The sequence below is a fragment of the Cervus canadensis genome, chromosome 26 (genome assembly GCF_019320065.1).
Source record: "Cervus canadensis isolate Bull #8, Minnesota chromosome 26, ASM1932006v1, whole genome shotgun sequence".
Classification (NCBI taxonomy): Eukaryota; Metazoa; Chordata; class Mammalia; order Artiodactyla; family Cervidae; genus Cervus; species Cervus canadensis.
Genome location: NC_057411.1, coordinates 20,459,459 through 20,591,030, shown reverse-complemented (window position 1 = coordinate 20,591,030; position 131,572 = coordinate 20,459,459). Strand labels below are relative to the sequence as shown.

The 131,572-nt window shown below is 37.8% G+C and overlaps 1 protein-coding gene and 1 pseudogene across 4 annotated transcripts; both read left to right on the top strand.

Annotated features, from left to right (window-relative positions):
* Positions 1-11,203: 11,203 nt before the first annotated feature.
* On the top strand, positions 11,204-81,084 carry CENPC (centromere protein C). 3 transcript variants are annotated; one of them, XM_043447958.1, is made up of 14 exons: positions 11,205-11,445; positions 16,626-16,672; positions 18,246-18,316; positions 19,174-19,268; positions 22,026-22,131; positions 29,401-29,683; positions 30,939-31,154; positions 35,227-35,834; positions 56,395-56,586; positions 60,157-60,421; positions 67,298-67,441; positions 68,581-68,663; positions 77,182-77,241; positions 80,938-81,084. In XM_043447958.1, exons 1-14 carry the CDS (start codon positions 11,428-11,430, stop codon positions 81,066-81,068), a joined length of 2,319 nt encoding a protein of 772 aa, XP_043303893.1. In that variant the 5' UTR covers positions 11,205-11,427; the 3' UTR covers positions 81,069-81,084. The 3 variants fall into 3 exon arrangements, 2 of the variants coding, with proteins under 2 accessions (XP_043303893.1, XP_043303891.1); XM_043447956.1 differs by having other exon boundaries at positions 11,206-11,445; positions 18,243-18,316; XR_006265657.1 differs by lacking the exon at positions 68,581-68,663 and having other exon boundaries at positions 11,204-11,445; positions 18,243-18,316; positions 80,938-81,012.
* A 1,335-nt stretch (positions 81,085-82,419) lies between these two features.
* LOC122428146 lies at positions 82,420-86,912 on the top strand (annotated as a pseudogene). Its single transcript, XR_006265658.1, has 2 exons — positions 82,420-83,311; positions 84,836-86,912. The product of XR_006265658.1 is annotated as a 60S ribosomal protein L10a-like (transcript).
* Positions 86,913-131,572: the final 44,660 nt, after the last annotated feature.

Below are 131,572 nucleotides of genomic sequence, written 5' to 3'. Positions count from 1 at the left end.
CTGAAAACTATTTTCATACATTGTATTAAGTATAATAAATAACTGAAATGATTTAAAGTATAGAAGAGGATTTTGTAAGTTATATGCAAATGTTCTGCTATTTTATATAAGAAACTTGAGCATTCAAGGATTTTGGTATCTGGAGGGGTTCTGGAGCTGATCACCTACTGATAGCAAGGGAGGACCGCATTTCAGAACTGAACTTTGTTTAAATTTTTAGAAAAATGGTGCTATTTATCCCATGCCCATTTTGAAGGCTTACTTAATGTAAACTGCAGTTATGGGAATGTGATATTTTTTACTTTTTTGTCAATCAATATTTTGAGTTGGTCGTTTACTGGTGGATATCTGGCAAAATATGTCTGGCAGAGAAAGCTGTAAATTTTCAAACTTATATTTTGTTCTTTTTTGCTTTCTAAGCAGAGGATCACTGATGCTATGATGCATAGATGGCGTATGGCTACCTAGTAAGATTTATAGAGCTACACTGAGGCCCAAATGCATTCAGTATTTGCTTGTGGAAAATGGCCCTTGAGAGACTGGATTTGGTACAGCACTGTGCAAAAAATGATGGGAGAGAAGAACACAGGAAGGAAATCTGGTTTGTTTTGCAAGGGTCTTGAGAGGTTCCACCATTTGCTATTTCACCCTTAAATATTACAGAGTTGCTTGAGGTCTAGGATGCAGCCCTGAGCATTCTTCCCTGTTAGACTAGCCTGTTCTCATCAGTCAAAGCAATACAGGAATCTCCAATCTGAGCCGCCTTTCCTAATGGAAAGACCATGTGGTTTTCCCCACCAGTATGGTTCTATTGGATCTTCAGCTATAGGTGTAAGGAATCAGATTGTCTACAAAATGAGGTGTGATGAAATAAAATTCCTGTTTTATAGCCAGACAAGAAAAATTTAAACATAAAAATTTTCTCTGCCCATTTGGGCCTCTTTCTTCTCTCCCATTCAGTGTGTTCAGTATTGTGTATCTGCATTAATCAGGCCTCCCCGGGAGATAACCTTCCTTCTCAATCTAGTAAGGAGGTGTGATGACCCACCACTTGCTTTGTACCAGCATGTGTAAACTGTCATTATGTTTTTGACCTAAAACTCTTTGTCTCAAAAACTTATATAATGGTGTTTTGATCTCTAAAAAGCAGAACAGTCCTTAGAACTTTCTGAAAGGTTGTTCCCGAGGTTATAATCCTCAGGTTGGCTTGAATAAAGTTTTACATTTCTTTCTTAGATGTAGTATTGATTAACTTTTTCATTCACATGCATGGCGTAGTTGGCAAGATACAAGTGAGAGGGTAACAGGCAGGAAGGCCAGGGGTCTCCAAACAGAGGAAATAGGCTGCCAGTGACAGACATTTTTCTCTCTTAAGTGGCAGGAGGAAACAAACTAGCAATAGTTTTTTCCTTCTCTATACAAATTTAAAAGAAGGTTTCTCTTAAAATACTGTGTTGCCATGACACCTGGTTTCACCTGAAGCTAACTATTCTCAAACCCTGAGTTAACCATTACATTTTTCTTATGGAAATTTGTCTTAAGCTATGTTAATGTGCCATGCATTTACCCCAGACTCTGTCCTCAAGTCGTTCTGCCTAATGGCTCAGAACCTACTTGACAAACCAGTATGTTATACTCAGATATTGTTCCACTAATCTATGTAAATGAAACTATTTGTACGGTAATCTGCCCTTCTACAAGATTCAAGTCAATTGTTTTATGGCCTGGGATGAATCATCTGGTGCCAAGATTATCCCAAAATGTATCTTATGGATGAGGGGCCTGGTGCCATTCTGAGTTTTAAGACATTCCTTTCTTTTCATTAACAGACTGCTAGTGACTATCTGACAGCCAGCTGAAGACTAGCAGGGGGGTACTCTTTCTGCTCCCTTCTGATGCCTATGTCAGAAGCTTTCTCTATCTCCTTTATACTTTAATAAAACTTTATTACACAAAAGCTCTGAGCGATCCAGCTCATGTCTGGCCCCGGATTGAATTCGTCTCCTCTGGAGGCCAAGAATCCTGGCATCTTATTGTTCAGCAACAACCTTTCACAAGCAATAACCCACCAGAAGATAGCTGGAATCTTCCCTGACTGGCTTCTTAGTACTCCTCAGAACAGTGAGTTCTCCTGTTATCTGGATCTCATTGCTTTTAAGTGATAAGCCTGAAAATTTTATTTGATCTGTATTTATTCAAGACTTGGAGTCTTAGGGGCACTAGTGCATTTCCTAGGTCAAGATCTAGGGGAATCTGGGCAGGAGGCCCAAGGAAATATGAGTGGTTGGATTTCCGTTAAATTTGACTCAAGTTTAAAAAAAAGTTGATATATAGTCTGAATAAAATTTTGCTAGTGAAATGAGAAACTGAATTACTCAGCTTCAAAGAACAAGGGACATTTGCTCCTTTGGGCCACAAAGTGTTCTCAGGTGACTGAGCACCTAGAGGAAATGTCCGAGGCTTAATTGTGACAGGAGTTCTATAGAGAAACTCATTGCAATTGCATAGAATTACAAGTAAGTTCTTCTCAGGTAGAGCAATACAGACTGATTATCAGTAAACTAAAGAGTGTTCAGATACATTATGAAAATGAAAACAGCTTGAAACTGAAACTGGGAGATGGAGATTCAGAGTTACTGCTTTGCCTTTATATTGAGACCTGTTTCTTGCTACCCCAAACTTTAAATGATAATATAAGTCCAGGTAAATTTTTTGAGACAAAGCCATAATTAATTTTTAGTTTCAGTATACTAAGGAAGTGATTTGAGTGGCAAAGGAAAACCTAATTTGACAAATGACCTAATCTATCTTCTTGGCAGCTGGTAGCTATAATACAGAGGGGAAGTGAAAGGAGGGATGACTCAACTGAGAAATGAAGAGTGTCAGGAGACAGGATGTTGGTAATCATCAGTGGTTGGAATAGAAGAAAAGTAGTCACTGGCCTTATGGCCAGAGAGTTTCATGGGAGAAAGACTATCTCTAGAAAAATGTAAAGATAAGAATATTTTTGAGAAATAATCATCTAGTTAATTATGTCTTTCTTAACTTAAAAAATAAACTAAAGAAAAACCAGTTCAACGGCTTCTGCCAACTTGCAAGTAAAATTGATCCTTAATATAACAATGCTCAAATTATATCCCCCTAAAACTGACCAAATGCAAAAATCCTGCTGAAATATTATTATCCAGTTGGACCTGTCCACGACTTTCAACATCATTATACCACTGCACCATTACAATAGAAATCCTCTTACAGATATTGCAAGTTTTAAGTGGTGAATAATAAATTTGTAGGTAAGAAAAAGTGTTGGGGCAGAGGGAGAGAAGCCAGTTTTGCTGCTAACCAGCTCCAGACCTCGGACAAACCAGTTCACTTCTCTGCGATAACAGCTTCCTCATTTCTTGCCTTAAGAGCTGCAACAGGCGGCTTTCTGCAAGCATGCCAAGTTGCTTCAGTTGTGTCCGACTCTGTGCGACCCCATAGACGGCAGCCCACCAGGCTCCCCTGTCCCTGGGATTCTCCAGGCAAAAACACTGGAGTGGGTTGCCATTTCCTTCTCCAAAGCAGGAAAGTGAAAAGTGAAAGTGAAGTCACTCAGTCGTGTCCGACTCTTAGCGACCCCATGGACTGCAGCCTACCAGGCTCCTCCGTCCATGGGATTTCCCAGGCAAGAGTACTGGTGTGGGTTGCCATTGTCTTCTCCAAGTCCCTGCTTTACCACTAGCGCCACCTGGGAAGCCCCGGCTTCTTTCTAGCAGCCTCCTATTTTCCACTCTTTGCCTCTCTGATCCATTTAAAATTCAGTATAAGCCAGTCATTTCCCTGCTTCAAACATTTTATGAATTCTCAGTCCTTCCAGATTCATTCTTTTATCTTTTTCATCGGCACTAAATATTAATTGAGCACAAACAAAATGCTCAAACATCACAAGGTCATCCCTAACCCTTTAAAATCAGCTCCTTAAAAATACTCTCTCTTCTAGTAACTTTGCTTACTCCCAGTTGTCTTAATACTCATGGTCTTTCCCAACTCCTCATACCCTTCCAATCACTGTACACTTTGCTTTGGTGCCCTTCTGCCCTCTTGTTAATACAACTCCCTGCTTGCCCTTGAAGAGCCAGATTGAGTATATCTTTGTTGTGAAGATTTTCTGAATCCTTCCCCATCCTCAAGAGGAACATTTGTCTCTCTCATCCTGCATTCCCACAGCATTTTATGAATTTTTTATTATAGTATTTGTTCCATTGTATTTTAGTTACTCACATAGCCTCTGCATCAACAGGAAACAGTTTTTCAAACACAGGGATTGTGTTGAAGACAAGGTCAATAAGAAGTATTATAGATTGTGGTAACCATTTATTAAATTTTCCAGCTGAGGAAAGCATTATGATTCTAATTCTTAGCCTCCACTGTGACAGGAATTTCTTTTTTTCTGATATGTGTGAACATTGGTTGATGCATGATTCTTTTGTTGCCATGTATAACAGTCATGAACTTCCCAGGTGGCAGAGTTGGTAAAGAATCCGCCTCCAATGCAGGAGATGCAAGAGACACAGGTTCAATCCCTGAGTTGGGAAGATCCCCTGGAGAAAGAAATGGCAACCCACTCTAGTATTCTTGCCTGGAAAATGCCATGGAGCCTGGCAGGCTACAGTCAATGGGGTCACAAAAGAGTTGAACACAACCGATCAACTGAGCACACGCACAAACATAACAATTATATTATTATCAAATTCTTAAAAATATTCAAAATCCAACTAGTATAATCATCATCAGCATCTTCATCACAGGAATTTGCTTTAGATCAGGATAGATGAAAAATATAACACCACAGCTTTGAGTGAAGTATATGGATTAACTCATATAAAGCCAATATCTTAATATCCTTTGTTATCTATAAGTCATCTATGTTATAATACAATTAAAGTGAATGAATGAATATTTTTACAATATTTAAGGGCCTCTAAAATACTTTATTATCTGATTTATTGAAATTGATTCAGTCGGTAAATCTGAATAGGAGTCTCCAATCCCTCTCTAGTACTTCCTAATTTCTGACCCTTGTTTTACTTAATGTTTACTGACAATTTATTGCCATTTGTGTCACTGTGTATTGCAGTAAATCTTGAAGATATGTGAACTGAATACATTTATGTTTCACGGCTTTAATTCTAACCAAAAACAGTTTTAATTTTAATGACTAGGTGAAAACTTTGTGCCATAGTGAGTCATTTTTATTCAGAAAATGTTTCTACTAGATCTTCTGTGACAGAAAGAAAAAAATGTAAGGAATCACTGTGACATTAGTAGCTCTGAGAGTGGTTTAATTCAATAAACTTGTTAACCATGGGTTGGTGCTTTACATCCATTCCAACCCCTGCTAGTATGGCATTCTTTACTGCAGAGGCTTAAAAGTTAAAAACTACATTTCCCAGTCTTCTTTGCAGCTAGAGAGGGCCTGCATTCAATATTGGCAAGGAGGAGGGGGGACAGAACTCATTCTTTCTCGGTCCTTTGGCTTTTCTGTAGGTGAGCATGGTGTATAGGCATCTGATTTTTCTGTGGCAAAGTTATCAGAAGTCTCAGTGTCTGATCACCAGTTTCATGAGTGTTGATAGTCAAGGTATGGAACACTGGTTTTCTGATAACGATCAGGGCAGGTACAGTGTGCTTCTGAAGCCAGAAGCAGTAAGGATGTTTCCTGCTCATGGAGACTTCTTGTTTCTGGTGGCTTCCTTGACATGGCAGTTTGGTGATTATGGTGACTTTCTCATTATGCAGTGTCAGTGTGGTTCTGGAGACTAAGCATTAACATCGACTTCCCAATTTTTCACTGCTTCATGCAACTGACTCTTCGTGATTCAGTTCTGTAGTGTATGTTTGGGAATCATTCCTAAAAGCCCAAAATACATTACTTTTCCATCCTTTCCAACCATACTGTAAGCTGACAAATGCCTAAATTAGCTAGAATGAATTTATGTAACTTATCCCAGATCAATAGTTTTCCAAGGTCTATAGCAATAAGGGAAAAGTTATCCTAACATTGGAGTTGCTCTATAATTTAGTTCTATTTTGCAAATATGAACAGTTTTTCAGTGTCTGACAAATTTTCTCTATATCAACAGCACATGGTTTCTGCCTCACGACTTTGCTTGTGGTTTATCTTTCTATTTATTTCAGCTTGTAAATCTCTTACTGTTAGGTATTGCCAGCAAGCTACAATTTTGCCATTTTGTTGTTTAAAATTTCTTTAGGCACTTGAGTTTACAAATATATCATATCCTATACATAGTTAAAATAATTTCTTATTTTTACTAACTATAGGTAAACTTACATAAGTCTTAGACAAAAGCGAAAGGCACAAAGAAAGACAATGAAAATTACATGTTATTCCATTATCTATACCATTAGCACTGTTTGGATGGGTATCATAACTTTTTGGGCACTTTTTCTCTATTTGTGTATATTTATATAGTCAGGTAAATTCTGTAATGCTATTTGATAAACTGCATTTTTCAAATAATGTATCTATTCAAAGTGAAAGTGAAAGTGAAAGTTGCTCAGTGGTGCCTACTCTTTGCTACCAGGTGGATTGTAACCCACCAGGCTCTTCTGTCCATGGAATTTTCCAGGCAAGAATCCTGGAGTGGGTTGCCATTTCCTTCTCCAGGAGATCTTCCCAACCCAGGGATCGAACCTTGGTCTCCTAGAGTTGCAGGCAGAGTCTTTACCTCTTGAGCCACCAGGGAAGCCCATGATCTATTCAAATAATGTATCTAGAGCACGTTTATGCCAACAGTGCTTAGTCGCTCAGTCGTGTGCCACTCTTCGTGACCCCATGGACTGTAGCCCAGCAGGCCTCTCTGTCCATGGGGATTCTCCAGGCAGGAATATTGAAGTGGGTTGCTATGCCCTCCTCCAGGGGATCTTCCCAACCCAGGGTTCGAAGCCAGGTCTCCAGAATTGCAAGCAGATTCTTTACTGTCTGAGCCATCAAGGAAGCCCAAGTATGAATGTACATTGTTTAAATTTTTGCCTAGTACCATCAAAGTAATTTGTCTTTGTAAGGTTAAAATTGTAATGCAGAACTGTATTAAATTTTTGAAAATCTATGCATGTTTTAAATTACAAAAACTCTGTTTTATGAGAAAAGAATTATATTGTCCAGAAGTAAACTAGAGGCAACAGAAATGGAGACTAGAGAATAAAGATTTGTTATGTTCTTGTTAAGAGAAGCAATGTATATATAACAAAGTATAATTGCAATTAAGAATCAAACAGTTGGTGCCAAAATAGCATAGGAAACTTAATGCTGGATCAGTTTATACAGCACTCTAAAATTACCAGCTCAATGCAGGACTTTAAGACATAGTGTATAACATTATTATTATTTATTTTTTTTTTTTTGGTGAACGTTGCTGCCATCTATCTGCACATTGCAAGCACACTTAATTCACTTTAATAACACTTTATTAACTGCCAAGTTAATAATCTTTGAATCTCAAAATAATTTTGTCAGAAAAACCTAAGTAAATATACTTAACAAACGGAGTGAGGACATTCTCTTACATTAACAATAGCATTATAATGTCTAAGAAAATTTACAATTCTTGGTCATACAATGGTCAATATTTTCCTTTTCCACTGTTGCTTAATGCTCTAATCAGCTTCTTTGATCTGAACCAGACTCTGATCAAAGCTCACACATTGCATTCGGTTTGTATGTCTCTCTCTCTCATGTTCTTAATTTTTCAAGTTAAGTTTATTGAGGTATTATTTAGTCGCTAAGTCATGTCCCACTCTTTTGCGACTGTAGCCTGCCAGGCTCCTCTGTCCATGAGATTTCCCAGGCAAGAATACTGGAGTGAGTTGCCATTTCCTTCTCCAGGGGAGATTGCAGGCAGATTCTTTACCACTGAGCGACCAGAGAAACCCCTACTGAGGTATAATTTACAACAAAGTTTGCCCTTTTAAAAATGAACACACTTTTAAGAGTTCTGAAAAATACATATAGTCATGTAACCACCACTATAATCAAGACATAAATTATTATTTCCACCACTGCAAAAATTTCCTTCCTGACTCTCTGTGGTCAGTGTCTTCTTCCCCCATGACATCATCCTCTGGTAATCACTGATCTCATTTCTGTTCACATAGTTTTATATAGTTATGCACATGGGTTCATGCCCAGCTCTGCTGTTTAATGGTAGTGTGATCTTCGGCAGTTACTTAAAGACTGTTCCATTTCTGTTGACTATAAAATGTCAATATTAGCTGTCTTTTCTCATAGGAATGTTCTAAGAATTAAATAAGTTATTGCATGGAGAACATTTAGGATAGAACTTTCCATACAGTATGAACTCAGTAAATACTTGTGTGTATTACTATTTCAAGTGTGAGACCAAATTATATAATATAGTCTGGTTGGCAAAACTTCTGCTAGACCAAGTCTAAAAAGCACCATAATAATACCAGTAACATCATTTATTGAATTCTTGCTATGTTTTAGGCATTTCAACTAGATCTCAAAACAAATTAATCCAGATTTCAACAACGTTAACATTATTCCTATTTTACAGACAGGAGAATTGAGAAACTTACAGTTTAACTTGTTCATTATGGCAGAATTAGTGAAGTAGAGTGAAACTCGGACTTGTCTGATTTTTCTTCTTTCCTACAAAAAAAAAAGTTTTCTGGTAACAACATTTGTTAAAACATTACATATTTTTAAAAAATTATTTGTTCAACTCTTGATTAATGAATTTATTCAATAAATAATATATTTTATTACATAGTTATTGACTATATTCCCTACACTATACATTTCGTATCCGTGACTCATTTATTTTGAAACTGGAAGTTTGTACCTCTTAATCTTCCTCACCTATTTCTTGCCTCCCCCATCCCCCCTATAACCACCTGTTTGTTCTCTGTATCTAAACTGTTTTGATCTTGTTAAGTTTGTTCTTTTGTTTCTTAGACTAAACATAAAAGTGAAATCATACAGTATTTGTCTTTCTCTTGTCAGACTTATTTCACATAGCATATTACCCTCTAGGTCCATCCATGTGGTCAGAAATGGAAAGATTTTATTCTTTTTTATGATCCAATAGTATTCTTAATTCCTTCATCGGTTGATGGACACTTAGGCAGTGTCCAATCTTGGCTGTTGTAAACAGTGCTGCTATGAATATAGGGGTGCATAAATATTTATGAGTTAGTGTTTTTTTGAATTTTGTTTTCCTTGGATTAAATACACAGCAATGGAATTGCTGAATCATATGATATTTCTATTTAAAATTTATCTCTGCATTGTTTTTCATAGTGGTTATACTTATCTACAGCGCCACCAACAGGGCACAAGTGTTTCCTTTTCTCCATATATTAGCCAACACATGTTATTTGTTGTCTTTTTGATAATAGCCATCTGACAGACATGTGAAGTGACTTTTCTTTATGGTTTGATTTGCACTTCTCTGATAATTAGAGATGTTGAGCAATTTTTTTCTATTCTTTTTCAAATTATTTTCCTATTTAACTTACTACAAAATATTGAGCAGCATCCCTGTGCTATACAGTAGGTCTTTATTGATTACCATTTGAAATATAGCAATGTGTACATGTCAATCCCCAAATCCCAATCTATCCCTCCCCCCTCCCCTCTTCCCTTCTGGTAACCATAAGTTAGTTTTCTAAGTGAGTCTGTTTCTGGTTTGTAAATAAGTTCATCTGTATCTTTTTCTTTTTTAGATTCTGTATATATGTGATATCATAAGATATTTGTCTTTCTCTGACTTAATTCATTTAGTATGATAATATCCAGGTCCATCCATGTTACTCCAAATGGCATTATTTCATCTTTTTAACGACTGAGTAATATTGCGTTATATATATGTACCACACCTTCTTTATCTATTCCTCTTTTGATGGACATTTAGGTTGCTTCCATGTCTTGGCTATTGTAAACAGAGCTGCAATAAACACTGGGGTGCACATATCCTTTTGAATTATGGCTTTCTCCACATATGTGCCCAAGAGAGTGATTGTTGGATCATATGGTAGCTCTATTTTTAGTTTTTTAAGGAATCGCCGTACTGTTCTCCATAGTGGCTGTACCAGTTTGCATTCTACCAACAATGTTGGAGGGGTCCCTTTTCATGTTGAGCATCTTTTAATGTATCTATTATACATCTGTATTACTTCTTTAGAAAATGCCTATTCAGTTCCTCTGCTCACTCTTAACTGGGTTCTTTAGCTTTTTGATGTTAAATTATATAAGTGCTTTGTATATTTTGGGTGTTTACTCCTTATTGTATGTACCACTTGCAAATACCTTCTCCCCTTTGATAGGTGGCCTTTTCATTTTTTTGATAATTTCCTCCACCATGCAAAATATTTTTAGCTTGATAAAGCCCCATTTATTCATTTTTGCTTTTGTTTCCCTTGCCTAAGGGAAGGTATTCCATTTTCTGATTTGAGTTCCGTGATACATTTTTTATTGAATCATAAAAAATGTCATAGAATCATAAAACGGTCAGGTCTAGTCAGTTTTCAGAGCATCTAAGTAAACTTTCCCATTATGTAAATAAGGAACCTGCCAAAATGGTGCCAGAGCTTGTCATACATGAGATAGCTAGTCCACTGAGCAGGTTTCAAGGCTTCTGATTTAGGATTCTTTTCAGGACATCATCACACTTAAGTGGTATGTACTTACATAGATCATTTTGTTGGCACTGCCTCACAGCAATAGTAATTCCCTCCCCCACCCCCCCCAGCCCCCCCCCCCCCTCACGTAATGGGCGGGGGGAGAAATACATCATCCATCACCATTATTAATATACTATTATTCCTTTCAGAGGTGATGCATAAGTGGGCTGGGTGTGGCTAATGAACCTGCACAGTAAAACATTACTCTTTAACTGTTTTCAGCAATTTTTTACCTTGTATCCTTCCAAACATTACTTTTTACTGTGTAATGTAACCATCAAGAAGTTTTACACCTCCTCCGAGTGGCAAAGAGGGAGAGTGAGCCAGAAAAGGACCAGGAAGCTGTGGGAGCGAGAGGTTAAGTCTTTGGGAGGAAGGGGTGGGGCTGCCGGGTGGGGCGGGCGGGGCTTCGAAAAGGCGGAGAGGCGAGTACAAGTGAGGGGCGGGCACACAACGGCTTTCTTCCGTCGGAGTCGGCAAGCCCATTTTGCGCATGTGCAGGCCGTTTTAAATTGCGTAGTGCGCGGCGCGCTGCTGGGCGCGCTGGCTAGCTTGGGGCTCCTCGGAGCCCGCCATCTCCCGCTGTCTCTCGCCTAAGGGCGCTGCTGGTTTCCTTCTGGCTGGTTTTGGGGTGACTGAATCCTCGCTGGGCTGCCCAGAGCTTTGACCCGTGTAGACTTACGGCCCCAAACCCCTTCCCGGTCGGAGCCAGGCCGGAACATGGCTGCATGGGGTCTGGTAAGTGCAGGCCTGGAACCGGGTGAGGCGGGGAGAGTGAGGCTTCGGGCTGGTGTCGTCGCTTCTGGAGGATTTCGATGGAAAGCTGCGCGAATTTCTTGAGTTGGGAAGTGAGCGGGTGCCACTATTCAGAGTTACTTTACTTGCAGTGTTCCCTCAGGTTTTTTGTAATCCAGTTGTGACGGGTAACTTTCTCTTCTGAGAATCTTGTGATTTCTACTTTTGAGCCTAACTTCAGTTCTAGGAATTCAGCAGGTCGCTCAGTGGTAAAGAATCTGCCTGCCAATGCAAGGAAATATGAAAGAGAGGGTTCGATCCTTGGGTGTGGGAGACTCCCGGGAGGAATAAATGGCAACACACTCCAGTGTTCTTGCCTGGAGAATCCCCTGGACAGAGGGGACTGGCGGACTACAGTCCATGAGGTCGCAAAGAATCAGACACCACTGATCGACTGAGCTTTCAGTTCGTAGTCCTCCCAATAATTTTCTGTCCTTGGTAGTGTTGGAAAGCCTTGGAAGTGACCCGTTTCTTTCAGAATTGCTGGTTTCTGACAGGTTTCTGAGAGGCAGCTACTGGTTAAAAGTGTAAGCGGTGAATGACTGAGGGGGCGGAAACTCATTTTTTATTGGACAGTTTCTGGACTCCTTGGTATTCACTTTTCTGTACTTTACGGTTTTGTTGTTTTAGCCGCTGAGTCTCGTATCCGACTATTGGCGACCGTATAGCCTGTTATGGTTATTATGTGTTATACAACCCTTAGCAGCCCCTATTCTAAACTCCTAGTTTCTACTCTATCTCCCCGTTTAAGATCTTCAGCATTGATGAACTCCCATTTATATTGTATATATATATATGTATATATATGCTTGTATGCATAAAGAAGTTTATTGTGGACAAAAATTGTTGCCCTCCACTTAAGTAAACAGAATGTAGCCCACCTTCAGGCCACCAGAAACTGCAGCTGCCACTAAGTGGCATATATAGAGAAGCACTAAAATCATTAGCTTGAGGTGTCTTTTTTTGTGATTAGTGGTAGTTTTGATACATGATTTTTCTTTTTTCCCCCAGCCCAAACTCATGTATATCCTAGGTCCTCCCTTACCTCTTTGGAGTAGTTCTCTTTGAGAGTCTGTCTCCTGAGCTATGGTCCTAAGTAAGGTCACCAAATAAAAATTATAAATTTTAAGTTGTGCATTTTTCCCAGCTGACAATTATATATAATGTAAATAATGCATGTGCTCGTCGTAAAAAGTACTCTCTATACCAACACTTTCATACTGTTGACTAAAGAAAAATAAGATGTTGTTGGGTCATTTGGTAAGAGTATGTTTACTTTTGTAAGAAACCACCAAAAAAGTGGCTGTACCGTTTTGCCTTCTAAAATGAGAGTTCCCATTTTTCCACAATTGGCATTGTCATTTTTCCAGATTTTGGACACACAGTCAGATATATAGTGCTATCTGGCTTTAGTTTGCATTTCCCATTGACATATGATGTAGAGCATCTTTTCACAAGCTTACTTGCCATCTATATATTTTCTTAGGTATCTGTTAAGGTCTTTGGACCATTTGTTTTTTAATTGAGATAAAAAATTCTTTCATTCATTTTTATTTGTTGGTGGTGCTGGGAGGCATGTGGGATCTTAGTTCCCTGACCAGGAATTGAACCCACACCTGCATTGGAAACTGGAGCCTTAACCACTGGACCTCCAGGGGAGTTCCCTCATTTTATTGCGTTTTAAGTGTTCTTTGTATATTTTGGATAGCAGCCCTTATCAGATGTGCCTTTTGCAAATATTTTCTCCTGGTCTGTGGCTTATCTTCTCATGCTTTCTTTTTTAAAAACCATGATCAGTGTTTTATTTATATTGATGTTGGCGTGTGTTTAAAATCTATGATCAATAATAATAATATCAATGATATTATTAATAAACAACTTCTTTTCTCACTGTGATCTCACCTGTTACAAATTTCTCCTAGTTTAAGGATGATGCCCTTCATTCAGAACATGGAAAGCTTAGACTGCTTGAAGCTTGTCTTAGTTCTCACATTGACTGCTTTTCCTGCTGCGCGCTTTTCTTGTCAGTCTTCTGTAAGCATTGCCCTTGTGTCTCTTTTCAAAGTTCTCTTTTCTCTCTTTGTAGTAGTCCTCCCCATTGACTGCACTTGGCTTCTCAGATTAAGGAGGAGAGAGATAGACAATACTGAAACTGGAAGAGCAGCTGCTGGTTCAGTTTGCTGGGTCTTACTCTTTTGAATGCAGTTCACTTTTATTTTCCAACAAAAAGTCTCGTGTTTATTACTGAGCCAAAGCAATAGTGCAGAAATGCTGACACAAAGACAAAAATCATTTTCCCGGTAAAACACATCCAGCTATTCATATAGTAGTGACTTTTCAGAGTGCTGTGGTAAGATGCAGGTGCCCTTGGCACAGTATGGATATGTGTGCCGCCTCATGTGCAGGACTCCATATAGACCCTGTTTGGTTCTTCTCCAGTGTCGTCTTTTGTGTTTGTACCTGATTTTATTACCAGCTTTTATTCAAATCCACTGGGGAATGGGACGATTATACTTTTGTTTCTTGTCCAAGAATCACTTGATCATGATAGTTTGTTGAGAAGATTTGGCTGGGAGTAAATTCCCACAGTTCACTTCACCTCCACCCCTTAGCTGTGGCATGTGGGATCTTAGTTCCCTGAGAAAGGATCGAATCCACTACCTGACCTCTGCATTGGAAGCCCAGAGTCATAACCACTGGACTACTGGGGAAGTCCCCCCAAAGTTAGAATTGTTTTGACCCTTTTAGTTCTAATATCTGACTTTGCATCATAACTCATTTAAAAGACAAAGGGAGAAAGGAGTTGAGAGATTATCCTCAGTCATTCTTGTACTTTAGTGATTTCAGACTGGGTGGAATTTTGCCCTGCACGAGGTGTTTGTGTTGCCTGGGAAAATTTCTGGTTGTTTTGAAAAGGCGTGGATGAGGAGGGGGTATAAGGGCATCTAGTGGGTGGAGGCCAGGAATGCAGCAAGTATCCTACCAGTGCACGGGACAGGACCTCACAAGTCATTCAGCCCAAAATGTCATCAGTGCTAGGTTTGAGAAACTCAGCTGTGAGGTGTATTATTTTCTTTGAGAAACATAATCTCACAGTGAATGAAAGAATCTGAAATTGAATGAAGATGAGTTGAAATTGAAAGTTTTTGAGTGTTTGAAAATTAATAATTTTTGTATTCTGACTTTTAATGTAAAATTAAAAGACCTTGTCTGTCTTGTTCACCACTCATTTTATACTGCACCAAAATAGCATTTGGCCCTCTAGTAGGTGCTTGATTCATATTTGCTGAAGGAATGAATTGTCTTAGCCTTAAATTTTTTCTATTTAAAAGAGGAACCGAGTACTTTACAGGTGTAAATGTTCAGAAACATTTGGTGTGAAAATATGACTTTTTCATTTTATTGTGTTAAATTAGAAGAATGACCTTAAATTAGACCTTGGAAGGGGGTTAACTAACATTAATTATCAAGGATTTGCTTAAGTGTTTCAGAGTGTTGAGTGCTGATGAGAGACCTAAGTGCTTGCATTAATTTTCTATCTTGTGATAAAATGCAGACTCGTTAGATGTCTTTGTTCCTTAGTTTGCTATCTGTAAAATAGATTTAATCTTTTGCTCCTTAGGTACCTCCTGAAATTAACAGGCTATGTGAAACACTAATTTTCTTGAAAGAAAAACACTTTCATCTCATAAATTTTAGTCTTATTTATTTGGCATGTCAAAAAGATAACAAAATATGTTTTTGTGGTATACAACGCTGTCAAAGCTCTGGGAAGAATATAAGCTAGCTTAAGACAAAGTCTCTGCTCTCGGGTTTCTTAAACTCTTAAAGAGATGTCTTCATCTTTCTGAATAATTCAATTCAAAAGTGAAGCAAGGTAGCAGTCCCTGTGAGTGGAAACTACAGTGGCCTAGAGTTGTGTGTAAGAGCGTTAGGAGAGTCAGAATGTCAGAGCATGAGTGGGGTAAAGAGAGTGTTCACATGAAGTGGGATTATTTATATCCCATTGGGCCAAGGAAGAGTACAGCTTACTAAGCATTTTATATTGATAATAATTTATTTATTTTTTAAAAGCATACGGTTTATCCTATTACTACCCAATTTTCAACTTGAAAAGTTAACTTTATAGATTTTATACTTAAAAGATAGGACCCAGATTATCACAAATATGTTTTCCACTTCCACTTTCAACATGTCCATGTGTTTTATTTTTTTCCTGTCATTTCCATTGATAGGGGCTTCTTCTTTGTTGCTAAGTCATTTCAGTCATGTCTGACCCTTTGTGATATTATGGACTGTATCCCGCCAGGCTTCGCTGTCCCTGAAATTTTCCAGGCAAGAATATTGGAGTGGGTTGCCATGCCCTTCTCCAGGGGATCTTCCCGACCCTGGGATTGAACCTGCGTCTCTTACGTCTCCTGTATTGGCAGGCAGGTTCTTTATCACTAGCGCCATGTAATAAATCACTCTTCTTTTTTGGGGTTACCTAATTTCTCATTTGGAGACATTCTAGCACTTTTTAATCCTCAGTTTTTCTGATATTTCACTCTTAGTTTCCTAGGTATGACTGTTCTTGCATTTTCATTATGTTGGTCATTCACTCCTCATCCAGGACAATATCCTCTGAGCTTTCTTTAGGCTGCTTCTCCTTTTATTCTGTCTCATCAATTATCATGTTTCATTTGTTTCCATCTTTCAGAAATTTGTTATATGTGTCTGTCCGCAGATGGTCCTCTGTTCCATTCTCTTTTTCATTGTCATTTTATGCCCATCTATTCTTTACTATTATTTAGAGGGATTGACCTACAGGGAAAGAAGATAAATAGATACTGTTGAGGGACTAACTTGAGTTACTGGAAGCCCAGATAGTATGATATTGATGATGGAAGAGGTGTAGGGGGAGATGGAGGAGTAGGAAGAGGAAGAAGACGATGAAAAAAATCCAGGGTAAGGAAATAATATAAAAAAGGTTTGGAAACAATGAATGTGAGCCAAGTTGTTTTTCACTTGATCCAGAAGAATTCCTCTTTATAGTATTATAGTAGGCAATCAGCAAATACTTGCTGAATGAATAAATGAAGAACTTAACTTTTCACCAAACTGATGATTTACTTGTCTTTCAGGATCATCTCAAAAATGACTACAGAAGAAGATTTTGCCGACCTTCCAGGTAATCTGTATACTTAAGCTTTTAAGATAATTTTTATTTAATGTTTATTTAATTAATATAATATTTATTTAGAAAGTGGAATTTTTAAATGCAGAAAGGAGAAACTATTACCTCTGACTAAAATAATGATTTATATGCTCATTGGTTAAGTATAGTCATCTTAATTATTTTGTATTAATAGAGAAATATTAGTGCAAACAGTGCATTGGCTAAATAGTAGTCATAAAAGAAATTCGCCTGATGAGTGATGGATCAGGAAGAGGCAGTTTCAGTTCTGACTAAATGATAGCTATGGATAAAGCACTCTACACTTTGAATGGTAGTAACAGAAAGATGCAGTTTATTCTGTGGGGCTAAGAAAAAGAAAAGGTGGGTGTGACCCTAAAGGGCAATAGAAGGATCTTTGTGGTGATGGAACTGTTCAGCACCTTGACTATTGTGGTCATAAGTGAATCTTCAAATATGATAAAGTGTATAGAACTAAATACATACACAAACATAAACATGCAAATGAGTACATGTAGAACTGGAAAAATCTGAATAAAATTGGTGATTTTGTCAATATCCATATCGTGGTTTTGATAATATATTGTATTATTTTGTGAAATGTTACCATTGAAGAAAACTGGATAAAGTGAACAAGGGATCTCTTTTATGTTATTTTTACAATTGCATTTGAATCTAAAATTATAATTTTTAATTAAATTGTATTGATTCATTAGTTCCTTAAGATTAAGGGTTCAGTTCAGTTCAGGTCATTCACTCAGTCGTGTCCGACTCTTTGCAACCCCATGAACTGCAGCACACCAGACCTCCCTGTCCCATCATCAACTCCCGGAGTTCACCCAAACCCATGTCCATCGAGTTGATGATGCCATCCAACCATCTCATCCTCTGTTGTCCCCTTCTCCTCCTGCCCTCAATCTTTCCTAGCATCAGGGTCTTTTTCAATGAGTCAGCTCTTTGTATCAGGTGGCCAAAAAATTGAAGTTTCAGCTTCAACATCAGTCCTTCCAATGAACACCCAGGACTGATCTCCTTTAGGATGGACTGGTTGGATCTTCTTGCAGTCCAAGGGACTCTCAAGAGTCTTCTCCAACACCACAGTTCAAAAGCATCAATTCTTCGGTGCTCAGCTTTCTTTATAGATTAAGGGTATTGAATCAAAAGTGCATTTGAAATCTAGGGAAGACTGTGTTACTTGGAGCTGTTAGGACTTGTGACTATAGAGTCTTTATTAAAGAAGCATTTCAGGAATGATTGAATTTGTTCAGAAAACTTTTATGTTCTTAGGTATAGCAGTAGTCTAAAACAGCTTTAGACATGGCTATTCAATCAGGGAATATAATTGTTAATGTAGACAATAACATACTGCATCATATACTTTTTGGGAGCTCTTGTTCTCTCAAATACTTGTTTTATCCTCAGATTTTAATGGTGATATTTTTCTTACTAAGTAAAAATTAGCATTTTGTAATAAGGAGATACAGAATTTTCAAGATAGATATTAATAATTAGCAAATATCTTTTAGAAATGATACACTAACATTTTCCCTTCTTTGTTTCTTAGTAGGGCACCTGACATTAATACGGAACAAGGCAAGAATATACTGGAAGTCTTACTAGACTGTTTTGAAGAAAAAAGTAAGGTTTCACTTTGAAGATTGGGATGGCTGAAATATAAAAATGTCCATTGACATCAAATTTAGCAAATATGTTCCAGCATTTCAGTATATATTTTCCCAGGAGTTTTAAGTACATGTGCAGTCCTTCATGTACCTTCTGGTATACTGAAGATGTGTGTTAGTTGCTCAGTCATATCCAACTGTTTGCGACCCCATGGACTATAGCCCACAAGGCTTCTCCATCCATGGGGTTTTCCCAGCAGGAATACTGGCGTGGGTTGCCATTTCCTTCTCCATACTGAAGATAATACTGGCAAAAACGAGAATAATTTGTTATTCCCTTTAGTTCACACTAGATTCCTATAGTCTGGAATTCTGTAAATAATTATCATACACTAGAGGAAGTATCTTAATAATGGAACTAAATGTGCAGAATTCTTAAGATCTCTGAAGAGCTTGAAATAACATTTGATGATTTGTACCCCTTCCTAAAGAAAAGATATATTATGGCAAGTTTTCTTTTAGAAAACTTTTCTAAGTGCTGATCAGTATCAGAAGGAATTGGAATAAAAGCCAACAAAAACAAACAAACAACACCAAAAAAAGCCAACCAAAGAAAAGCACACCCAGTGGAAAAGTATCTCTTCTTTTTAAGTTCTGAAAGATGAGTTGGCACGTACTTCTTGGGGAATCTTGTCTGTCTTTTTTTCAGTTCCTGATGCCTTCTAGGTACATTTGAATATTGAATTGTGTCTGTACTTCAGTTAAACTAATTGTGCTTAAAAGAATCAAAAGAATTCTTGATGTATCATGTAGGGCTTCTTTTAATTGTAACCAAAAATTTTTATACGTTTAAATTTTTTTTTTACTTTTTAGGTGTTGCCAATGATTTTAGCAAAAATGCCACAAAATCAGTGCCTTATTCAACACCTAAAACAAAAGATATTTGTATTCAGTCATCAAGCAAAGAGGTAAGTCAAAAAGGGGAGCTTAATGAGTAAAGCTCAATACACAAAATTAGATACATTTTAGTTGTTTGTAAGTCTTATTCTTTAAAAGCAATCCTATATTTCCATTGAGTTTACATGAAATTTAGAGATAGTTTATGAAAATTTTGGTCCTACATTTCCTGTGGTTGAAATTGGAGGTCTGGGAATTAGAATAATCAAATTATAATACAATTATTTTTCACTCTTACTGAAGGCAGTTTATTGCTAAACAGGGAAATCAGTCTTTTATTGATTATATATCTTAAGAGGATACGTTAACTTAACTCTACAAAATAGCCACCTTTGAAATAGAGATTTTGAAGCTAATGATTAAGGACAGATTATTCAAAAGCACAGTAGTAATTGAAGAGAAAAATTGTATATAGACATACATCGTATATTGTGCTTTGCCTGTCACCCTTCACAGATAGTGCACTTTTTACAAATTGAAGGTTTGTGGCAACCCTCTGTCAAGCCAGTCTTTCAGCGCTGTTTTTTCTGACAGCGTTTGTTTGCTTCATGTTTCCATTGTCATGTTTTGGTAATTCTCACTATATATGAAACATTTTTATTATTATTATATTTGTCATGATCTGAGATCAGAGATGTTTGAAGTTACTATTGCAAAAAAATTATGACTTCTAGAAGGCTTAGACAGTGGTTAACATTTTTTAGCAATAAGTGTTTTTTAGTTAAGATATGTACATTTTTTTAGACATAATGCTATTGCACACTTACTGTGCTATGGTTTAGTGGAAACAGTTTTTGTATACACTGGGAAATCAAAAAATTCATGTGCCTTGCTTTATTGTAGTACTTACTTTATTGGAGTGGTCTGAAACTGAACTTGTAGTATCTGAGAGGAATACCTGTAATGCTAGAAATAACATTGACTAGAAACTTGTATAAACAAATAATTAACCACATATAGCCTTTTGGTTCCAAGGAATGAAGACATCCATTGTTGTCATCATTGAGAGACTTTTTTTAATGTGATAAATGATATTAATTTTTGAAAGTTAAATCAGCTAAGTTTCCTGGGATAATCTTGGCTTGGTCATGAAGTATTAACCAGTTCTGATTTGGTTTGCTAATATTTTAAGATGATTGCATCTATGTTCATGAACAATATTTTCTTTTCTCAAAATGTTCTTGTGGGGCTTTGATACCAAGGGTGGAGGTTCTACTTTCAGGTAGGATGTAACAGATTGCAGTAGGTCAGTGCTTCTGCTGCAACAGCTAGTTTAACAAAAGAATAACATGCAAAAAACCTCATGTTTTTTAGAGACATGAGAGTTGTGGAAGCAACAAGTACTAGATGAACTAAAAAAGAGAGTGAAATCCTTAGAATAGGAGTTGATGATTGTTAGTCATTTTCTTCCCTGAGAGTATTGCTGATTTTGGGCAAAAGCTGAAGATTTTAGATTGGCCCAAACAGTGAGTTCACTGAGGGAAAGCGGAGCTTTTGACACTTGTGCAGGGATGGCATGACATGTTGGAATCCTGGAGGTTCCCCAAATGGATAACTTTGTTGTTGTTTAATCACTACGTCATGTCTGACACTTTGTGACCCCATGGACTGTAGCCCACCAGGCTCCTTTGTCCATGGGGTTCTCCTGGCAAGAACACTGGGGTGGGTTGCCATTTCCTTCTGCAGGGGATCTTTCCGGACCAAGGATCAAACCTGCATCTCCTGCATTGGCAGGTGGGTTCTTTACCACTGCACCACGTGAGAAGCCCTAGTTTGGAGAGAGAATTTTAATTTAACATTATCCATTGTGTGTGGTAGTTGCTCATTTGGGTCCTACTCTTTGCGACTCCATGGACTATATCCCACCAGACTCCTGTGTCCATGGAATTCTCTGTCCATGGGTAATATTTGCCTTGGTATATTTTAAGAGGTAAAAATGCTTAAGGGTAGCACATATGTTGTCTTGGTGGGACAAGGTCAGGAGTGGGTAGCCATTCCCTTCTTTAGGGGATCTTCCTGACTCAGGGATCGAACTCGGGTCTCCTGCATTGCTGGCAGATTCTTTACCATCTGAGTCACATGCTTAAACTAGAACCTTTGTCAAATGTTCCAGTGATCGTTATTGGTCTCCTCACTTTTAAGAATGTAAAACGAAAATGGTAATTGGAAATTCTGCATACTTAAAGAGTTGTACATTGTTAGATTTTGCTGTAGTGTGATCTGTATGGGCCACGTCATTGTGAAAAGCTTCTTGTTAATATCTGCAGGCTTTCTTCTCTGACTTGGTAAGTTTTTCTGACAAAGAAATCTCTCCTGCTTGGGTGTCTGATTTTAACAGTGAGTGTTCTTAGCCTAGTGGGGGCAAGGAGGAAGCTGCATTTTGAATACTTCTACTTAATGTCTCTATTTTCAGTGTGTTACTTTTACCTTTGGTTTTGTCACATGTCTCTGATCTCAGTCTTCTGCACCTTGCTTTTTTGTTTGTTTAACATAATCATTCATGTTGGCTTACTTTATTCATTTCTCTTGTATTTGTGATGTTAAATGCCTATATGGCAATTTATTTATCTAATCTTCTTTAGGTTTTTAAAAGCTATTCAATGTTTCTATGATAGGTTATATGAATTTGGTTTCTACAGAGTTATTTAAGTATACAACTTTACCAGCTCATTTCATGTTTAAAAAATTTTTTTTTCAGTTTAAAAACAAATATGTTTAATCAAAACTGGTAATTAAATAGAGTAGATCTAATGCTGTATCTCTTTTAGACTCAGAGCCAGAAATCACATCCAAAGTCAGGTCCAGTTTCTTCAAGGAAGAAAGAAGCCCATGTGCAGTTAACTGTAGAACCAAATGAAGCTGTCAGCAAATCAGGTTGGTAGCATCCCCATGGGTAATGTCTGCCTCGGTATATTTTAAAAGGTAAAAATGCTTAAGGTAGCACAATGTTGTCTTGGTGGGACAAGGTCAGGGTCAGCCTAGACAGAATTATGAAATAGATGAAGTTGTTTTTGAGTCTCTCTCAAGTCCATTGGGGGGGGGTGTGTGTGTGTGTGTGTGTGTGTGTGTGTGTGTGTGTGTGTGTGTGTGTGTGTGTTTTAACATGAATAAGTTTTAAAAATTTTTATTGAAATACAGTTGATTTACAATGTTGTGTTCAATTTCTGCTGTACATATATATGTACAAATATCCTTTTTAATATTCTTTTCCATTATGGTTTATCACAGGATAGAGACGATAGTTCCTTGTGCTCTACAGTAAGACCCTGTTATTTATCCACCCTGTATACAATAGTTTGCATCTGTTAATCCCAAGCTCCCTATCCTTCCCTTCCCAACCTCCTTCCCCCTTGGCAACTGCAAGTCTGTTTTCTATGAGTCTGTTTCTGTTTCATAGATATATTCATTTATGTCACATTTTTAAATTCCATGTATAAGTGATATCACACAGTATTTGTCTTTCTCTTTCTTACTTACTTCGCTAAGATGGACCTTAACCTCTAGGTCCGTCCATTTACGGCAAACAGAATTATTTTGTTCTTTTTAATGGCTGAGTGATAGTCCAGTGCACACGCACACATGTGCGTGCGTGTGTGTTACCCGCATGTACATACCACCTCGTCTTTATGCATTCATCTGTCGATGGGTATTTAAGTTGTTTCCATGTCTTGGCTGTTGCAAATAGTGCCACTATGAACATAGGGGCCCATGTATTGTTTTGAATTATTGTTTTGTCTGGGTATATGCTCAGGAGTGGGATTGCTGGATCATGTGTCACTTCTGTTTTTAATTTTTTGAGGAAGCTGTACTGTGTTCCATAGTGGCTCTACCAGTTTACATTCCCACCAACAGTGTAAGAGGGTTCCCTTTTCTCCACACCCCCTCCAGCATTGATTATTTGTAGACTTTTTAGTCATGGTCATTCTGACTGTTGTGAGTTGGTAGGTACATTGTTGCTTTGATTTGCAGAACAATGGTTTTATCTGATTATTTTCTGTTTCTTTGTTTTAGTTGTAGGAACACTGCTTACTAGGAATGTGGCAAGAGACATTAAGTAAGAATTATTATAGGGACCACAGCTTTAAGAGTTTTCAAATAGATTTCTCTTTGCCCTTTCCTGTCCTTTTTTTCTTCTTCTTTTCTTTTAATGTTTATTATCTACACAGTTTCCGTGGGTCTGGAATTCAGAAGCAGCTTAGTTAGATGGTACTCACTTGAGGTTGCAGTCATCTGAAGACTTGACTGGAGCTAAGGATTTATTTCCGAGATGACTCACTCATGTGGGGCTGGTTGCTGGCAGGAAGCCTTACTTTCTTTTCTCCCATGTGGGCCTCTCCACGGACTTATTGAGCATTTTTTTGACTGAGGGATAATTTATATAGTATTAGTTTCAGGAATACACCATAATGATTTGCTGTTTGACTATATGTGGTCAGTATTTTTCTCTTTTCTCCTTGTGTTCCATTTCTTTTAGTCAGTTATATGTGGTGCTGCTTTTTAAAGTTTTATTTATATTTTTCAAATCAGAAAAGTTCTTCATTTGAGGTAAGAGTCAAAGATTTAAAACAAGAAACTACTAATCCTTATTTCCCTCATCCTGCTGAGGTAACCTTGAATCCTTTCATATCTTCATTGGTGCTCCTTAATGAATATGTATTCATTTATATATGTATTTATTATATAATATATTTATTATATATATGTATTTATTATATTTATGTATGTATATAAATGTGTGTGTTTATGTGTGCATGTGTATGCACACTTGTGAAAGAGACTTTCACAATTTACTTTTTACCAGTAATGTAAGAATATACCTTTCACCTGATACACTTTTATTCTACTTTTTTGCCAGTTTGATCAGTATTAAGTAATCTGTTACTTTAGTGTATTTCTGTGATTACCACTGAGTTTGAACACCTTTTTATAAGTTTACTGGCTATTTGAATTTCTTTTTATCTTAGTTGTTTGTCCATATGCTTTGCCCATTTGTTTCTTCTAGTTTATGAGAGATCTTTAATTGAATATATGTAATTAAATGTCTGTAATATGTGTGACAGGTATTTTTCCAAATGATCCCTTGACTAGTACAGATTTTGGTTATAGTATCTTATAGGTAACATTTTTTATTTGACTTGTCAAATGTCGGATTTTTTTTTTTTTTTTCCTGTTTCTTATTTTGGTTAAAGGATTTGTTTTATCCTGAAAGTATATGTAATACTTAGATTTTCATTTTAGCATCTTTCTTCTTAATTAAAGTTTTTAATCCATCTGGAATGTGTTTTGGTATATAATGTGACATAATGTTATAATTTTATTAATTACTTTCTTCATGATGGTCATTTGTGCTAGGTGCGTTCATTAGTTACTTGATCCGTTCTCATCTCAATGGGCTACTTTTATCATATATCATTCAATAAGCTTTAAAAAAAGTAATTCATTTTTGGTTATGCTGGGTCTTCGTTCTTGGGTGCATGCTTTCTTTAGTTGCAGTGAGTGAGGGCTACTCTGCATCGTGGTGTGCAGACTGCTCCTTGCAGTGTCCTCTCTGGTGCAGCGCACGGCACACGGGCTCTAGGGCTCCTGGGCTTCAGTACTTGCAGTGCCCACGCTCAGTAATTGTGCACAGGCTTAATTGCTCCATGGCATGTGGTTGTGTCCCCTGCATTGGCAGATGGCTTCTTATCCACTGTACCACCACGGAGGTCCCTCAATGTACTTTTGAATTTTGGTCCATTTGTTTCTTCTTAATGTCAACACAATACTGTTTTACTAATAGTATTTTTATAGCAATATGGTGATATAAAGGTGTTTATAGTCACTGTTCTGCCACTCTTAGAAGTTTTTACTTTCTATGAATTTTATTTATTGTTTCCAGTAAAATTTTGTTATGATTTTCACTAAAGTTGTATTGATTTGTATAGGAATTTTGTGAAAATTCTTATTTTTGTATCATTTAGCTTTTCTACATACAAATATATATCTTATACATTTATGTCCTTCAAGCTAGTATCACTGATGAACATAGATACAAGAATCCTCAACAAAATTCTAGCAAACAGAATTCAACAACACATTAAAAAGCTGATATACAATGATCAAGTTGGGTTTATTCCAGGGATGCAAGGATTCTTCATTATATGAAATCAATCAATGTCATACACCATATTAACAAGTTGAAGATAAAAATGATATGATCCTCTCAATAGATGCAGAAAAGCCTACGACAGAATTCATCACCCATTTATGATTAAAACTCTTCAAAAAATGGGCATAGAAGGAACCTACCTCAACATAGTAAAGGCCATATATGATAAGCCCACAGCAAACATTCTCAATGGTGAAAAACTGAAAGCATTTCTTCTATGATCAGGAACAAGACAAGGGTGTCCACTCTCACCACTGTTTTTCAACATAGTTTTGGAAGTCATAGCTATGGCAATCAGAGAAGAAAAGGAAAAGGAGTCCATTTTGGAAAAGAAGAAGTAAAGCTCCTACTGTTTGTGGATGACATGAATCTATACACAGAAAACCCTAAAGATAGTCAGAAAATTACTAGAGCTAATCAGTGAACTCAGCAAAATTGTGGGATACAAAATAAATACACAGAAATCACTTGCATTCCTATATACTAATGATGAAAAATCTGAGAAATTAAGGAATAAATCCCATTCACCATTGCAACAAAAATAATAAAATATCTAGGAATAAACCTACCTAAGGAAGCAAAAGAGCTGTATACAGAAAATTTTAAGACACTGATGAAGAAATCAGATGACATAAACAGAGAGATACTCCATGTTCCTGGGTAAGAAGAATCAATATTGTGAAAATGACTGTACTCCCAAATGCAATCTACAGATTCAATGTGATACCTATCAAATTACCAATGGCATTTTTCACAGAACTAAAACAAAAAATTTCACAATTCATATGGAAACAGAAAAGACCCTGAATAGCCAAAGCAGTCCTGAGAAAGAAGAATGGAGCTGGAGGAGGCAAGCTTCCCGACTTCAGATTATACTACAAAGCTACAGTCATCAAGACAGTGTGGTGCTGGCACAAAATCAGAAATATAGACCAATGGAACAAGATAGAAAGCCCAGAAATAAACCCACGAACCTATGGGTACCATCTTTTTGACAAAGAAGGCAAGAATATACAATGGGGCAAAGATAACCTCCTCAGTAAGTGGTCCTGGGAGAACTGGACAGCACGTGTAAAAGAGTGAAGTTAGAGCACTTCTCGCACCGTGTGGGCTTCCCTGGTGGCTCAGCTGGTAAAGAGTCCACCTGCAGTGCAGGAGACCTGTGTTTGATCCCTGGGTTGGGAAGATCTCCTGGAGAAGGGAAAGGCTTCCCACTACAGTATTCTGGCCTGGAGAATTCCATGGACTGTATTATAGCCCATGGAGTTGCAAAAGAGTCGGACGTACCTGATGCCATACACAAAGATAAACTCAAAATGGATTAAGGACCTAAATATAAGAGAGGAAACTATAAAACTTAGAGGAAAACATAGGCAGAACACTCGATGATGTAAAGCAGGATCCTCTATGATCCACTTCCTAGAGTAAAGGAAATAAAAACAAAAACAAGTGGGACCTAATTAAAAGCTTTGCACAGCAAAGGAAACTATAAACAAAGTGAAAAGACGACCCTCAGAATGGGAGAAAATAATAACAAATGAAACAACTGACAAAGAATTAATTTCCAAAATGTACAAGTAGCTCATATAAGTCAATACCAGAAAAACAAACAATCCAATCAAAAAGTGGGAAAAAGACCTAAACAGATATTTCTCCAAAAAGACCTGCAGATGGCTAATAAACACATGAAAAGATGCTTAACATCACTCATTATGAGAGATTATTACTATTATAGCAAATCAAAGCTATAATGAGATAACATCTCCCACTGGTTAAGTACATTCTTAGATTTATTTATTTATTTAAATTTATACATTCTTAGATTTTGAAGTCCAAAGTGTCTTCTCTTTAAATACATACATACATACATACATATTAATATTCTCTCTATATAGACATGTATATTGTATATCTATCTATATCTGTTCAGTATGTACATATGTATGTATATGTACAAAAGTGTGCTCATCTAGCTGCCCTAGTTTATTCTACTCTACCTAAAGATTGAATCTCATTATTTCTCTAGGATTACCTATTACTTATTTTAGCTATATATGTTGTTGTTTAGTCACCAAGTAGTGTCTGACTCTTGCAACTCCATTCGCCAGACTGTTCTATCCATGGGGTTTCCTAGGCAAGAATACTGGAGTGGGCTGCCATTTCCTTCTCCAGGGCATCTTCCTGACCCAGGGGTCAAACCCAGGTCTCTTGCTGGGCAGGCAAATTCATTACCACCGAGTCACCTGGGAAGCCCTTAACTATGTATCAGTTCAGTTCAGTCGCTCAGTCATGTCCAACTCTTTGCAACCCCATGAATCACAGCATGCCAGACCTCCCTGTCCATCACGAACTCCTGGAGTTTACTCAAACTCATGTCCATTGAGTCGGTGATGCCATCCAGCCATCTCATCCTCTGTCATCCCCTTCTCCTCCTGCCCCTAATCCCTCCCAGCATCAGGGTCTTCTCCAGTGAGTCAACTCTTCGCATGAGGTGGCCAAAGTATTGGAGTTTCAGCCTTAGCATCAGTCCTTCCAAAGAACACCCAGGACTGATCTCCTTTAGGTTGGACTGGTTGGATCTCTTTTCAGTCCAAGGGACTCTCAAGAGTCTTCTCCAACACCACAGTTCAAAAGCATCAATTCTTCGGCGCTCAGCTGTCTTTATAGTCCAACTCTCACATCCATACATGACCACTGGAAAAATCATAGCCTTGACTAGACGACCTTTGTTGGCAAAGTAATGTCTCTGCTTTTTAATATGTATGTTGGCAAAGTAATGTCTGTGCTTTTTAATATGCTATCTAGGTTGGCCATAACTTTCCTTCCAAGGAGTAAGCGTCTTTTAATTTCATGGCTGCAGTCACCATCTGCAGTGATTTTGGAGCCCCCCAAAATAAAAGTCTGACACTGTTTCCACTGTTTTCCCATCTATTTGCCATGAAGTGATGGGACCAGGTGCCATGATCTTAGTTTTCTGAATGTTGGGCTTTAAGCCAACTTTTTCACTCTCCTCTTTCACTTTCAAGAGGCTCTTTAGTTCCTCTTCCCTTTCTGCCATAAGGGTGGTGTCATCCTCATATCTGAGGTTATTGATATTTCTCCCAGCAACCTTGATTCCAGTTTGTGCTTCTTCCAGCCCAGCGTTTCTCATGTATAGATTTATTCAAATCTTTAAAACATTTTTTATTTTGTTGTGGTCAAAATATTTTAAGTGAGATCTTTCTCAGCAGATTTTTAAGTGTATAGTAGAGTATTGTTACCTATAGACACAAAGTTGTACTGCTGCTGCTGCTGCTAAGTCGCTTCAGTCATGTCCAACTCTGTGCGAACCCATAGATGGCAGCCCACCAGGCTCCCCCGTCCCTGGGATTCTCTAGGCAAGAACACTGGAGTGGGTTGCCATTTCCCTCTCCAATGCAGGAAAGTGAAAAGTGAAAGTGAAGTCTCTCAGTCACGTCCGACTTGTAGTGACCCCATGTACTGCAGCCCACCAGTCTCCTCTGTCCATGGAATTTTCCAGGCAAGAGTACTGGAGTGGGTTGCGATTTTCTTCTCTGCAATGTTGTACACTAGACTTCTAATTTATTTATCTTGTACAATTGAAACTTTGCATCTGTTAATCAACAACTCTGAATTTCTCCGTCCTCCCAGTCCCTGGCATCCACTTTTCTAATATCTTCTTCTATGAGTTTGACTATATTCAAATCTTGAATAAATTTTATGTATTAATAAAACTGTGAATTTTCTGTTTGAAGCTTTTACTCATTTCAGAACTGTGGCACATAGACCAAATACATCTTTCAGTTTATTAATTTCATAAATTAGAATTTTTAAAGTACTTGTATATTTTATTCCTAGATCTTTGATTATAAACTTGAAGATTTGTGAGTCTTCTGAAAACTTTCTAATTGTTGCTGAACTTTGGAAAGCACATTTTTTTTTGTTCTAATATTATTTAAAGAGTTTCTAATATCTTCATATAATTTTTTTTCTAGTTCAGGACCATGAGGTTCATCAGAAAATTTTGGCAACTGATGTTCGTTCTAAAAATGCATCTGACTTGAGAAAGATGTCAAGTAAAAAACTAAAAGATAATCACAGTAAAGCTGATGAGGAGTGTTACTTATCTATTGGCTCACCTTTTGACCTGGATATAAAAGCATCTTCATTGCAAAAGGGTAGTCCATCTGTTGCCCAAAAGAGAGAGACCTACACTTCCGAAAATTCAGTAAATATGCTATCTTCAAGTACAGAGATTTCTCATAAAACCAGAAAAAGGTGAAGTTTTATTTATTTATGAAATATTAATCTTTCTGTAACAACTTCATTTTTTATTTTAAAAAATGGGTAATTTGGTCTCATGTATTTTATAGTAAGTAGTGAATATTTATATGTTATGAGAAAAGTAGACATACATTGGGTATATATTCAATTTATATTTACTATGGCAGGCCCTAAAGTGTACTTCTGAAAAGTTTAGTGGTAAACTTTTCTATGGTCTAGGGAAAAGCATATTTTTTTTCTTTTTTCTTTAAGATCTAAAAAAATATTGAAGACATATAGAAGATAATACAGTAGGCACTCATATATTTGACATATGTGAATATTTTGTTATATTCAGATACTTTTTAAAAACATATTTGAGTGTCATGTAGTTGAATTAAAATGTATTAATTACTGCTGTATAGCAAATTGACTCAGTTATGCATATATATATGTATATATATACACACACAATCTTTTTCATATTCTTTTTCATTATGGTTTATCACAGGATATTTTTTTTTCTCATAATACATTTTCTCTAGCTTCCTAAGAAAAATAATTTGTATTTTCCATATGTTATTTTTAATTACCAGGGTAGGTATGTATCAGGTCACTTTGAGGGGTAGCAAAGAATAAGTATTGTTGAAGATAATTGTGATGAACCCACATCCATTTCCTGGGGCTTTCTTTCCCTTTGGCCTTTAAGAAGCAAAATTGATTGTTCAAGGTCCTTTGCTATTGGAAAACCTCTGCCATAAGTATAATATCTGTATAGGGTCTTTTCCTCTTTGATTCTTGGAGCTGAGGAGTTAAGTACACTCTAAGATTTTGCAGTCCAAAGTGTGTTCTGCAGCTCAGGATCGAGAGAATGATATTATCTGAAAGCGTGTTAGAAATACATAATCTCAAACTCTATGCTAGACCTATTGAATCAAAATCTACATTTTAATAAGATTCTTCAGAGGATTCAGATTCATATGAAATGTTTGAGAACTAGTATTTTAAGCTACAATTTGACTTGTTATATGATTTAACCATCCTTTTTCTCTTATTTTTTTTCTATCAGCAAATACAAAATTTAATTTTTCTGAACAGTTTGTCTTGTGTAATTTGTGTGAGAGAAACACATCAGCATTTATAAAGTTTAAATAAAGGCCCATCGGAAAATTTTGTAAGTGGTTGTATTATCACTGTAGGGAAGTTCAAGAAAACTTATAACTCAGCAAATGGTGGAAACATTCAGCTTGTCGTCCTTCTAACCTTTTAGGTTAAACTTTGAAGATAAAGATGTTTTGAAGAAAGTAGAAGTAATGAATCAAGTATCAGAAATAGAGGATAAAGTATCAGAAGGACCACAAGAAAGGAGACAGTCAGAAACATCTCAAAAAAGAATACAAGATTCAGAATATGAAAATCAACCGCAAGCTAGGAAGAGTTTTTCAACGTTGTTTTTAGAAACTGTAAAAAGAAAAAGTGAGTCCAGGTAAGTTATTAAGAAATGGTCCAGATTTTTCTTTCACATTCTTTGAATAGTACCTAAGGATTCTTAATGACATTTAACTAGAAGTTAATCTTAATTGACATAATTTTTAATTGAAATTATGTTTAACCCATAAGGAGAGTGAATTTCTTACCAGTAAACTAACCCCAAAGCCATCATTTAATGGATTCTAAATTAAATGTGAAAGAAAATAAGTTTCTTCAGCTTTTATTACTTCTGTTCATCAACACTTTCTAGTATATATGATATCAAAAAATAAAGGCAGTATTTAGAAGTAAAATTGTCAAGGTGCCTATGTGTCATTGTTAAGTGTTTTAAATATTTTTTTCTATTTCTTTTGATTGTGTTAGTAAAATGGTAGTCCTAAAATTTTAATCTGTTCTTGCCTACTTAAAAGCCTTCAGTAGTTCCACGGTGTCCATATAGTGATTTTTAACTGGCTGCACGTAGAGTTAACTGGAATTAACAGCAGCTAGGGTTGAGAACCACTGGTTTACAGAATAAGTTTCAGAGTTGTCAACTGGTATTTGGGGCTTCCCTGGTGGCTCAGACAGTAAAGAATTTGCTTGCAATTCAGGAACTCTGGTTCAATCTCTGAATCTGGAAGATCCCCTGGAGAAGGGAATGGCAGCCCACTCCAGTAATGTTCCCTGGAGAATTCCATGGACAGAAGCGCCTGGCGGGCTACGGTCCATGGGGTCGCAGGGAGTCGATGACTGAGTGACTATCACTTGCACTTTCACTTTATAGCTGGTATTTAAGGCCTTCACTCTCACTCGTGAACTGTTTCTGTCATATGTATTTGCAGTTGTCCTGGCTTTGGCACACCCTTTCCCGTTGTCATATGCCAATTTATATTTTCTTCTGAAAGTTTCACTCCAGTGTTTTTTAAAATAATTTCTTACCTTGTATTATGGTTTAACTATTTTATGTATGTCTGTCTTAGTAGACTATGACATAAACCCATCTTTCTGGGAGTGTAGTTTCTTTTGTATTTTCTATGAGATCTGTCAGAGTCTGCAAATCTATTAGGAAGGTTTTATAAAAACATTTAATGAATGAAATTCCTCTTTGGTTCAGTCTCTGTTCCATAGTTGACTCCTCCCTTCCTCCACCTCCATAGTCTTGCTCCTTCTCTCCCATCTCTCCTTCTCTTTCTGTTTGTGTGTGTGTGTGTGTGTATGTGTGTGTGTGTGTACACATAGGTACATATGGCATTTTTACCCCTGTATGCATGTTGTCTCTGCTGCTGCTGCTGCTGCTAAGTCGCTTCGGTCGTGTCTGACTCTCTGCGACCCCATAGACGGCAGTCCACCAGGCTCCCCTGTCCCTCGGATTCTCCGGGCAAGAACACTGGAGTGGGTTGCCGTTTCTTTCTCCAATGCAGGAAAGTGAAAAGTGAAAGTGAAGTCACTTAGTCGTGTCTGACTCTTCGCGACCCCATGTTCTACAGCCCACCAGGCTCCTCCTCCGTCTATGGGATTTTCTAGGCAAGAGTACTGGTATCTGATACAAATATGTTACATTTGTGGACTAATTATATGTGTGTCCAAAAGAGTAATTATTTTTTAATGTGTCAGCTTTTTTTGATAAACTAGTGAGTATAGTTTGTTTAATTACTATAACCAGATATAACTGTTCATTATTCCTCATGTTTGCTTCCTTCTTTGTTTTGCTTATGCTTTTCCTTCTGATTCTTTCTTGGCATGTCCTCACGGCCAAATCATATCTGTTCTTCAAGATCCAACTCAAGTGGCATTTTTCCACTGAGCCAGAAGTCATCTTTCTGTATTCTGAATTTTAATATTTAATTAAAATTGTATTTTTAATTTGGGCTGCTAAATAGACCAGCATAGTCTGGATGGCTTATAAGCAACAGAAATTTATTTCACAATGCTAGAGGCTGAGAAGTCCAAGATCAAGCCAAGGCTCAAGTAGATTCAGTGTCTGGTGAGACCTGCTTCCTGGTTCATGATGGCTATCTTATTGCTGTAACCTCAAAGGGTAAAAGGTAGTGAGGGAGTTTTCTGGGGTTTCTCTTATAAAGATGCTAATTCCATTCATGAGCCATTGCACCCTAATTACCTAATCACTACTTAAAGACCCCACCCTAAAATACCATCATATTGGGGATTATGTTTTAATTTATTAATTTCAGAGGGATATAAACATTTGATCTGTAGTAAGTGTCAAGGTTGTTTCCAAAGGATATCTTTGGTTTGAATAACCTTAAAGTCATGAAAGTCTCTTGAAATAGAATAAAGGAGGGATATAGAAAGTTCTTATTGGCTGGTTTGGGAAAACTTTTATTTTTAAATACATAGCATTATTTTTTGTTTTTCTGGCTGCCTGGTATGTGGGATCCTAGTTCCCTGTCCAGGGATTGAACCCATGTCCCCTGCAGTGGGAGTGCAGAGTTCTAATCACTGGACCTCCAGGAAGTCCCTAGGATTACTTCTTTAATGTGTGGAATTAATAGATATTGCAGGTATATTTGTTGTTCTTTAGTCCCTAAGTTGTGTCCAACTCTTTCGCAACCCCAAAGACTATATATAGCCCACCAGACTCCTTTGTCCACATAATTTCTCTGGCAGGAATGCTGGAGTGGATTGCCATTTCCTTCTCCAGGGGATCATACCCTCCTGCATTGGCAGGCTGAGTCTACCACTGAACCACCTGGGAAGCCCTACAGATAATACACAATAAAGCAAGTTAAACATATTTCTATCAGATTGGCTAATAGTGCTGAAAAATAAGATTTCTGTTTAAATGTGATCTTCTATTTATATATTATATAGTCTTCTATTTATACTTTTTTTATTAGATTTTCTAGATTTTTCTAAAACTATAAACTGTATAAACTATAGTTTATAAACTATATAAACTTGTAAGACTCTGCCTATTAAGATATATTTCTTAGCATATATATGTATATGTTTTTTATATTGGAAGATTTATGAGGTGTTTGAGATTAGAGAAGTATAGAAGGCATTTTCATCTCATAATCTTTTTTTTTCATAATCTTTTTATGAAGGGAAAAAATATAGACATGATAATCCAATTTTTCCATCGTAGCTTTTCTTCTACTGTGTAAAAAATAGTTAAGCATCCTTGCTGCTAAGTCACGTTAGTCATGTCCAACTCTGTGTGACCCCATAGATGGCAGCCCACCAGGCTCCCGTCCCTGGGATTCTCCAGGCAAGAATACTGGAGTGGGCTGCCATTTCCTTCTTCAGTGCATGAAAGTGAAAAGTGAAAGTGAAGTCGCTCAGTCATGTCCGACTCTTCGAGACCCCATGGACTGTAGCCTACCAGGCTCCTCTGTCCATGGGATTTTCCAGGCAAGAGTGCTGGAGTGGGGTGCCATTGCCTTCTCCGTAAGCATCCTTACTCAAGTGAAAAAGGCAGAAAAAGGAGTACATGCACTGCCTTCGGAATTTGAATGTTTGCCCTATTTATTTTTGCATGTTTCACTTTAGGATATGGTTTGTTCACGGCTGTTGTCATAAAGAGGAAGGAAATGCAAAATTATTCTATCAGATTAAACACATACAAAAATGTGAATTTTCAAACTTGGAATGAATTTTTTTATATAATATAAATTATAATTTAGTCTGTAATTTAGTAGTGTTTTCTTAAATTGTTAAACTGAAAGGTGTCTCAAAAATAATCTTGTTTTGTATGTTAAGAAATTCATGCCCATGAGACATCTATAAAAACAAAATTTAACATTATAATAATGGCATGCATTTTTATACTGTGAGTGAGTATATCTGAGCAGTATTATACATCTCTGGGTTTCATCTGTTTAATATTTCTAATGAATGGGTAACCTGAAATTAGTTGAGGAAGTCTGTATAGATGCTTCCAGCTTTAAATTTTTGTGATCCCATCTATGTTATAAATGAGTATGCTCAGATATTATAGAAATGTAAAAGGAGGCAAAGATTTTAAAGTGTAAGAAAAAATTGAAGAGACATGTCAACTGCTCTTTAAAGCAAAGATATAAACTTTACTTTTTTGAGCTATTATTTATTGTAACATTCTGTTTTAGTTCTGTTGTTAGGCATGTAGCAACTGTTCCACCTCATTTATCTCCTGCAAATAATTTGAAGTTACTGGAAGATGAGTTTATAATTGATGAATCAGATAAAAGTTTTGTCAGTCAACCTTGGATTACTATACCAAGAAAGACTGGGCCTCAGAAGCAGCACACAGCATCCCCTGCTGAGAGCACTGTCCTTCAGAAGAAGAAGTCAAGAGGAAAACAGGACAATGTATCATCTATGGCTTTGACAAGTAACAAGCATCCTGGCAAAGCTCACCCAGTAGAGAAATCTCAACCCTCTGAACAAAACATACTGGGTGGGAGTTGTGCTTTGACAGATGAAGTAGAAAATAATTGTAAATCTACAAAATATGAAATATATTCTGAGAATGCAGAAAAAGCATCTGGAGCCAAAAGGACTATAAAACCAAAACAGAGAACAAAATCTAAGGCCAATGTACCCGAAGAAGTTGTTGATGTGAGGCAATCGAAAGATAAAAATATAAGTATATCACATACTGTCCAAGACAAGTTACAAAGAAATTCAGACAAAAATATGGAAGAGGGTGAAGAGATAAGCGTTAGCATTTCCAAAAATCAGTTGCTCTCTGTGGGTAAGTGTTTATATTAAATGTAACTATGAATATTAATCTAACACTTTGCTTTTTATAATATTCCTATTTAGCGTTGGGAAGTAGGCATTTAATCTGTACAAAGCCTTGAAAGCCTGCAAGCTCTTTGCTAGAGTCTGTTTATTTTACATTGTACTTCAGGTCCAGGTCTCTTGATTTTGGGATAGCTTCTAAGATTACAGCGTATGGAAAGGGAGAAGTAAAAGGCAAATGCTTAGTAAACCAGGTAGTTACCAGAACACAAGTATGACAGCATCATATATTCTTGAGGCTTATTAAAATATAAATTTGGATAAGAAATCAGCTAGTTGGTCTAGTTCTTGCAGATAAAAATTAATACTCCTCTGTTCAATTATTTATTCATTTATCTAAAAATTATTGAATGTCAGACTGTATTAGGCTCTGAATTTACAAAGATTGCTAATAAATAATTTTCATCATTAAAAAAGATCCATCTGTTAATGTCTGTAGACCAACAGATAAATATACATACATCCACAGGATGATATTGGAAGCACAGAGAATAATCAACTAACTAATAACTCAAAAAACTGTCTATTTTGGGACAGTATATCATTTATTTTTCAAACTGGGACACATGAAAATGGGAGAGGATGTCATGACTGTGAGCATAAACTCCGATTGCCCAGGGAAACCTGAAATACAACCGCTCTCTTACACCATCTCTCTGCATGGTGATTGAGGTTTATAATGGTGACAGTATCATGAAGAAAAGATCAACTTGTGCTTTTGTATCACTTTTTAAAATTGAAGTATAGTTGACTTAAAATGTTGTGTTAGTTTTAGGTGTATGGCAAACTGAATCAGTTACACACACACACACACATTTTTCTTCAAGTTCTTTTCTCTTACAGGTTATTACAAAATACTCAATATAGTTCCCTGTGCAGTATAGAAGGTCTTTTTGATTGTCTGTTTCATTTATAGTAGTGTGTATATGTTAATCCCAAACTCCTAATTTACCTCCATCCCCTATTTGTATCTTTTTTATTTTTTCTGTAGGTTCCACAATAAGGGATATCATATGATATTTGTTTTTCTCTGTCTGGCTTATATCACTAAGTATGCTAATCTATAAATCCATCCATGTTGCTGCAAATGGCATAATTTCATTCTTTTTTATGGCTGAGTAATATTCCATTGTGAGTATGTGTGTTTGTGTGTGTATGTATGTAATTACCACACCTTCTTTATCCATTCATCTGTGGATGGACATTTAGTTTACTTTCACGTCTTGGCTATAGTTAGTAGTGCTGCAGTGAACGTTGAGTTGCATGTATCTTTTTGAATTACGGTTTTCTCCAGATCCATGCCTAGGAGTGGGTTTGCAGATCATATGGTAATGCTATTGTTAGTTTCTTTTTTTTTTTTTAATTTTTTAATTGAAGGAAAGTTACTTGACAGAATTTTGTGCTTTTTTGTCATACGTCAGCAAGAACCAGCCATAGGTACACCCATGTCCCCTCCCTGCCGAACCGCCCTCCTGTCTCCCTGCACATCCCGCCTTTCACATCCCAGCTCGTCACAGAGCCCCTGTTTGGGTTCCCTGAGCCATACAGCAGATTCCCACTAGCTGTCTATTTTACAGATGATATTTTGAATTTCCATGTTACTCTCCATACATCTCCCCTTCTCCCTCCTCCCGTCCCCCCATGTCCATAGGTCTGTTCTCTGTGTCTGTTTCTCCATTGCTGCCCTGAAAATAAATTCATCAGTGCCATCTTTTTAGATTTCAAATATGTGTGTCAGTATACAATATGTATATTTCTCTTTCTGATTTAACTGCACTCTGTATAATAGGCTCTAGGTTCATCTACCTCATTAGAACTGACTCAGATGTGTTCCTTTTTATGGCTGAGTGGTATTCCATTGTATATGTACCGCAACTTTTATCCATTCATCTGTCAATGGACATCTAGGTTGCTTCCATGTTCTAGCTACTGTAAATAGTGCTGCAGTGAACATTGGGTTACATGTGTCTTTTTCAGTTTTGGTTTCCCCAGGTTGGATGCCTAGGAGTGGGATTGCTGGGTCATGTGGTAGTTTTATTCCTAGCTTTTTAAGGAATCTTCATACCGTATTCCATAGTGGCTGTATCAGTTTACATTCCCACCAGCAATGCAAGAGTGTTCCCTTTTCTCCACAGTCTATCCAGCATTTATTATTTGTAGACTTTTTGATGATGGCCATTCTGACTGGTCTGAGGTGGTATCTCGTAGTTTTGATTTGCATGTCTCTAATAATGAGTGATGTTGAGCATCTTTTCATGTGCTTGTTAGCCATCTGTATGTTGTCTTTGGAGAAATGTCTCTTTAACTCCCTTTTGCACTTTTTGATTGGGTTGTTTGTTTTTCTGGTATTGAATTGTATGAGCTGCTTGTATAATTTGGAAATTAATTCTTTGTGAGTTTTTCCCTTTGCTATTATTTTCTCTCATTCTGAGGGTTGTCTTTTCACCTTGCTTATAGTTTCCTTTGCTCTGCAAAAGCTTTCAAGTTTAATTAGGTCCTACTTGTTATTTTTGTTTTAATTTCCATTACTCTAGGAGGTGGGGCTTCCCCTGTGGCTGGTAAAGAGTCCACTTGCAATGTGGGAGACCTGGGTTTGATCCCTGGGTTGGGAAGCTCCCCTGGAGAAGGGAAAGCTACCCACTCCAGTGTTCTGGCCTGGAGAATTCCATGGACTGGATAGGCCACGGGGTCGCAGAGTGGGGCACACTGAGCCACCTGCACTGCGCTGCACTGGGCGGTGGGTCACAGAAGACCTTGCTTTGATTTTGATAGGTAAATCGAGTGTTTTACCTATGTTTTCCTCTAAGAGTTTTACAGTTTCTGGTCTTACATTTAGGTCTTTAAGCCATTTTGAGTTTATCTTTGTGTGTGGCATCAAGTAGTTTTCTACTTTTTCATTCATTTGCACATAGCTGTCCAGTTTTCCTCGCACCACTTGTTCGAGAAGCTCTCTTTGCCCCGTAGTACACTCTTGTCTCCTTTGTCAGAAAGAAGGTACCCATGGCTGTGCGGGTTGGTCTCTGGTCTCTCTGTCTTTCTCCGTTGGTCTGTATTTCTGTTTCTGTGCCTGTACCCCACTGTCTTGGTGACTGTCGCTTTGTCATATAATCTGAAGGCAGGAAGCTTGCTTCCTCCAGCTCCGTTCTTCTTTCTCAAGCCTGCTTTGGCTATTCAGGGTCTTTTGTGTTTCCATGTGAATTGTGAAATTTTTTGTTCTAGTTCTGTGAAAAATGCCATTGGTAATTTGACGGGGGTCGCGTTGCATCTGTAGATTTCATTTAGTAGTATAGTCATTTTCACAATATTGATTCTTCCTACGCAGGAGCATGGAATATCTCTTCATCTGTTACTATGTCTTTGATTTCTTCATCAGTGTCACAATTTTCTGCATACAGGTATTGTCTCCTTACATAGGTTTATTCCTAAATATTTTATTCTTTTTGTTGTAATGGTAAAAGGGATTGATTCCTTAATTTCTCTTTCTGATTTTTCATTGTTAGTGTATAGGAATGGAAGTAATTTCTGTGTTTTGACCTTGTATCCCATGACTTTGCTGAATTCACTGATTAGCTCTAGCAATTTTCTGATTTTAAGCAGTTTCTTTTGGGTTTTCTATGTATAGTATCATGTCATCTCTAAACAGTGAGAGTTTTACTTCTTTTCCAGTCTGTACTCCTTTTATTTCTTTTTCTTCTCTGATTGCCATAGCTATGACTTAGAAAATGATGTTGAATAATAGTGGTGGGAGTGGACCCCCTTGTTTTGTTCCTGATCTTAGAGGGAATGCTTTTACTTTTTCACCATTGAGAATAATGTTTGCTATGGGCTTTTCTTATATGGCCTTTTTGTTTAGGTAGGGTCCTTCTATGCCCATTTTTTGAAGCGTTTTTATCATAAATGGATGCTGAATTTTGTTGAAGCCTTTTTCTGCATCTATTGAGATGATCATATGGTTTTTATCTTTCAGTTTGTTAATATGGTGTATCATGATTGATTTGTATATACTGGAGAATCCTTGCATCCCTGGAATAAACCCAACTTGATCATAGTATATGAGCTTTTTAATGTGTTGTTGAATTCTGTTTGCTTGAATTTTGTTGAGGATTTTTGCATCTATGTTCATCAGTGATATTGGCCTGTAATTTTCTTTTTTCATGTTGTCTTTGCCTGGTTTTGTTATCAGGGTGATTGTGATCTTGTTGAATGAATTTGGAAATGTTCCTTCCTCTGCAATTTTTTTTTTAAGAGTTTCAGAAAAATAAGCATTAACTCTTCTCTAAATGTTTGATAGAATTCCCCTGTGAAGCCATCTGGTTTTTGGGAGATTTTTGATCACTGTTTCAATTTCAATGTTTGTAACTGTGTTGTTTATAATTTCTGTTTATTCCTGGTTCAGTCCTGGGAGATTGACCTTCCCTGATTGACAGATTTCCAGAGAATCTGTCCACTTCCTCTAGGTTGTCCATTTTATTAGCATATAGTTACTCATAATATTCTCTTATGATTCTTTGTGTTTCTGTGTTATCTGTTGTAACCACTCCTTTTTCATTTCTAATTTTGTTGATTTGATTTTTTTCCCTTTTTGGCTTGATGAGTTTAGCTAGTGGTTTGTCAGTTTTGTTTATCTTCTCAAAGAACCAGCTCTTAGTTTTATTGATCTTTGCTGTTGTTTCCTTTATTTCTTTTTCATTTATTTCTGCTCAGATTTTTACGATCCCTTTCCTTCTGTTGACTTTGGTTGTTTTTTGTTTTTCTCTTTCCAGCTGCTTTAGAAGTAGAGTTAGGTTGTCTATTCAGTGCTTTTGTTGTTTCTTGAGGTGTGATTGTATCGCTATAAACTTCCCTCTTAGAACTGCTTTTGCTGAATCCCATAGGTTTTGGGTTGTCATGTTTTCATTGTCATTTGTTTCTAGTAATCTTTTGATTCCCTTTCTTATTTTCAGTTACCTCATTATTTATTAATGTCTTATTTAATCTCCATGAGTTTGTGTTTTTTGCAGTTTTTTTCCTGTAGTTGATATCTAGTCTGATACCTTTGTGGTCAGAGAAGATACTTGATAGAATTTCAGTTTTCTTAAATTTACTGAGGCTTGATTTGTGACCCAATATGTGATCTGTCCTGGAGAATGTTCCATGTGCACTTGAAAAGTGTATTCTTCTGCATTTGGATGGAAAGTCCTGAAGATATCAATGAGGTCCATTTGGTCTAATGTTTCATGTAAGGTTTGTTTTTCTTTCTTGATTCTCTGTTTTGATGATCTGTCTGTTGGTGTAAGTGGGTTTTTTAAGTCGCCTACTATCGTGTTACTGTCGATTTCCCCTCTTATGCCTGTTAGTATTTGCCTTATGTATTGAGGTGCTCCTATGTTGGGTGCATAAATGTTTACAATTGTTATATCTTCTTAGATTAATCACTTGATCATTATGTAGTGTCCTTCTTTGTCTGTGGTAATATTCTTTAGTTTAAAGTCTTATTTTGTCTGAAATAAGGATTGCCACTCTGGCTTTCTTTTGGTTTCCATTCTCACAGAATATATTTCTCCACCCTTTTACTTTCAGTCTGTTTGTTTCTCTAGGTCTGAAACGGTCTCCTGTAGGCAGCATATATATATGGATCTTTTTTTTAATGTCCATTCAGTCAGTCTGTATCTTTTGGGTGGTACATTTAATCCATTTACATTTAAGGTAATTAGTGATACATGTGTTCCTATTGGCATTTTCTTGATTGTTTTGGGTTTGTTTTGTAGACCTTTCCATTCTCTTGTGTTTACTGACTATGCAAGTCCCTTTAGTATTTGTTGCAAGGCTGGTTTGATGATGCTGAATTCTCTTAACTTCTGCTTGTCTGTGAAGCTTTTGATTTCTCTATCAATTTTGAATGAGATCTTTGTGGGTTATAGTAATCTTGGTTGTAGATTTTTCTCTTTTAGTACTTTAAATATATACTACCATTATGTTCTGGCCTGTAGAGTTTCTGTTGAAAGATCCGCTGTTAAGTGTATGAGTTTTCGGTTGTATGTTACTTGTTACTTTTCCCTTGCTGCTTTTAATATTCTTTCTTTGTACTTAATTTCAGCTTGATTAACATATGTCTTGTTGTGTTTCTCCTGTAAGGGACTCTCTGCACTTCTTGGACTGATTGACTACTTCCTTTCCCATGTTGGGAAAGTTTTCAGCTCTCAATTCAGTCACTCAGTTGTGTCTGACTCTTTTCGACCTGGGGCTGCAGCATGCCAGGCCTCCCTGTCCATCACCAACTCCTGGAGCCTGCTCAAACTCATGTCCATCGAGTCGGTGATGCCATCCAACCATTTCATCCTCTGTTGTCCCCTTCTCCTCCTGCCTTCAAACTTTCCTGGCATCAGGATCTTTTCCAGTGAGTCAGTTCTTCACATCAGGTGGCAAAAGTAATGGAGCTTCAACATCAGTCCTTCCAATGAACCCCAGGACTGATTTCCTTTAGGATGGATTGGTTGGATCTCCTTGCAGTCCAAGGGACTCTCAAGAGTCTTCTCCAACACCACAGTTCAAAAGCATCAGTTCTTTGGGCTCAGCTTTCTTTATGTTATCACATCCATACATGACTACTGGAAAAACCATAGCTTTGACTAGACGGACCTTTGTCAGCAAAGTAATGTCTCTGCTTTTTAATATGCTGTCTAGGTTGGTCATAGCTTTTCTTCCAAGGAGCAAGTGTCTTTTAATTTCATGGATGCAGTCACCACCTACAGAGATTTTGTAGCCCAAGAAAAGAAAGTCTGTCACTGTTTCCATTGTTTTCCCATCTATTTGCCATGAAGTGATGAGACTGTGAAGTGATGGGACCAGATGCCATGATCTTCATTTTTTTGAATGTTGAGTTTTAAGTCAGCTTTTTCACTCTGTTCTTCCACTTTCATCAAGAGGCTCCTAAGTTCCTCTTTGCTTTCTGTTTAAATAAGCTAAGCAGGGTGACAGTATACAGCTTTGACATACTCCTTTCCTAATTTGGAACCAGTCCATTGGTCCATCTCCGATTTTACTTCTTAACTGCATACTATACTGTTATGCAGTTATACTACTACTTATATAACTTTAGTATAACTTAAGTTATACTACTTAACTGTTACTTAACCTGCATACTATAATTTCTTCAAAAATTTTCTCGGTGCTTTCTTTTTTTCCTTCTTCTTCTGTGACCCCTATAACTCAAAGATTGGTACGTTTAATATTGTCCTGAAGGTCTGATGATATCCTCAGTTCTTTTCATGCCTTTCCCTTTATCCTGCACTTCAGCAGTTATTTGCACCATTCTATCCTCCAGCTCACTTATCTGTCCCTCTGCCTCAGTTATTCTGTTGTTGGTTCCTTCTAGAGGAAGGTATTTTTAATTTCAGTAATTTTGTTATTCATCTGTTTGCTTATTCTTTATTTCTTCTATGTCCTGGATGACTGTATTAACTGTGTTAAATGTTTCTTGTATTTTCTCCATTCTGTTTTCAAGTCTTCAGAGCATCTTTGCTATCATTATTTTGAATTCTGTTTCAAGGAGACTGTTATTTCTTCTTTATTTGGTGTTGTGCGTTTTGACCTTGCTCTTTCATTTGTGCTGTATTCTCTGTATTTTTGTCAATTTTTTTTTTTCTGACTTGCTTCATTGAGGTCTCCTCTTCCCAGGCTTTAGGGTTGTATTACTTCTTGCTTTTGGTTTTTGCCCTTGGAGGGAAATGTTGGTTGGGGTTTTGTGTTGATTTCTTGTTAGGGGTGACCTGTGCCTGTGTTCTGGTTGGAGATCAAGCGAATCAAGCAGGTAATTACAGAGATAATGGGACATATACACATACTTCCACACATACAGTTATAACCAAAGTGTTCTAAAGAAAAGAGTACAGGAGATTGACTTGGTGAACAAGGAGAGTCAATAGTGATAACCAATTAAAAGCAGAGCTAGGTCATGCTCAATCTGGAAAACTGCATAGCAGAGGGCCAACTGGGGAATATAACAGAGAGCTCAGCAATTTAACCTACTTGGTGAAAAAAGAAAGAGTGAAGGAATACAGGGAGAAGGAAAAAAGATAAAAAAAGAGGAGAAGGGAGGCAAAAGAGAAAAGGAGGGGGTGGAAAGAAGTTTAAAAAAAGAGCAACAGAAAAAATAGAAAAGCAAAGATGAATAGACATGTGGAGAAGATTTATATGTATATTCAGAAATAGATATAGCCGGTAAAGAACTATAGGAAAAGCAGTTGAGTATATAAAAAACAAAATGAAAAACTCATTAAAAAAGAGGGTGAAAAAGAGAGGAAAAAAAAATCTTAAAATGATTTTTTTTTAACAAGAAAAGTAAAGAGGAAAGCTCCATAGTACCACAGAAGGCGAATGTGAAGGTGGAAATATGTAGGGGGAATAAACTGTGAATTATAAGAGAAAAAAAGGTTCTCAAGGTTGTAGTTCTCTTTGGTTGTGGCGTCTACCCCTGTGGATGGGATTGGGTTAGTGTCCTGTGACGTTTTCGTGGTTGGGGGAGCTTGTGCCTGTGTTCTGGTTGCTGGAGCTGGATCTCGTCTCTCAAGGGCAGTGCAGTGTAGATTAGTAGGTTTGGAGAGTGTGGCTTCAGTATGCCTTTGGGCAGTCTTTCTGGCTTTGGCAGTGTTGTGTGTGTGTTAGTTGCTCAGTCATGCCTGACTCTTTGTGACTCTGTGGACTGCAGCCCATCAGGCTCCTCTGTTTATGGGATTTTCCAGGCAAGAATACTGGAGTGGGTTGCCATTTCCTTCTCCAGGAGAGTTCCCTGACCCAGGGATAGAACCCAGGTCTCCTGCACTGCAGGCAGATTCTTTACTGACTGAGCTATGAGGGAAGTGTTTGACGTGTCTGTTTCTGCAGCCACTTAAAGTGGCTCTCTCAGGATATCTTCACTGCCACCAGCCCCCTGCTTATTTCTGGGATCATTCCCCGTCCTGCCCTGCACTACTGGCCAAAGCTTGCAAGGTAGGGGCTTATGTGGATCTTTTCTTGTGCCCTCTGTGTCACAGAGACTTGTGTGGGCTTCCCTCAGCCCTCTGAGCTCAACCTCTGTGTCACGGGTCTTGTGTGCACTTGTCTCGGTTCCCAAGGCCTTTGCTCTGTGTTGCAGGGCTTGTGTGCACCTGTTTTGGCTCCCCTGGCTTGCCGTTTGCTTCACGGGACTTGTGTGCCCTTATCTTGGCTCCCTGGTCCGCCCTCTGCATTGAGGGGTTTGGGTGCACTTCTCTCTGCTTCCGGGGCCCTCCGTGCTGCATTGCAGGGCTCGTGTGGACTTGTTCTGGCTCCCCCTGCCCGCTCTCTGCATTGCAGGGTTTGGGTGCACTTGTTTCGGCTCACCGCCTGCCCTCTTTGTAGCAGGGCTTATCCTATTATTAGTTTTTTAAGGAACTACCATATTATACTCCATAGTGGGTGCACCAGTTTACATTCCCAGCAACAGTGTAGAAGGGTTCTTTTTCCTCTACTTCCTCTCCATCATTCATTATTTGTAGACCTTTGATGATGGCCCTTCTGACCGGTATGAGGTGATCCTTCCTTGTAGTTTTGATTTGAATTTCTCAAATTATTAGCAGTATTGAACATCTTTTCATGTGCTTATTGGCCATCTGTGTATCTTCTTGGAGAAATGTCTATTTAGATCTTATGCTCATTTTTCATTTGGGTGTTTTTGTTTTTTTCTTATATTGAGCTGTATGAGCTATTTGTGTATTTTGGAAATGAATCTCTTATTTATTGGTGACTTCATTTGCAGGTATTTTCTTCCCTTCTGTGAGTTCTTTTCATTTTGTATATGTCTTCCCTTTTACTGTGCAAAATCATTTAAGTTTAACTAGGTCACGTTTGTTTATTTTGTTTTTATTTTCATTACCCTAGGAGGTGAATCGAAAAAGATACTTGTAATTTTTGTGAAAGAGTGTCCTGCCTGTATTTTCCTCTAGCAGTTTTATAGTATCTGGTCTTACATTTAGATCTGTAATCTGTTTTAAGTTTATTTTTGTGTGTAGTGTTAGAGAATGTTCTAATTTCATTCTTTTACATGTGGCTGTCCAGTTTTCCCAGCACCAGTTATTCAAGAGAGTGTCTTTTTTTTGTTTTTACTGTATATTCTTGTCTCCTTTGTCATACATTAATTCACCGTAGGTGCATGGGTTTATTTCTAGACTTTCTATCCTGATCCTTTGATCTGTATGCCTGTTTTTGTTTCAATACCGTACTGTTTTGATTGCTGTAGCTTTGTAGTATAGTCTGAAGTCGGGGCAACTGATTCCTCCAGCTCTGTTTTTCTTTTTCAGGATTGTTTTGCCAATTCACAGTCTTCTGTGTTTCCATGCAAATTTAAAGTGTTTTTGTTCTAGTTCTGCAAAAAATGCCATTGGTGATTTAATAGGGATTGTATTGCATCTGCAGATTGCTTGGGTAGGATAGTCATTGTGAGAAATCTGATTTTTCCATTTCAAGAGCATGATATATCTTTCCATCTGTTTGTGTCATCTTTGATTTCTTTCGTTAGCATCTTATAGTTTTGGAGTACAGGTCTTCTGCCTCCTTAAGTGGTTTAAGTATTTTACATTTGATGCAGTGGTGAATGGGATTGTCCTTAATTTCTCTTTCTAATCTTTTGTTGTTAGTGTATAGAAATGCAACAGATTTGTATGTTAATTTTGTATCCTGCAAATTTTGTTTTTCACTGAAGACTTCTCATAATTTTCTAGTAGCATCTTTAGGATTTTCTATCTGTATTTGGTTGGTGCAAACATAATTGCAGTTTTGAACTGTGAATTTTAAATCATTACAACAAGGCTCAAACACATCTTTATTAATCAAAATAGGGATCATTACAGTCAATACTTTTTTGCCAGTGAGTAATAAGTTTTATTCCTGTAGCTAAAAAATCCATGCTTTGGCAAGAGGCTTTGTTGCCTGGATGAATATAGGATGTGTTTCAGGCCTAACATTTGGTTGGAAGAGCTTGATTTTCATTGAGCATTTCTTTGGTGATTTTTCCAGTTATCCCTGATAATTCTATGTATCGTTGTTTTTGGAGGGGGGGGTGGGGGGAAATGAGATGTGTCCAGTTTTTAAACTAAACCTAACATTTACTTTTGGGGACTTGCCTGCATCTCTGGGATTTGAATGAGGGTTGTGTCCTGTTTTACTCTGTTTTAAGTTTGCATTTAACATGTTTCTCTTCTCTGCTCCCCTTGCCCACTGGGGACTCCTGTTTGGCTCCTTAAAATTTGCTGCTTAGAGAAAGTTCAGCGGTAGTTGATCATGCTGCAAGTTCTTTCTGGACCTTTGCAAAGGGAATGATCAGTGAGGGCCACCGCTCTCTTGGGATCTGTAAGACTGGGTGTTTTGGTACCTGCTGTCCGTAGCCCTCCACTTTTATCAGAATACTTTACCAGTGCGCTAATCTCTTTGGAGATAAGGATGTTAGCATGTTACCAAATGTTAATTTTATTTTGCAGAAAATATAGTACCATGTCTGAGTTAATTATTAATATTTAAAACATTTTATTCGTTAACTCCCTCATTTACTTTGCTCACAGCTGACTCAGTTCCTTTAATTGGCAGAATTCTACAAATTTGTGTCACCCACTGCTGAGATTGTTTAGCCCCTGATGTATTTGTATAGATTTGTTTCTGGTGGTAGCTTGTCCTGAAATGTGTGTAGCAAGCAGGTATTTTAGGATAAAACTGTTGTGTAGTGCATGCTGTATGTGGAATTCAGAGGAAAACTCAGATTCAGTGAATAACAATGCCAAAAAATGCAAGTAACTAGCCATTGTTCAAATAACAGTGGTGCTATTTCTCTTTCGTGGCCTTTTAGACTTTCATTGTCCTAAAATTCCATTTTATTGGGAACCCATTCTCCACCTGGTCTTTCTTGACAGGGAGTTTTTCTACTTTAAACAGTTTCTAAATAAAATTCTGTATTTCAAGAAAGAAAAAAAAAAGTCACTGCTTCAGGATTTGATAAACTCTTGAAAAGCATTTTCTGCCTCTTGCTGGTTGTGGAAGGTTTTTCCCTGGAAAAAGTTGTTGAGATGCTTGAAGAAGTGATAGTTGGTTGGCAAGAGGTCAGCTGAATATGGCAGATGAGGCAAAACTTTGTAGCCTAATTCATTCAACTTTTGAATTGTTAGTTGTGTAATGTGAGGTCAGGCACTGTTGTAGAGAAGCACTGGACCCTTCCTGTTGACTAATGCTAGCAGCAGGCATTGCAGTTTTCTGTATATCTCATCGATTTGTTGAGTATACTTCTCAGATATATCGATTTTGTCAGGCTTCAGAAAGCTGTAGTGGATCAGACAGGCAGCAGACTACCAAACATGGACCATGATCTTTTTTTTGGTACACGTTTCACTTTGGGAAGTGCTTTGGAGCTTCTTGGTCCAGTCACTGAGCTGTTTGTTGCCGGTTGTTGTAGAAAATCTACTTTTCGTCACATGTCACAATCTGATTGAGAAGGTTCATTATTGTGTAGAATAAGAGAAGATAATGCTTTAAAGCATGATTTTTTTTTTCTTTTCAGTCAGCTTGGGAGGCACCCATTTATTGACCTTTTGCACCTTTTCAATTTGCTTCAAATGTCAAGTGATCGTAGAGGGGTCAACGTTGAGTTCTTTGGCAACTTCTCGTGTAGTTGTATGAGAATCAGCTTCGATGATTGGTCATTGTCAACTTCTGACGTCTGGCCACTGTGTTCCTCATCTTCAAGACTCTCATCTCCTTTGCCAAATTTCTTGAGCCACCATCTCACTGTATGTTCATTAGCAGTTCCTGGGCCAAATATGTTGTGGATGTTGCAAGTAGTCTCTGCTGCTTTGCAACCCATTTGGAACTTGAATAAGAAAATTGCTTGAATTTGCTTTTTGTCTAACATCATTTCCATAGTCTATTTATATAATATAATCAGCAACTAATAAAAAAAAAAAAAAAAAAGCATAGAAGTGTGCATTAAAATGATATATAACATAAATATGTTTAAGACTATATTCTAATATCAAATAGCAAATTTCAACAATGCAAAAACCGCAGTTACTTTTGCACCAACCTAATAGTATCTTGTCATCTGCAGACAGTGACAGTTTTATTTCTTCCTTTCCAATTTGGACTTCTTTTGTTTCTTTTCCTTCCCTGATTGCTGTGGCTAAGACTTCCAAAGCTGTGTTGAACAAAAGTGGTGAGAGTTGGTCTTAGAGGAAATGTTTTCAGCTTTTCACCATTCCTGGTCTTAGAGAATGTTTTCAGCTTTTCACCGTTGAGTATGATGTTACCTGTGGCTTTGTCATATATGTCATATATGGCCTTTATTATGCTGAGGTATGTTCCCTTTGTGCCCACTTCTTTGAAGAATTTTGATTGTAAATGGATGAAGTGTATCACTTTTTCTGTACTAGAGAGAAAATATATTACAGAAAGAACTTTCTCCAGAATAGTTAATGGACTAGAAAACACTTACCAGATTTATTTGCACTTTGTATGTATGAAATACAGCTTAATCCTTGACAGTCCTATCCAATAAGAGATAACACTCAAAAGAAGTTAAATATTAGTCTTAAGATCTATTTCAACCTAGAGCCCATATTTTTTGTTACATCAAAAAGTTTTGAAAAGGTAAAAATTTTTAATGCTTAAGTGGAATTGTTTTTGTGCCTGGATTTTCTAACTCTGTTGTTAATATAGAGGAAAGAGAGAGTATATTAAAAGCTCAATATTTGTCCTAATCTTTTTTTTTTTTTAATCCTCTGTAATATAGTTATCACTGGTGGCTCAGTGGTAAAGACTCGGCCTGGCAGTGCAGGAGACAAGGGTTCCATCCCTGGGCCAGGAAGATCCCCTGGAGGAGGGCATGACAAACCACTCCAGTATTCTTACCTGGGAAATCCCATGGACAGAGAAGCCTGGCGGGCTACAGTCCATGGGGTTGCAAAGAGTTGGACACGACTAAGCTCATGCATACACTCAGTTATTTTAGCTTTCTTTTTGTATTGTCTATAACATAGACTTTATATCACCTGAAATAATAGTTGTCAGACTTCAGTTTTGCCTATGTATGCCTTTGCATATTTGACAAGTGCTGCTTACAATAGAAGGAAAAATGACCTATTTAATGGATCTCTTATAAGTGTTAGACATGTACCATATTCTTTTTATTTGAATAATTCTTTATTTTTTTGTTTCCTTCAGTTTCTAATCAGCATTTGGTCATTTTAAGAAAACACTGTATGGAGAATTTGACTAAAGTGAAGGTGATAGTTAACATTATAAGAAAGCATATTTCTTAAAACTAGTAGAATATAAATTCACAAAATTTGAAAGGTGTGTATTTATAATTTCTTAGTAAAAAACATTGCATCAAGAAAGTGTACTTGGACGATACTCTCCTAAATTATAAATGTTAAACCTGTATTGAGTACCTGCTATATTTTGTACACTGGTTTTAGTGTATATAAAACTTGTATTTATCTAGATTGGTTAACTAATATAACATTCTGCCTTAATTTTCTTTTGCTCTCAGAACAACTTACTACATACTTAGTGGTTTAAAACAACAAACATTATCTTCCCATTCTGTGAGTCAGGAGTCTGAAATGGATTTTACTGGGTCAAAATCCAGGTGTTTACAAGGTTTTTGTTCCTTTTTGGTTGTTCTAGAAGAAGATCTGTTGCCTTGCTTTTTCTACCTTCCTGAAATCGCCTGTATTCCTTAAATTATGGCTGTCCTCTTACAGTCTCAAAACCAGCAATGCCAGCCTTCTCATTGTAATTGGATTCAGCCAGTTATCCTGGGATAATCCAGGGTAATCTCCTTATTTTAGGGTTTATTGCCTTAATCATGTCTCTAAACTTTCTTGCCATGTAATGTAACATTTTCACAGATTTTGTGATTAGGGCAGGTGAATTAGGAAGTCATTATTCTACCAACCATATCATTTTCAAAGACTAAAAATATGGAGATAATTCTAATTCTGAAAATAATTTTCCATTGATTCACAAGGCACTTGACATAATTGTAATGCCTAAACTGATGACTTGGATTGAGCAAATTAACTTTTCTACTTTTGTTGTCCCATAGGCTTCTCAGACTCAACATATTGGAAACTAAATTCCTCCCAACTTCTTCCTCTGCTAGTTTTCAGTATCTTCATAAGCAGAGATATAATAAGAAAGAAATCTGATTCATCTTTAACTACAGTTTTCTTTACCTGGCAAACTGTATAAAGTCAATAAGTCTTTTGACTTCTTCCTTAGTAGCTTTCAAATCTATTATTTCCCTCCATTGCTACAGCTACCCCCTTTGGCCAAGTTACATTAACCTCTTTCTTAGATTATTTTAGCATTCTATGTACGTACCCTTGCTTTTCTTTCCTCTCCAGATTTATCTCCTGGACTGGTTTATAATGAATTTTTTCCAGTTCCATGAACAGACCACTTTCTCAGCTGTGGGTCTTTTTGTATGCTCTTCCTTTTACTTAGAAAATAAAATTTAAAAAGAAAAGAAAAGAAAATATACTCTGGGTTCCCTACCAAGCTGTGTAATAAGTTTAAATATTACTTTCCTTGAGTATTATCACTTACCCTGTATGTTCCTACATCTGCTCCAAAGCACTCTTCATTTTCAAACATAATAAGAAAATACTGAATTTGTCTTGTACTATAGAGTCTGGACTGAAAGCTCCAGGAGAATAGGAACTATATCTTTCCTGTTCCTAAAACCACTTTGCTGTAGCATTTCTGTGGCTCACTGGAATATATTATCAGCAGTGACAGAAATATCGCTCTATTTTGGATGAATACTCTTGCTATGTTTATCTGAACATGCCCCATCTTCAGAATCCTGTTCCTGTACATGTAAATATGCAAAATTTTCTACAGTAGTCACTTTTTTTCTCTAGCTATTGCCCTGCTTATGACTTGTGTCCCGACAGTTCTAAGTTACCTCTTTTCATATTACCAGATGTTTCATATATCAGCTTAATGTTCTGTATACATTCCTTTTTATGTCATTCACTCTCTAATCTTTCTTGATCTGGAGCTGAATTCCAAAATGGTGTTCTTAATTGGTTTCTTTTTTACTTTGTATGATTTTTTTTTTTATATCATGTCTGAATAAATCTTTGATGGTAGCATTTTCCTCTTCATATTCTTTTGCTTTAAATCATTGTTCACATTGGTGTTTTTTCTTTTTTTGAATCAATTCAATGAATATGGACAATAATCTATGTCATCATGAGCACCTCTCATTTATTGAAGCAGTTCCTGAGGATATTTTTGAGAAGCATAAGGGAAAAACAAGAAGGAAAGACATAAATAAAAGGAGTTAGAGAAGAGAGATGTGGATGGAAATCTTGAGGGCTGGAAAATGATGCTCATCAGTGAAAATTCTTGCTGTTGTGCAAATAATTTTTCAAATAGTGACAACTATGTTGAAAGTTCTCATTCTTGCTTTGGTGTTTTGTTAATTGACCCTTTATTATTTTCTATATCTACTCCCTAAAATATGTTATTTATTTACAGGTTTTTACTTTGTGGTAGCTTGTAGTGTTTCCTATTCTTGTCATCTTGAAAGTATTGGTTGATACTCTTACTAAGCACAATATTGGTACAGTAGATTCTTTCTAATTTTTTTTAATAAAAATTTTTGTGCCTGATCCAGTATAATTATGGAACAGTGTAAATACAGAAGTGGCAAGGACCAAACATAAGGAGAAGAGATTAAGAAGAGGTGGCAAGAATACACAGAAGAACTATACAAAAAAGGTCTTAATGACCTGGAAAACCATGATGGTGCAGTCACTCACCCAGAGCCAGACATCTTGGTGTGTGGAGTCAAGTGAAGTCAAGTGGGCCTTAAGAAGCATTTATTATGAACAAAGCTAGTGGAGGTATTGGAATTCCAGCTGAGCTATTTTAGTTGCTAAAAGATGATGATAAAGTGTTGCACTCAGTATGCCATCAAATTTGGAAAATCAGCAATGGCCACAGGACTGGAAGAGATCAGATTTCATTCCAATCTCAAAGAAAGGCAATGCCAAAGAATATTCAAACTGCCATAGAATTGTGCTCATTTCACATGCTAGCAAGGTAATGCTCAAAATCCTTCAAGCTAGGCTTCAACAGTATGTGAACTGAGACCTTCCTGTTGTACAAGCTGGATTTAGTAAAGGCAGAAGAACCAGAGATAAGTTGCCAACATCCAGGTCCATATAATGAAAGCTATAGTTTTTCCAGTAGTCATGTATGGGCGTGAGAGATGAACAATAAAAAAGGCTGAGCACTGAAGAATTGATGCCTTTGAACTGTGGTGCTGGAGAAGACTCTTGAGAGTCTCGTGGACTGCCAGGAGATCAAATGAGTCAGTCCTAAAGGCAATAACCCTGAATATTCATTGGAAGGACTGATGTGGAAGCTGATGCTCCAGTACTTTGGCCCCCTATGAGAAGAGTCAACTCACTGAAAAAGACTGATGCTGTGAAAGACCCTGACACTGGCAAAGATTGAGGGCAGGAGGAGAGGTGGGTGGCAGAGGATGAGATAGTTGAATGGCATCACTGACTCAATGGACGTGAGTTTGAGCAAATTCCAGGAGATTACAAAGGACAGGGAAGCCTGGCGTGCTGCAGCCCGTGAGGTCCCAAAGAGGTGGGCATGACTTAGCAACTGAACAACAATGGTATAATTAAGGCAAACAGTCTTCTTTTACTCCTTTATAAGCGTGGATCAGTTCTCTTTATCAGTATCAATCAGTTCTCTTCATTCCGAATTTAAAGTATTGCCAAAACCTATAACTTTCTGAAAATAGAATCACAGAGTGATGTTGCTATAAGGTTTCATGACAGAATTTCACTCATTTTATCCTCTATCCCTCTACTTCCTAATAAAGCATCTAGAATAGAGTTTTTCATATTTGCATGTGCATTTGAATTCACTGAGGGTCTTGTTAAAATATTGATTAATAAATGATTTAGTGGGTCTGGGGTGGGACTCAAGATTCTGTTGTTCTAAACAGTCTATCCCAGGTGATGCTAGTGTAGTTGATGTGAGCCACATTTTAAGTATCAAAATTTAGGTAGTATCTAAAATTGCTCATGCTTGGTAGCAGTTTTATCAGTATCATTGCCTAGTGAAATATAGGCTTTCACCTGAACTTGTTATTTTGGTGTCTGTTTGAGAGCTTGTATACCAAACAGTGTTATATGCTGTAGGTAATAAAGATGACTTAAAGTGCTGGTAGGAAGGCTTGTACCCCACTCAGTTCTTTGGCCTTGCATCGTGTGGAGGCTGCTACTGGCGGGCTCAGCCAGGTCCTGGGGTGTCTGGGGGTGGTGCCTGCGGTCTGGGAGCTAGTGTTGGCCTGCTGGTGGGCAGGGCTGTGGTCTGGAGTTGATGTTGCCTGCTTGTGGGCAGGACCTGTTCCTTAACACCGGTGGCTGTGAGGTCCAGAGTGTTTTGGAGCTGGTGTAAATTCACCAGCAGAATGGTGGGCAGAGCTGGATCCTGGGATTTCTGGCTACAAGGCCCTGGGATTCCTGGAGCTGGTGTCAGACTGATAGTGGGTAGGACTGATCCTGATGGTTGGCCGTGGGGTTCCAGGGGTCCAGAGGCTAGTCCTGGCCCATTGATAAGTAGGGCTGGGTCCCAACTAGGTTGGCTTCTTGGCCTGGGTTGTCCCAGGACTGATGCTGACCTCCTGTGGGTGGAGGGGGTTCTGGCATTAGTAAGCTAGATGCTGCTGTTTTAGTAATAGTCGCTGTGTCGTATCTGACTATTTTGTGAGCCTGTGGACTACAGCCCTGCAGGCTCCTCTGCCCATGGGATTTCCCAGGCAAGAATACTGGAGTTGCCAATACTGGTTGCCATTTCCTTCTCCAGGGGATCTGTCTGTCCCAGGGATCGAACCCACGTCTCCTGCATTGGCAAGCGGTTTCTTTACCACTGACCACTGGGAAGCTCTAGTAATCTAGATAGAAGATTCCAAAATTGTGGTTGCCGACAGCAGTGTCCTTGTGGTAGAACAATGACTGCAACCAGCATCTGGGTCCCCAGTGAGCTCCACTTACTACATGCCTCTCTGGGAGGCTCTCCGAGATCAGCAAGTGGTTTTGACCCAGGCTCCTTCCAAACTGCTACTTCTGCCTTGGGCCTTGGAGTGTTTGAGATTTTGCCATTTTAATTACAATGCCTTTTCCTATTAAGAGTGGCATCTGTATTTACTATAGCCCTCAGATTCTCCTGAAAGTAAGCCTCACTAGCCTTCAAAGTCAAACTTTAGGGGGCTTTTCTTCCTGGTGCAGGAATCCTACGCAGGGGAGCCCAGCGTGGGTCTCACACCATGTGGCTTCCTGAGGAGAGCCATGCAGTCGTAATTATTCTTCTGTGTAGGTTTCCCACCGTGGGTCTTGGTTGTCTCTTGTCTCTTCCTTTCCTGCCTGTCTTGTGGCTCTTCATGTCTTTAGTTGTAGAAGGTCTTTTCTGCTAGCCTTCAAATTGTTCTCATCAATATTTGCTCTGTAAATAGTAGTTGTAGTTTTAGTATGCCTGTGGGAGGAGGTTAGCTCAGGATATTCCTATTCTGCCATCTGGCCACTTCCCCTGATCTTATATACTTTTATGCAGTTTATTTACTATATGAGTTTCCTATTTGATAATGATTTTAATTTCTTTGGATCTCATAGAAATATTTGTGTCAGAAACTTAAAAATGCAGGTTTCTTGATTGACTTGGTGGTCAAGAAAATTTTTCATTATATAACATCTAATGTTTTAATTCTCTTTCTGAAAAAAGAATTTTCCATTGTTAAACTCATGTTGGTGGTTGTACACGTTTTGTTATAGATGCAATATTTGTATTCAAATAGCCTGTATTTCTGATTTCCCCTTCTTCCTGGTTGTCAGTCTCAAGAACAAAACTACAATTCATCTGTCCCTTTTGTTAGATCTTTTCTTCTCTACCTGCTTTTGTAGTAAAATGAAACTGCTATTGACACCTTTAACTTTTTGTTACTTTCCATATTCATTCTTGTTTTAAATTCTTTTTCCTCTTTAAATTCTATTCAAAGAAACATTCTTTTTTCCTTCAGGTAGAAAATATATCTTTATTGAAAACTTCCTTTAAGTATTCTCTTCCATAAATTAGATTGACTAAAGTCATGAATTATTTTAAAACAGAAAAGCAGTGGTTAACCTTTTCTTACATGGGACTTTCTTAAGTAGTGGAAGGAGTCATATATTTCATTTTTCCTTTACATACTATACTTTTCTTTTTGACTCAGGAGTATATGTTGCTTATCAAGCAATGTGCAAAGTTTGCATTTAGCTGAGAGGAAGTTGTAGATTTTGAGAATGTGTGACTTTAAAAAAATAGAAGAAAAAAGAAGTCCATAGGATAAATTTAAGAAGTTTCTATAATTGAGAGGTATTTTTTGTTTGTTTGTTTGTTTGGCTGTGGTTTTCTGAATATTCTTTGGTTCAGTAGATTTTTATTTTTATTCTTTATTTTAGGAACCAAGAAAGGTAACACCAATATTCCTCACAAAAAGAATCAGAAGAAAGATAAGGAATGCAAAAAGAAGCATTTTTCAAGTGGATCCAAGAAGAACAAAATTGAACCTGAAGAATTAACTTCAACTGTCACAAGAAGTCGAAGAATTTCTAGACGCCCATCTAATTGGTGGGTGGTAAAATCAGAGCAGAGTAAGTATTTTTATTTAAATCATATTCATTCTATCAGAGGCTCTGTGTTTGATTTACATTCCTGTTCGCTTGAGAAAAATCTCATGAGGAAAAAATTAAATTGGATCATCAATAGAAATATTAAATCAATTGATTATAGATATTCATGAAGCTTTATCATATACAGTATTCTAGGTATAGGGACACAGCTGTGGAAAAATAAAACCAAAAATGAAACATTGCTGCTGTTATATGACTTATATTCTACAGAAGGAAGACCAGCAGTATAGATACATGGATGAGGTGAGGAACTATTTTAAATACTGCTCATGGCATGAATTAGATGAGAGCTAAGAATTGACAGTGTGATTTTGGGGGTTGTTATCACCTTGATAAAATTGATTTTTGTAGAATGATGAGACCAAATGTCTCTGTTTGAGGTGGATTCAAGGGAGTTTGGAAGTGAGACCAAAGAGACAGTAAAATAAAGGGGTATGGCAGATGGGTCAAGAGATGGTCTCTCTCTCTTTTTTAATATGCAAGATATTATATCAGCTCATCTGCTTTTTAAAACGACTGTGTGAAAAGGTACAGGATCACAGCCCTTGTGTAGGCAAGGAATGGGTGTGGGCTACCCCAGAATAAAAGGGTTAGCTCTAGATTGAAGCAAAGACATTATCATGTGAAAAGGTAAAGGCAGAATATGTGGCAACACTTAGAAGTAGGTTGGTGGGGTTGATGGTGGGAGGATAAATGTTGAAGGTAAACTTTGAGTAGATTACTTTGTTTAGTTTCTTACTCTTTAAAATGTGACTACCATTACTTCTAACCTCATTAAATTATAAGTATTAAATGGCATATATTTAGTATTAAAATGTTAAATACTACTGTTACTACTTTGGAGAACTTATCTTTTTGCCCCACGTTGCTGGAAACTGTACTATGGTAAATGAACGTGTAATTATATGGACTAATAAAAATCTTACAAATGCTTGAGCTCCATAATTTACCAAAAAAGACTTGAAACATGTATTAGTCCTGAGACATGTTGGGATCAAGTAGGTAGTCACAAAAGTGGAGGAATGCTTACAGATCACCTGGTCCAAAGTCCTTCATCTGATGGAAGAACAAACTAAGTCTGAAGCATAGAAAAGCAGCATAAGTTCCCCTTAAGGTCAGAGACCTTTGTGCTAGAATTTGAAACAACAGAACCCATATTTCTTTACTCTTGATCTGCCTGTAGTGTTCGTAAGAAATATTTATTGTGTGCCCATGGTGAGGCAGGAATGGTGTTAGGCTGGGCCAGGACTCAGTGAGGCAAATGAGCAACCTAGAATGGGAAATTTAAGAAGACACTTGCCCTTAGGGCTGTGTGACTGACTTGGAGTAAAGTGAAGTGAAAGTCGCTCAATTGTGTCGGACTCTTTGCGACCCCATGGACTATACAGTCCATGAAATTCTCCAGGCCAGAATACAGGAGTGGGTAGCCTTTCCCTTCTCCAGGGGATCTTCCCAACCCAGGGAATGAACCCAGGTATCCCACGTTGCAGGCAGATTCTTTACCAACTGAGCTATCAGGGAAGCCCAACTTGGAGTAAACACCTTCTTAAATTTTATACCCTAGTTAGAATTTTTATTTTTTTCTTTATGAGAACTTTTAAGATGTACTCTCTGATAATTATTTTGCAGTATATACTATATAAGATTATTGTGTTTTGCACCTTAAACCTGCATAGTCAGTTATGATATATGTCAGTTATATATTGATATATAACTGATATCTGTCAGTTGTATATCAATTAAACTGGGAAAAATTATTTACCACCCTAGGCTATTCTTGCTTTACCACAGTCCTGCCCCTGCTGTTAGACATTAGGAATATAAAGTTAGGTCTTGGTCTAAATGATTGTCAGTCTGCTGGAAGAGAGTGGTAAGTAAACAATGAGCTGTATGTTGTTGTTCAGTCACTCATTCGTGTCTGACTCTTTGTGACCCCGTGGACTGCAGCATATCAGGCTTCCCTGTCCTTCCCTGTCTCCCAGAGTTTGCTCAAACTTGTCTCTGTTGAGTTGATGATGCCATCCAACCATTTCATACTCTGCCTCCTTCTCCTCCTGCCCTCTTTCGCAGCAATGGGGTCTTTTCCAATGAGTTGGCTCTTCGCATGTATCAAGATGTATGATAAACATTATCAAAGGACTGAGAAGAGCTGCTTAATTTAGCCTTGGGCTTCCTGAAGATGGGATGATTAGGAGCAAGCTCAGGGATTGGCTGTGGGGAGGAAAGAGGACGGAATGCTTGAAGCAGAAGTATCGTGTCGAGATTTGGTGCTGAGAGTTCAACCTTTTAAAATTGTTTTGTCAAAATTATCTGGGGGAGTTGTTAAAACACAAATTACAGTATCTTACTCTAAAAATTTTGATTTAGTAGGTCTGACCTAAGGCCTGAGAATTTGCATTTCAAACAGATTCCCAGGTAATGCTGATTTTTTGGTCTAGGGACTACTGTTTAAGATCAGTGCTTTGGAAAAAGACAAATAGTTCAGTACTGCTGCCTTTTTTTGATTTGTCTATTTGGAGAAGAGTGTTGAGTTATGCTTAATGAAAAAGCACTTAGATGTAGTAATAAATTAGACTTAAACATATTTGAACTTAATCCTTAAGCTATGGGTAATCACTAAAAAATTTTAACCAGATTGTAGTGATTCATTTTGTGTTTTCTAAGGATGATTCTTAAAATGGTGTAAAGGATGGATCGAAGAATGCAAGGGTAGAGAAAGGATATCAGTTTAGAGGCTGTTTTAATGATCCAGATAAGAAATGATAAAGGTGCCTGCTAATGACAGGTAGCAGAGCTTAAAAGAAGAGGATTTGAGAAGCATTACAAGAAAGTAGAGTGACAGGATTTAGGATTCCTTGTGGTTGGGGGCAGGAGTCTCAGATGACTCATATATATGAGATAGTGACACTTTTCATTAAGATAGGAAATAAAAAACTAGAGTGGCAGATTTGGGGGAGAGTGGTAGGTCAATGTTATAGATATCAGCATGTAGATAATTATATCAGAATATAGATAGTAATTAAAGTTATGTATAGATAGATCCTTCAAAGAAAGTACACAGAGACTGAGAAGATGAAACTGGGACCTTGGGGATATACCAGGATGTTAAGAAGAATAGTGGGCAGAGCCAGAGAGGATGGTTTTGAAAACTTGTGATCAATTTAAAAGATTTTGTCCATGTATCTGTAAATTGCAAGCAGATCAAGCCAGTCAATTCTAAAGGAAATCAACCACGAATACTCATTGATGCTAAAGTTGAAGTTCTAGTACTTTGGCCACCTGATGAGCCAACTCATTGGAAAAGACCCTGACCTTGGGAAAGAGTCAGACACGACTTAGTGACTAACAACAACAACAATCTGTAAAGTGAAGAGCTGAATAGTTTATGAATTTAACTTGAAAACAGATGTAGATTACTATGAAATTGGGGTGCATGCATATGTTTACATGAAAAATATAAATATTATTGATATTTTAGTGAGCCAGATAATCAAACGTATACTCACTTTATGTTATCATTTAATCCTGTAGGTCCTTTTTCTAGCAATTCTTCAGTAAGAAATGAACTGTCAGTGTATTATAACAGTAGACAAAAACCACCTGCTGAAAAAACAAACCAATCATCTAAGAATATTGGAAAAAAAGCTGTTCCATTTAAAAAGCAGAAGAGAGCTAATGAAGGCAGCTCAGGAGCACAGAAGGTTTTACGTGCTAAAGATTCTGGTGGTTCCCAGAATGAGTCATTGGGAAGCAATGAAGCAGACCTGGCTAAGAAGAAAAATCCTAATCCTTCTGGGTAATGTCTCTTTTTTTGGTTTGTTTTTTTGGGTAATGTCTCTTATATGTACAAGTAATTATTTTTGTTTGACACTTAATAAATGTCTCTGTTATTTAATCATTTATAGAAAGCAATATTAGCATAAAGGAGTCTACAGTCTGACAGACCTGGTAGTAAATCCATGGTGTGCCATTAGCTGGGTGGACCCCCAGGCTAAATAGTACTCTAAATTTGTTTACTCTTATTAAAATGGGGAATAATATATAGCACATAAGGTATGGTGATAAATTTAATAAGGTAGGTGTTATTGTCACCCAACAATCCCTTTTTTAAAATTGTGATAAAAAATAACAAAATTTATCATCTTAATTAAATTTTTAAAAACATTTATTTATTTGGCTGCATTGTGTCTTAGCTGTGGCACAGGAGATGTTTTGTCACGTCTCCTTTGCGTCAAAGTTGTGATGCACAGACTTTCTAGGTGTGGTGCGTGGGCTCAGAGCTATGGTGCTTGTGCTTAGTTACTCTGCAAGATGTGGGATATTAGTGCTGCAACCAGGGATTGAACCCACATCCCCTGCAGTGCAAGTTGGATTCTTAACTGCTGGACCACCAGGGAAGTCCCCATCTTGTTTTTCAGTGTATCGTTTGAGTTGCTTTCTTTTTTATTTTGTTTAATTAATTAATTAATTCTTGGCTGTGGTGGGTCTTTAGTTCTGTGTGTGGGCTTTTTCTAGTTGCGGCAAGCAGGGACAACTACTCTCCAGTTGCCGTGCACAGATGTCTCATTGTGGTGGCTTCTCTTGTTGCAGAGCACCTCGTCCAGGGTGAGCAGGCTTCAGCAGTTGTGGCTCTTGGGTTCTGCAACGCAGGCTCAGTAGTTCTGCTGCACGGTCTTAGTTGTCCTGCATCATGTGGAGTTTTCTCAAATCAGGGATTGAACCTGTCCCCTGCTTTGGCAGACTGATTCTTAATCACTGGACCACTAGGGAAGTCCAAGTTGCTTTTTTTGAAGTGAGATTAATATAATTTTAGTAATTGGAAATGCATTAATTCTTTTCCTATAAGATGATAATAGTTAACATATTTTAGTGCTTATTGTTATCAAGTGTTCACTAGATGCTTTCAATGAATTCTCATCAGTCCTGACAACCTAGTAAATACTGCTCTTAGGCATTTTTGCTTTTTGATATAGCATTTGCTTATTCATTCATTCAAAAAATACTTAATGCATATTATGTATGAGAAATTGCAGGTGCTGGGGATGTAGTGAATACATGATAGAATACTCTAAAATACATTACTGTATGGTGTTATGGTGCATACTGTCTATAAGTAGTTCACTGAGTTGTACGTCTGCCCCCAATGATTTGCAGTGCTCCCTCTGTCTTATGTCAGACTTCCATATTTGTAGTAGCTTATTCTTTATATCAGGGCTTCCCTGGTGGCTCAGAGGTTAAAGCGTCTGCCTGCAATGCAGGAGACCTGGGTTCGATCCCTGGGTCGGGAAGATCCCCTGGAGAAGGAAATGGCAACCCACTCCAGTATTCTTGCCTGGAGAATCCCATGGATGGAGGAGCCTGGTGGGCTACATTAGTCCATGGGGTCGCAAAGAGTTGGACATGACTGACCGACTTCACTTTCACTTTCTTTTCTATTCTTTATATTATTTGGTTTTTGTTAAGAATCTTGAGAAGTTGAGAGGATAGGTATTAGCTCTTTTTACATGTAAGGAAGGCACACTTAAGATAAATAAATGTATCTAGGTCTTTTATTAGCCCAGTTGTTTTTACTTGAATGTGTTAATAATAATAAAGTTTTAATAATAATAAATCACTGTTTTATTAAACAAAGCAGATAAGCCTTAGCTATGGGTTGAGAGAAATAATGAGGTATAAAAATAAAGTTTTTATGTTGAGTTTCTGAATTTGATCTAGTATCCCTATCTTACACATAACAGGACTATTTAGAAACATCCAGAGTTGATAGTTATTACAGTATCTGCTTAGGAAACCTGTTGGGTATCTGGATTCATAGAAAGGAAGATCTTTGAGACATTTGTATAGTCTACTTACTACGTGTAGATGACCAAACACGTAATTGTCTTGATATTTTACATGTCATAAAGTGGGATATCCTGTGGACAGAGGAGCCTGGTGGGCTACAATGCCTGGGGTCACAAAAGAGTCAGACATGACTTAGCAACTAAACAACAATAAGCATATGTCTCAGCAATTTCACTTGTACACAGATGTTTTTATCAGCATTATTCATAATAGTCAAAAGGTAGTTTCCCAGATGTTCAGCAGTGGATGAATGGATAATCAAAATATAACAGAATGTGCTTCAAAGAACACCATCAAGAAAGCAAGAATACTGGAGTGAGTTGTCATTTACTTCTCCAGGGGATCTTCCCAACCCAGGGATTGAACTCACGTCTTCTGCCTTGCAGGCATATTCTTTACTACTGAGCCACTAGAGAAGCCTGAGTCACATGATGACTTTACATTAATCCTTTGAGGAACTGCAGGATCATTTTCCAAAGCATCTGCACTATTTTATGTTCCTATCAGCAGTTGACTTCAGTGACTCCACATCCTTGTCAACATTTGTTGGCTTTTTGATTCTAGCCATCCTAATTGGTATGAAGTTGTATCTCATTGTGATTTTTATTTTCATTCTGTGAAGACTAAGATCCTTTGCAGATTTTTAATTGGATTGTCTTTTTTTTAAATTGAATTGTCTTGAGAGGTCTTTATTCCAGATATAAGTCTCTTTTCAAATAAGTGATATTTGATAATCTCTCATTCTTTGGGTTGTCTCATTTTCTTGATGGTGTTCTTTGAAGGATGAAAGTTGTTTTCTTCTTTTTAATTTTTATTTTTTAATTTATGGAAGTATGCTAGCACATTTACAGAAAACTTAGAAAGTATAGAACAAGGTTACATGTAGTTCCACTATATATTACAATTTTTTTAAGTAGATAAATTAAGATTTTTAGTTGGCATTTCAATAAAAACTCAAAAATTAATAGAATGAGTATACAGAGAAGTAGAAGGATATAGTAGACCTGAAAACCACTGTGAACCAATTCAACATAATTAAGATTTATACAATTTTGACACAACAGCAGGATACAAATTCTATTCAAGTTCCTATAGGCTGTAAACTAGGAGACACAGGAACATATCCAGGAATGTAAAACAAAGTGCAAAAATTTCATGATCTAAAGTTATTGAAATCTTACAGTCTGTTCTTTTATTCCTGTGGAATTATGTTAGAAATCAATATCAAAAGATACTTGATAATAACCCACATATCTTCAAGTATGATGTCACAAGTACAGTGTAACATTTACCAAGAGAGATCTTCAACTTAGCCCTTGAAAGCCTCAATAAAGTTAGACTGAAAAAACACAGAGGGTGATTGCAGAGGAGAAAGCATTTGAATGGGAAATTAGTATAAAAATGAGAAATTAATGTTAAGGATACTTTAAACTTCCCTTCCCTTGTGGGTTTCCCTTGTGGCTCAGCTGGTAAAGAATCCGCCTGGAGTGCAGGAGACCTGGGTTTGATCCTTGGGTTGAGAAGATCCCCTGGAGAAGGGAAAGGCTACCTACTCCAGTATTCTGGCTTGGAAAATTCCATGGACTGCATAGTCCATGGGATCGCAAAGAGTCGGACACAGCTGAGCGACTTTCATTCATTCATACTTTAGACAGAATCGCGTGTATTTGGAAATTAAATGGCCACTTTTAAATGATGAGTGTATCTAAAAGGCCATAACAAGGAAAGCTAGGAAATATTTGTAATAGAATAAAAATGAAAAGAGATTTTAACAGAATTTGTTGCATACAGCTGAAGCTACTCAGTGCAGTTAAATACAGTGTGTAGCCTTGAATAACATATGAAAACAAACAATGGGCAGTGGCATAAAATTTTGTGAATTTGAACAAAATCTGTACTTTTAAGATAATAAATTTTCTAGACTTGTAGCAGTAATACTAGATGTCAAAATACATGGAACTATATCAAAGTTTTGAGTGAATATAAATTAGAAATCTAGCATTCTATTCATACAAAGTCAAACAAGTGGAATCAAAATATCATAAATTTTTTTGGTTTGGCAAAAATTCATAAATTTTCTAAAATATATATATTATACATACTACACACACACACACACACACACACACAAGCTTTCCTACTACCAGAAGCACAAAAGTTTTTAATTTTGATAAAGTCCCATTTATCTATTTTGTCTGGTTGCTTTTGTTCCTGTTGGTATTTTGGTGTCATATCTACAAATTCTTTGTCCAATTCAAGTTCATGAAGATTTACCCCTATGTTTTTTTCTAAGAGTTTTGTAGTTTTAGCTCTTAAATTTAATTCTCTGATCTAGTTTGAGTTTTGTATATGCTGTAAAGAGTCCAGCCCTGTTCTTCTGCATGAGACTATTCAGTTGTCCCATAACTGTTTGTTGAAAAGAACTTTCCCCCCATTGAATAGTCTTAGAACCCTTTTTGTAGATCAACTGACCATAGATGTATGGGCTTATTTCTGAATTTTCAATTTTATTCTTTTGTCTATGTATCAGTTGTTCTAGAACCACACTGTCTTGATAACCATTGGTTAGAGGTAAGTTTTGAAATCGGGAAGTGTGAGTTTTCTTTTTTTAGTAATATTTTGGCTATTCTGAGTCTTGCATTTCCATATAAGTCTTAGAATCAGCATGTCAATTTCTGCAAAGATGTCAGAATTCTGATATGGATTGCTTTGAATCTGTTGGTTTAAGGATTATTGCTCTCTTAATAGTGTCTATTGATTCATGAACAGGTTTGTTTTTCCTGTTAGCTAGATCTTTTTTAATTTCTCTCAACAGTGTTTTTGTAATACAAGTTTTATATTTTCTGTTGTTAATTTCATTCCTAAGTATCCCTTTTGATGCTGTTGTGAATGGAATTGCTCTTTGAATATTACTTTTGTGTTGATCAGTGCAAATGTATAGAAATACAATTGATATTTTTATGTTGATCTTTATCCTGCAATCTTGTTGAACTCATGTATTAGTTCTGATAGCTTTTAAAAATAGATTTTGTAGGACTTTCTAAGTAAAAGATCATGAATGTCATTTGTGAACAGTGATAGTTTTACTTTTGTTTTCCAATCCGGATGCTTTCTCTTGCATTATAGCTCTGGCTAAAGTCTTTAATACTGGGCTCAGTTAGAGTGGCATGGTAGACTTCTTTGTCTTGTTCTTAATCTTAGCAGGAATGCATCCAGTCTTTCACTATTCAATATGTTATTAGCTGTGGGGTTTTTGTAAATGTCCTTTTATCAGATTGAGGAAGTTCCTTTTTATTCCTAGTTTGTTGAGTGTTTTTTATAGTGAAAAAATGTGTTTTGTCAAATGCTTTTTTTTGGGCATCTGTATACTGAGGTGGCCATGTGATACTTTTTTTTTTATTATTGATAAAACGTACTACATTAATTGGTTTTTGGCTTAAACCAAACATGTATCTCTGGTTTAAATCCTATTTGATCATGATACATAATTCTGTTTTTATGTTGCTGGTATTTTGTTGAGGGGTTTTGTTTTCTTTTGGTCTGTAGTTTTCTTGTGATGTCTTTGTGCAGTTTTGGTATCTGAATAACACTGACTTCATAAACTGAGTTGGGAAGTGCTTTTCTATTTTTTGGAAGAGTTTGTGAAGAAGTCCTGTTAAGTCTTTGAATGGTGGTAGAATTCAGTGGTGAAATCATCTGGGCAATTTTCTTTCTACTGATTTATTCTCTAATTAAGTCTTTTGAAATTGATTATTTTTTTCTTGAATCAGTGTTGGCAATTTTTGTGTTTCTAGGAATTTGTCCATTCCACTCTGGTTATCTAATTTGTTGGTATACAGTTGTTTATAGTATTCTCTAACAATCCTTTTGTTTTGTTTTGACTGATGATAGGACCTAGAGGGAGACTAGAAACTCCAGAAATAAATTATCAAAGAATACTTAGAAGTTTGCATGCTCTTTAGTTATGTTGCAGTTTTATCCCCACAAATGATAAGAATAAGCTGGTAGACTGAGTCAAGAAACAAAACATGGGATTTGTAAGGGAGATGTGAGAGAAGAGAATTATACCATCTTGGAATAATGTATCTTGTTTGCATATATTTGCAGTAAGCTTAACTAGTTGGCAGCTACCAAAGAGGTGAGCCTGTGTTCCTCTGAACAGTACTGTTTGTCAGGAGGCTGGGTAGAGATATCAAAGAAAACAAATTTCAGTTCTTTAAGGATTTTCAACAAAAACTGTGATAGGTTAACTCCCTGATGGCTCAGTTGGTAAAGAATTCACCTGCAGTGCAGGAGACCCCAGTTCCATTCCTGGCTTGGGAAGATCCTCTGGAGAAGGGATAGGCTGCCCACTTCAGTATTCTTGGGCTTCCCTTGTGGCTCAACTGGTGAAGAATCCGCCTGCAGTGCGGGAGACCAGGTTTTGACCCCTGGGTTGGGAGGATTCCCTGGAGAAGGAAAAGGCTTCCCACTCCAGTATTCTGGCCTGGAGAATTCCATGGACTTGGGTTTGCAAAGAGTTGGACACCCCTGAGCAACTTTCACTTTCCTACATCATAAGCTGCCTGTAGGTAATTACTCCCAGTTAGTCACTTCTATTTTAGTTAGGTCAGTTCTCTATCATTTCTTTTATCAGAATTTTTTAAATTAAAACTTTCAGTAGATTCTAAAATCAGATTTCCTTCCTGGACTAGTTGTTAAGTTTTAGGACCTGAACAAGATTATCTGATATTTGTCAGTATTGTATTGTCTACCCACCTGTGTTATGTTTCTGGAAGAACTAATTTTTGAAGAAATGTGAACAATTACAGACTTTTCATTTTCATAGAGATACAGGAAACTCAGAGAACCAAGATAGTATGGCTGCACAAAATGTTCATCGAAAGTCTCAAATGAGTGGATATACATGCACGACACCAACAAAGTCTAACTTGGATTCTGGAGAGCCTGAGACTTCAGTTTTGGAAGGAAGGTATGCATGTGTCCTAAGGATAATAGGATTTACTCACTGTATTTGTTACCCACTGACTGTAACAAATTACTCCCAAAGGTTCATTTTAATTTTGTTAGTGCCTGGCAAACATTGTTTCATAGTTTCTGTGGTAGAAATCTGAGAGTGACTTAGCGGGCTAGTTCTGGCTCAGGGATTCTTATGAGGTATAGCAATCAAGATATCTGTCTAGTTGGCGGTCCTGGTTAGAGCATAGAGGATGCACTTATCAAGCGGCTTGCTCACAGGTTATTAGCTGGAGGCCAGAGTTTCTTTGTCATGTGGCTGTCTCCACTGGGGTATTCAGTAAGGCAGCTGGCTTCCCACAAAGCAGATGATCCGAGTCAAAGTGTGACTCTGACAGAGGTCATAGTCTTTTAATGACCTAGTCTTTGAAGTCTTGGATTTTATTCTGTTTAGAAACAAGTCACTCAGTCTATATCATACTCAGAAGGGAGTTAGAATTGGGCTGTACCTTTTGAAAGAAGCGTTATCTAAGAATTTGTGGGTGTATGTTTAAAGAGAGCATACTCAGCAAGTAAACCAAATTACCCTACTCTCATAATATCTGAAGTCATAAACCCTTTTTCAAAATGAAGGAATGGTAAATTATAGCAGATTTTCAGACTTTAAAGGGATAACTAAGATTTCTTTACTGTTTGAGGGCCCTTGACTACTAGGCCTGTCCTGGGCTCAGGATGGACGAGGATCTAGGACTGGGATAAACCAAGTCATCTCTGAACAATTTTAAATTACTTGTTTTTGCTGGTAGTTTTTTAAAAAATTAAGATAAGCTGATTTATTTCTACTGACCTGATTTTTATCAGAGTGTGTTATTGAGTTAACTTAAATGTGTAACTCTGACTCATGAGTTAGTTTAAAGGTTGTAAAATTCAGTGGTATTGTGTTTAAATCAAATGTGTTTAAATCAAAAATTAAATTGTAAATTTTTAGACTTTCTTTTTATGAATCAAGTATGAATTAATGTCCTATAACATAATTACTGGTTTTATAAGAAAAAAATCTTTGGCAGTTTTAGGAGAAAAATGACCGTAAAGATAGATATGTTAAATAGATATATTACAAAAGCACAAATTTTGTGGTTTCCTTTTTTTCTTAAGTGGACCTTTTCGGCTCAAGAATTATTTAACGTCTGGAAAGAATAATTCAGATGTGGATGATAATGTAGTTCAGGAAAATTTGAGTAAGTTATGATTTATTTTCTACTGTCTTGATTTTTATAGCATTATGGAAATTGGAGTAAGGTATGCTTTTTTAATATCTTTTGTTTTATTTATTTATTTGGCTGAACCGGGTCTTAGTTGCAGCATGTGAACACTTAGTTGCAGCGTGTGGGATCTAGTTCCCTGACCAGGGATTGAAGCTGGGCCCCTTGCATTTTAAGCCGGACTCTTAGCCACCAACCACCAGGGAAGTCCCTGTGCTATGTTTCATTTAAATTATCACCATTGACATTTTTATGGCATAAATGTATTGAGTGCCTACCCTTAAGAGCCTTATTTTATGGTTAGAGATTTGTAAGACCTTACAACTGGGTGCGAGAGGGAGGAAGGGAAAGATAAAGAGAAGGAGTAAGATGAGTGACAGTCCTTTCTTTGAAGTAGGACATAATAATATAATTGGCATTTAAGGTGCCTACTCCAGTATTTTAAAATGTCAGGCTGATAAGAGTATAAATGAAGCAAGATTCGCCATGTATTGATGATTACTGAAGCTAAATGTTGAAGTTTTAAAAATGCCTCTTTATAGAGAGTTGTATAATTTTTATGCCCCTAAGGAATGTGCTTGACATATGATCTTTTATACATTTTTTTCTTTCCTAATTCACTAATTCTTTTTCCTTTTGAATAGTTTTTTCTCCCTCTGTTTAGATTTACTTTTATTATTTTTCTCTACTAAGTGGAATGCTTTTTATATTTATTTTTCTACTTTTTATTTGGTAAAGAGTTTGAATTTTCTGGAGTATAGTTTTAGTTAAATTTTTTTTTTTTAAATAGAGTGTTTTTACTATTGTATATTCTAAATTTCAGTGGTGATTTTTCTTTGACCCAAATGTTTTTTAAAAGAGTACATTAATCAAGATCATGGTCTCCATAGTCAGGAACCTGGAAGTGAGTCTAGCTTTACCACTTAGCTATGTTATCTTGAGTAAGGTTTTTAATTGTTCTTAGCTTCAGCTTCCTTATTTATAAAATGGTGGTATCAATTCTCATCATATGAATTGATACAAAGATGAATATACATTCTTTGCTTAGTTTCTTTTTTTAATATATTATTTTATTTGGCTTTGTCGAGTCTTAGTTGCGGCGTGTGGGATCTTCATTGAGTCATTGGCGATCTTTTGTTGTGGCACATGATCTCTAGTTGTGGCCCACGGGCTCAATAGTTGGGGTGTGCAGGCTTGTTGCTTCACAGTATGTGGGATCTTAGATCTCTGACCAGTGCTTGAACCTGCATCCCCTGCCTAGGAATGCAGATTCTGAACCACTGGGTCACCAGGGAAGTCCTCTGCTTAGTTTTAATACTGGTATATGTTAAATATGCAGTGTTCACTATTATCCTGAGAAGTTGTACTTTGTTTTTTTGTTTATAGTTTCTAGTTTTGATTCATTGTTCTAGATAACTTTGGCATGTATTATTAATTCTTTGAATATACTTAGAACACATAACTTCATGGAAGAATTTCATAATTCTTCTGTGGATGCTTAAAAAAGATAATACTACTTTTTGTGTACATGCATGTGTGCTAAGTCTTTTCAGTTGTGTCTCTTTGTGACTCTTTGGACTGTAGCCCACTAGGCTTCTCTGTCTGTGGATTCTCCAGGCAAGAATACTGGAGTGGGTTGCCATGCCCTCTCCCAGGGTATCTTCCCAACCCAGGGATTGAACCCTCATCTGTTAGGTCTCCTGAATTGGCAGGAAGGTTCTTTACCACTAGCGCCACCTGGGAAGACCCTTTTTGTGTACAGATATGGATTAAAATATGTATATACACTCATTATTAATGCAAGTGAATATATATTTTAGTATACTTTGAATATTAAATATTTGAAATTCTTATATATTTATGGAATATTATGGAATACTTTACATTCTTCTATAGGGATAAAATAGCCAAATTTGTGGTTCGTTGGGATATTGAGAGTAAGAAAATAAAGTACAGATTTTTGGGGTAGAAAATAGGAGTTAGATTTTTAGGTAGATGGGCAGAAAAAGTCTTACTGAAGAAGTGATAATTTGAGCAGAGATATGAGAGAGGTGAGAAATCAAATTATGAAGCTTGGGAATACCAGACCACCTGACCTGCCTCTTGAGAAACCTGTATGCAGGTCAGGAAGCAATAATTAGAACTGGACATGGAACAACAGACCGGTTCCAAATAGGAAAAGGAGTACGTCAAGGCTGTATGTTGTCACCCTGCTTATTTAACTTACATGCAGAGTACATCATGAGAAACGCTGGGCTGGAAGAAGCACAAGCAGGAATCAAGATTGCCGGGAGAAGCATCAATAACCTCACATAAGCAGATGACACCACCCTTATGGCAGAAAGTGAAGAGGAACTAAAAAGCCTCTTGATGAAAGTGGAAGAGGAGAGTGAAAAAGTTAGCTTAAAGCTCAACATTCAGAAAACTAAAATCATGGCATCTGGTCCCATCACTTCATGGCAAATAGATGGGGAGACAGTGGAAACAGTGTCAGACTTTATTTTTTTCAGCTCCTAAATCACTGCAGATGGTGATTGCAGCCATGAAATTAAAAGACGCTTACTTCTTGGATGGAAAGTTATGACCAACCTAGATAGCATATTAAAAAGTGGAGACATTACTTTGCCAACAAAGGTCCATCTGGTTAAGGTTATGGTTTTTCCAATGGTCATGTATGGATGTGAGAGTTGGACTGTGAGGGAAGCCGAGTGCCGAAAAATTGATGCTTTTGAACTATGGTGTTGGAGAAGACTCTTAAGAGTCCCTTGGACTGCAAGGAGATCGAACCAGTCCATCCTAAAGGAGATCAGTCCTGGGTGTTCATTGGAAGGACTGATGCTGAAGCTGAAACTCCAATACTTTGGCCACCTGATGAGAAGAGTTGACTCATTGGAAAAGACCCTGATGCTGGGAGGGATTGGGGGCAGGAGGAGAAGGGGATGACAGGATGAGATGGCTGGCATCACCGACTCAATGGGCATGAGTTTGAGTAAACTCTGGGAGTTGGTGATGGACAGGGAGGCCTGGCATGCTGCGATTCATGGGGTCGCAGAGTCGGACACGACTGAGCGACTGAACTGAACTGAATGGGGAAATAGTGCTCCATGCAGATAGAAGATGAGGGCAAAGGTTTTGATGTGGTGAAGACTCAGTTCTGATTGAAAAACACCAAGGAGGCTGGGAAGGAGGGGGAGGTGGAAGAGAACGAAAGGAGAGAGTAGTAGGAGATGATGTCACAGAGGGAACAAGAATGAAAGATCTTCTACAATGTTAAAGACTACTTATAAGGTTTTGGGCTTTACGACGCGGTATGGGAAGCCATTGGAGGATTTTGAGCAGAGGAGAGACATGACTAACCTATAAACAATCATTGTGGCTGCTGTAGACTACATGAGTTGGACTAATAGGTGGACTAATGAGTTCAAGGAGTCAGGTGTAAAGTTGAAAGCAGGAAGACCAGTTCGTGAGACTTGTAATTCCTGAGTGAGGTGGTAACTTGGACTAGGGTGGTAGCAGTGAAAGGTGGAGAGAGCAGAATTAGGATTTTAGGTTGTTTTGGTGGTAGAGTCAACGTGATTTCCTGATGGATGGGACGTAGGGGGTAAAAGAAAGTGAGGTGTCGAGGACAAAAATTTAAAATTTTTGGGCCTGGACCCCTGAAAAAATGACATCATTTCTCGATTTGGAGACCACTAGAGAAGGGGCAGATTAGGGCGGAAAACAACAGGATCTTAAATATGGACATTCTATGTTTTATATTATTCTAATTCTTTGTATCCTTACCATTTGTGAGGTCTACTAAGGACTGCCAGAGTTAAAATCGTTCCTTTGCAATGGTCTGTCTGTCTCTGGTATTTCCTGCAGTCATTGCTATGTACATTCAGTGCTATTACTGAGTATATAAATTTGCATATGGAATGTACTTGTTTTGCTCAAATTTGCCTTCTTGATCATGTTTTTTACTTTGTAGTCTTTTTGTTTTTTGTTTAATATTAACATTGTGATTCCCTACTTTCTTTTGGTTTGTTGTTTCTTATATTTTCATTCTTCCTTTTACTTAACTTTTTTTCTGTTAGTATTTTTTTCCTCTAATAAATGTTTAATAGATATGCTTTGTTACTTTGTAAAGTTGGTAGACAGTCTCACATATGCTAGCAAGCAAGCACTCAGAAATTTTCTTTTTTTAATACAATCAACAACTAGTCAAATAGTGAAAGTCTTGAGTCAATCTTTTTTCCTTTAAGCTATTTGGCTATTGCTCTTTTTCCCTCATGATAACTAATTCTTATGAGTAGATACTTTAAACCAGCCTTCTTTTTTCCTTTGTAGATAACCTGTTTCTTTCATTTTCATGCTTATTAGACTTTGTCAGTCTTTGAAATTTTGGAATTGTCTCTCTCTTTTTTTTCTTTTTCTCTTATACTTTTTTGGGAAATAATTTCAGATCTACTCAAATACCATATCCTCTTCATCCAGATTCCACAGTTGTCAACATTTTATAATATTTGTTTCATCTTCCTCTCTGTCACCTCTACATAAATGTTTATATATGTCTATTAGTCTTTTTCTGGACTGTTTGGGAGCAAGTCACATACATATTTTTATGTATGAGTGTGCAGACATGATACAAGACAAGAACATAATCACTCTTCAGTGATCCAAGTCAGGAAGTCACCGTTAATATGACACTAGTCTTCCTTCATTGAGTCCATGTAGATTTCATCAGGAGTTCAATCAGTATTCCTTTTTCTCTCTGGTTAAGGATCCATTCTAGGATCATGGGTTGTTTAGATTTCATGTCCCTTTGGTTTCCTTAAGGGATAGTTCTTTAGGCTTCTTCTTTCCTGACCTTGACGCTTTTTACAGAGTACAGGCTTTTCATTCTTTAGCATGACCTTCAACCTGAGTCTCTCTAATACTCCTTCATGATCAGATGTGAGCCATGCATATTTGACAGAAATGCTACAGAAATGATGCTTTTGTGCATCATGTTAGGAGGTATATAGTGATGACCCCAGAGAAGGCAATGGCAACCCACTGGAGTACTCTTGCTTGGAAAATCCCATGGATGGAGGAGCCTGGTGGGCTGCAGTCCATGGCGTCACGAAGAGTCGGACATGACTGAGCAACTTCACTTTCACTTTTCAGTTTCATGCATTGGAGAAGGAAATGGCAGCCCACTCCAGTGTTCTTGCCTGGAGAATCCCAGGGACGGGCGAGCCTGGTAGGCTGTCGTCTATGGGGTCGCACAGAGTCGGACACGACTGAAGTGTCTTAGCAGCAGCAGCAGTGCTGACCCATCTTCTACTGATGATTTTAATCTTCATCACCTGTTTAAGATACTGTCTTCCAGGTTTCTCCACTCAGATAAGGTTTTTCTCTTTGGTAATTTGTAAGTATTTTGTGGAATGATATTGTGACACTACTTTAATAACTTGTCCTTTTCAAATTTCTACACCAGTATTCATATCTTTTGAAAATCTCACCTGAATTCACTAATGATGGTACCAAATTACTATTTTATATTTTCCTAATTCTTTCTCTGTTATTTAGTTTGCATGTTAAACATTTATTTATTCATTATTCATTTATTTATATTATTACAGACTATTGCTAGGTTCCTATTTTATTCAGTGGGTTGTAATCTTTATCATTTGTTCTGGTACTCAAATTGTGCCAGATTTGGCTAGGAGGAAGCATCCTTTCAGCTGGTCCTTGTGATCTTTTGTCATGGTTTTATCTTTTTTTTTTAATGCTTTTGTTTTTTAGCATAAGATGTTCCAGACTGTTTTCCCTGTCTCTACTCTGGAATCAGTTATTTTGCCAAAGGAACCTGGTAGAGGGATGACATTTAGAAACTTAGATTTGGGTACTAGGTGTGCTCATTGTTCCTGGGATATTACTGCTTCTAGGCTCTCAGTGGACTGAGACAGGCAATAGATACACACACGCATCTGTGTACACTGTACATACATAGCATCTATATCTATTTCTGTGTTTATTCAGGCAGTCCTGGCTCTACTGCTCTTTGTTTCATTGTGCTTCACAGGTTTGCGTTGTTTACAAGCTGAGGTTTTATAGCAGCTCCATATCACACAAGCCTATTGGCACCGTTTTTCCAGTGGCGTTTGCTCACTTAGTGTCTGTGTAATGTTTTGATAATTCATGTGATATTTCATTATTCCTGTGGTGATCCATGATCAGTGGTCTTTGTTACTGTTGTAAAAAGTTCTGACCTACAGAGGACTCAGGATGATGGTTAGCATTTTTTAGCAATAAGGTATTTAAAATGCGTTGTTTTTTTTTTAGACATAACACTTTTACAGACTTAACAGACTACATTATAGTGTAAACATAATGTATTGGGAAACAAATATAGTGTATTGGGAAACAAATATTGGGGGAAAAATAGTGTAAACATAATGTATTGGGAAACAGAAAATTCATGTGACTTGCTTTATTGCCAAGTTTGTTTTATTGCAGTGGCTCAGTGGTAAAGAACTGCATGCCAATGTAGAAGATGCGAGAGATGAGGGTCCAATCCCTTTGTCGGAAAGATCCCCTGGAGAAGGAAATGGCAACCCACTCCAGTACTCTTGCCTGGAGAATCCCATGGACAGAGGAGCCTGATGGGCTACAGTCCCTGGGGTCACACAGAGTCGGACAGGACTGAGTGACTAAGCCTGTGCGCACTGGAAGCACACTCTCAGTATCTCTGAGGTGTGTCTGTATCACACGCATGCTCATCAGTACCTCCAACTCCAGTCCAACACGCTTGACTTTTCCTTTTCCGTTTTAATAAACCCTTTCTCAAAGATACCGAGAAGCCTGACTCCCATTATCTTCAGTATATTTTGCTCATTTGCTTTGCTCCTTTTTTGGCCCCAATAGCTGCCTCTAAGGCAAACTGCTTTAGGAAATTACCGAGAATTACTGGCTCTCTACTTGTTCTAATGGGAATTACATGGGAGACTGGATTTTTCTTTTTTCTTTTTGATAATAGCTTTATTAAGATAGGGCTTCCCTTGTGGCTTTATTAAGATAAGGCTCCCTTATTAAAAGATATACTTCACATACCATACAGTTAATCCATTTACAGTGTATATAATTCAGTCATTTATAACTCACCACAGTAGATTTGGACTCCCCCGATGGCTCAGTGGTAAAGAATCTGCCTGTGGATGTAGGAGATGCAGGAAATTCGAGTTCGATCTCTGGGTCACGAATTTCCCCTAGAGAAGGAAATGGAAACCCATTCCAGTATTCTTGCCTGGGAAATCCCATGGACAGAGGATCCTGATGGGCTAAAGTCCATAGGGTTGTAAAAGGTGGTCATGACTGAGCACACATGCAAAAAAAAAAAAAAAGGCAAAAAAACAGTAAATATTAGAACATTTTCATGATCCCCAAAAAGAAGCCTTCTATTCTTTACCTGGGAATAAAGTGAAAGCTTAGACCTGCTTTTCAGGAAATGTATGCTATATAAAAATTGTATTAAAAATCTCAGGTTGTATGTTCAGTGTTATAGTTTCAGATTGCTGCATAACTTACTATACAAATTTTAGTGCCTTAGTTTAACGATTTATCTCTCGTAGTTCTGTGGGGTGACTTAGGTGGGCCATTCTCATTTTGGCTCTTTCATGCATTTATAGTTAGATGCAAGCCACTGGGGCTGGAGTCATTTGAAAAGATCAACTGGGCTGGAAGTCCACAGTGGCTTATTTACTTATATATTTGATATTCAGCTGGGATGGCTGAAATAACTGAGGGTTGGCCAAGCATCTCTTTTCCTCCGCATGGCCTTTCCACATGGTTGTTTTGGGTTTCCTCACAGCACGGCAGTCTTGGGATAGTCAGTCTTCATAATGGTGACTGTCTTTTTCCACACTGAAGTTCTAAGCGATCCAGGTGGAACCTGAATGTCTCCTGAGGAATTAGCCTTCAAAGCCCCGGAATGTCACTTCTGCTGCATTCATTAGTCAACCAACTCACTGAGGCCAGTGGAGTTTCAAGAAGAAGTTAAACTTTGCCTGTTGATAAAGGAAAAGAATTAATGACTGCTATGTTTAGATGCTGTTTGCCACACTAATTGTCACCCTGCCAACTAAATTCAGTACACTTGCACTGTTTTAGAACTTTAAGAATCGTAGGTTGCATTATTAAGTCAGCATTTGTTCGTAATCACACCCGGCATTTTTATGCATCCAGTGGCTTATTTCACTTGAAGTCCACAAGCAATTTAAAACCTGTTGTTTTTGTTACTTGTAACCATTATCCTCTTAAGATATATTCATTGTAACAAAACCTGTAGACATGTTATACTGGTTTCATTAGCCTTTTATCCTCAGCAGTGGAAAGCAAAGGGAGTAGTAAAATGTATTGTTGGGTTGAATTTTTTTTTTTTAATATTTATTCTGAAGTTGACCTAGTATCTACTTGAACTCAACATGAAATTAGGAGCCATTGCTCATGATATTTCTTTTGCAATTTACAGATGATTCAAGAGGAGAAATATCTAATTCAACACCAGAGAGCAAAATGCATCACAAATTAGGTAAGATTATTTTTCCCTTAATATTTTCATATTATTATAAAATCTCTGTTTCTAAATATAATTTAATTTTTTCTCAAGTGAGGGAAATATTATTTGGATTGTCAGGTAATGTAAAACTTCATATTTTGTTTCATTAATTTCATGGTAAATCATCACATGCCACAGAGTTTCTTTATTGTCCATTTATAAATCTTGTAATCCTCTCACACTTTGCTCAGTAGTAAGGAGCTGATCTTACCTAATGTAAGAAGCTAGGGTAGAGAATTCTATAAAATGTAACTTCTGGGTAGTGGCATCCATGACAACTTCTCTGGTTTTTTTCCAGTTCACACCTAAACAGAACAGTAACTAGGATAAGTAAGCCAGGAGCTAAGGAACCCATGGAGAGGCCCACTTGGGGATTAAGATTCATGCAGCCTCTCATGTTTGGAGGACTGGAGTGGCTTTTTATTTTTCTCCCTATACTTAAGGCTTCTGCATTTATACTTGACGAGACCTATAGGGATGAAGCTCTCTCTAAGTGCTTCCACCAGAACCTCACATCTTGTCAGTTAGTATTTTGTGGGTCCATGTGAAGAGATACTGCTGTACTTCTCAGTGTTTAATGCTTAGCTTTCTAGGTGGTGCAGTGGTGAAAAATCCACCTGCCAATGCAGATGACGCAAAAGATGCAGCTTCTATCTCCCGGTTGGGAAGATCTCCCGGAGTAGAAAATGTCAACTCACTCCAGTATTCTTGCCTGGAAAATGTCATGGACAGAGGAGCCTGGTGGGCTGCAGTCCATGAGGTCACAAAGAGTCAGACACAACTAAGTGCATGTGTGTGCACACACACACACACTTGCTTGACTTGGAGTGGAATATGCTGTGAGTCAGAGTAGGCAAAGAGAAATAAAAATGTCTCTGAGAGGGTCTGCAGCAACACAAGAGAGAAAAATCAACAGTAGACAAAGTCTAGTGAGCCAGAACATTTGTAGATAAATAAGTTTTAACAATGAAGGAAATATGAGTATTTTCAGAAATTTAGTTATATCACAGAAGGCTTTCTGGTTGCTAAAGCATAATTTTTCAGTTTAAATAATCAGTACATGAACTGATAAATAAAGATGAATACTATTGAGTGCTAAATTAGTAGCTGGTGTTGACATGGAAGAAATTTATCAGAACAGAAATACAAAAAAGATTGAAACCATGAGGAAAATATAGGCAATGGAAATAACATGGAGACAACATATAAAAAAAATGCAAATAATAGAATTTTCAGAAAAACTTTCCTGGAATAAAGATAGACTTGATCTGCAATTTGAGAGAGTTTATCAGCTGCCAGTAAAAATTAATGAAGAATATACACCTCTAGACAGAATTGAATAAAATTCTTAAATTTCAAGGATAGAGGAAAGCTTCCAGACAGCAGTTATGTATAAAAGAGGAGAAAAAAAAAAAAGACTAGCATTATTCATCTTTGTAACTCTGGAAAAATAAAATAGCCTACTTTCAGAAATGTATTACAATCCATGTTATAACTAGCCAAGATATCTTTCCTTCTGATAACTGAATTTATTTTGCAAGATTATCATCCTCCATGGAAAATAGCCATGTAAGGTTATTTAACCAAGTAGCATATAAATCAGGACTGGGTTCAAAGAGAGGGGAGAGTTAGGAATGATTCTCAATATATGGTTAAATTTAAATAATGTATACTTATTTTCTGTTGCCATGTACCAAATTACTACAGATTACAACATGTTATCCTGTGGTTTCCATGGGACAGGAGCTCAGGTACATGTTAGCTGGGTTCTCTGTTAAAGGGTTTCACAGGCTGCAGTCAAAAGTGTCAGCCTGGACCATGGTCTTATCTGAGCTTAAGATCTCTTTCTAGCTCATGTGGTTGTTAGGAGAATTCGGGTCCTTGGAATTGTAGGACTGAGATACCTGTTTTCTTGGTGTCTGTGAGCCATGGGCCTCTTAATTTCTAGAGGTCACCTGCAGTTCCTTGCCACATGACCCTTTTCAATAGGCTCTTTTCTCAGTGTGGCAGCTTGCTTCTTCAAAGTGAGCAAGGAAGAATTTTTCTCTGCTTCTGCTAGATAGTGTCTTATGTGTAGAATCATGATATAGTCACAGGAGTGACTTCCCTTTCCTTTTGCCATATTCAGTTGAGTATATCATAAGTTCCACATGTATCCTAGGGAAGGGGTATCTCATTGCTCACACCTGAGGGTGTGTCTACTACTTAATGCTAATATGATTGAGGATTTATAAGTACTAAGTAAGAATTTTTGCAATGATAGTTTGAAATCTGCAGTATCTTAACAAAACTTGGTGTAATGGGGAGGAGAGTAGGAGTGGCAGAGGGATGATAAAAGTAGTCTAAAAGTTTTGTTTTACTAAGTGAGAGAAGAAAGAAGATGATATCTTGGTAAGGAATATAGTTTTCAATATAATCATAGAGAAATGAGTATGATTTGAATGGCAGGAATAGGAAGGTAAATTAGACTGAAAAAGTACAGTAAAACTTTGAAATGACCAAGGTTTGGAGTATGGGGAAAGAAATGATACTCTGACCAAACCAATGAAAAGGAGGGGGAAAAAAGAATCATTGATGTAAAATAACAAGTAAATATAAAGTAAAATGGAAGGAATAAAAAGAACCATATTTGTTATACTAAATAAGCATGAATGGATTGAATTCCTCTAGTAAGATAGAGACTAACAGATTTGGTTAAGCAATACAAACTGACCTATATGTTTATACGAAACACTTAAAACAGGTTTTAAAATAAAAGATTATCAAAGAATTAAGTAGAGTAATATAAATAGAAAGAAAGTAGTGATGCATTTTTAATATTAGGTGAAGTGAAATTTAAAGTTAAAAATGTGAACGGAATAAAGGACTTGTAATAATAAATAAGCAATTTATTGAAGAAGATAGAAAAATCCTAAACTACTATGTACCAAACAACCTAGCAACTAAAATGTATAAAGGAAAAAAAAAACCTGAGGAAAAGCAAGGAGATTTTAAGCAATACAGTTAGAGATTTTGATAAACCACTTTCAGAATTGGAGAAATCCAGCAAACCAGAAATAAGAAAGAACATAGAAAGTTGATTATATAGCCAGCAAACTTAGCATGTAGAACTTTGCATTGGTAAGATAAAATGAGTAGATACATGTGTATACACACAAATACATGCGTCTATGACTACCCTGAGTAACACATTTCCTATTGGGAACATTTAGATGGTTTTCAATTTGACTTCTGTTTTCGGTTCCTTTCTGTTTCGGTTCCATAGTATACACAGTACTACTATGAATGTTTTTATACCTAGATCTTTGCCCATTCTTATAAATATTTTGCAAATTCATTTCCTAAAAATGAAATTGCCATCTCAGAGTATTACAATTATAGATATTGTCGGATTGTCTTCAGTTTATATTTCTTAACAGGAATATATGAGAATTTCAGTGTACCTTTAACATCTTTAACCATGAATGTTACCAAATTTTTACATCTTTCCAATCTAGTAGTTTATTTTTTCATTGGCATTTCTTTACTAGCCCAAATATATCTTAAAATTTGTATCTCTAGTGTTTTGTCTAGAAGCATTCCTATTCTAGAAAGTAATATCAGTCTTTTCACTGTGGAGTTTCATCCAGCTTAACATATGTGTATATTTTTGTCTGATGTCTTTTACAGTATTGCCCTCCAATACACCAAATGTTCGCAGAACTATGAGAACACGATCAAAACCTTTGGAATACTGGCGAGGGGAACGAATAAATTATCAGGGAAGGCCATCAGGTAAAATCTGTATTTTGGTGTCTTAAAATAAAAAATAATAATGATAATTACTCTAATTTATTTAGATATGTGTTGTGCCAGAAAAGTGAAAGTCACTCAGTTGTGTCTGATTCTTTGCGACCCCATGGACTGTAGCCCACCAGGGGATCTTCTTGACCTGAGGATCGAACCCAGGTCTCCCACAGTACAGGCAGAACCACCAGGGAAGCCAAGTACTGTATAACACTACAAGTATAACATTACCTTATTTAATCATCATCCTCCAACAGTGTGACAAGAATAGATTCAAGTCCAGGTTTCTCTGATTACTCTAGAGATGCTGATTTTTTTTTTTCTCTTTGCTAGCAATTTGAAGTGATTGTGTAGTTTTATAGAGTGTTCCCAGGTGGCTTTCCTAGTGTCTCAGATGGTGAAGAATTTGCCTGCTATGCAGGAGACCCAGGTTCGATCTCTGGGTTGGGAAGATCCCCTGGAGAAGGAAATGGCAACCTGGAGAATTCAGTCAACAGAAGAGCCTGTTGGGCTACAGTCTGTGGGGTCGCAAAGAGTTGGACATGACTGTGTGACTAACACTTAACCCAGGTGGCCCAGTGGTAAAGAATCTGCCCGCCAAAGCAGGAAACCCAGGAGATGCAGTAGGTTTGATCTCTGATTCAAGAAGATCTCTTGGAGGAGGAAATGGCAACCTACTCCAGTATTCTTGCCTGGAAAGTTCCATGGACAGAGGAGCGTAGCGAGCCACAGTCCATGGGGTAGCAAAGAGTCAGATACGACTGAGCATGGAGCACGTTATTTTTATACAATTCAATAATATACAATTCAATATTTCTAATCGCATAAAATGGAACATTAGATCAGAACATGAGAAAATTTTAACTGGAAAAGATTAAATATTCCCCATTATTATTCTCATTCCATTTTCTTATCATATTTCGCTACAAAAATTATAGAGGGTGGGAAAGAAAATAGTGTTATATTAAAGTTACTTCCTTTTTTTTAATTGATATTTCTGAGTCAAAGGACTAAACTGACGTGGATTACTATAAATAGTTCATTGCTAATCTTTGTGTCTTTCATTTTTTATACCTCCACTGATGACTATTTATTTCAAGCAATAGAGATCATTCAGTTATGTTTCATCAGTATGTCTAGATTTAGGATAGTGGTGATGGTTTAGTTGCTCAGTTGTGTCTGACTCTTGTGACCCCATGGACTGTAGCCTGCTAGGATCCTCTCAGGCAAGATTACTGGAGTGGGTTGCTGTTTCCTTCTCCAGGGGATCTTCTGACCCAGGGATTGAACCCGGGTCTCTGGCATTGCAGGTGGATTTTTTACTGACTGAGCCACCAGATTTAGGATAGTAGACTGAAGTGAAATTGGCTAAAATTTGCCCTGCTTGACTATGGAAGCCTGTACAATTGAGCACTACATTTATCCTCTTTTACTTTCTTAATGTTGATGCTTTAAGTGTACTTAAAAAAATTTTTTTATTGATCTTTTAGATTCATCAGTCAGATTAAGTTACATATACCAAAGCATGTAACCTTTATAGAGGTATACGTAAAACCTAGCTACTCTTCTTAAGTCATGTTCTTTACAATGGTTCTGAATTTAAAAAAACAGTAGATAATAACAAAAGAAATTTCTTGTATTAGTTTTCTGTATTACTGCTTTACTTAATTACTACACAATTTAAACAGCATTCATGTATTATCTCATAGTTGTATAAGTTAGAAATTGGGTGGGCTTGACTGAGTTCTCTGCTTAGAGTATCACTAGGCTAGAATCAAGATGTCCAGAGATCTATAGTCCTCTCTGAATGTTCTTAGAATGAACCTGCTTTCAAATTCATTCAGTTTGTTGGCAGAATTCAGTTACTTGTCATTGTAAGACTGAGGTTCCTGGCCAAGGTGTCTAGAAATAGCTTACACTCCTTGGTTCATGACTGTCTTATCTTCAGCACCAGCCACAGTGAAAGTACTTTTCATGCTTCAGATTTCTCTAACTTCTCTGCTTCATCTTCCCTCTGCTTCCAGTAGGAAAATTACTCACTTTCACGTAAAGTTTGTGTGACTAGATTGGACCATTATTCTGCCTTCAATGTTTACTTTAAGTTTCTTTGGAGTGTAGTTGTTGTATTACAATTTGAAATTGAGATTTTAATTTTTAATTTTCCAGGTTTTTTATGTTAATCTTGGTCACCTTTTATGTACCTTACATGAAACACCTTATATAATAACAACTGGGGATTCATTCTATGTTCCTTCAGGTAAGAGTAATTAAAAACTTTTTCTTTCACATAGTTAAGTACTTGTATAGTTGCTCATGAACACCATGAAAATGGAAACCACAATGGTCAAAGTGAAGCATGATGCAACCCATGTCAAACGTTTTGGTGCATATTTTAATTTTTTTGTTTAGATAAATGTTGGTATATAAGTATTTTGATACATGAAAATTGGATAAGAGTTGCTAATTGCTGAATATAAAAATACTTAGTTAGGAGATATGTTGTCTCCAGTGTAGAAGGAAAATTATTTCCCCTATGCAAGGGCATTATGTAATCAAACAATTTTTAGTTGGTTATTTTAAACATATAGAATAGTGTCCTTCATCAGCTGTTGAAGAGCAAAAGTCTTTGAAGTAGGAATTTTAATTTGTTCATTCATTCATTTAACAAATGTGATTAAGAGTCTACTAAACATTGCTTTGAAAGCGGGATACATAAATGAACAAACAGGCAAAAAATCCCTGCCCTTGTGGAGCTTACATTCTAATGAAAAAACAAAGCTATAATAATAGCTAAGTTTATGTAGTCCTTTATATGTGCCAACACTGTTGTGAACAGTTTAAACTCATTAACTAAGTTAATCCTAATATGTATGAATTTCCAATAAGAAGTCTAAGAAAAGTCACAGTATTGTACTCAGCACTATAAATTTGCCTTATGAGCAGCTGTCCATGTGTATTTTGCATTTGCTGTTATTTATTATCTAATTTATTTGAGTTACATTTGCTGCCTTTTAACTTTGAAATTTTATTTTACTTTTATACTCTACTTATCTTTTATAAGTATCTTTTATACTTATCTATATATTGTCTATGTCTTGTTTAGAGGAATCCATAGTGGTTCCAAAGACCTAATAATTGTGTTCAGTAAGTTAGACAAAGACAGGTACTGTTTGTTTTCATTTATATGTGGAATCTAAAAAGTAAATGAATATAACAAAGCAAGAACAAGAGTCATAGAGAACAAACTAGTGGTTACCAGCAGAGAGGGATAAAGGGAAGGGACAAGATAGAGGAAGAGGAATGAGGTAGACACTGCTAGGAAAATAAAAAGGTACAAGGCTGTGTAGAAAATATTTTATAATTTCAAATAGAGTATAGTCTACAAAAATAATTGAATCACTGTTGTATGCTTGAAACTAAGATAACATTGGAAATCACCTAAATCACCTATACTTCAGTTAAAAACAACAACCCCAAAACATGATTGGGCTCAGAGAGAGATTTTTTTTTTCCTACTTACACCTTTGTCTAATTTGTTTTTGCATTCATTATTAGAATGATGTGAAGTTTGTTTGTGTTTTTTCAAGCTTTATCTAGATCATAGGTGGTGGTTAACTGTTAGATTTTTCAGTTTGTAGAATTAGATAAGAGTTATTTGAAGTTAGATGAGTTAATTTTTTTGACACTATATATTGTAACTGATATAGTGATGACTAAATATTTAATCAAAAGGAAATGATTCCTATGGAAGTAATTTTTAATTTTCTTATTTTATTTCTAGGTAATTATTACAACATCAAAAATCTCCTGAATGAGGAAAGTGTTCTTCTTTTTACTCAGATAAAAAGTTGAAAGATGAAGCAAAGTTTAAGTACATGTGTATATATATAAACATACATACATACATATAAAACACATTGTACAGTTGAGATGGGTATATTTGTAATTGTTAAGTTTTAAAATTTCTGTGTTGTATATTTGTTTCAGTAAACATCAAACTTTTGTATGTATCTTCTAATTTTTACAGATATACACATCACCTGTAGTGTTGCCCATATTCATAGTTTTTAATAACATGAATACCAAAATCACTGCTCTCGAGGATATACAGACAAACCTTGGAAATGTCATGGGTTTGATTCCAGACCACCACAATAAAGCAGATATTGTAATAAAGTGAGTCATGAATTTTCTCATTTCCCAGTGTATATAATAGTTATGTTTACATTATGCTATCATCTGTTAGGTGTGCGATAGTTTTATGTCTAAAAATTAATGCATATACCTTAAGGAAGCTAACCATTATTGATTCCTTCAATGAGTCGTCGTCATTTTTCTGGTGGTGGGTCTTGGCTTGGTGTTGATGGCTGCTGACTGATCAAGGTATTGGTTGCTGAAGTTTGGAGTGGCTGTGGCAATTTTTAAAAATAAGACAGCAACTTTTTTCTAGTTATTGTGGCACGAGGCACCATGAGCAGTGAAGTCTCCTGTGACACTCTGTATGGAGACAGTGCAGGAAGTCCTGCATGGAAATCAACACAAGTATCAAAATGTTCTGGAAATGGTGGATCTTCAGATCAGCCTGAAGAACTGTGACTGCAGAAGGACAAACACTTCTCAGCACCGTCAGGCTTACATTCATTCCCCTTACCAAGTTCTCTGTATATGTTCTGGGAGACAGCAGCACTGTGATGAGTCTAAGACTGTGGATAAATCTCCCACATGAACATCAAGGCACTGAAGAAAATAAGAATAGAAAATGGGTCAAGAAGCCATCCAACAAGTATGACTTTTTGACTCCAGAATCTCTGTTTAAGCAGGTCCCACAAATCCTGGGCCCATACCTGAATAAATATTGGCAAATTCCCTTCCTTGTTGACCCAGAATGAGAACATGATGGCCAAAGTTGATGAAGTAAAGTCCATGATCAAGTTTCAGATGAAGGAGATGCTGTGTCTATTAGTGGCTGTTGGCCATGTGAAGATGATGGATGATGAGCTTGTGTACAGCATCCACTTAGCTGTTAACTTTCTGGTGTCATTGCACAAGAAAAGCTAACAGAATGTCCAGTCTTTGTACATTAAGAGCACCATAGGCAAGCCCCAGCGTCTGTATTAAGGCACAGCTTAACTGCCTTAAGCCAGTTAATGATATTGCCCCATTTAAAAAAAAAAAAAAAAAAGACCACACTGATCAATTGCTGCATCTATTGACTTCCTTTCACAAATGATTTCTCTGTAACATGCCAGTGTTTTTTGATAGTTTTCCATATAGAAGAACTTCTTACAAAATTGTAGTCAGTCCTCTCAGATCTTGCTGCTGCTTTATCAATGATAAAATTTGAAATTCTTTGTTGTCATTTTAAACAGTCCTGTCATTTTGACAGTCTTTCTGACATTTTCACCTGGAATAAATTCCATGTCAAGAAACAACCTTCTGTTCTCATCCTTAAGCAATCTTGATCTTAGGATATCTTAGGACATTGTAGCAATTATCACATTGCTTCAGACTCCACTTTTGATTCTAGTTCTCTTGCTGTTTGCACCACATCTTCAGTTCCTTCCTCCACTAAAATCTTGAACCATTCAGTCATCCATGAGGGTTGTGATCAAATTCTTCCAGACTTCTGTGTTCTTGTTGATATTTTGACCTCTTACGATGAATCACGAATGTTCTTAATGGCATCCTTTCCAGAAGGTTTTCAAATTGTTTTGTTCAGATCCATTGGAGAATTCATTATGGCAGCTATTGTTCAGTAGCTAAGTTGTGTCTGATTCTTTGTGACCACATGGACTGCAGCCCACCAGGCTTCCCTGTCCTTTGTTTTCTCTTGGAATTTGCTCAAACTCATGTCCTTTGAGTCAGTGATGCCATCCAATCATCTCATCTTCTGCTGCCTCCTCCTCCTCCTGCCCTCAATCTTGGCCAACATCAGGGTCTTTTCCGGTGAGTCGGCTCCTTGCATCAGGTGGCCAAAAGTATTGGAGCTTCAGCATCAGTCCTTCCAATGAATATTCATGGTTGATCTCCTTTAGGAGCGACTGGTTTGATTTCCTTGCTGTCCAAGGGACTCTCAAGAGTCTTCTCCAGCACCACAATTTGAAAGCGTCAGTTTTTCAGCACTTTTTCAGTCTGCTTTATGGTCCAGCTCTCACATCCATCCATGACTACTGGAAAACCCATAGCTTTGACTAGATGGACCTTTGTTGGCAAAGTGATGTCTCTGCTTTTTAATACACTGTTTAGCATCTTGATACACAGTGTTCAGTTCAGTCGCTGAGTCGTGCCTGACTCTTTGGGACCCCATCAACTGCAGCACGCCAGGCTTCCCTGTCCATCACCAACTCCTGGAATTTACCCAAACTCTTGTCCATTGAGTCGGTGATGCCATCTAACCATCTCATCCTCTGTCGTCCCCTTCTACTCCTGCCTTCAACCTTTCCCAACATCAGGGTGTTTTCAAATGAGTCAGCTCTTTGCATCAGGTGGCCAAAGTATTGGAGTTTCAGCTTCAACATCAGTCCTTCCAATGAACCCCAGGGCTGGTCTCCTTTAGGATGGACTGGTTGGATTTCCTTGCAGTCCAGGGGACTCTCAGGAGTCTTCTCCAACACCACAGTTCAAAAGCATCAATTCTTCAGTGCTCAGCTTTCTTCACAGTCCAACTCTCACATCCATACAAGACTACTGGAAAACCATAGCCTTGACTAGACAGACCTTTGTTGACAAAGTAATGTCTCTGCTTTTAATATACTGTCTAGGTTGGTCATAACTTTCCTTCCAAGGAGTAGGTATCTTTTAATTTTGTGGCTGCAATCACCATCTGCAGTGATTTTGGAGCCCCCCAAAATAAAGTTAGCCACTGTTTCCACTGTTTCCCCATCTATTTGCCACGAAGTGATGGGACCAGATGCCATGATCTTAGTTTTCTGAATGTTGAGCTTTAAGCCAACTTTTTCACTCTCCTCTTTTCACTTTCATCAAGAGGCTCTTTAGTTTTTCTTCAGTTTCTGCCATAAAGGTGGTGTCATCTGCCTATCTGAGGTTATTGATATTTCTCCTGGCAATCTTGATTCCAGCTTATGCTTCATCCAGCCCAGCATTTCTCATGATGTACTCTGCATATAAGTTAAATAAGCAGGGTGACAATATACAGCGTTGACGTACTCCTTTCCCAATTTGGAACTAGTCTGTTGTTCCATGTCCAGTTCTAACTTTGCTTCCTGACCTGCATACTGATTTCTCAAGAGGCAGGTCAGGTGGTCTGGTATTCCCATCTCTTGAAGAATTTTCCACAGTTTATTGTGATCCACACAGTCAAAGGCTTTGGCATAGTCAATAAAGCAGAAATAGATGTTTTTCTGAAACTTGCTTTTTCTATGATCTAGCGGATGTTGGCAATTTGATCTCTGGTCCCTCTGCCTTTTCTAAAACCGGCTTGAACATCTGGAAGTTCGTGGTTCACATATTGCTGAAGCATGGCTTGGAGAATTTTGAGCATTACTTTGATACATGGTGTAGAGTTGCTATAATAAATTAACTAAAATGCCCAGTTTTCAACCACAAATGGAAAGAAATAGTGTGAAACGTACTAAGAGGAAAAGGCAGCAATTAATGGAAACTGAGTCTGTATGGGCCTAGATGATAGATTAGCAAAGACTTCAATAAAGAATTAATAGATAAGCTCAAAAAAACATATAATTTTAAAGTGAGTCAACAAAAAAATATATAAATAACATAATCCATAGAGAAATATAGACTAAAAAATAATCAGACTTACAGAGTTAAAAAGCATGGCTAAATTAAAAATAAAAATTATGGGCTCAACAGCAAATAGCAGAGATATTTTGAGATAGCAGAGATCATTTATATGAAGGTATATTAATAGTTCTCGGGGCTGGTGCACTGGGAAGACCCAGAGGGATGGGATGGGGAGGAAGGTGGGAGGGGGGATCGGGATGCGGAACACATGTAAATCCATGGCTGATTCATGTCAATGTATGGCAAAATCCACTACAGTATTGTAATTAGCCTCCAACTAATAAAAATGAAAAAAAAAGGTGAAATCTAAAAAAAAAAAGTATACAACGAATTTAACCAGATTGAAGAAATGAACAGAACCCCGAAAGCCCATGATACAAGCATTCCAACAAGTGTAATGGGAGTTGGGGAAAGAGAGGAAAGGGGACAAAATTTTTTTATATGTATTTTTTTCATTTATTTTTATTAGTTGGAGGCTAATTACTTTACAGTATTGTAGTGGTTTTTGTCATGCTGGATGCATGAGACAAGTGCTCGGGCCTGGTGCACTGGGAAAATTTTTATATTTTAATTTCACGTCTTCTGTCAGTGATTTTTGGAGCCCAGGAATATAAAATCTGTCACCGTTTACACTTCTGTTTGTCATGAAATGATAGGACTGGATGCCATGATCTTAGTTTTTTGAATTTTGAATTTCAAGTGAGTTTTTTCACTCCTCTTTCACCCTCATCAAGAGGCTCTTTAGTTCATCTTCATTTTCTGTCATTAGACTGGTATCATCTGCATGTCTGAGGTTGTTGGTGTTTCTCCTGGCAACCTTGGTTCCAGATTGTGATTCATCCACACCTTCATTTTGCATGATATACTCTGCATAGAAGTTAAGTAAGCAGGGTAACAATATACCTGGTGCTTCACTCAATGTGTCAGTAAATTTGGAAAACTCAGTGGCCACAGGACTGGAAAAGGTCAGTTTTCATTCAAGTCCCAAAGAAGGGCAATGCCAAAGAATGTTCAAACTAATGTATAATTGCTTTCATTTCACTTGCTCACAACCAGTCAAAAATGGAATAAAGCATTGCACTTGTCATATTTTTCTTAGCTGTGGAAGTTTAAACATGAATGAAAGTTAAAGCCCATCTGGCTGTTACCAAAGTTCAACTTACACTTTGTCTAAATTCACTGAGAACACTTTCTCCCCTGAATTCCAAAACCATCAATTCTTTGGTGCTCAGTCTTCTTTATGGTCCTACTCTCACTTCTATACATGGCTGCTGGAAAAATCATTGCTTTGACTTCATCAGAAAAGTGATGTCTCTGCTTTTTAATATGCTGTGTACATTGGTCATAGCTTTCCTTCCAAGAAGCAAGAGTCTTAATTTCATGGCTCCTCTCATTGTTAGCAGTGATTTTGTAGCCCAGGAAAATAAAATCTGTCACTGCTTCCACTTTTTACCCTTTTGTTTGTCGTGAAGTGATGAGACTGGATGCCATAATCTTAGTTTTTTGAATGTTGTGTTTCAAACCAACTTTTTAACTCTCCTCTTTCACCCTCGAGATCAAGAGCATCTTTAGTTCATCTTCATTTCCTGCCATTAGAGTGGTATCATCTGCATACCTGAATTTGTTCATGTTTCGCCTGGCAGTCTTGATTCTAGCTTGTGATTCATCTATCCTTTCATTTTTCATGATGTACGTGGCATAAAAGTTAAATAAGCAGGGTGGCAATCTACAGCCTTGTTGTACTCTTTTTCCCAATTTTGAACCACTGAATTGTTCTATGTCCAGTTCTAATTGTTGCTTCTTGACCCACATACAGGTTTCTCAGGAAACAGTTAAGGTGGTGTGATATTCCCATCTCTTCAAGAATTTTCCGTAGATTGTTGTAATCCACCTAGTCAAAGACTTCTGCATAGTCAGTGAAGCAGAAGTACCTTTTTCTGTAACTCCTTTGCTTTCTCCATGATCTCATAAATGTTGGCAATTTGAACTCTGATTTCTCTGCCTCTTTGAAACCCAGCTTGTACATCTGGAATTTCTTGGTTCGCATACTGCTGAAGCCTAACTTGAAGGATATTGAGCATAACCTTGATAGCGTGTAAAATAAGTGCATTGTACAGTACTTTGAACATTCTTTTGTCATTGCCCTTCTTTGGGATTGGAATACAAACTGACATTTTCCAGTCCTGTGGCCACTGCTGAGTTTTCCAAATTTGCTGGCATATTGAGCGCAACACTCTATCAGTATCATCTTTCAGGATTTGAAATACCTCAACCGGAATTCCATCACCTCCACTCGCTTTATTTGTAGTAACGCTTCCTAAGGCCCACTTGACTTCAGATTCCAGAATGTCAGACTCTAGGTGAGTGATCACACCATCATGGTTATCCCGGTCATTAACACCTTGTATAGTTCTGTGTATTCTTGCCACCGCTTCATGGTTTCTTCTGCTTTTAGTAGGTCCTTACTGTTTCTGTCCTGTATCTTGCCCATCCAAACCAAAATGTTCCCTTGATATCTCCAGTTTTCTTGAAGTTATCTCTAGTCTTTCCCATTCTATTGTTTTCTTCTGTTTCTTTGCATTGTTCATCTCAAAAGGCCTTCTTATCTCTCCTTGCTATTCTCTGGAACTCTGCATTCAGTTGGTTATATCTTTCCCTTTCTCTCTTGCCTTTTGCTTCTCTTCTTCCCTCAGCTATTTGTAAAGCCTCCTCAGACAACCACTTTGCCTTCTTAGCATTTCTATTTCTTTGGGATGGTTTAAGTCACTGCCTCTTCTGCAATGTTACAAACATTTGTCCATAGTTCTTCAGATGCTCCCTCTACCAGACCTAATCCGTTAATTCTGTTAATACTTGTCACCTCCACTTTATAGTTATCAGGGATTCGATTTAGGTCATACCTGAATGGTCTTGAGCAAGCTCTGGGAGTTGGTGATGGACAGGGAGGCCTGGCATGCTGCAGTCCATGGGGTCACAAAGAGTTGGGCATGAATGAGCGACTGAACTGAACTGAATGGCCTATTGGTTTTCTCTACTTTTTTCAATTTAAGCCTGAATTTTGCAATAAGGAGCTGATGATCTGAGCCACAGTTAGCTCCAGGCCTTGTTTTTGCTGACTGTATAGAACTCCATCTTTGCCAAGCACCTAATCATTCTGACTTAGGTATTCATCATCTAGTAATGTCCATGTGTAGAGCTGTCTCTTGGGTTGTTGGAAAGGGAGGTTTGCTATGACCAGCGTGTTCTCTTGACAAAACTCTGTTAGCCTTTGCCCTGCTTCATTTTTCACTCCAAGGCCAAACTTGCTTATTTTTCCAGGTGTCTCTTGATTTCCTACTTTTGTTTTGCATTCCAGTCTCCTATGATGAAAAGAACTTCTTTTTTTAGTGTTAATTCTAGAAGGTGTTATAGGTCTTTACAGAACTGGTAATAACTTCAGCTACTTGGCATCAGTGGTTGAGGCATAGACTTGAATTACTGTCCTGTTGAATGGTTCGCCTCGTAAACAAACAGAACATTTTGTCATTTTTGAGGTTGCACCCGAGTACTGCATTTTGGACTCTTGTTGACTAGGAACGCTATTCCATTTCTTCTAAGGGATTCTTGGCCACAGTAGTAGATAGAATGGTCATCTGAATTAAATTCACTCATTCCTATCCATTTTAGTTCACTGATTCCAAAGACGTTGATGTTCACTCTTACCATTTCCTGCTTGAACACATTCAGTTTACCTTGATCATTCACCTAATATTCCAGATTCTTATGTGATATTGTTCTTTACAGCATCAGACTTTACTTTCACCACCAGACCCTTCCACATCTGAGCGTCATTTTCGCTTTGGCCTAGCCATTTCATTTTTTTCTGGAGCTATTAGTGATTGCCCTCCATTCTTCCCTAGTAGCATATTGGACACCTTCCAACTGGGTGCCTTATCTTCCGGCATCATATCTTTTTTGCCTTTTCACACTGTCCATGGGGTTCTTGAGGCAAGAATACTGGAGTGGTTTGCCATTTTCTTTTCCAGTGGACCACGTTTTGTCAGAACTCTTTCTTCATTATGACCTGTCCATCTTGGGTAACCCTCTAAAGAATGGCACATAGCTTCATTGAGTTATGCAAGCACCTTTGCCAGGCCAAGGTTGTGATCCATGAAGGAGCAGTCAACTATAATATAATGCTTATGTATCATTATTTTGCCTTTAGTCTAATAGACTCCACTCATTTCCAGAGTTACTTGGGTCAGCACCCATATCTCTCTCACCAGTGAAGTTGTTTGATGCATTTCTAATACAGTTAGATTGTTTTGTCACATCTGCATTCTATCTGGAGATATTCTGACCTAAATAATTCTTTAAAAATTTCCATATGTTTTATTTAACTGTTTGTACTGTAAATTCCTTTGGGTTTTGATAAATGCATAGTGTCATGTATCCACCACTTACAGAATCATGCAGAATAGCTTCTCTGACTTAAAAATTCCCTGTGTTTTGCCTCTTTAACCACCTTCTCCTTTGCCTGAACCCTAGCAAAAAGTGATCTTCTTATAGTCTTTAGTTCTGCATTTTTCAGAATGTCATGCACTTCAAATCATATAGTATATAACCTTTTTATAATGGGTCATTTCACTTAGCAATAGGCATTTGAGATTCTTACATGCCTTTTGGGGGCTTGATAGATAATTTTTTTTTTTTTTTAACTTGTAAACAGAATTCCATTGTATGGATCCATCAGTGTTTGTTTATCCATTCACCTACTAAAGGACATTTGGTTGCTGCCAGTTTTGGGCAGTTATGAATAAAGCTACTATAAACATTTGAGAGTAGATTTTGTGTGAACATAAGTTTTCAGCTCAGTTGGTCAACTACCTAGAAATGTGATGCATGGGTTGTACGGGATGATTATGCTCAATTTGTAAAACTGCCAAATGTTGTTTTATAAAACCTTGCCTTAGGATACTTTGTAACTCTGAAAACAGCTTGTCCTTGTTTTTCCATTTATCTTCTCAACCCTTGCATTAATGTTGCTTTCACCATTGGCAACCCATACAATGTATATTCTCCTTTGACTCTGTCTTTTATAACCTTTACAGCCTTTTACATTTATTATTTTATTTTTCCTCAATATTTTTTCTGCCACCTGTTAATAGTTTAGATAAATTCATTTATCTGAGCGTTTTAAAAATGCCTATGACTTATCAGCTATTGCAGTGTCTTGCCTCTTTAGTTTCAACCACCCTAGGTTAATAAGACACTCCAGGTTAATTGGATGACAGGAGAATCTTTTTCACTTTTTAAAAAGCTTTATCAAGTTGTAATCCTTTTAGGATTTTAAATAGCTCTGCTGGAACTCCAAAACCACCACTAGCTTTATTGGCAGCAGTGCTTCCTAAGGCCCACTTCACATTCCAGAATGTCTGGACTTCACACTCCAGAATGTCTGGCTCTGGTTATCCATGCTAAGCCTTTGACTATACGGATCATGAAAAACTGTGGAAAACTCTTAAAGAGATGGGAGTACCAGACTGTCTTACCTGTCACCTGAGAAACCGGGATGCAGGTCAAGAAGCAACAGTTAGAACCCCGTATGGAACAACTGACTGGTTCAGGGTTGAGCAAGGAGTACAAGGCTGTTATTGTCAGCCTGCTTATTTAACTTCTGTGCAAAGCGCATCACCCAAAATGCCAGGCTGGATGAACTACAAGCTGGAGTCAAGGTTGCTGGGAGAAATGTCAACAACTTCAGATGTGCGAATGTTACCACTCTAAAGGCAGAAAGCAAAGAGGAACTAAAGAGCCTCTTGATGAGGGTGAAGAAGGAGAGTGAAAAAGCCGACTTAAAACTCAATATTAAAAAACTAAGATCACGTCATCCAGTCCCATCACTTCATGGCAAATAGAAGGGGAAAAGTTGGAAGCAGTGACAGATTTCCTCTTGTTGGGTTTTAAAGTCAGTGGTTCCCTGGTGACTCAGATGGTAAAGAATCTGCCTGCAATGTGGGAGACCTGGGTTCGAGCCCTGGGTCCAGAAGAGCCCCTGGAGAAGGAAATGGCTACCCACTCCAGTATTCTTGCCTGGAGAATTCCATGGACAGAGGAGCCTGGCAGGCTACAGTCATGGAGTCGCAAAGAGTCGGACACGACTGAACGACTAACACTTTGACTTTCAAAGTCACTGCAGATGGTGACTGTAGCCATGAAATTAGAAGACGATAGCTTCTTGACAGGAAGGCTATGACAAACCTAGACAGTGTTATAAAGCAAAGACATCACTTTGCTGACAAAGTTCTGTCTAGTCAAGGCTATGGTCTTCCCAGGAGTCATGTATGGATGTGAGAGCTGAACAATAAAAAAGGCAGAGTGCCGAAGAATTGACGTTTTGGAACTGTGGTGCTAGAGAAGACTCTTGAGAGTTCCTTGGAAAACAAGGAGGTCAAACCAGTTCATCTTAAAGGAAATCAACCCTGAATACTCTTTGAAAGGACTGATGCTGAAGCTGAAGCTCCAATACTTTAGTCACCTGATGCAAACAGCCGACTCATTGGAAAAGAGCCTGGTGCTGGGAAAGATTGAGGGCAGGAGGAGAAGCGGGTGACAGAGGATGACAGGGTTGGATGATATTCCCGATTGAATGGACATTAGCTTGGGCAAACTTGGGGAGATGGTGAGGGACAGGGAAGCCTGGTGTGCTGCGGTCCGTGGGGTCGTGAAGAGTCAGACATGACTTGGTGACTGGACAGCAGCAGCATTGAGTTGTAATATTAAAAAGTTACACATATTTAATGTATACAATTGATGAGTTGGATGTATATGCATGCCTATGAATTCACAATAATCAAGGTAATAAACATATCCATCACCTCCAAAAGTTTCCGTGTGCTCATTTCTTTTGTGTGGTAAGACCATTTAACATGATATCTACCCTCTTAACAAAATGTTAAGTGCACAATATAATTTTGTTAACATGTTAATAACATTGTGTTGTACAGTATATCTCTGGAACATGTTTACCTTGTATAAGTGAAACTTTATATTCATTGAACAGCAACTCCCTGTTTCACCCCTAAGACCTTGGCAAAATCCACTACTACTTCAGATGCCTCATGAGTGGAGTCATGTAGTATTTGTCCTTTTGTGACTGGCTTATTTCACTTAGCATAATGTCTTCTAGATTCATTTGCATTGTTGCATATGGAAGGATTTCCTTCTTTTTAAAAACTAAATGGTATTCCATTTAAATGTATATACTATATCTTCCTTATCCATTCATCACTGATGGCTCTTTGTTTCCATATCTTGGCTACTGTAAATAATTCTTCAAGGAACATAATTCTTCAAGGGGTACAGATATCTCTTTGAGATCCTACTTTCATTTCCTTAAGATATATACAAAGAAGTGCTGGATCATATGGTAGTTCTGTTTTTTATTTTTTCAGGAATTTTATATTGTTTTCTGTAGCAACTCCACCATATTATATTCCTACCAACAGTGTACGAGGGTTCCAATTTGTCCACATTGTTGTAAGGCTTGTTGTCTTTTGTTTTTTGATAAAAACAATTCTAAGAGATGAGAAATGATACTTCATTGTGGTTTTGATTTTATTTTCTTGATGATTGGTGATACTGAACATCTTTTCATATACTTATTGGCCATTTGCCTTCTTGAGCCTTTTGTCCCATTTTTTTTTGTTATTGAATTGTATGAGTTCTTAATGTATTTTGAATATTAACCTCTTATCAGACATACATTTTGAAAATATTTTCTCCCAATCTGTTGATTACTTTTTCATTCTGTTGATCGTTTCCTTTATCATATAGAAGATTTTTAGTTTGAAATAGTCCCACTTGTTAATTTTTGCTTTTATTTTGTGTGCTTTTGGTGTCATATCCAAGAAATTATAGCTAAGGCAGTGTCAAAAAAGCCACAGATTCTTTTTCTCTACTTATTTTGATTTGAATTTGCACATTATAAATTGCAATCCAAATGTTCTTTCAATTTACTTTCTTTCCTAATGAGTAATTTTATTTTATTTTTTCCTTTTTTTTTCCATTTGTTTTTATTAGTTGGAGGCTAATTACTTTACAATACTGTAGTGGTTTTAGTTTAAATTTTACATGTTTTGTGATTATTTGCAGTTGATTCAAAATTAATGAAAGCCACTCTAAGGATTTGTAGGAGATACCATATCTAGTGAAAAACTGTACACATAGGTGCTTGCTAGTGGTTTACTGCCTAATGCTTAGAACTATGAAACAAATGATATGTGAGACCCAGTAACTGCCTATAAGAAGCTTATATCTTTTTAGGAAAATAACCTATACATGTGCCAACATAAGGACAATTCTGCATAATTCTTTGTATCTTCCAATAATGTTCATTTTATGCCTGGGCATCTAGCAAGTGTACAATAGCTACTTTCTCAGTAAAATTATCTTTGGTTTGATCTAGACCCACTCTTTTGGCTTAAGTTGGTACTTATCAGTCCCCTTGACCCAAAGGACTTAATGATTTACCAACTATTATTGTGTTAGGCAATACATTAGAATGTGTAAGCTCCCATGACTGATTCATGTCAATGTGTGGCAAAAACCACTACAATATTGTAAACTAATTAGCCTCCAACTAATAAAAATAAATGAAAAAAAAAAAAAAAAGAATGTGTAAGCTCAAGGACACATTATTATTATTGTTATATTATCTCAATATTTTATGTTGAATTTATATTTATAATAAGCATGTTCTATATATTATTATAAATATAAATTCAGTATATAAATTATCTATTTCAAAGAACATATATCTGTATAATTAATATACTTATGATATAATATGGATATAATCTCTATGTATATATTATATATAATTCATTATGTATTGAAAGGTCTGAATCAAGGAGGACATGATGAATATAAGCAAGGCAGGGAATAATTAAGCTCAGAGTGTTTTGTTATTGAATTTAAGTAAAACAGAAGATTGTGAAAGTCAGTTTGATCTTAGGTACTATATTATTTGGAGATTCCTCGGTGACTCAGCAGTAAAGAATCTGCCTGCCAATGCAGGAGATGCAGAAGACGTGAGTTCAACCCCTGGGTCGGGAAGATCCCCTGGAGAAGGAAATGGCAACCCACTCCAGTAGTCTTGTCTGTAAAATCCCTTTGACAGAGGAGTCTGGAGGGCTACAGTCCATGGGGTTGCAAAGAGTTGAACATGACCAAACACACCCATTATATTATTTAGGATAGGTTATCTGCTATAACAAAAATCACAAAAATATCAATAACTTAATATAGTAAAATTTAATTTTTTTTCATGCCAAGTCCCAGGGTGATCTTTTCCAGAATGCCTCTTTTTTGGCAACTCTCTCCCAAGAGGCAAGAATACTCTAAATACTCATCCTTAGGGACACAGGGTCAGAGTCTCAAGAGAGGCAGTTAATAGCATAGCCAGTGGCATTGCTTCTATGTTAGTGATATTTTAAAATAGTATGTATTATCTATTGTCATCATAGCACTGTTGTAACAACTGCAAAACTTCAGTGGCATTTATCTTAATGCATCTCCATGGGTTGGCTAATTGGGACCTGACTTGAAGGGTCTTGACTGAGTTTTCATATTTGTCTTTGATTAGTTGTTGATTGGTTACGTAAATTTGCTAGTCTTGGCTGGGCCACTTGTATCTGAAGTGGGGTGTCCCTTGAATGTTGTCTGATCTAGGATGACTTTGCCTGAGTGATCAGTATAACTTGGCCATTCTGTGCATATTTCTTCTTCTATCAGGGTAGATAGCTGTCCCAGGTATGTTCTTTTGGCAGTGGTAAAAGGAAAAGAGCAAGCAAGAGAAAATATTTAAAGTTTCTAAAACCCCTAGACTTATTTTTTTGGCCAAAGCAAGTCACCAAGGGCAGTCCAGATTTTATGAGGGGAAATACAGTGCCTCCACCTCTTTAGTAAGAGGAGCTGTGAAGTCACATGGCAAACGGCATGGATACAGGAAGGTTAAATAATTGGAGCCTTATTAGCAGTTTACCATTTGATACTTAATTTTGTTTTTGTTGTTGCTTTTATTAAGACAGATTATTTTTATGTGAAGTGAAATAAAACTGACAGAAAAAGACAAATGTTACAAGATCTCACTTTTATGTAGAATCTAAAAAGTCAGACTCAGAGAGAACAGATTGGTGGTTGCTAAAGGCAGGGTGGAGGATGAGGGGAGGTGGAGAGGGGGAAGTAAAGGCTCAACAAAATGGGTGAGGGCGATCAAATGTTCAGATTTCTGGTTATAAGATAAACAAGTTCTGAGGATATAATATATAGCATGGTGACTATAGTTAATAATAGTTTATTGTATATATTTACAAGTTGCTAAGAAGGTAGATCTTAAAAGTTCTTATTACAATAAAAAAATTTGTAACTGTGTGAGGTGTTGGGTATTAAATCAGTAGGTTGTACAGTTTAATGCAATGATATATGTCAATTATAACTCAATAAAACTGGAAAAAAAAATTTTTCTCTTGAAATATTTTAATGCTAATGCTGAGATAGTAGAGAATAATTGATTTCCTGTATTTAATATCTAATAACTTTCTTGAACTTGTTAATTCTGATAAACTTTCAGCTGCTTTTCTTAGACTTATATGGTAAATATAAATTCAGTCTATAAATTACTTGCAAAGAATATATACATGTATATATATGTGTGTATGTGTTTTGTGTGTCTGTATGTGTATGTGTGCATGTCTGTGTATTTTTTCTCTTTTATAAAAAAGTTATACATTTATTTAGGTTTTCTATTTCAGTGCTTTGGCCAGAAGCATCAGAGCAAAGTTTTGTTCCTGATTTCAAAAGTTAAGTATCTAGTTTTACATTGTTAAGGGGGATACTGATTTAAGATAAATATTCTTCATATTCTTTACATTGTTAAGGAAATAGTCTTCTGTTCTCAATTTTAAAGGATTTGTTAGGAAAGTGGGTCTAAGTATTATGTCATAGTTCTTGGTTTATATTAAGTTTAATCAGTAAAAAATCACTGTATAAAGCATTAGGACAGTAGTTGGCATGTGAAGTTGACAAACTCACTTCATGCCTACCAAATTGTTTTATGTTCCTTTGCCAAGTTTATGATAGATGAGGCACATACTTTTAATTCTTCAATCTTTCCAGGCTTCTGATGCTATTATTATTCTGATATTCCTTGCCCTTCTGGATTCATAGGTAGTTATTTTTTCAGGCATCCTGATTACTCTGTAATCAAGTCAACACGTGGAACATAAATGAAAAGAAAATTGTTAGTTTCCTTATTTGACTATTCATAGGAAAGTAAATTGATGTAGCCACTATGGAAAGCAGTGTGAAGACTCCTCAAAAAATTAAAAATAAAACCACATATGATTCAGAAATTCTGCTTCTGAATATTTATCTGAGGAAATAAAACACCAGCTCTAAGAGATATCTGCACTCCTATGTTCATTGCAGCATAATTTACAAGGTTCAAGCTATAGAGTCAAACTCAGTGTCTATTGGTGGATGAATAAAGATGATGTGATCTATATGTGTGTGTGTGTTGGTCATTCAGTTGTGTCCAACTCTTGACTACCCTGTGGCCTGTAGTCAGCCAGACTCCTCTGTCCATGGACTTTTCCAGGCAAGAATACTAGAGGGGGTGGCCATTCCCTTTTCCAGGGAATCTCCCGAACCCAGGGATTAAACCCATGTCTCCTGCATTGCAGGCAGATTTTTTACTATCTGAGTTACTAAAGAAGACATGAGAGGTGTATATATATATATACATGCACACACAGAGACACACACACATATATATATATATACATACATATAAGATGGAATATCATTCAGATATAAAAAAGAAGGAAATCTTGCTATCTGACAACGTGGACCTTGAGGGCATTATGCTAAATCAGTCGGGTAAAGAAAAATGAATACAGTGTGATTTCACTTATATGTAGAATCTAAAGCAAAAACAAAACCCATTGATAAGAAGATTGGTCGTTACCAGAAGTAGGGGATGGTAGATGAGTGAAGAGGGTCAAAAGGTAAAAATTTCCAGTTATAAGATAAATAAGTCCTGGGAATATAATGTACCAAATGGTGACTATAGTTAATAATACTGTATTGCATGTTTGAAATTTTCTGAGTGAATCTTATGTTCTCAACATAAGAAAATTGTAAGTGTCTGGTGTCAGATGTTTACTAGACTTACTGAAGTGATCATTTTCCAATATACACAAATATAGCCTCTTGATGACAGTAAAAGAGGAGAGTGAAAAAGCTGGCTTAAAACTCACCATTCAAAAAACTAAGATCATGGCATCTTGTCCTATTACTTCCTGGCAAATAGATGGGGAAACAATGGAAACAGTGACAGACTTTGTTTTCTTGGGCTCCAAAATCACTGCAGATGGTGACTGCAGCCTTGAAATTAAAAGATGCTTGCTCCTTGGAAGAAAAGCTATGATGAACCTAGACCACGTATTAAAAAGCAGAGACTACTTTGCCGACCAAGGTCTGTCTAGTCAAAGCCATGGTTTTTCCTGTAGTTACGTATGATTGTGAGAGTTGGACCATAAAGAAAGCTGAGCACTGAAGAACTGATGCTTTTGAACCGTGGTGTTGGAGAAGACTCTTTGAGAGTCTCTTGGAGTGCAAAGAAATCAAACCCATCAAATTCTAAAGGAAATCAGTCCTGGATATTCATTGGAAGGACTGATGCTGAAGCTGAAGCTCCAATCCTTTGGCCACCTGATGTGAAGAACTGACTCATTGGAAAAGACCCTGATGCTGGTAAAGATTGAAGGCAGGAGGAGAGGGGGACGACAGAGGATGAGATGGTTGGATGGCATGACCAACTTGATGGACATGAGTCTGAGCAAGCTCTGGGAGTTGGTGATGGACAGGGAAGCCTGGCACGCTGCAGTCCATGGGGTCACAAAGAGTCAGACACGACTGAGCGACTGAATTGGACTGAACTGAACCGATATCAAATCATTATATTGTACACTTGAAACTAATATAATGTTCTGTGTCAAATATAGACAATAACTGCTCAATAAAAAATGCAAGGTAATAAATAGTTCATCAATGGTAACAAATACACCACACAAGACATTAATAATAGAGGAAACTGTGGTATATACATCAGGAGGGGAACAGGCATATGGAAATTCTCTGTACTTTACACTCTTTTCTATAAACCCAAAGCTACTCTAAAAAATTGTCATAATAGTAATCAGCTAGGTAATTTTGGTATTTCTGTTACATACCAGGCAGACTATCTCAATATTATGGAGTCAGTTCTTGAACAGGTTCCTGGTTTGGGTATTGTACCCTGAGAAAGATGTTGAACAGAGCTTAAGTCCTCAAAAATAGATTTGAGGAGAGTTTAAAGGACAGACAGCTGCATCTATGGGTGCAAAATTCTAGAATACTTTATGTCCTTGTTTTGTCAAATGGCAGCCCTGTTGGCCTTCTGGCTGTCCCCAGGGTATTCACCCTACAGAGAAGCCTGCCTAAAAATAAATGCCATGCCCTTCTGTGACACCTACCTTCCTCTTCAAATGAGTGGATTTTTAGGGAGACAGTCAAAGTGCAGAATAAACCCATAAAAGGAGGAAAAAATACAGCCTGAAAAAGAAAGATCAAGATGAACTGAAACAACAACCATCTTGGAAGAGACAGAAACAACCTAGATAAGAAAAACGTAAAAAAAGTAAAAAATTCAGTTGGTGTCTTCAAATTATGAAAGAAGAAATTTGATCCATAAAACAAGCATGGCTATTGGTGGGGAAAAAAAGAAAAAAAACAATTGGGAAAAGTCAGTTGTTAGAAATTTAAACATTCAGTAGATATGATAAATACTAGAACATAGTCAACAAAGTAATTGGCATTCTGAAAGACAGAGATAAATTAAAAAAATGTGAAATGTGATAGACAAGCTAAGGAACAGAGAAGATAGATTCAGTGGGTACAGCATTAATAGAAATTCTGTAAGGAAGGAACGGATAGTGGAAAGGAGAAAAGCAACAACAGAAGACAATTTTCTTGAGCTGAAGAAAGTCTTCATATTGCAAGAATCCTCTAAGAGGCAAGGAGAAAAAATTTTAAAGATATATCTAGAAACATTTTGATAACACTTTCTGAACTCTTAAGGATAAAAAGGAAATTCTAAAAGCTTTCAGAGGGTGGGGGGTTCAGGATGGGGAACACATGTAAATCCATGGCTGGTTCATGTCAGTGTATGGCAAAAACCACTACAATATTGTAAAGTAATTAGCCTCCAACTGATAAAAATAAATGAAAAAAAAAAGAAGAAGAAAAAAATAAAAAGCTTTCAGAGACAAATTAAAAAAAAGATCCTTACAAAGGAAGAAGAATCAGCTTCAGACAGCTCATCAGCAATACTTTGTAGTGTAAGACCAAGGAAATTCCTTCCAAGTCTGAGATTAAAAGATTTTTGAACTTAGAATCTATCCGAGTCACACAGTCAAGTGAAGATAAGATAGACTGTTGGAATGAAAACAGTCAAAGTTTATGACCAATAGACCTCATGTGAAGAAAACTGAGATTGTACTACTGAAAAAAAAAATTTGCAAAGATGAGCACAGAAGATAGCAGAAATAGTACGGATCAGTATGTCTCGAGTCATACAGCTCTCTGGTTGCTATTCTTGGTTCTATGCTGCAAATTATGAGATTTATTACAATTATCTTCTAAGGGATGATTGTTGTTGGTTTTAAAATAAATCTATGTAAAAATCTCAGAGATGTAATTTTAGTTACAGATTATAATGTAAACTATCATAAACTTAACAATGCAAAAAGTGAGATCATTAGTAATAAAATTTCAATTTCTAACTTCTAAGTTTCCATTAAATTCACTGGTAAAAGTATTATTGTTCAATTGGGTCTGACTCTTTGCAACCCCATGGACTGTAGCCCGCCAGGCTCCTCTGTCCGTGGGATATCCCAGCAAGAATACTGGAGTCTGTTGCCATTTCCTACTCCAGGGGATCTTCCTGGCCCAAGGATGGAACCCACATCTGTGTCTTCTGCATTGGCAGGTGGATTCTTTACCACTGTGTCACCTGGAAAGCCCTTGATCCGTCAACAGTTATTTGTTAATTTAATGAAGAGTGAACTGATTTGGAGAGCTCAGTTTTGTTTTATGTTTACCCTTCTTCTATACAAATAATTTTATGAAACAAACTAAGCCAGACTGAGCCCAGAGCCCTAAAGCAATCAAGTCAAACTTTTGCTCAAACAATCTGCTCATTTTCCTGGAGCTCCAAGTCAAAGTGTAAGTCCTTTCAGTGGCTTCCAACATGCCCCTACACAAGCTCTCGCCTTTCTCTCTTACATCTCTCCTCTCTGCTCATTCCATCCAGCCACCCTGGCTTCTTTGCAGGTCCTGGAAGACATGTGGCATGCTCTGCTTTCAACATCTTTCCCTAGATGGCCAGCCACAGAACCCACCCCCACCCGCACTACCTAGTCTTTGTTCAGATGCCACCTCCTTGAAGCCTTCCAGTCCTGACTTCCCAGTTAAAAACTTCAGTCTACCCATCCCACCCAGGAACCCCTTTCCTACTTGATATATCCCCGTAGCACTTAATTAATTGATTAGGCTGTGCTGCACAGCTTGTGGGGTCTTAGTTCCCAGAGCAGAGACTGAGCCCAGGCCCTCAGCAGTGAAAATGTGGAGTCTTAACCGCTGGACTGCCGAGAATTCCCAATTCCCATATGTGAAGTCGCTCAGTCGTGTCCAACTCTTTGTGACCCCATGGACTGTAGCCTACCAGGCTCCTCAGTCCATGGAATTTTCCAGGCAAGAGTACTGGAGTGGGTTGCCATTTCCTTCTCCAGGGGACCTTCCCAACCCAGGGATCGAACCCGGGTCTCCTGCACTGCAGGCAGACGCTTTACCGTCTGAGCCACCAGTAGTCTACCAATCCCCACAGCACTTTCTAATTCACACGTGAATTTTAAAAATTGGTACTGCTCGTGGTCAGTCCTTCCTTACTAAAATGCTCCATGAGGACAAAGAAAAGGGTTTTAAATTTTTTCTTTTACTGCAAGAATATTTCTTGGCATAAAGTAGGCTCTTAACACACACTTGTTGAATTTATTGACTAGAGTAGTACTGGTTCTTTCCTGGAATTTCATTTCTAGAAATTTCTCTGAATTGCTTCTTTTCTGGCACACAACCTCGTTCAGCTCCCTGCAGCGGGGGTGGGGGAAGAGGATAGCTATATAGTGCTCTGTTTTCCCATTCTGACTTTTGACTTTCAAACCTTTTCTAATCACCAATCCCTATTCAAGGAGGTTAATTAGCCATTCAAAGAGTTTATCTAGAAGTCTTACCGACTTCCTTCATTTTCACTCACTGTTGGATCATCTGTTTTCTGAGAAGACTCTCTGTGTCCTTTACGTCGCTGTCATTCTTCACCCTTCCTACCCTGCCTACACCCCCCCTACACTGTTGCCGTTGGCAGCCTGTCTTTCTGTTCTGTAATCTGTCAGACAACTTTCACTCACTACCAATATTAGCATATTGAATCCTCCCATTTATGTTGCAACCACTCTCAGCCCAACCAGATTAAGGCCCTTCTTATGCATGCATATTTTTGGAAAGTTTTTTCCAGAATGGGTGGGGAATGGAGGGAGTGGGAGGGTTGGGAAAGATGGGGATTGTGCATAGTAATTATATGATGAAATCAGGATCCTTCACAGTCAGCACATATTTTTGTTTGTTTAAGATTTGTTGGGGATTTCTGAGATCCATTTTTTTTTTATTTACAGAAATGAGTGAACACTGCCCTTCAAATATGAGGTTCTTTCCCAAGGTCACCAACAAATAAGTGGTAGAGCTGGGGTGCTCTTTCTGTTCCGTCAGGGCTACCTCCTGGTAAGAGTATTTCAGGAAAATCATTTGTCTTATTCCTCTCCATCACCATCTCTACCTCTCCTCTCTTCAGCAGATTCTTTTATTTTATTACAATGGAATTTATGAATTCAGATAATTACATAGTCCTTAGGTTTTGTCATGAAGACACAGTCTTAGGCAGTCATAAGTGGCTTGACCATTTACTTTAGTAGCTAAGTAATGGCCATTTACTTTAGTCCAGGTTAGGAAGTCTTTTCTAGTGAATTCATTTGTAACCTTATCTATGAGATACACCAAGTCATTATTTAAGGATGGATGTGCCTGTAATCCAATGTGCATTTGGATTTTTGGTGGAATTATAGATTTGCTTGTTTTAGCTGTGGGTTCTATTTTCGCTTCAAAGCTTATCTCTGGTAGTCCTTTTATGAAGCCATGGAAACAGGAGAATTTTGTTTTATATGTGCTATGTAAATAAGAGGATGTTTCAAGTCTCTGGAAGAAATAAAAGTGAACCACTATTTAGAGAATCTAATGTTTTTCTTGACCTTCCACTGATACCCTGAGGCTGTGTCTTCTGAGCTAATGCAGAGGTCTCCGCAGACAAGGGTAACGTCTAGGTTCTTCTCCTTGTTAACAGAAAGAAGTGAGGGATGTGAAGGAAGTGGCCATCATGAGGTGAGAATGGAAAGTTAACAACAGCAGTAACATAACGATACTCTGTCCGCAAGTTAAATAGTCTAAATTGTGTTCACTGTGTCTTCCAAGGATATCCTTAAATGTCCTGATAAAAACTAGAAATGATACACTTGCAGAGGATGTAGCTTATTAGTAGGATGCCCACAGAACTGAACACGTTTCAGTCTTTCTTTGTGAACTGAGCTATTCTTTATATCATCTTGTCTCATTTATTACTGACTGTATATGAAAACATTTTCTCCTTCAGAGGGATATCAATGGTAAGCATTTGAGTATCTTACGTGTTTAGAAAAAGAACCAAATGAAATCATCTAGCAGTTTTAAATGGCAGCTTTAAATACTACTTTGTTGTTGTTCAGCTGCTAAGTAAGTCATGTCCAACTCTGTGACTCATGGACTTCAGCACACCAGGCTCCTCTGTCCTCCACTATCTCCCAGGGTTTGCTCAAATTCATGTCCATTGACTTGGTGATGCCATCTAACTATCTCATCCTCTGTTGCCCTCTTCTCCTCCTGCCCTCAATCTTGCATCAGGGTCTTTTCCAGTGAGTCGGCTCTTTGCATCAGGTGGCCAAAGTATTGGAGCTTCGGCTTCAAGTATCAGTCCTTCCAATGAATATTCAGGGCTGATTTCCTTTGGGATTGACTGGTTTGATCTCCTCATAGTCCAAGGGACTCTCAAGAGTTTCCTCCAGCACCACAGTACAAAAGCATCAATTCTTTGGTGCTCATCCTTTATGGCCCAGCTCTCACATCCCTACATGACTACTGGAGAAACCATATCTCTGACTCTACGGACCTTTGAGGGGAAAGTGATGTTTCTGCTTTTTCAATATGCTGTATAGGTTTGTCATGGCTTTCCTTCCAAGTAGCAAGCATCTTTGAATTTCATGGCTGCAGTCACTGTCCACAGAGATTTTGGAGCCCCCCCCCCCCAATCTGTCACTGTTTCCACTTTTTCCATTTCTATTTGCCATGAAGTGATGGGACTGGCTGCCATGATCTTAACTTTTTGAGTGTTGAGTTTCAAGCCTGCTTTTTCACTCTCCACTTGCACTTTCATCAAGAGGCTCTTTTACCATGAAGAGATATAATAATTATATAGATGGACAATGTATCATCTAGCTTTTATAGAGATCTGTTTACCAGAATGAAACCACTAGATGGCAAAAGAATGATTCTAATCTCCAACGCTTTTTTCCTTCTCCAAACTAAATTGTTTATCTGTTTGAGCTAATTAACCCTGTCATTAGTTCAATAGAAAGGTTAATTAGTTAAAGCAAGGCATAATAGTTACAGTTTCCAAAGATATTTTAACCTTTAAAAAATCTCCAGTTTGTTTGTGTTCAGGGAATACCAAGGAATGAAGATTTGGCTTCCAGAGAATAAATCCACATTTCTTTTTGGTTTAAAGAGAATTTGACATTCTTATGTTAGAATCTAACATTTAAAGTTGATTACAGTGAGTAGACACAGAGCTCAAACATACTAAGATCTCCCTGAAATTCGAATGAAGTTAATTGTCTTACATTCTAGCCCCAAATTCATATATAGGGAGAAGAGATCAAGGGAAAGGGAATAACTCTTGAGTGAATTTGGAAGAAAGAAGATTCAAGAGTAATTTAGGTTTAACTTTCCACTTCAAATTATTGCTGAGCCAGGCCACGTTATTATTACCAGGAGTATTATTACCATCCTCATTTTGCTGTAGAAGAAACTGGGGCTCAAGTGGTTAATTAGCCAGAGATTACCGAGTTCAGTTAGTAAAAGAAACATTTTAAACCCAGGTAGTGTCCAGAGTCCTTACTTTTAGCTATTCTACTCTTCCACCCCTGAACACAAGCTAAAAATAGCATAGCCACAGTTTTTGTACTTCTATAAGAAAATTTGTTTCATACATTGCATAATATATGAACAATATATGGACACAACCTAACATATACATTACATACAGTAAAACTGACTGCAATTTTATTAAAATATGTTTTTCTTTTTTTAAACACAGTTGGCTTCTTTTACAAGGGAGAAAGGACAAGTTGAAAGCCAGGGAATCTATGCCATTTCCTGGGACATTTAGCAGTATTTCCCCAGGAGTAGAACCTTATTTTTGGAAATTGAAATGGTGCTGCATCTTAATAGCTGACCAGCTGTTTTATGCACCTCCAGGAACCAACTTGGAAGGTTTCCCATGTCCCAGGCTTTTGAATTGGTCTCTGTATACTTGTGTATATCTGAAGGTATGAAAATGTGTTGCTAAATGAAGATGGTCATACTGAGAAGGAAAGGAGACTCAGCCTTCCTGTATCAAATGAAGTAGGGACCACAGTCACCTCTGCCATTGTGGGGACTCTTGTGAATCTTAGTAGGTCTAATGGTCTTAATCAACTTGGCTGAATAAATGTATTCAGTCCCTCTTACTGAAGGTGGCAAACGCTGACTGAAACTGCAAATTAAAATGAGAAGTTTGTATTCAAAAACCACAAAACTTAATAGGGGTGAATAAAATTTAAATAGTTAAACCCTTAAATGATGTGTTTTGGAAGTTGGTAGCATTTATAATTTTGGAATTAGTAAAGCTTAAAACAACTGTAAGACTTTCTGTAAGGAAGTCTTTCTATTAAGTCATATATGTGTATTAAGTCATATATATATAAATATGTCTCTCTATAGAGAGGGAGACAAGGAGGGAGAGACTTCTCCAGCAAAAATCTCACCTGTCTGGGTGCTGATGCCTCCCCCTTACATCATTCTCTACTGCTCCTGGTTGAATTGATCTTGCCCTTGTTTTTCATAAGGACGTTGGCTCCCGCTGATGGTCTTGTCTTCCTGCTGCCATCAACATCCACTGGACAACAGAGCCAACACCCAGTCTTATGGTACCTGTAATCCTGTGACATTCACCTTTATTTGCATTTGTGACATTGTCATCCTCTGGATGCTCTGGGATGAATCACTGACCATCATCTTGCATCCTTCTGGACCTTTCTCTCCCCTATTTACAGTTTACCTTTTCTTTCACTTCATTATGATCTCTGGTCTCTTGTCTTTTCATCTTTTTTCCAAGTCTAGGTTTTAGCTTTTCCCCATCAGGCTATATCCATTGTATAATGTCTGTGATCCTCTTACTAGTACCTTCTTCTCTTTTTACAACTAGCCACAGATCTTATCTTGCAGGACTAGGGATCAACGTGAGTAAATTCCTCATTCTACATTCACTTCTCAACCTTCAGCATGTTTTCTTCCTTTGTCAGCATGCTGTGTCATCTTGTTTCATCCAGAACAATTTTTTAACCCAAATTTTATGGATTGGAAACCTGAGGCTCAGTGATGGTTAAAAACTTGTTCATCATCTCCTGGCTAGAAATTGGTAGAGCCAGGTTTTCTAACTCTGAGTTCAGTGGGGTTTTCTTTTTTTTTTCCGCCCTTAGAAGGTTTTGAATGATCTTAGGAAAAGGATGAACACATTTTTATGTTCATTAATTATTTTTGTTCTGAAATTAAATTTTATTGTTTTGATTTTTGGTAATAGAAATCTAACCAGAGGACAGGTTTCCCTGCTTTTGGAAAGTTGAGTGTTCCTTTGAAACCCTTTTAAGCTGAAATGGCATAAAACGAAGCAACCTTAAGACACATCTTGCTGACAGACACATGAAATAAACCCACGTGAAGCACAGATGCTGGCAGACACAGTCCACAACTATGGGGGCTTGATGCTGAGATGCTGCATGTAATTCCCAGGGAAGGAGCTTGGTGGAACCACTCTCCCTACTAGGGGTACCAGCTGCCTCCTTAAGTGCTCACTGCAAAAGGAACAACGCTATTTTTGCTTTTTACCCTCTTTCATGAAGGTAAAAATCCTCTTTAGATTTCTTTCCATTAGCAACAGATACTAAATGTAGGTCTTCCATAAAAGTGGAATGGTATAAAGCAAAATTTATTTTTCTGGGATATTTAAAAATGTTGAAATATAGTTAACTTCTCCATTATACATATATATCTATCCTTTTTCAGCTTCTTTTCCATCATAGGTTATTATAAAATATTGAATATAGTTAGTTTCCTATGCTATACAGTAAGTCCTTGTTGTTTAGTTGATAAGTCATGCCAAACTCTTTTGCGACCCTGTGGACTGTAGCCCACCAGGCTCCTCTATCCTTGGGATTTTCCAAGCAAGAATACTGAAGTGGGTTTCCATTTCCTTCTCCAGGGGATCTTCCTGACCCAGGGATTGAACCAGCATCTCCCGCATTGGAAGGTGGATTCTTTACCCCTGAGCCGCTGGGAAGCCCCCTTGCCATTTGTCAATTATATACAGTAGTGTGTATCTGTTAATCCCAACCTCTTAATTTATCTCCCCCTCCCAACCTTTGGTAACCATAAGCTTGTTTTCTATGTCTGCGAGTCTATTTCTGTTTTGTAAATATTTGTATCATTTTTTAGATTCCATACACAAGTGATATATGATATTTATCTTTCTCTGCAAATTGAACTTTCAAAAGACTGGGGAGACATTCACTATGAAGGAAATGTGTGTGAATTTACATATTACACCAGCAGGTGGCGCTCTGACCCTGCAAGCTAAACAACTCCAGTTTGGATTGAAAGTTTAACTGTTGCAGATAAAGACATAGCACACCATCTAATTTACAGAACTTCTAGCGGTTATACCCAGTTGTCCCATGCAGCTACTGTAAGAGCATATCATAATGATTCAATGTTTAAAACCAAGGTTCTGGAGGAAGAATTTGGGTATTTGGCCTCATTTTGGATGTCCCTTAATGCGTAAGCTTTCCACAAACTATCTAATTATTTAGTGCAGTGAATTTAAATTCCTGACTTTATGGCACATCAGGAGGTCTCCAATTACTTTAAAATGTGTCACAAAATCTTATAAAATTATTATAATTTTCGTTAACTCTACAAATATCATTGCAGTGCTTTTAGGAAAGAGACGAGGCAGCAACTTAGATAAATGATAGATTTAAGAAGAACTGAAAGAGTCATTACCTTTTTCTTCTAATATATCTCCCTCACTGATTTGCAATGGCGTTCAAAATTATAATTTTTTTCCTCTTCCTTATTGGTAAATCTTTGAAGAAACCAGTAAATTGCAAATATGTTATCTGGATAGGCTAAACCATTACAGCACTCACTAATACCATCAGCACCACAAGAATTACATTAGCTCCAGGCCTCTAATCACCTGGCGGTGATTTGACGGCAAAGGACCAAGTCCGGAAAATCAGGTGGAGGAGAGGATTAGGAAAGATCATAGCTCGGAGTGAGGATGTCTAGTTCCCTGAAAAGGTTGCTTTTGATAATTTTATCCAGTTTTACTCCTTCTGTTTTCTCCTCTCCTCTTCCGCTCTCTCTCTCTGCCTCTCCTTCTTCGCTTCCTTCCCTTCCCTTTGTTTATGTGGAGAGGAGTCACCACGTCACATCGCCACAACAGTGTGAAAGGATCCTCCTTGACAAGTGGGTGCACTAGCAGGAGCTTGGCCTGAGCCCGCTTGCCAGTACTTTCCCCTCATTTTCTAAAAGGTTTGGTTGCTAAGTGAGGGGGCTGCAGGAACCTGAGGGATAGGCAACCAGAAGTGGGGGCTCAGGGTCATTGGGGGAAGTTGTGCTGGACTGAATCTCCCACATCAAGGGACTCCGCAGTGTAGAGGCCTTGGCAGAACCCCCCACGCCCCACCCTACACACACACACACACACACACACACACACACACACACACACACCCCTCCCCAGCAGAGCCAGCATTTAGACACCTGCCACCAGAGGGCATCCATGTATTAGAGAGACTACAGCAGCAGCCACAAATAAAAAGAAGGCATTTTCCTTCTTTTTTCTTGCTCAAAAATGCCAAGAGCTAAAACAGAAGAGGAGGACTTAACACACAGATGGAATAAAAAACAAGATGATTTAATGTTTACACACTACTGAAACAGACTATTCAAAAAATAAGACAAAGAATAAATATATTTTACACCTATTTAATGGTATCACTAGAGAAGCTAGCCAAGGTGTAACTGAGTGCCTACAACTCAGTGATTGAATCTGGAGCCCTCAACTCACTCATTCACTTATTCATTCATTTGTTGAGCTCCTACTAAGTGGCAGCTACTCGAGGGTATAATGGAAATAAAAATCAAATGTGATCCTTGTTATCAAAAACTTACTGTTTAGTGGAAGCTATAGATATTAATAAATAATGCTAATGACCATACACTGGAAACCTGATTCCTTAAGACCGTATAAAAAAGCATTCTCACCTATAATCTCCAGTTAGCATGTTCTGGGGGAAATTCATGCAATTATTTTATGTGCTTTGTCTGAAATAAAGAAATGAGAAGGTATGCTATATTGGGATCAATGGTAAATATGATTCTCAGAGTCTTCTTTCCTCTCTTCTTCATCCCTCTATCCGACTCATTCCCCTGTCTTTTTTCAGTTGCTGCCTCACCCTCACCTCACCAGGTATTCCCTCTGTGCTTGAATTAGTACACAACTTCAGCTCATGGGAGTGGTGACTGTCTTTCTTAGTGAACAGAAGGGACTGATTTGCACCATCTATTATAGATTGCCATGGAGGTGAACCGTGATCGATAAAAAAAAAATAGGAGCCTGCAGTGGTAAAGAATCTGCCTGCCAATGCAGGAGACACAAGTTTGAGTCCTGGTCCAGGATGATCCCACATGCCGCGGAGCAACTAAGACTGCGGAGCCACAGCTGCTGAAACCTGCGTGCCCTCGAGCCTGAGTCCTACGGCAGGAGAAGCCCCCGGTCACGACTAGAGAGCACCCCTTGCTCTCTGCAACTAGAGAAAAGCCTGAGCAGCAGCGAAGACACAGCACCGCCCACAATAAATAAAGTTATAAAAAAGGGGGGAGCCTGGCACAAAGCTCCCCCACTTTTCTCTCTTCCAGGAACCACTCTGGGGAGTAGTTCCTTCTGAGACGTTTCTCTGAGCCTTTCCAGAGACGTTCCCAAGTAGAACAAACACACTTGTGTTAAGTTAATTGAACAAAGAGGCCATTAGACTGATACCTTAGCAGCCCGTGTAAGAGACCCCAAGGCTTAGACTACAGTGCCTCCAGGTTAAGAAATCAAAACCCAAGGGCAACCAATGACAAGCAAGCAACTAAAATTTCCCAAATAGTAGAACTGCTTGTGACATAGCCAAGGAAATAATGTCCTTGTTTTGCTTCCACTTCTTCTCTGTAAAAGTTTTTCCTCTAGCTCCTGTAAGGGGGGCATTCTTAACCACTTGCAGTTTGGTGCTGCTCAAGTTGAGTCAATTTTCTCTCAGATAAATTCTTAAAATCATACATATGCTTCAGCCGACCTTTTAACAGCTGCGGGACAACGCGCCGGCTCCTGTGAAGGGAGCGCCCCCTGGTGGTGCGTGAAGGTCTTACATCACATCTCCCCTTGATTCTCTTCCCCTGGCCTTTCTACTCTCTGCCTTGGCCTTTAAACATCCAACCAGGCTATTACCATGTCGATCTTTGTCAAAGCTTCGCATTTTAGATAAGATGCTATCTTTGGTAATGATGCAGCTCATTTTTGGTAACGACACAATTATTTTTAGAAATTGCTAGGCATTTGCAAACATCAAATGGGGGAATTAGAACATCTTCCTAGTTAGTTTCTTTTCCATCTAGGGTTGTGGGCAACCTGAGCACAAGGGTTTGTATTTTTATCTTTGAATTCCCAATCTCTAGAGACTCCTGGCACACAGGAGGTGCTCAGCAAAGACTAAAGCTGATTTAAACGAAGCAACTGAAATATCTAAATGTCTTACATGTGCTTTTCTGCTTGAATATAACCTTCTACTTACAATGTAAATTGATTGATGTAGTTAGTCAAGGAGAAATTATTTGCATCACAAAATAACCTCTTTGGGGAATTGTATTAAATATGAAAAACTCCTTATGATATATAGTTTGTCATAAAGTTGGTCTGTACAAATATTTCCAGGATCACGTTTATCTCTGAAAGAAACATATGTACCTGCTAGAGTCATTTGCAACCAAAGATTATTTGTGACAACATGGAAATGTTCTAAAAAATGTGGACCTTTCCTAACTTACAATAGAGTATCTAAACAGATTATGAGAATATTCACATTAATACCCACAATTAAGGTTGCTGTTCAAAAACTTAAACCCCTTAAAGGTGGCCTGTTCCCCATAATGTATGGATTAGTAACAAATATGTTTTGTCCACTAATGTGCTCCTGATTTCCCTCGCTTCTGTCCTCTCAAAGGCTAATCATATAAGTTAGGGCAGAGGGCTTCTACCCAGAGGTGGCAGGGAGGCTCAGTGTTGAGTTTCTGATGAACTGGGAAGATGACCTGTGGCATCCAACTAAGGCTAGATGAGCTGTGCTCCAATTCCGGGCTCATCTGCTTTTAAATCCTGGCTTTGAAGTTTTAAAGCTATAACTTAACCCTGATTCAGTCCCCTCCTTTGTAAGCTGATGATTAGAGCACCATCCTGATCTGCTCCAGAGTTGCTGCATGGATCAAAAGGGATAGCACATGTGAAAGTGCTTTGCAAAGAGGAAAGTGGTGGTTAAATGTGGTATCATTATTACTCAGAAAGAACACTTAGCTCATTGCTTAGTAATGAAGAGGCAAACAGTGTCACTAAATAAGACAATATAATGGTCTTAAGAGGCTCTAATTCAGTTTCTCCTTTTTATTCAAGCACACAATTGCATTCTAACACTTTACAGACAGCCCGAAATGGGCCCTGTGGAGGCTGATAAGGAAAATTAGAACAAGGAGCTATTTGCTCCCTCATTTTAATAACTGAGTCAAGGAGCAGGCACTTTAATACAGGAAAGAAGGGACACTTTCTCTTAGGGCTGAGCAAGATAATGACTCCATCACCAAGGAGGCCTTCCACAACAAAGGATGCAAGCTGTGTTCCAAGGGAGCTTTCCCTGCATTTGAAGAGAGAAAGACACCATCCCCCTCCAAACACAGTGCCGTCAATGTGTAAAACTAGACCTGGATTTACCATTCACAGAAAATGGTAATTTTCATAGACCCTTAAAAAAAATCATTGGAGATAAAGAGGCACTCAGGCTATGCACATATCTGCTGGTCATCAGTGTCTTTCCATTAAAATCCCCTTTATTTGTATATTGAAGGAGGAAGAAGTTTTTCTACATCTTCTTAGGCTCCCTGGCTGGGTCTAAAAATTAAACCGACAAAGACAAGTAACCAAAAGTGTACAGATTTATGTAAGTTTTATGTGACATGGGAGACTTCATTGAGGAAACGAAGACCCTAAGAAACACACATGAGTATTTATGCTAGGTTTGATGAAAATCAGGCCTTCGTGTAGACGTGTGATGAGTCAGAGTATGAGGCAAGGGCAGTGAACTGGGGGAAACGCAGCAAGGCCTGCTGCTTCTGTGTCTTCTTGGTGTTCAGTTGTCTTTGGAGATGAGGATGCCCCTTTCCTCTGGGTGTAGGGAGGGCACCTCCCACATGAAGGTTATATGATCTGTTTCTGGGGAGAAACTTGTACCTTCCTGCTTTTACTGTTTTCTGAAACTCCTTCCGCTTAAAATATTCACTTTGCCATGTTTGGGGAGTAACCTGTCTGGAACCCTATCCATACACGTGTATTTGCTTCCATCATAATTCCTAGAGATGGATATAAAATTTTAATGACTGCTAACAGGGCAGACTACAGAATCTGTGCCTTGTTTAGGGCACATGGGAGAACCTGTGCCTATGTGAACGTGCCTGCAGAGGGAAGCTTGTGCGTGGAGGCAGGTGTGGTTCTCCTTCTGTTAATGCTGAATCTCAGAGGGTGGTGATCTGAGGAGTTTGTAGTAATAACTCACCTCCAAGTGAGCCATTGAGACACTCTCTATGCCTGCCACACAGTGTCTGGAATATAATGGCATTCTGGAAATACTTGTGGGATAAATGAGCAAATGAATGAATGGTACTACATTCTATAATCACAATGCTAAAAAACAAAATTCAGCTGAGTACATTTTAAAGATCTTATTGGCTTTATGCAATGATTCATGAATTGGATAGTATCCTGTCTATCAGAGAGAAAGGAGCTTCTAGGAGCTGTACAAAATGAAGGATTTTATAGTCAGGAATGAACAGAAATGAGGAAGTTATACTAGACAAAGAGAGGTTGGTTTTGGCAAAATCACTTTCCTTTAGGGGATTGTAGGGATTTATCAGGCAGATTACCTAACTGGTGCTGATTACATTATCCTGACTGACTGGTTTAAAATTCCATTTCTGGGAAAGTCAAAACTGATCTTAAGTTTGTTTGGTGACATGGGGCTTAGCATAAGTGACTCCATTTTGGGTCTATTGTTTTTAAGGAAAATAAAAGTAGATCTGCTGTAATATTTAGTTCTTAAATTTATGCAGTTTTTTTTTTTAAGAAAAAATGAAGTTATTTTTAATTTATTTAAAAAATTTATTTTTAACTGGGGATAATTGCTTTACAATGTTGTGTTGATTTCTGCTGCCCAACAACATAAATCAGCTATAAGTATACAATTATCATCTTCCTCTTGAGTCTCCCTCCAGCGCCCCCATCCCACCCCTCTACATTGTCACAGAGCACTGTAATATATGGCTTTAGATTGTTTGCGTAAGAAGGTGATTGCCATTCTTGTTTTTCAATGTTTTTATTGACAGCATTCCTTCCTTCTCCATTTAGCTTCAAAACTGTAAGCTGATATAGAATTCTGAAGTCTGCAGGTAAGTGCTGGAAGAACCTTGGGAATCATGGGTTATGATGTCTGCTGAGGATTCTTTCAGTTCCCATGTTGAGTGTGTGTGCACTCGGGCTTCTGAGTTCCTGTGGTTGAAAGTCTGAGAGCAGCTGGGTGACTGGCTTTTGTTTGGATACTGGTTTGATCCTTTCCTGGTTGTGTGGTCTAGGCAAATTATTTAACCTTCCTGGGCCTCACTGAACATTTTGGCAGTGGTAGTACCTTCCTTATAAGATTGTTGTGAAAGTGTAGGCAGCCAATGTATAAAGAGTATCTTTGTTTTTTATCCAATACTAAGTGGCCAGTGTTGTGCAGTATTTCAAAAAGGTAAGGTTAACACATAGCCTCTTTCGTGTCACCAGGTGACCATCTTTTTCTTTTTTGGTCACGTGGCATGGCATGTAGGATCTTAGTTCCCTGACCAGGGGTTGAACCCTTGCACCCCGCATTAGGAGTGCAGAGTCTTAACCACTGGACCACCAGGTCCTAGGTGACCATCTTTAAAGGTCTGTTCGTTCCCTGCCTAGTCCCTGAGAGTGAGTCTAACATAGACTCCTTTGCTGATAAGGATGGAATCACCTTAAAAAAGGACATCTTAAAAGGGTAACAGCAAGTACTATAACTTTTAAATATCATCTAGTAAACAAACAAGTGGAAACTCCTCTTCTATGAATTCTTAGGGCATGTTAGCTTTAAAGTTAATTTCTTGAGGGCATAACTAGAGAATCTGATTTTATCAATCAACTTTCCAAAATCTTATACTGCTCTGTCATTACATGATGAATATATATTTTTGCTTTTTTAATTGTAAAAGTTAACTATAGGTAACCTCAGGAGCAGAAATGTGAAAAGGAAAAATTAAAAGGGCCTGTAATTTCCCAATCCAGAGATATTGAAGTGTATTTTTCCATAATTTCTCTTTATTTATCTCTGTATATTGACTGCTGCTGCTGCTGCTAAGTCACTTCATATGTGATTAAAATCTACATACTATTTTGTGATATTTTTCATTGAATACATCATAAATATATTTCCATCATTAAATGGAAATGTGTGTTAATTCACGTCCTCCTCAGAACAATCCATTTATGGTAGCGTTACTACTATACCCATTTTACAAATAAGGAAAATAAGGGTCAGAGAGGCTAAACTACTTGCCCTACGTCACTCAGCTAATATGCGGCAAAGCCAGGATTTAAGCACAACTATGTTTCACAACTTAATTCTCCTTTCTATTCTCCCCTACACATGATATCATACTGTCTTTCTCTTTAAACCACCAACACTCTTAAGAATTCCCCATTGCTTTCCCACATACATTTGGTCACAGGCTCCTCATCGTCATCTCCAGCTACCTGTACTCAGCCTGTCACTGTCTCTGTCATCAACTGCTCTTCTGGACTCTACTTTCTTCTGTTAGTTTCTGCAGTTTCTCCCTCAACTTGGGCCTCCGGGAAGCAGACACCACTCTTCCTTTTGTGTCTCACTCCCAGGCCTTTCCCTTCATGTCTCACAGTGTAAACCCAGCTGCCTCCTGGAGCAAGATTTTGCTGACTCTCCTGGAATAATACTAATATCATGGAACCGTTAGTCTAACACAGGGGTTAATATAAGGCGGCAGCGAAGGCTCCTCTGGAAGCTTATGTACCCTCAGTGTCCTGCAGGGGGCTCCCTCCCTGCCGCCTGCTGCCCGTTGCACTGGACAGGCATCCACTTCACCAAATGTCCCCGTCTTTGAGTTCAGGTCCTTGTCTCAGTCTAAGCTAAGTTCCTAATTCTTACTTTCCATCCTAAGTGGCATTTCCCCAGCATGACTGGAGAGAAAATACTTGCTTCATTTAGAGGAAACCCTATCCCATCCAGAGTGGTGTAAAAACTACTGCAAGAAAGTTACATTAGATGGGCTAGTTTGGGGTGATTTAATCTTAATTAACATTACATAAAGGACATCAAAAGTTCAGTTGTTTTACTTTCTGTTTTTCTTACATCAAGTATTATTCATATATGTCTCTTGGGCAGTGCCGTGGTTCTCATCCTATATCACTCATAAGAAACTGAATAAGAACATACATCTTTACAAAAGCAGCTAGCAATTTACAGTATCTAGTTATGTATACAGAGATAAGACACAAGCTCTACAGGGATAAATATTTTTCCTTCCCTCCCTGTATAAACACAATAGGGACAGAGACAGTTGTTCAACCACAGACAGTAAAAAAAAAACCAAAACTAAGTAAAAATCAGCTGAATGCAGATAATGTTACAGTGTTACAGTTTTCTTCAAGGCTATTCAAGGGAATACTCTCTTTACATTTATGTAACTAATGATCATGTTCAACATAGAAAAAACAAATTTAATCCAAAGGTATGTTGAATTCTCAGTCGTGGGGAGGCAGAACACTGTTGGATCTTTAAAAGATCATTTTACTAGATTATATTGTTATGGTTTTATTACAGAAAAACAAAACAACAATAACAAAACAAGAACAAGTCCCCTAAATCAGCAATCAAAAGCCCACTATCCCATCCCATTAACTAAACATATATAATTGAAAATACTTTATACAGTATTTTTATTGACTGCATAATATTCTTTTGCATAGATGAATCACATTTATGGAACCATTTCTCTATGGTTGCACATTTAGATGACTTGTAATTTTCCATTATTTTAACCCAGTATAGTGTCTAATCTCAAAATGTTATACAGGAGCAGACACAGTGATTATCTCTGGGTAACAGATTTGGAGTAACTAATTGTTAGTTATCTACTTTTCTATGAGTGCATTCTACAGAACATCTAAGGAAGAAATAATACTAATTCTACACAAGCTCATGCAGAAAATTGAGAAGAAGACAGTACTTCCTAACTTATCTATGAGGTCATCATAACTAGTGTACCAAAACAAGGACATTATAAGAAAATTATAGGCTAATATCCCTCATTAATATAGATGCAAAAATTCTAAACAAAACAAACTAAATTGAAAAATATAACATAAGCATCTACATCATGATCAAGTGAGACTGTCCTAGCAATGCAAAGTTGTTTTAATATCCCCAAATCAATAAATTAAATTATCATATCAACAAAATTGAAAAGTAAATCCATATGATTATCTCAATAGATGCAAAAATTACTTGATAAAATTTAACATCTCTGCTGAGTAAAACAGAAATAAATAGAGATTTTCTTAATCTGATAAAGGGTGCTACCAAAAAACTCACATCTAACATCAAACATAACAGTGACTTTTTTCTCCCCTACTTCAGCAGCAAGACAAGGAATTGTGCTCTCGTCACTTCTGCTCAACATTATAGTAGAGAAAAGCCAGTGCAGTAAAGCAAGGGGGAGAAAGCCATACTGATGGCAAGAAAGAAGTAAAACTCTCCTTTTTTTCTTTTTTTTTTTAAGACTCTCCTTTTTTTCTGAGAGTAAAAACTTTAGTGAAAGTTAAAAGAACCCCAAATGGTAGAAGTATTAAGTAACTTTACCACATATGCAAGATAAAAGATTAATATCCAAAAGTCAGTTGTATTTCTATATACTTTGACAACAATTAAAAATTCAAATTAAGTAGCATTATTTATGATAGCATCACACTTAAGCTGCCTAGGAATAAATCTGTTATTATACAAGAAAATCAATATGAGTGTACTGACATCTGCAAATTAATGAAATTAAAGAAGACCTCATTAGATATATTGTTTTTATGGATTGGGAGGCTCACTACTTTTTTCTACACTTCTTTATGGCTGCACTGGGTCTTAGTTGTGGCATGTGCCCTTCACTGCAGAGTTGCAGGCTCCAGAGTGTGCAGGCTCAAAAGTTGTGGTGCCGGAACATATCTGCTCCGTGACCTGTGGGATTTTAGTTCCCTGACCAGGAATCAAACCCAAGTCACTTGCTTTGCAAGGCAGATTCTTAACCACTGGACCACCAGGGAAGTCCCAAGATTCACTATTGTTAGGAGGTAAAGCTTTCCAAAACTGATCAACAGATTTAATGAAATCCAATAAAAGTCCAGCAAGATTTTTTTTTTTTTGGCATGGACGTTGATGATCTGATTTTAAAATTCATATGGAAATGCGAAGGACCTAGAATAGCCAGTTGTATATTAAACTTTAAAAAGGAAAACAAAGTTGAAGGACTGACACCTGATTTCAGGGCTTATTGTGAAGCTAAGTAATCAGAAGTAGGTGGTACTGGTGTAAAGACAAACAAATACATCAGTGGAATAGAACAGCAAGTCAAGAAACAGACCCACACAAATATGGCACACATATATGGACAACTGATTTTTGACAAATGTGTAAAGACAATTCAGCAGAGAAAGGATAGACTTTTCAACAAATGGTGCTGGCATAACAGGCGTGTGCCACACCACCCCACCAAGACGAAAAAACCAAACAAAGAACTTCAAACCATACCTTGTATCATATACAAAACTAGATCAAAATAGATCATAAAACCAAATGCAAAATCTACAACTATAAAACTCCTAGGAAAAAACTTTGGAAAAAAGTTTATGACCTTGAGTCGAGCAAAATTTCTTAAATATGACGCCAAAAGTATGGTTCATAAAAGACAAAATTGATCAATTGGACTTTAGCAACCTTAAAACTTCTCTTTGAAAGACACTTTTAAAAGAATGAAAGACAAGCCTCAGATTGGGAGAAAACATTTGCAAATCATAGATCTGATGACGGACTTGTGTTAAGAACGTGTAAAGAGCTCTCTTAGAACTCAATTAGAAAACAAAAACATCATATGTAAAACAGGCAGAGGAGTTGAACAAATACATGACTAAAGAAGAAACATGGGGATAAATAAAGTACAAGAAAAGGTGCTTTAACATTATTAGTCATAATGCTTCCTGGTGGCTCAGATCACAGAGTCTGCATGCATTTCGGGAGACTGGGCTGGGTCGAGAATCCCCTGGAGAAGGAAACGGCAGCCCGTTCCAGTACTCTTGCCTGGAAAATCCCAGGGATGGAGGATCCTGGTGGGCTCTAGTCCTTGGGGGTCGCAAAGAGTCGGACATGCCTGAGTGACTAACACCGCCCCAGGGCCTTGAGGCTGTCTGTGTACTGCTCAGGTGCTGGCTAGCTCTTCCTGCTGGCCAGTCATAAGGGAAATGCAAATTAAAACCATGAGGTACCACTACAAACCTATTAAAATGGCTAAAATGAAAAACACTGACAATATCAAATATTGGTGAGGGTGTGGAGGAAATCAACTTTCATGCATTGCTTACAAGACTGAAAAGTGTTACAAATAATTTGTAAAACAATTTGGCTGTTTCTTAAATGAACGTACACATACAGCATATCCATTTTACTATTTAATACTAGGTATTTTCACAAGAGAAATGCAACTGTATGTGTTCAAAAAGACTTTTACATGAATGCTAACTGCTGCTTTACTCATAATAGCTCTAAGCTGGAAACAATTCAAATAGCCAAATAATAGGTGAACAGAAAAATTGTGAAATATGCATAAATAGAATCCATGATCACAATAATGAGAAATCAACTTTTGATACAAACTACAATGTGGATAATTCTCAAAATAATTATGCTGAGTGAAAGAAGCCACGCATAAGGGAATATACTGTATGAATCCATTTACATGAAGTTATAGAACAAGCAAACTAATCTATAGTGATTGAAGGCAGATCACAGATTTCCTGGGGAGGAGAGGCAAGGTAGGCTAGGAAGGAGGAAGTGCAGAGGGGCACAAGACAAATCTTTGGGAGGGTGATGGATATATTTATTACCTTGGTTGTGGTAATGGCTCCGCAGGCATATACACATTTCAAATATTATTACATTATATAATTTAGATGTGCAGTTTAATATATATCAATTATACATTAAAAAGTTGTTAAAAAGTAACACCCCCTCATTAATAAAGTAATAATCTTATTTTTCAGTTTTAGTTTTCTTCTGTCATCAGTAAATATTTCATTCCATTCTCCTCTTGCTTGCATGATTTCTGAGAAATCTGCTATAATACTTACCCTTGATCTTCTGTAGGTAAGATTTTTTTCCTTTTGGCTTCTTTCAAGACTTTGTCTTTTGTTTTTTGTAAATTGAATATGATATTCTCAGTGTAAAGTTTTTTGGTGTTTATCCTGATTGATGTGCTCTGAGCTTCCAGGATGTGTGGTTGGGTGTCAGTCATTAATTTTGAAAAATTGTTAGCCATTAGTTCTTCAAATATTTCTTTTGCTCTGTTCTCTTTTTCTTCTCCTTCTGGTATTGTAATTACACATATGTCATATCTTTTGAAATTATGGTTCTTGGGTGTTCTGTTTTTTCTTTTAAATTCATTTTTCTCGTTGCATTTAAGTTTGGGAAGTTTTTATTTAAACACATTTAACCTCACTGATTCTTGTCTGTGACCTATCTATTGGTGAGCTCATCAAAGCCATTTTCCATTTCTGTAGTGTTTATGATTTTTAGCGTATTCTTTTGTTACTTTCTTAGAGTTTCCATCTCTCTGTTTACATCACCCATTTGATCTGGCATATTGTCTACTTCTTATGTGAGAGCTTTTAACATAGTAATCATGGATATTCTAAATTCCCTGTTTGACAAATTTCAAAATCTGTATCAGATCTGACCCTGGTTTTAACGTTCATAAACTCTTCAAGTTGATTTTTCCTGCTTTCTGGCATGTTTTGTAATTTTTTGTTGAAAGTTTTACATGTTGTATGAAGTTTTGGAAACCGGGGTAAATAGGCCTTTCGTGGGAAGGTTAGGTTTTTTTCCTTTTTTCATATGGCTGGGAGATGGACTGTTTAATGTCTGCTATAGCTGTACTGTGTCAGTCTTCAGATTCCTTGAATGTCCTTGTCTTACAACCCCCTGTTGTCTTTGATGTTCCCTAAGAACTCCTTACGTAAGAGTTTTCACCTCACAGCCGTCTTCGCTGTAATCCATTACTGTTTTACTGGAGCTCTGCCGATGTGGTGCGAAGAGATAGGCAAGGAAAGTGTTTTACAATCTTAAAATAAATTTTAATCTTTTTGTGGGCCTGGGCTACGATTGTCAGAAGTATTTTTCATTTTTGCTTCAGTTTTACTTTTACACCTTATTTGATACAACAAGGCTAGAGGGTGTTGGAGTCAGGAAAAAGACCTTCCCCAGTGTGATAGTCTCGTCTTTTCCCTTAGAAATTTTGTAGGTCTTTGTAAGGCGAATGCTCTGGGTATTTCACTATGGTTACAGTTACTTTCTTCTTGTCCCTGCCAAAGCCACAAGAGGGTCTTTTCTTGGCTCTTACCAGGAGAACTGGCAGATTCCTAGAGATAAAACCCACAAATGTGTGCGGGTCCTTTAAGACTGCCGCTCACAGGAGTTTATGCCAATCACCCTGGTCCACACTCAGCCTCCAACAATTCATCAAAATTGCCTTTTTAGTGTTCCCTTTGGTTCATGGCTCCAGTGGCTTCTACTCCAGGTAAGCAGATGTTAGTTGTAACTCTGGTTTCACCTGTCTGTCTCTCCAGACTTTGGGATGGCAGTTTTCTCTGCAACCTCAGTTCTCTGCTGGGTTCAAGAAAAGTCATTGATTTTCAGCTTGCTTAGCTTTCTCCTTATTGTAAGGATAATTAGAGCTACAACTTCTAAACTCTTTACCCGTTGAAGCTGAAATCCCCTTTTCCAGATTTGGACAATTTTCCTAAAATTCCTCTGTGTCTCAAGCCAGATCACAAGAGATGAGAAATAGTTCCTGACTTCTCTCCCGCTTTTACCAGTGGAAGCACTTTTCCTGCTTTCTGGGAGCTCAGTCTAATGTACGAGAGGCCATTTAAGTATAGGAAGAGGGGTGGTTAATGGAAGCCAGGAAGATCATGGGAGTTGCTGCTGCTGCTAAGTCGCTTCAGTCGTGTCCAACTCTGTGCGACCCTGTAGATGGCAGCCCACCAGGCTCCGCCGTCCCTGGGATTCTCCAGGCAAGAACACTGGAGTGGGTTGCCACTTCCTTCTCCAATGCAGGAAAGTGAAAAATGAAAGTGAAGTCGCTCAGTCGTGTCCGACTCTTCACGACCCCATGGACTGTAGCCTACCAGGCTCCTCTGTCCATGGGATTTTCCAGGCAAGAGTCCTGGAGTGGGTTGCCATTGCCTTCTCTGATGGGAGCAGAGAGGGCTATATTTTAGACTGGAGGCATGAGACAGCATCTGGAGAGGGCAGGTAAGCATTCAGGAAAGAGGTGATTCATAACTTGGGCCTTTGAGGAGTTAATGTGTTGGAGAGATGAGAAAGGAGAGGTGGTCACGGTGTAGGGAATGGCAGATGCAGCAACACAGAGATGAAAGGAAAAACATCTTAGACATTATCACTTAGTGTTCTTGAGTGCTTTGCCGGTTGTAAGCAATATTTTATTATCTTTATTATTAATTATTATTATTATTTTGTCTGTGCTGGGTCTTCGTTGTTGCTCGGGCTTTTCTCTAGTTGTGGTGAGTGAGGGCTTCTCTTGTTGTGGAGCTTGATCTCTAGAGCACAGGCTTAATAGTTGTGACCAGGGGCTTAGTTGCCCTGCGGCACATGGGACCTTCCTGGACCGGGGATCGAACCCATGTCTTCTGCATTGGTAGCTGGATTCTTTACCACTGAGCCACCAGGGAAGCCCTACTCCTGTTATCTTTGCTGCTACTTCGTTCAAAACACTCTCTGCATCATGAAGGGAGTGTTTGTGGATGGCTTTTGCACCTCCAGCCTCTTCGCAGTTACCCTAACTCAGTATGTAGTTGTGGCCTCCCCTGCTGACCCGGAGGCGTGCTGGTCCGTTCCCTCCCCCCTCCCTGGCACTGCCCTCCTGCTCTGCCGAGGCAGGGGCCACTCTGCCACACCCCTCTGCTCCACGCTGCACCTAACCCACCAGGCTGGCCCGCTCCTGCTGCCCACCCACTGCACAAGCTGGCAGGTGGGAGCTCTGCTCTCGGGGTGCCAGCTGCCATATCGACCTAGCCCATCAAGAGCTCTCTGGGATGGGGCCAACGGCAGGCTGAGCCCAGGGCGCCTGCCGCCTCAGACCCTGTGCCTGCACGCCTCGCTCCATCCAGGGCTGCAGGATCACGATGCTGGAGCGGCCAGGTACTTCTTTGGACCCTGACGCTTTCTGTAGTCACACCTTTCTGCTTGGGGTGCATTGGGAGCCAGGCAGGCACCAACTAGAGAATCCCCGCGCAGCTTCCATAGTGATCCCACGGTGAGCCCCTCTCCCAAGCAAGTGACCTTTGGTGAGTGAGTCAACTGGTGACCGTTAGTGGTTCAGCTCAGCTATTGGTCAGTGTCAACCCGTGACCGTTAGTGGTTCAGCTCAGCTATTGGTCAGTGTTGCAGTGTGTCCCGCCCCCTCCCCCTCTTGTATACAAAAGGAGCCTGAATTTGGACTGAGGGAAGATAGAGAAGCTACTCTGCCATCTCCCATGGCTAGCTTTCTGATTAAAGTCGTTATTCCTTATTCCAACAACTCCTCTCCTGATTTGTTAGCCTGTTGGGCAGGTGAGCAGTATGAGCTTGGGCTCGGTAACAAATACAGCTGGTGGCTTTACTTTCTACTGAGTTGTAAGTAGAGGTGTGATACATTCATTTCCACTATAATTTGTTTCTAACATCTTAATTATCGAGGTTATAAAACAAGAGGAGGAAACTCCTTAATTTTCATGTGTTTGAGAATGTGTGTGAGAATGTGTGTGAGAAATGCTTTAAACTAATTAACGAGGCTAACAACAGAAACTTCTAAGTTGCAAGGTGTTCAATTAACCACAGCTGCCCATGGGGAGTGTTCCCTGGACTTACGGATCCATCAGAAGTTTTTGAGAACCTAAGGCAGAGCTCCGAGTCCAGCCCAGGAGAGAATTGTCTAATTAGAACAGCAGACTGGGAGTTGGTTACCTTGAGCTGTATTTTTGCTTTCATAAGTTTTTCTGTCTAACCTTGGGCGAGCTGCATAATCTTTGGGGGTTTTCTTATCTTTCAAATGCTGATAATACTTGCTTGATTTTAGGTTTTTTTAAGGTCTTGGATGAAAGCTATTTTATAAGCTTGTTGCATTATCAGGAAATGCCAGATTTAGAAGTTATTATTAACTATGGGAGGCATGTGAACATACATCTGCCCCTCTTCCAAGACTGAAAAAAAAAAAGAACTTCACCATTGGAGTTCAACTGCTGGGTTGCCATGGGCACGGTGTTCTTTTCCTGGCATTTGTAGAGCAGTTAACAGTCAGTAGTGACTAGTGGGGAGAAGTTGTGCTTTCACTATTCTTTTCAGGTCAACATTATTTATTTATTGACTGCAGGCCTCATTATATTCCACTGGGTGGCTTTATAAGTGTCACCACAATGAACATCTGACATTGGTTCTTATAACATAAAGGAAATGACCTGACAAAAATGTGGAATCCCACAAGGTAAATAAATGAACATGCTTTAAAAAAACAACTCTAGAATTATAGAAGAGGGAAAATAATCAGTTTCCAGTGGATAGCTTATAACAGATACACCACACTACACTCCCCTGACCGTAAGCAGGCACCCATTCATCATGGTTTCTATAAAGTTTAACCAGACTGGTAAATATTGATTCTAGTAGAAACAACATCCTCTTTATTTCACCTCATTTACATTCTATGAAAGTATCATGCTTCTTTTTATGATATTATTCCCTGATGCTTAAGAAAGAAAGAAAGAAAAAAGAGAGAGAAAAAATTTGTTATGAATCACACTGCCAAATGCTTGAGGCAAATGCTTCCAAAACATAGTGAGCGATTTGTTCCTGAACTGTTGCATCTCCCGTTCCTTTTTATGTTGTTTGCTTATTTTTGTGGAGCTAGAAAACAGGTTAAGTATAAGGCAAGATGACTTGCTGACAAGCAATTGCAAAGCCCTGCTCTGAAAGTTGCTTTCATGGGGATGGATGGGCTCCTCCTGGGATCAGAGACACGGGAGAAGGCTCACCAGGACACCAAACTTCCTCAATCACACAAATGTAAATAGCTCCAATGAAGCTACATGGTGTACCGATTTATTCACTTAAACAGTAGTGTCAAGTATCTACAATATGCTGGATACCATGGAAGGCACTGAGGTAAAGATTAATAAAATGCAATCCATAATTTATAGAGATTTACAATATAGTGGAAGAAACAAATATCAAACTATGTAACTTAAATATGTCTAGGTCTTACCAGTCTCTTGGTAAAATTATGTAACTTAAATTCCTCTGGTTCATAGTTCTACCTCATACTCTAGAACCTGGTCTTTTTAAAATCCCTCCTGGTTGCTTGTGGGGACTCCTGGGGGTGACTCACGTGTCTTTAAGAACAGTCTTAAAGTCCACATGTCTCCACTAGACTTTCATTTTGACCTGGTCACTGGTGATGGTCCCATGAGAAAGGTGACACCATGGTCCAAGGCATCTAGAGCTAGGGTATTGCCTACGATGAACCTCAGATCCATGGTTCTGGAAACTGGGTAACTAGTGGTAGCATTAATCAAAGAGGAGAAAGAATAAAAATTGGGAGGGAGGGATTAAAGGTGAATATTGTATGTTTTGATTTAAAGGTGTTTCTCAGACACCAAATGGAGATGATAAATGAGCCGAGTTACTGTTCCATTCTTCAGGAAAGAATTGTGTGAATTTGGAATGTATCAGCATGTTGAGGGCATTGAAGCTGTTTTTTGTTGAGATTGCCCTGGGTGAGTGTTTAGAGTGTGGAGAGGAGAGAAAAAGAGTTCAGGCTTGTTGTTAAAGCCATGTTTTGGTAGGTGAGATACTGGGAAAGTATGATGATAAATGGCATCTTAAAGTAACAGGCTGAGAGGGTCAGTATTAGGGAAAATGGGCATAAGTTTAGGAGATTGATTAGCCCAAGACAGACTCCAACAGTGTTCCAGGCTTGGCAATGTCTGCTCCTTCTATGGAGGAGTCAAGTTTGCAAACTAAAATTTGGAGGAATTAGTTCCCTTGATAAGATTCTATAGCTCTGAGTCTCCTTCTTCAAATACCATCTTTATCTTCCTAGAGTCAGACCAAACCAATATGACATCTGGGGTTGGGGACACAAATATTCAGTCCACTGCAATTACCAATAACCATATTTACCTGTGTGTTCTCTCTTATTTCCTGTCTCATCTCCCCAGGTAAATAACACTGATTTTTGTGATCATATTCTTGCTTAAAAACATAATTATCTGTGTGCCTAGATAATATATTTTTCTTTGCTTATTTTTTAATTAAAATTTGTTTCAATGGGAAAACTTTTGTATTATTTTAAAATAACAAAATTTATTGTTTTTGTTGGAGTATAATTGCTTGCAATGTATTAGTCTCTGCTGTAGAAGGAAGTGAGTCAGCTATATGTCCCCTCCTTCTTGGGTCTCCTTTCTCCCCCCATCCCACCCATCTAAGTAACTCACAGAGCACCAAGCTGAGCTTCCTGTGCTGTAAGCAGGTTCCCACTATTTTACAAATGGTAGAGTGTATAAAGGGCACTAAACCAAATATGCAGTCTCCTAGGAGTTGCTTTTTTCACTTGACATTATGTTGTTAAAATGTATACATAATGTTACTTGTAGCAATATCTTTTATGGCTGTATAATATTCTACTATGAAATATACTGTGTTTTTTCCTTAATGCATCATATTTGTCAGCAGGCATTTGAGTTGTGTAAACATTTTTAGTAGACTTCCTGGTGGTCCAATGGTTGGGACTCTGCCTCCCAATGAGGGCAGGGGATGCAGATTTTGTCCCTAGTAGGGCAACTGGGCGGAGAAGGCAATGGCACCCCGCTCCAGTACTCTTGCCTGGGAAATTCCATGGACAGAGGAACCTGGTAGGCTGCAGTCCATGGGGTCGCTAAGAGTTGGACATGACTGAGCGACTTCACTTTCACTTTACACTTTCATGCATTGGAGAAGGAAATGGCAACCCACTCCAGTGTTCTTGCCTGGAGAGTCCCAGGGATGGAGGAGCCTGGTGGGCTGCCGTCTATGGGGTCGCACAGAGTCAGACACGACTGAAGCGACTTAGCAGCAGCTGCAGCAGCAGGGCCGGGAATATGGAGCAGAAGCAGCATTGTAGCAGATTCAATGAAGACTTTAAAAAATGGTCCACATCAAAAAAATCTTTGAAAAAAAGGTAATTGCTATGGTTATCCTGTACCTGTGTGAATGTTTCTTTTGAGGATTGTATTATGTCAGACAGGATGAGCAGATAATGCTGTCATAACAAATCAACCCTTAGACATAGATGGCTTCATACAACAAAGGTTGATTTCTTGGTGGCAGAGTCTCAGGGACTGAGGCTACACCATCATTTTACATATATGTGCATGGTCAGTCATGTCCGACTCCTTGCAACTCTATGGACTGTAGCCCACCAGACTCCTCATTGGCTGTGTCTTAAAGAACTTCAATTCCTAGGAAGTGAAGAGGGACACAATGGAACTGCCCAGGGCTTTATGGTACCTTATCTCAGAAGTGACAGGTGACTTTTCTCTACATTTCCTTTAACTGAAGTAGCCAAATGACCAAACCTAACGCAACAGAGGAATAGTGAGAACCACAGGGAGCAGATGGAATATTTGTTTCTGCCGTTTAGAAGTGAAATTTCCAGGTTGTAGGGTTTATGAATATTTAGTTTTACAAGACTTCTTCCAAATTGTCTTCCAAAGTGTTAATGCAAATTTATATTATCAATAGAAATATAGAAGAGGTGTATTTTGTTCCCTAAAGTTCTTTTTTTGAGCCATTTTTCAGTGATTTATTTTTATGCTCCCATGTAAAGTGAATGGAGACATTCTTATGCCTGCCAAGACATTCTTATGCCAAATAAGTTATTCGTTTAAATAAGTGATAGTGCAAATTAATGGTGTTTTTGTCTGTCCATCCTATCCTTCCTTTGCATCTGATAATAGCATCTGACCTTTCATCTCTTGGACCACATTTCCAAATTGCATATGGCTATGAAAATTCTATGAAAATTTCAATCCCCTCCCCTCTGTCTATCTTACCATAGGAAGGGATATAAGACATAGCCTGTAGGACTCCACTTATTTTATCCTAGGGCTTCCCTGGTAGCTCAGTGGTAAAGAATCTGCCTGCAAAGCAGGAGACTTGTAGGAGGTGAGGGTTTGATCCCTGGGGTGGGGAGATCCCCTGGAGAAGGAGATAGCAACCGCTTCCCATAATCTTGTCTGGAAATTTTCATGGACAGAGGAGCCTGGCAAGCTATAGTCCATGGAGTCCACTGACTCCAAAGAGTCAGACCAAATTGAACAATAACACCTTTTTTTTTTTTTTGCTACAGTGATTGGTTCAGGGGTGGGTGCATGACCCAAATGAGATAGTCAGAGACTAATGTAAAGATTTGC

Coding starts and splice junctions, on each gene's coding strand:
- CENPC (XM_043447956.1), top strand. Junction 19,269..22,025: donor TTCAGTCATCAAGCAAAGAG/GTAAGTCAAAAA, acceptor TATCTCTTTTAG/ACTCAGAGCCAGAAATCACA. Junction 67,442..68,580: donor ACTTCAGTTTTGGAAGGAAG/GTATGCATGTGT, acceptor TTTTTTCTTAAG/TGGACCTTTTCGGCTCAAGA.